Source organism: Salmo trutta, chromosome 1 (genome assembly GCF_901001165.1).
Source record: "Salmo trutta chromosome 1, fSalTru1.1, whole genome shotgun sequence".
Lineage (NCBI taxonomy): Eukaryota > Metazoa > Chordata > Actinopteri > Salmoniformes > Salmonidae > Salmo > Salmo trutta.
In genome coordinates this window covers 55,740,532-55,856,319 of record NC_042957.1, presented here as the reverse complement: position 1 = coordinate 55,856,319, position 115,788 = coordinate 55,740,532, and the positions used below count along the sequence as shown (strand labels likewise).

Below are 115,788 nucleotides of genomic sequence, written 5' to 3'. Positions count from 1 at the left end.
AGGTTGGACAAAGTTTTGCTGAACGTGGACCCCTCTGTTGTAGACCCCTCTGAAATCCATTTAAAAGTTGTCTGTCAAAGTTGTCTCAAAACAAGAACACAAACAGGCACATGGTAATTTAAGGATTCTCTTGAAGGATTTTATTACTCTTTAGGCTTTTTTTGCATTGGTTTCATAACAGTGCCTAGGGAATAAAATGACATGGACAACAATGAACTGAGAGAAGTGTCATAAAAAAGTCAAAACTCACAAATAAGTCAAGATGGATAGAGGCCATGGTGTATTGCAACTCTCTTATGGAATGACAGAAGTATAACTGCACAAAATAGGACAACCACACAGATTTGGTAAATTCTCTCATTTGTAGACTTACAATTTAGAGATATAAATAACAATTCAAAGAACAATGCACAAGTAAACTGTTTGAGAGCAATTGACAAATAATCAAATACAATAAATAAAAAGTGTAATAAATAGATAAATAAATACATTTGACACAAAATAAAGTGCAATTTCCACGCACACCCCCACATACACAAACACAAGCTTTTAACTAGCATTCATCTAAATATGAGCTGTTTGTCGTCTCCTAGGAGCACTGTATCAGTATCATACATCTCTCTTTATCGGTCATAATACACACAACAAAAGTTTTTTCAAATTGTATTTAGACAAACAAACAAGTTTCTAGTAGCTATATGAATGGAACAGTGGTTACAATAGAAAATCATGAAGATATGAGGGTAATATCTCAGATAAAATCTAATCTTGTGTCATTAAATTGTGAACTGATTATGTGTAAATTACATTCTGACCTCAAATACTATGTTCAGGACAGCCGTGTGATGACCACAAGATGGCAGTCTGATACAGGTATGGGCATGAACATATTGAGTTACGTCCCTGATGAGAGTGCTGCCTAGGTCTATGGTGGGCTCTCAGATCTCACTAGGAATTCTACATAGAACTTGCATATCATTACACATCACTATAAACAACATATCCCTCAAATAAACTGGCACTTTTATTCGCACATTACATTATACAACGCTAATTTTGCATACATTGAAAAGGGAGAGAGTTCTAGCCTACGTTGCCAGAGTACGAGTAAGTCTCAAACAAGACTCACATTCTATAGTATCTATTTCATCACCTGACCACACTTAATTCACACACAGAGACATCTGGGTTCCTCTTCTTTAGTTCAATTCATTAGCACTGTATTCATTTCAGAACCTAAATAATTGCACATTTCACAATGCCCATTGGGCACAGATGTCAATTCAACGTCTATTCCATGTTGGAAACAACATTGATTCAACCAGTGTGTGCCCAGTGGGTGGAGTCAATGCAGACAATTCATAGAACAATATATCTGCTTGTTTGGCTTATTGCAAACCTTTACCTCCCTAACATCCGTTCATGGGTACATTGTAGGGGACACACAGGAAAATACTTAAAAAGCCCATTGCATAGTGTACCTGTGCAAGTTCAGATAGTCCACCTAAATCCAACCAGGACTCAGCCCTTAAAACACTCAAACAAATTAATTCAGCTCTCCTTTACACAATACAATTCCAAGTTCCACATTTAGCAAGCAGGTCATCATCTTAGTCCAGTTAGGAACACATCTCAATTTGTTACACCAATGCATGTTACACCAATGCAACAATTCCTCTCTCAATCTATTTTCCAGGTACTGTGTGAGAAAAAGAACAAGGTGCTATCTTTAGGTATTTTAACTGAGTTAAAAGATGGCACCGGAGTTGACGGACATGGGTAATGTTCCTCGTGGTGACAGACTGTGACAGAAGCCTGCCTATAGACATGATGTTTACATTGGGAACATGTGGGGGCTGTTGACATGATGTTCACAGTGTTCACTACCATCAGGTCTGTTAGATTGTTTTCCTCATCTCTTTAAATATTCTCTTTCATCTCTCATGTACAATTTGGAACATGCAAGAAGACACACTTTTACTATATACATTACACATACAGTACATACAATCACACATTTGAGAACAGCATTAAAGCACATTCCTCCACATATTCTTGTTTTATCTACAGGTCTGTATTTTTTAGCTATTTGGTGTGTGTTTCTTAGGTGTACATGTTTTTGTCCCTTTTTTGAGGGTGCCCTGTAGGTGCCTGATATGGTGGCATGATATTCCAATCCAAAGGCATTTTCCGGGAGATCCCAGGTTTGTCCCTCACTTGCAGATCAGGAGTGGTGCTTACCTGAATTCCTCGTGTTTGCCTTTTCAGGCTGAGCTGAGCCGGCAGGACTTGGAGATGTCCCCTGAGCCCCCCGTCGACTACCTCCAGACGGAGCCTCAGACTTTCCTGCTGAACTTCCCCGTTTCTCCTCACCGCCCTCGGGCCCTTCCTGGGATCCCATCTTCATAGGCCCCAGCACGTTTTTGGCCACACTGGTCAGCTGAGTCACAAAGCTTGGCTTGTCACCAGGGGAGACGGGGCGTGACTTGCTGGAGCAGGGGGAGGCAGCGGTGGAGGAGGGGGACATAGGGTTCTCCTCCACCACCTCCAGGTGACTCCTCTCCTCCTTGGCCCCTCGGTAACTGCTCAATGGGACAGAAACCTTGTCTGTTCTGGATTTTGTTGAAGCAGGAACTGGGCCTATGGTAAGAGGGGATGGGGCCGAGGTTGGGGCTGGTGCTTGGGTTGGGACTGAAGGAGCAGGTCCTTTAACCTTGGTCTCAGTGGCTTTGTCAATGCCACCCATCCCTCCTTTCAAAGTGCTCTCTCCCATCTGTGTGTCTTTACTTGCCTTGGCCAACTCTGTAGCTCCCGCCCTCTGTGTAGTGACTTTGTCTGGGCCCACACTCCCTTTCTCCTCACTCTTCTCCCGGCTTCTGCTTGCTGGGGTGGTGTCTGTCTGGACAGCCTGGTGTTTACGCTCCTGGGAGAGCGGACTCTGGGATGTAGCCTGGACTTGGGCCCTGTAAGTGGGTTTAGGGCCACCACTGGCTGTCTCAGAGCTTGGAGGTTTGTCTGCTGGGCTGGACTTGGCCCCTGGAGTGGAGGGGGTTGAGGCTGGGCTAGGCTGGGCCTCACCTGGTACTGGGGAAGCTTTTCTCTTCAGAGCCTCACAAGGGGTTAATGTCTTAGCTGTCTCACCAGCGCTGGTCTTGGGCTCTACTTTAACAGGTGTGCTGTCAGTGTGAGGGTCAGATGCTGTAGTCTGGGCAGCTCTCTCCCTCCCTGTCTGCACTGTGTCCCGGCTCAGGGGCGACTCCTGTCTCCCCAGCCTCCTCACAGGCTTCAGGCACCCCGTCTCTCCAACCGTGGGGGGAGAGGGGGAGGAGGAAGATGAGGGAGAGGGGGGAATGGGCCCATTCTCTCCCTCCATCTCCAACAGACTCTGCAGGCTGTGCTCGCAGTGGAAAGACTCCCTCCTGTAGTCCCCATGTGACACCTCCAGGCTGTGCTTACGCATTGACACCCCCCCTGCAAGGGGTGAGGAAGCTGAAGACGAAGATGAAAAGGAGGGCAGGAGGGTCGCGCCCAGTTTCTCTGATGACTGAACCCGCTGTAGCAAAGGTGAGCGGGGGGGCTCTGCGCTTTTGGGCCTGGGACGGGTCACAGGGGGAGAGGAGTGGAGCTTGGCTGGGAAGGCCTGGGTGGTGTTGGAGCTACCTACCGTGTGGCCAGACAGGGGTGGGGGAGAGGAGGTGGTGGGGGAGGGTGTGTGGGCCAGGGGGGACAGGGGGATGTTGCCAGCTGACTTGCAGCGGGCTGAGCGGTACTGGCGGTGCAGCTTGGGGGAGAGGCCGTGCAGGGAGCTGGGTCTCATGTGCTGGGAGGCAGCCGGGGAGTTAGGGGTGCTGGAGACTGGAGAGCTGCTCTGAGAAGTGTTGCCTGAGGAGTGAAGAAGAGACATATAGCAATCATTCAAACTATTATTTTGTTATGTGAGGGTGCAGATGCTAAGAGGAGTGCTGTACAGTAATGTAGGTAGAGTATTGCCCTTCATACTGACCCAGGTAGGTGGAGTCGGGGGTGGAGCGGTAGCTCTGTGTGGGGGAGCGGGCAGAGAGGTTGTGGGTGGGGGAGCCTGGGAGGCTGTCCCCTGATGACAGAGAGCGGTTCAGAGAGGACAGGCTGCGGCTGGTGTGGAGCAGGTTCGACTGCTTAGTGATTTTCCTGAACAACGAGCTGCGCTTCTTACTGCGAGTGAGAAGTGAAACGAGAGAGGTGGGAGGATGAGAGGAGAGATTTTCTAGAGCGCTCATCTGAAATCATAGTGTAGCATCTGCTGTGCAGAGAAACCCACTTGTACCTTTCTTGTCCCTCCTTAGCCCCTGTCTTCTTGTTGCGCCGTGCCATCTTGGACTTGTAGCTGGATTTGCGAGCAGGACCAATCTTGATGGAGGTGTTTTCAAAGGGCGTGGTGGTCACCGTCACATTGTTTCCACTCTGGAGAAACAACGGAAACAAAAAACGTACAGTATGCACTGCTTGCACACTTATTAGGCAAATTGTATTCCTCAGGATTCATTTTATTGCTGAACAAACACAATGCTCTCAGTCAATCCAAAATGGTATTGAATCTCAAACCTGAATGTTTAACAAAGGAATAGTGAGTTTTGTCTTTCTCATGGGAATATATAAGTGTGCTCAATTATTAGGCAACTATTAGTGTGCACAATTAGTAGGCAACTAAATGACAAAAATAATTTCTCCCAACTCACTTTTTATTCTCAATTTGTAGAGTAAGTGTAACAAATTAGTAACACAAAATGACAATTAAATAACATTTTTGGCCTTTCAAAAATATTCAGTGACCAATCTAGCCACCCTTCTTCTAAATAACTGCCATGAGCCTTCCATCCATTGAGGCTGTCAGTTTCTTGATCTGTTCACGAACTTTCGCTGAAGCAGCAACTACAGCCTCCCAAATGCTGTTCAAAGAGGTGTATTGTCTTCCCTCACTGTAAATCTCACGTTTGGGAAGGACCCACAAGTTCTCAATAGGATTTAAGTCAGGTGAGGAAGGGGGCCAGGTCATTATTCAGGCATCTTTGAGGCCCTTGCTGGCTAGACAAGCAGTGGAGTACGTGGATGCATGTGATGGAGCATTGTCCTGCATAAAGATCATGACCTTCTTGAATGCTGAGGACTTCTTCCTGTACCACTGTTTGACGAAAGTATCTTCCAGTTTCAGTCCATCTTCAAACCGAAAAGTTCCAACTACCTCATCCTTAATGATAGCAGCCCATACCAGTACCCCTCCTCCACCTTGCTGTGACCTGTGTCCATTACTGATCCATCCATTTGGTCACTTTCATTTCATCTGTCAATAAAACCTTCAAAAAAATCTGTCTTCAGGTATTTCTTTGCCCAATCTTGACGCTTCAACTTGTAAATCTTATTCAGTGGTGGTCTTGTTTCAGCCTTCTTGACCTTGGCCATGTCTCTGAGCACTTGACACCTTGTACTTCTGAACATTCCAGGTAGGTTGCAGTTCTGGAATACGGTGGCGCTGGAGGATAATGGGTTCTTGGTAGCTTGACGTTTAATTCTTCTCAAGTCTTTTGCAGTTAATTTGCCCCTTTTCTTCTCCATGTGTTTTATGCGCCCCAGTTGACTGTTCGCAAAAAAAACGTTTGATTGTCCGGTGGTCATGCCTCAATAGTTTAGCTATTTAAAGAGTGTCGCATCCGTCTGAAAGGCATTTTACAATTTTTTTACCTTTCAGTGTCAGTTAAATCTATTTTTTTGGCCCATTTTACCTGAGGTAATGAAGCTGCCTAATAATTATGCACACCTTGACATAAGGTGTTATTCACTTTCGCCACACCCTCCCTCATTACACAAATACATATCACCTGAAAATGATTCAATCCAATAAGCATTCAAGTGTACATGGTTTGGAGTTGGAAAATGTGCATAGAAATAATGATAAGATCAGAATACTCACTTGCCTAATAATTGTGCACACAGTGTATGATAGGCTTCACCTGTATTCTATATGTAGAAAAAAACACGCTGTTTCTTTCCTTTCCTCACCTTCAGAATGAGCTCCACCACCTCAGTGTGCACCAGCCCGTGGACAGACTCCCCGTTCACATGAGTGATGAGGTCACCAGCGCAGAGTCCCGCCTCCTGGGCAGGGCCTCCGTCCTCCACATGCTGTGATTGAAACAGATCAACATCAATCAAACAAGTCATCATGCTATTGGACAAGTCTGTTTTTCCACTACAAATTGTAGCGATGCTTTGTTATGATACAGAACTTCTTCAAAAGAGTGATGTCTACTTAACACTACTTTCTCCATGGAAATGAACACAGAACATATCATCTCTATCGCTGTCTCACCCAGACCATGTGGTGTACACTGTAGACATCACTGTCTCCCATGTAGACTCGAATGGCTCGGAGGGTGAAACCGTACTTCTTCCCAGAGCGGTGGATGGTGATGGGAGAACGCAGCACGTTGACCGTGGGCGAGTAGTCTCGGCTGGGGGAGGAGTCACGAGACGACAGGTCGGAGGAGATGGATTGAGGAGACATGGGGCTGGCCAGGGGGGACGTACCATGCTGCTCCACTGAGGAGGGGGGAGAGAATCACAGGAATAAAGTGTGAGAAAAAACATCTGAATAAGTCAATTGAAGGTCAAAGCAATAGATAGTTTTAAAGAAATGTACTATTTTCCATAACAAGCCCAGTTAACCGTTTTAACATTAATATTGTCATTAGCAACAGACAGACCCGGTCTTCTCACACTGCCTTGCCTTCCAGCTCCTCACCTGTAGGTATGATGACAGACAGGGCTGTGGTGGAGGCAGACTTGATGACCTTGGTCACGGGTCGCGAGTTGCGTTTCTCTCCCTCAGCTGAGAGCTGGCTGTGGCGGACCCTCCTCAGGACCAGTTCGTTGGTGGCCCGGGACCCCTGGGGCTCTGTGGCCCCAGCAGTCACAGTATTGCTGGGGCTGGGGATGACTCCCATTGGTACATCAGCTGGCCTCAGCTGCTTGTCTGGAGCAGAGCAGAAAGATGGAGGAATAATATCATGTAAGTATCAAAGTGTATGTCAAGCCAGGATTCATCCATTATCCAATGCCAAATGCCCTCACCTCCAGCAGTCAACCCGTTGCCCTCCTTTTCCTTCCTAAAATCCCCCTGGCTGGATGTGGTGCCCATGGATGTGGTGCCCATGGCCCCCTCCAGAGAGGTGCCCCTGGCCTTGACTGGGGGCTGTCTGGTGGGAACGGGCAGCTCAGGATCGGCCTCTAGTGGGGAGGCGAAGCGGTGAGTGTCCATGAGGGCAGAAAAGCGTCGCCGGGCCCCAGATGGAGGACTGGAGTCACTCTCAGTGAAGGAGGACTCTGAGCACGACAGTCGCTTCCTACACACAACAACACAGCTCAGAATTGATTTATTGTATTTATGAAAACAAACAATGAGTAATGATAATGAGAGCCTTGATAATGAGGACCAACAATGTCACATTTCCAACTTGTTATGCAAGGTAAGAGGGCAGTAGTACTAGTCAGAGTACAGTAGTGGTCATACTCACATCTCAGGTGATCCTGTCCTCCAGCTCTTATCTCTCAAGGTCAGGCTGCCCAGGCTCTCTCTCTTGGCCGCCCGGTCCTCCCTGGGGCCCTTGTGCTCCCGCCGGGTCACCGTTGAGGGCTTGTGCTCCAGCTGGGACAGGTGCTCCATGCTGCTGTACACCTGTAGTTCCCAACAGAGAGAGGATGCATAAGCTTTCAGCACCCATAGAGGGAAAAATTACACATTTTCCCATGATTCTTTCTTTTACAATAGGTTCAGTGGCACAATTAGCTTTCACAGATTAGTCAAGAAGGGGAGATCTGAGCAGAAAGAGACATATGTCTGAGGCATGTGTGTCAATAAAATCCAAGGTTACCAAAGAGGTTCTTTCATGACTTAGTCTACCATGTGTGATAGTTACATTAAGTCACTTGGCTCAGACATATGTCTCTTTCTGCTCAGATCTCCTCTTCTTGACTAATCTGTGAAAGCTAATTGTGCCACTGAACCTATTGTAAAAGAAAGAATCATGGGAAAATGTGTAATTTAGGATTATGAGATTTACTGACAGGCTTTAGGGAAGACACGTTTACATGGCCTAGACTTGTACAATGAGGGGCATCAAGTTAATCTAGTTCAACAAGGAGTGTTGAAGAAGGGAGGTGAGACAGAAGAACTGATTAGGCTGAAGTGTAGGTTTTATCGTAAACATCAATTAATAGCCCAGGCATTTATTTGCTTGAATCACTGAACACAACAGTCTCTTATTAGACACAGGCTTCTATTTGAGTCAGGTGTTTCTTTCCTTAATTAATGCACACAGCGTTTGTTCACTTGCATAGTTAATTGTTTAATTCCAGCATTCACTTCCAGTATTTTAATCAATATCTTAATTTCCTGCACTAATGTGCTATCATTTACACACTGTGCCACGTTTATTTTGTCTTAGTATGCCTCTAATAAAAATGTATAAAAAAAAACACCCTTGACAGAATAATTATTCTCCTCTTTGAATGTGCATTTTTTCTGCTGTTCTTACTTTCGTCACTAGAGCGAACAGCTGATTTCTGGGGGGTCTGTGTTCCTGAAGTTGTTGACAGTTTTTGTGCTTGCCAGTTAGCTAGCAGTTCTCATCTGTTAGCAGCCAATGGCTAGCAGTTCTCATCTGTTAGCAGCCAATGGCTAGCAGTTCTCATCTGTTAGCAGCCAATGGCTAGCAGTTCTCATCTGTTAGCAGCCAATGGCTAGCAGTTCTCATCTGTTAGCAGCCAATGGCTAGCAGTTCTCATCTGTTAGCAGCCAATGGCTAGCAGTTCTCATCTGTTAGCAGCCAATGGCTAGCAATTTCTTACTGGCGATAAAAACTGATGATTGCCATCACTTTTTCGAGTCATTACTGAATTATTTAATGTAACAAATTAAACATTAAACCTTGTAAACAATTCATGGTAATTCATGGTAATGTTGTAAACAATTCATGGTAATTCATGGTAATGTTGTAAACAATTCATTTAGACCCAGTGTTGATTTGAAACAGGCGTTTATTTGCTGAAATATGTAGCGCTGGCCGGCTATTAAAATGGACAGGTCGGCTATTTGAGACTGTGTTTAATTGAAGTTTTAATGTACGTTTAAGGATGAGTAAGTGTAGAGTTTGACCTTGCTGAAGCGAGGGGAGCAGGAGGAGAAACGACGAAGCTCGACAGGTTCATCATCATTGGTGTCGTCCTCATCATAAGAGTGGACGTGGTGGTAGCGATCTGAGCGGGCTGGGGACGGAAGAGGACATCACACACACACACACACACACACACACACACACACACACACACACACACACACACACACACACACACACACACACACACACACACAATGCAAACAGACAAATAGCATGGACAAGTGCCTCAAAGCTCCAAACACAGCTAGTTCTTATTTCTATCCCATATGCCAGTGGTATTCAAAGTTGGGGTTGTGACCAAACTGCAGTTATTTTTTTAGGAACAGAGTAAAGATTATTGTATGGGACAATATGCAAACCTTTATGAGAAATCTATTTTTTTTAAGGAAATGTATTTATTGGTTTCTTTGATAAGAGATTCAAATGTTATTGAAGGTTATTTGTTGATGTAAATATCAACATTTTTGTCAATAGATTAGGGGTGGGGTGGGCTGGGGTAACGAGAAATTGTTGCACAAAAATAGGTTCCCCAGAAATTCTGGAGAAGAGAATGGGGTCCCCGTTGAAAAAGTTTGAATACCACTGCCTTATGGTGATTCTATACATTAAGAATGCAACGAGTCAGCACAGTTCCCCTCCATGTGACCAGGGGGCAGTGCAGTTAGAGAGAGACTCACTGTCGAAGTAGCTGGTGTCCTCCTCTGACTCTAGGTGGGGGATGAACTCAGCCTTCTGTCTCAGCAAACTGTTCCAGTCCAGTTCAGTGAAGAACGAGTGCTGCTTCACCTCAAATGCACCGCCTGGGGCCGCAAAAGAGAAAGAGAGAGAGAGAGAATGAAAGGGAGAGTGAGAATGAAAAGGCGAGAGAGGGGGAGAGAGAGGGAAAGAGAGATAAGATGTGTGTTGTTGAGTGAATCTATATTTTCACTATGAATAGGCAGTTTAGTCCATTTCTGCTACAGCGCACGTCTGATGTTAAGCATGTTGTCAACATGCACGTGTATGCTGACCTGTGCCCAGTCGGACCAGTGGGTTGGTCTGAAGCAGAGTAGAGATCAGATGCTGGGCATCGGCAGGAAGAGCGTCCTCACCTTCTGGCCACACTATGTCATCTACAAGAGACAGACAGAGATAAGTTGCATTGGACAATGTAGACGTGAAAAAGATGGCTTCAAAATGGCTGTAAGATGCTGATCGATGAACCCACTAACCCCGACCTCTCACCTGTGATGACCTGTCCAAAGAGCTCCTCAGGCGTGTCTCCAAAGAACGGCACACAGCCCACCAGGAATTCATAGAGGATGATGCCCATAGCCCACCAGTCTACTGGCTTCCCATAGCCCTGTCTCAGGATCACCTCCGGGGCGATGTACTCTGGCGTGCCACACACCTGATGGAGGTGAGAACCACAGCGCTCCTATGAGAGGTTCTATAGTCATATCTATGGATAAAACACTACTGGTGAGATGCTAAGGCCAGTCTCTCTCAAAATGTGAGTGAGAGACGTGTGGCCAATGCACGTGTTTGCCAAGCTGATGGGATCAATGCGAGAATGCCAGGATGAAACATGAAAGCTTGGACGTTGTGTTTTCATGTGCAGATGGGTATTCATCAAATGCTAACAGATCTGTGGCTGTGAGAAAGCCGAGCCAATAAATAATTGGGGATTTAATTGAAGCAGCACCATTCAAAGGGTGGGAAAAACAAAACATCTGAAAAGACAGTTGATTATAATAACTGAGGCATATTTGGTTATCATTTTGTTTGATGTTGATCATTTCATTTCTTCACGCTTTGACAACTATATGCACACATTTATAAACTCAGCATTTATATATTATATTTGTCTAGAAATAAATACATAAAAATTGATTAGGTACAGTTTTTTTGGTCTGAATGGTTATGGAAAATGTAGAAATTTAAATATATTACTGCAAATACATTTACAATTTCTGCCAAGGTTGTGTATGCTGTGGTAGGTTTCTCTGCTCTATATACAGTGCACACCTGTTTGTCCAGGAACTCTCTGGTGTCCTTCTCAATGTGTCCCTCGTACAGGTTAGTGGTGAGGCTCATCAGACCCATCTTAGACAGGCCGAAGTCAGTCAGCTTGATGTGCCCCATGGAAGTGATCAGAAGACTGGGGACAGACAGGTCAAAGGTTACCTGAAACACTCTTCGTGTTTGTAATATAATCAAACTTTGAGTTCACTCCAAAGAGTCCCATATGATAATTGTTCAATGCCAACCCAAGTGAGGTCTTACTTGTCTGGTTTGAGGTCGCGGTGCACGATGCCATAGTTGTGGATGTACTCCAGTGCCAGGACGGTCTCGGCAAAGTACATGCGCGCCATCTCCACAGGCAACGCCCCAATGTTTTTCAGCAGGGTGGCACAGTCTCCCCCTGGCAACAGATAACACGTGATCAGACTGACTGCTAACATTCCCATCACCAGCAGTGTCCTAAATGCTGCTCTTGTCCTAAATAGACAAGTAATGGTGTCCAGTGTATTATTGTGTTAACTTACCCTCCACATACTCCATGACCATACAGAGGTGCCTGCGGGTCTCAAAGGAGCAGAACATGGAGACCACGAAGGGGTTCTCAGCGAAGGTCAGGATGTCTCTCTCTACGAAGGCCTGCTGGATCTGGTTCCTCAGTATCAGGTTCTGCTTGTTGATCTTCTTCATGGCGAAACGCTGACGGGTCTCCAGGTGACGGACCAGGTAAACAGCCCTGGAGACACACACGCACATACACACAGTTAGTAATCTGATTTTTTACACATTTTACTGAGTAAATCCAGTGTTTTCTCCTAAAACCATTCAATGGACATCAACAAGATGGCTCAGAGACATGTACTAATGTAACATTCATATGCGTGAACACACCCACACCCACACTCACCCATAGGCTCCATTGCTGATGAGCTTTATGGTCTGGAAGTCAGCCTCTTCGGGCGTCTTCATAGCTCTCATCTTGCCCTGAGGGAGAGAGCATGACAGCAGGGTAAGACGAGACTGGATCTGGCCAGACCTCCAACACCAGGCTCACAGGAGTGACGTCGTCTCTTTCTCCCCCAGTGCTACCCTTGTCTTCCTGACTTCTTGCCCAGTTAGCTGAATTTTGGCACCTGTCCTGATGGTTGAAGGAGGGCTGATTGCAGGCCTACAAGGCACTAGAGGATATCCTGCTTTGACTTCAGACTCTAATCAAAGCAAATGGACTCAATTACGTAGAGTAATGTCCACTGTGCCAAGTAATTAGTAGAGGAAGCAGTCATATTCATTAGAGTCAGCAGGGCCTTGGACTACAGTTTGACTTAACCCACAGGGACAGAGGGAGAGGGGGGTTGATGGTGGGTGGGCTGGGAAGAGGTGGAGGAGGGACAAGGTTCTCACCTCTGTTGAGTCGTCTGTTTCTGGGGTGAGAGGTCCCTCACTGTCGTAGCTGTCCAGGTTCACCATTTCTGGGGACATACAGAGGGAGTACATATGAGCTGCATTTCAGCAATACATAGAGTGAGAGAGAAAAAGTATTCAACACAAGTCATGGCTTCCTCTTTCTCTCTCTCTCTCTCTCGGACTCATTCTCTCGCTCACCCTCTATAGGGTCTCGCGTCAGTCCCAGCTGGCTGATAATGTAGCGAGGGATGTCCGTCTTCATCAGGTGTCCCTCCTTGGCGTGGTCCTCTGCTGCCTCCAGCAGGTGGTAGAACTCCTCTGGATTAAACTCCTGAGGGACAGGAACAGGAGGACCACATTCAGTGTGACACAGGTATAACACTACTTTAATCAAGATATAACACATTTTTATTGTACGCACTACAGAAGCTATATTGGTCCGCTAATACAGGACTAGTAAAGGCCCAGTGCACTACTTTTATGAAGACATTTTTTTCAAATAATTATTCAGATTTTTCAAGGGGGCCCTCAGCACCCTCAGCACCCTCAGCACCCCTATTTCTGCGGCTATGCATGTACCAAATAAAAAACACAAGTTAAATGGGTTTACATCACATTTTCAACACAACTGATGATTTTCTCACAAAAAAACAAATTGTATATAGCGAGTGTGCCCACTCTGGTATTGGCACAGTACTGTATCTGTGCCCTGCGTGCTGTTGGCTAGAACATACGCATAGCCTACATCATGGGTATTACACTCTTAACCTACGAGGTCCGGAGCCTGCTGGTTTTATGTTTTACCTGATAATTAATTGCACTCTAAATCAGTCTCTGATTAGAGGGGAACAATGAAAAAATGCAGTAGAACTGGCTTCGAGGTCCAGAATTGAGTTGATGAGATTATTGTGGACAAAAGAGCGACATCATTTGTATTCGTCAAACAGCACCCAAGCATCAATGAGGATGTCACCAGAATAAGACCCTAGATATTTATTGGAAAGGAGCATCAAGCTCATCACCTTGTACCTTCACCACCCTGTGAAGTTCATCATAAATGATTTCATCTGTAGCCCAATAAACTGCATGCTTCCCCAACGAGTTGTAGTGGGAGGACCATACAACATGTCATTGCAAGACTAAGTTTACTTCGATATGATGGGTTATTATTTCAATATTTGAGCATAAAAGAGTCAGAGTGCAGTATAACTACAGTATGCTGCAAATACTGCATCCAAAGAAATCTGTTTCCATCAGGCCTGTCATGACATTTTTTATTCCAACATGTACTTTACGCACATAAAAAGGTTGGATGGAAGCCAAGTTCATGAGGCCTGCCGGCTGCGGTCACCCAGAGGACAGGACTACTGCTCTGCCAGAGACCCTGAGTCAGTCTGGGCAACACACACGGGCTCAAACTTTAAATGACACAGTCACGGTCTGTGAGACTCAGACAGCACTTCAGGGGGCAGCTGGTATTTGAAATACTGTAGTGAGGCAAATAGAATTTTAATCTAAATGCAAATGGAATGGCTAGCCAGTCAGATTGGTCCTTTTATCAAGGTGCTTAGTTGGAGCTCAGTATTTTTGCCCTACTGTGTAATAAATCCCCTGTTTAAATGTTTATAATGACTATTTGTGCTCATATTTATTTAAGGAAATGAATGTGTGTTTGGTCCAGGCCAGGGATATGGTCTGTTAAATAATTAGTGGGGCCATGGACCGTGAATGTGACTGTGAACACTACCATGACCATTACCATGACTGTGATTGTGTTGAGAGTTCTGTGTTCTGTTCTCACCAAGCACTCCAGCAGCCTTGCTGGGCGAGAGATGATGATGAGGAGTTTCTTCACCAGCTCTGTGACGAAGGCCACCTCTGAGCTCTCTGACCGCTCGTACGCCTGAGAGAGAGAAATAGATGGAGGAAGAGAGAGAGAGAAACGTTGAGGGAGAGAGAGAAGTAGAGAGAGAGAGAGACAGACAGCGACAGACAGAAAAAGACAAAATAAATCAAAGCTTTGCAGCAACGTGGGATGTGAGAACAGTCATATTCCAGGCAAAACTAATCCAATCAAACAGAATAATCAGACCGAATTAATCAACCCGTCAAACCAGGGGTGCAGATGAAGTTCCTTGATAGCTTCTATCTGCTCAGACAAATCACACACACTATTACACAATTGGCCTTATTTTACTCCTTTACTCGTTCTTGTCCTACTGAAAGGCGTAGTGCTGTCATTTGAAATGAGATGATAGGAACTAAATGTGCCTCTCAGCAGCCTGCAGCTAGGCCACCCAGACCTGAGAAGAGCCTGATATTGAGACAATTTCACTCAGGGCAATGCTGATGTTATACACTGCAACATAAGACTGACTTATGGGCAGCTCTATAACCCCAGAACTGACCTGTCCTGGCCCCTATCATGACATCTTAGCCTTATAGTTGCAGTGCTTCTGTGACTCACGTCATTGAGCAGCTTCTCCAGGTTCTCCTGCAGCTCAAAGAAGTAGACAGTGGTGATGAGGCCCTCGCGAGCTTTGGACAGGCAGTCCCTGGACAGCTCTGCTATCTGATGGTGGATGAAGCTGATGACCCCGTCGGCCAGCGGCAGCACGCTCTCAGGGGAGAAGGCATTGATGAACTCTGCTAGATGCTCCTCCATCTGAGCCGTGGCCTGGGAGAGGGAGATACAGGAAACAGAGTTTTATCCATTTCATATTTTACATTCATAACTGAAATAGTTCAGTTTTGCTCCACTGAGCCGTGGTATTTCCATCATTCTCACTTCCACCTGTTTAAAAGTAGACATAACTCCTGACATACCAATCAGAGAGGAGACAGCCTCGTTTCCCCTCAATTTCCATCGAAGAGAGTTTTCTATCTCTGACACACAGTACCACACTGAGCAAACACCAAAACCTGCTTCCTTTTCATACTAGTCTGCTCTAACCAATCCTTATCCTTTCTTGCACTTGAAAGTGTGAGAGAAAATTATATTGTGTGTGTGTGTGTGTGTGTGTGTGTGTGTGTGTGTGTGTGTGTGTGTGTGTGTGTGTGTGTGTGTGTGTGTGTGTGTGTGTGTGTGTGTGTGTCATGTCTTACTTTGGGGAAGCGATCCTTGTACACATGGTTCATCATGACGATCTCATTGTCATAGCAGGAGGGGGAGCGTCCTGGACTGAGGCTGCGGGAGCGCGGTCGCATGTGTGGTGAGCAGCGGCCCCCATCATCGTCGGTGATGCTCTCCGTGCTGCCAAAGTGCTTGGACAGGAAGTGCAACTCGTCCATGGTGGGCTGGAAGGGCAGCTGGTGCAGCCGCTCCTGAGACGAGCTGGAGGACTGGAGGGGGAGGAAGAGAGGGAGAAGGAGGAGAAAGAGAAGGGAGGAAGAGTGGAGGTGTTGGACAGAAGACAAAAGAGGATGAAAATTGATGTTCTCTCATACATGAAATCCAGTTTTTGTATTGGCCAGAACCATAGCTAATCATGTACTCTGGTGCCTCTGGTAGTGGCTATACTGGGAAGTGGGGACAGTTAACCTCATCCATCTGTCTCAGCTCTGAGAGACAGAGAGAGACACTAATGAAGTGAGCCCAGCACCAGGGTCTGCTACATTAATCTGTCTCTTTCAGACACAGACTCATTTACCTGCTGAGTCAAAGCAATGGGACTTGACATTCACCACAGGATCAATCCCAAATCAATCCCAATTGGCATCCCTGCTTAAAACAACCAGGACAAGGTTGGATGGAAGGACGGGAAGATTATCTCTGTCACTGCATTTCATGGTTATAAATGTTCTGTTATTCATCGATGCTGCTTTCTCAATATGTCTGCCAGGGTATTGAAAAAGCACAGTTTTCACTCCCAAATGGATCTGTCTCCACCATAGCTATGATCAGACTCAGTCCAGGGGAGAGGAGGGGACTCTGTAGTAGGACTGGTACTAGTTGTGAAGAGGGCACGATAACACCCTTTCCCCCTCAGGAGACTGACAAGATTTGGCATGGGTCCCCAGATCCTCAAAAGGCTCTACAGCTGCACCATCGAGAGCATCCTGACTAGTTGCATCACCGCCTGGTATGGCAACTGCTCGGCATCTGACCGTAAGGCGCTACAGAGGGTAGTGCGAACATTCCAGTACATCACTGGGGCCAAGCTTCCTGCCATCCAGGACCTATAGACTAGGCGGTGTCAGAGGAAAGACACAAAAATGTTCTCTGCTACTGCACGGCAAGCACTACTGGAGCGCCAAGTCTAGGACCAAAAGGCTCCTTAACAGCTTCTAGCCCCAAGCCATAACACTGCTGAACAATTAACCAAATGGCCACCGGAATCTTTACATTGACACCCCCATTTGTTTTTTACACAGCTGCTACTCACTATTTATTATCTATGCATAGTCACTTCACCTCTACCTACATGTACAAATGACCTAGCACATTGACTCGGTACCGATACCCCCTGTATATAGCCTCGTTATTGTTATTTTATTGTGTTACTTTTTACACTAAGTTTATTTGGTAAATATTTTCTTAACTCTTTCTTGAACTGCGCTGTTGGTTAAGGGCTTGTAAGTAAGCATTTCACGATAAGGTCTACACATGTTGTATTCGGCGCATGTGACAATTAAAGTTTGATTTGATTTGAAGCCGCCCTGCCAGCTCCATACTAAGTTCCATGTCTGGGCTCATTCAGATATATATGTGTTGTTTGTTGATGTATTATTTGCAGTGGGGGTATTTAGCTAAATAGAGCCTGTGGTGAATTGGGCACCGAACAGCGTGTACTATCTGTTTCTCCTCTTTTCTACTCTCCTCTCTCATCCCACCGGTCTGGTACTTATCTAGCTACCCTCCTCTGTTCCTCCCTCTCTTCCTGGCCAGACGAGAGCAGTCCCCAGGCCTCTGATGTTGTGTTACATAAACAGAGAGAGAGAGAGAGAGAGAGAGAGAGAGAGAGAGAGAGAGAGAGAGAGAGAGAGAGAGAGAGGAAGAGACCTGAGGGAAGAGAATCAAAGACAGAGAAAATGTGGGTAGAGATGATGCGTGTGCCGGTATGTGTGTGTGTCTATGAGTGTGTGAATGAGAAACTGAAGAAGACCCTGAGGCAATGACAGAGACAGTATGAGTGTACCATGGTGTTAGAAAGAGAAAGGAGACAGAAAGAGTGTACCATGGTGTTAGAAAGAGAAAGGAGACAGAAAGAGTGTACCATGGTGTTAGAAAGAGAAAGGAGACAGAGACAGTAAGAGTGTACCATAGTGTTAGAAAGAGAAAGGAGACAGAGACAGTAAGAGTGTACCATGGTGTTAGAAAGAGAAAGGAGACAGAGACAGTAAGAGTGTACCATAGTGTTAGAAAGAGAAAGGAGACAGAGACAGTAAGAGTGTACCATGGTGTTAGAAAGAGAAAGGAGACAGAGACAGTAAGAGTGTACCATGGTGTTAGAAAGAGAAAGGAGACAGAGACAGTAAGAGTGTACCATGGTGTTAGAAAGAGAAAGGAGACAGAGACAGTAAGAGTGTACCATAGTGTTAGAAAGAGAAAGGAGACAAAGACAGTAAGAGTGTACCATGGTGTTAGAAAGAGAAAGGAGACAGAAAGAGTGTACCATAGTGTTAGAAAGAGAAAGGAGACAGAGACAGTAAGAGTGTACCATGGTGTTAGAAAGAGAAAGGAGACAGAGACAGTAAGAGTGTACCATGGTGTTAGAAAGAGAAAGGAGACAGAAAGAGTGTACCATAGTGTTAGAAAGAGAAAGGAGACAGAGACAGTAAGAGTGTACCATGGTGTTAGAAACAGAAAGGAGACAGAGACAGTAAGAGTGTACCATGGTGTTAGAAAGAGAAAGGAGACAGAGACAGTAAGAGTGTACCATGGTGTTAGAAAGAGAAAGGAGACAGAAAGAGTGTACCATAGTGTTAGAAAGAGGAAGGAGACAGAGACAGTAAGAGTGTACCATGGTGTTAGAAACAGAAAGGAGACAGAGACAGTAAGAGTGTACCATGGTGTTAGAAAGAGAAAGGAGACAAAGACAGTAAGAGTGTACCATGGTGTTAGAAAGAGAAAGGAGACAAAGACAGTAAGAGTGTACCATAGTGTTAGAAAGAGAAAGGAGACAGAGAAAGTGAAGTAAGTCAGACAAAGGAGAAAGAGAAATTGGAAGAAAGCAAGTTTTGAAGAAAAGACTAAGAGCTTTTTAGGAAAATGCCATTGATGCATGAGATGAGACAAAGCAGGGTAAATCTGTGCTACCGTGGAGCTGGGCGTGTTGGTGCCATATCCAGAGGAGGGCAGAGATGCCAGGGACCATCGTCGACCATCCGCCCTTCAGAGGAGAAAAACAATGTACAGTATTAAACCTGAGAGCATCAGACTTATGTCCAACATCCTCAATGCATCCACCAATGGAACTAATATGGAAATATGCGAAGGAGGCGGCGCCCACATCCTGTATAACACAACTGATCCACCGTATTGTATTAGTCATCAGAGCCATCCGAACGGAGAGGGAATAGAGTGGAGTGGCCTGGCCATTGTGTTTCTATGGGGCTGCAGCATGCTGCAGTGACAGACAGGCAGAAGGATTTGGTAAACGAGAGCAGTGAGTACAGGAAGCTATTACTGCTCCTGCCTCTGCTCCTCTAACTCTGACTGACTGACTGACTGACTGACTGACTGACTGACTGACTGACTGACTGACTGGGAAGAGAAGGGATGACCTCCTGGCTAGGCTCTTTGGCTTCCTCTCACCACTGACTCTGAGAGGTGTGATCATTCTCACTGGGAGGTGCTAGACCTGCATCTAACAGGTATTCACCTCTCCCTCCCTCCCTCTCTCACATACACATACACACGCATGCATACACACACAGTGTCAGGGAGCTGTTACCTTCTGGAGGAGGCGAATGAGAAGTGTGCCGGGGTGCTGGAAGATAAGTTGCGTGGGCTGTCCAGAGGGCTACTTCCTGGAAACATAAAGGAATGGGAATAGAGAAACAGGCAGAGCATGAGAGAGGAGGAGAGGTACTGTATAATGACGTGTTTACAGTAAGATGTTTGCAGTCCGAGACGGCTGTAGTACGTACCGAGGTGTCCAGGGAGGGGCAGAGGAGAGTGTGGGCGGTGGGGCAGCGTGGGGGAGGTGGTGGACAGGATCAGACTCTTCCTGTTACTGGTACGACAACTGGAAACACAGAGAAAGACAAATAGAAGGAGTTTTATGAACAATGATGTATTAGCAGGAGACCTTCTGTGAAGGTTCAGTGTGGTACATAAAAGAGAGAGTGTGTTACTGCAAGTATGTGTGTGTTTGTCTGTGGTTTAGTGTGTTCAACTGTGTGTGTGTTTGTCTGTGGTGTGTGTGTGTTCGTGTGTGTGTATGTGTGTGTGTGGACATGTGCGTATGCAGGGCTCACTGCAGGAGGACCAAGGCGATAAAGAAAATTCTATTTGCCATCAATCCCCAGCCGTCTCCTCTCATGCAAGATAAGGGTGAAGAGTAGGAAGGAGGGAGAGATACAGTGTGAGAGAGAGAGAGAGAGAGAGAGAGAGAGAGAGAGAGAGAGAGAGAGAGAGAGAGAGAGAGAGAGAGAGAGAATGGGAAGACAACAGGATCCTCTCAAATCCATGGGAGAACCTCAATCCTAATTGGAACCTCCACTCCACACACTCTCCTCCATGTCGTACTACACATGATGACTCTATCTGAGTCACACACAGGCGTTGTCAGTAATGGCATGAGGCCTCTTTAATGACACTCTAAAAGCCCACATCTCAGACCCATTTGAAACTCAATCAGATAGCTCCATCACCAGCACTATGACACATTGCCCCATCCACCCTTTAATACTGTATGCACTATTCGTCAGTCAGTGTGGCTTTACCGTCAAGGAAAGGAGGAGAGATGCTGCGTTCATATGCTGGTCGGAAATTGGAAACTCGAAAATGTCTGACTTGCTGATTCGTGGAACGCGGCAAGTGTATAACTACAACCAGTTAGCAAGATATTCCTAGTTCCGTATAGCACGTGAATGCGGGAAGAGTCCTGCTGTTTTTCCACATCCTACCTCTGTCACACAGAGGAGAGGTTATACAGACATGCTTGTTGTCATAGCCGCAGGAAGTAAGGGTGCTGAGGGTGCTGAAGCACCCCCTAAAAAATCTGAATAAAAAAAATATATAAATAATAATCTTTTTTTTTTCTTCACAAAAGTGGCGCACTGGGCCTTTACTAGTCCTTTATTAGCGGACCGTTGTAGCCCTCTGTAGCGCGGAAATACTTTTTTCCACAAAAAGTGCCTCAAGCCTTGAACAATACAACATTTAACTGATTGAAAGTAATCGGATATCAGTGGACAAATTCCATTGTCAAGGCTACGACGGCGTCAGAGCAATGAATGAAGCTTACTCACGTGTTTAAAAGCTCATAACAGACCGGGAGCCTAATGGTTCTCAGGCAGGCCTATCTCTTTATGTGTTTTAGTTTAGAAAACTATCTCTCCGCTAGAAGCGACAGTTACAGGGTTGGTAAAAACAGCTTGATTTCCCTAGCAACATCCGCGAAACTGGGCAGAAGGGAATGGTGCTTCAAATAGAGCAATTGAACAACATCTTTAATTGAGCCTCTCATTCTCCTTCAACACGTTATTGAAAGAGATTAATTGCATCGAAAAGTTATTTAACAATCTGCAATGTTTGAATTTCCAACTTTAATTACTGAACAAGTAATTACATTATTGCCGCCAGCAATCAGTCTAAACATGGCAGCATTGCGACACCATGTATAGCGTTGTGAAATGTTAACATGAAGAAATGATGACCAAATAGGCCTACCAATAAACATGTATCCATTAGCTAAAGCTCTAGACCACATGCCTTGGCACCACAGAAAGCCTATCATCGAATAGATGTCACAATTTCAGCACCATGGACAGTGATCAGCAGTCTATACTTTGTGAGTGCCTGTCTGGTTAACGGGAGGACGAACTCCTACCTTGTGGGTATCCAGAGAAGCTGCTTTATGCTAGTGGCACAGATAGGGGGGGTCTACCTGTGTCAGAGGACCTTCCCCTTTGCCCTCCCACTCCTCAAGTGCCCTTTTGGGTATTTTTCTGTATACCGTTTTTGTCATTGTTGTTCTGAATCCACTGACCACAAGTTGTCGTGATGTCATCACCCACTCCCTACCCCGTCTGTTGGTTTGCACTGTACAGAGCTCACATACTGCCGGCTGTGCCTTTTCCCAGTCTGCTCTGTATGGAGATTGCGTGCTCACGTTCAAGTGTGTGTAGCAAGCAGTGGAGGCTGGTGAGAGGAGCTATAGGAGGACGGGCTCATTGTAATGGCTGGAATAGAATAAATGGAACAGAGTCAAACGTGGTTTCCATATGTTTGATGTGTTTGATACCTTTACATGTATTGCATTACAATGAGCCTGTCCTCCTATAGCTCATCCCACCAGCCTCCTCTGGTAGCAAGCCACAGCAACATAGCATTTGAGTAACACTTGATTTAAATAGTCATCCATATTCGGTCTGGTGGTGTGCTGTTACCATGACAATCCAATTGCTAACTCAACGACAAGCCGATGCGGATGACCAGTGCAACAGTGATGCAATTCCCACTCTTTCTTCCTCCTGACTGGGCAGTAGCAGAGAGGCAGCAGTTGGTTCCCACACCTGTGTGAAGCTAGCCACAATAAGGATTTGCCACAATAGTGGAATTTGTGCTTCGCCTTAAAAATTAAAGTCTCCAATTAAGACTGATCAAAACAGATACAGAGAGTGGAATAATGCCATATTTGGACTAGATATTAATGCTAAACAAGGTTGGAATGTTGTTTTATAACTTATAAATAAATACAATAATTTATTAATTAGATAATAAATAGTAAAAGAAACCGTTAATTGGTGGTATACATACATGCACATGTACAGCCTTGCCTATAGAGTGTGTACCCATGAAATGGGGTATTAGCCTAGTCAGTGACACCCACAGAACACAACTATGTCTCGGGTCAGATCTTGGGTATTCGGATTATGAGTGGACCCGAGAAAGAATTCTAATCCCCACTCAACTATTGCTGCACGACATATGTCATCAATTTAGGGCACCAGGCATATCCATTCAACCTTTCACAACACACAGGCAGATACGCGAGAGGAACTCTCCTTGACCACACACATACCCCCCCCCCCCCCCCCACTATCACCACACCCCACCGCCACACACACAGTTCCTTTGACGTTGTTTCAGAGGAGTGTTTTTCCGTCTGAATAAATGCAGAGTCATTGGGACTAATAGGCTGATTGCTGAGTCATGACGTGAGCTGACTGTAGGATCACCCAGTCGGACAGACACAGAGGCAGTCGCAGAGACAACCCCCTCTATTCCATTGGGAGACAGTGACAGAGTGCTGCTAGCAACCAATCACAGACAGTCTAGTCAGGCTGCAGGTAATGCTAATGATTAGCATGACTCTGCAACAAATCAGTTCAATCAACCCCTGTGTTTGCTCCATCTGTTTGTTTCAGTTGTGAAGATTGTACTCCTGTGCTTGTGGTTATTACTGAGAATGTTGATAAAGAGTTGATCACAAAACCAGCTGTTAGCCTAAACCCAAATATCACCAACCACTAACCAGAGAGAGGAGTTCATTCATTTTTGTTTTCATTAGCTATCCTATAAAATACGATCTGTCATCAAGCTTATAGATATAGTCATTTCCAGTCTTGACTCTTTAACCTTTGCTACTGATGGATGCCTCTGTAATCCTCATTTGTGGTCCTCATCCCCAGCACTGGGCCTCTCCAGATTCAACCCTAATTAAACATGAGGGAGAAGCTTTGGAGACGTATTAATTAACGTTTCATTTCACTGCAGATGATGGTGGGAGCAGAAAGCAACGGCGAACACATTAAACACTGTTCCACTTGGCTTTCATCACGTTCGTGGTTAATTGTTTCTTCAGCAACTGGGGCTATTTAAAGGAGTGCAGGGCGCTTTGAGGCATCAGTGAGAAACCCAGAGTACAAAGAGCCTTACTGGCTGAGATTCTACTTCTGTGGTTCTCAGACTAGCAGGGTAAATGCACTCTCAATGCCGTGGGAAATAAATAGGGCTAAGTGTTCACACAAATATGTACACACGCACACAAAGGCACGCACGCAAACGTACACACGTGCAATTTAAGATGCACTACATGGCCAAAAAGATGTGGACACCCCTTCAAATTAGTAGATTCGGCTATTTCAGCCACATCCGTTGCTGACAGGTGTATAAAATCTAGCACACAACCATGCAATCTCCATAGACAAACATTGGCAGTAGAATGGCCCATTCGGAAGAGCTCAGTGACTTTCAATGTGGCACCGTCATAGGATGCCACCTTTCCAACAAGTCAGTTCATAAAATTTCTGCCCTGCTAGAGCTGCCCCGGTCAACTGTAAGTGCTGTTATTGTGAAATGGTGTAAGGGCTGTCGTGAGCGAGAGTAGACCAAGGTGCAGCGGAGTTAGTGTTCATCATGATTTTAATTTAATAAAGAACACTACACAAAACAAAACGAGAAAACTGACAGCCAAACAGTCCTGTCAGGTGCAAAACACTCAACAGAAACAATTACCCACAAAACCCAAAGGAAAAACATGCTCCTTATGTATGACTCCCAATCAGCAACAACGAACTTCAGCTGTGCCTGATTGGGAGCCACACACGGCCCAAAACAAAGAAATACAAAAACATAGAAAAAGGAACATAGAACGCCCACCCAATGTAACACCCTGGCCTAACCAAAATAAAGAACAAAAACCCCTCTCTATGGCCAGGGCGTTACAAATGGAAATGTCTAGGAGCAACAACGGCTCAGCAGCGCAACGCCAAGCGCAACGCCAAGCGTCGGCTGGAGTGGTGTAAAGCTCACCGCCATTGGACTCTGGAGCAGTGAAAACACGTTCTCTGGAGTGATGAATCACGCTTCACTACCTGGCAGTCCGACGGATGAATCTGGGTTTGGCGGATTCCAGGAGAACACTACCTGCCCCATAGTGCCAATTTTAAAGTTTGGTGGAGGAGGAATAATGGTCTCAGGCTGTTTTTCATGGTGAAGGGAAATCTTAATGCTACAGCATACAATGACATTTTAGATGTACATTTTTATTTAAATAGGCAAGTCAATTAAGAACAAATTCTTATTTACAATGATGGCCTACCGGGGAACAGTGGGTTAACTGCCTTGTTCAGGGGCAGAACAACAGATTGTCAGCTCGGAAATTCGATCCAGCAACCTTTCGGTTAATGTCCCAACGTTCTAACCACAAGGCTACCTGCCGCCCTGAATTATGATTCTGTACTTCCAACTTTGTGGCAACAGTTTGTCGAAGGCCTTTTCCTGTTTCAGCATGACAATGCCCCCCTGCACAAAGCGAGGTCCATACAGAAATAGTTTTCGAGATCGGTGTGGAAGAACTTTATTGACCTGGACAGAGCCCTGACCTCAACCCCATCGAAGTCCTTCAGTACACCCCCTTACTCATTATTTTAAAGTAAAATTAGTGTGGGTGTAATGGCTTTATAATTTAGGACCAGTCCCCCATGGCCCTGGGGCCCAGGCCCATTCTCTGGCTGCTCATTCAGGGTCACAGCCAGACAGGACAGTGGGGAGATGTGGCTGTTTGTTTCAGCCCCAGTGACTAAGGCTGGACTGAACCGGCTGACTCCACACAACCTCCCAGCTGACAGGCTGCTCACTGCCTGGGGCTTCTCACTGAAGAGGAGGGAGGGAGATTGAGAGGAGGGAATAAATTAGGAGGGATGGAAAGGTAGAGAGAGATGCAGAAAGAAAGATAGGTGGGGAGAAGACATGGAAAAGAACAAGGGCAAGGGAAGAAAGGGATGGATAGAGAAAATAAAATCAAGTGGAAGAGAAAAACGAGGGAGGAAAGAGAGAGAGACAAAGAGAAATTAGGGAGGGAAAGGGAGAATGTTCTCCCAGTGGTGCTCATCATCCTTGCAGGTGTAACTGGTGTGAAATGGCTAGCTAGTTAGCGGTGCACGCTAGTAGCGTTTCAATCGGTGACGTCACTCACTCTGAGACCTTGAAGTAGTTGTTTACCTGGTTGTCGATGTGTTCAGAGGGTCCCTGGTTCAAGTCCAGGTTGGGACGAGGAGAGGGACGGCAGCAACACTGTTACACAGGTGTAAGGTAAACATGACCCAGTTTTTTCACACACACTATAATGTAAACACATGGAAACATAGCGAACACACACATTCACAAAAAAACACAGGCCCTTCTGCTTGAACAAAACGCCTGACAAATAGGAGCCCTCATCACCTTATTTATGCTTATCCTCTGCCTTTTCATCTATTCCCCCTCTCTTCCTCCATTCACAGCAGAGGGAACAGACCTCATTAATACTGAGCAAACCAAACCATGTCTCCCTCCATGCTAACAAACAGGCAGGTGCAACATTACATTGCTACGGATGTGATGACAAATTTGAACTGATTATATTCTGAAGAACAAAGAGAATGCGAGAAAGTGATAGAGAGCAAAAAAGAGAGACAGAGCTGCAATGGAGGGAGGAAAAGAGAGAGAGAGAGAGAGAGAGAGCAAGAAAGAGAGAAGCTGAGGTTGAGTTGAGGTACAGCAGGTGTTTACATCCGGCACTGGAGTGATGGATAGAGGAGGGGGGAAAGAGATGGGTGGAGAAGAGCTGAGACTGGTAGAGGAAAGGAGAGGAAAGATGGATAGAGGAGGGGGGAAAGAGATAGGTGGAGAAGAGCTGAGACTGGTAGAGGAAAGGAGAGGAAAGATGGATAGAGGAGGGGGGAAAGAGATGGGTGGAGAAGAGCTGAGACTGGTAGAGGAAAGGAGGGGAAAGATGGATAGAGGGTAGCGTGAGCGATGGGTGTAGAAGGGGAGATATTAGTAGAGGAAAGGAGGGGAGAGAGATATAGGTAGAATAGGAGACTACTGGACACAGGAGAGGTGGGAAGGAGGTAGAGGAGAGAGTTAGTGGAGAGGAGAGAGCACTGAGCGGTGGGCTCAGTGCTACGCAATGTGCAGCAGGGGAGACACAGATAAGAGTTGAGAGAGGGTGACCATTGAGAGGAGGAGAGGAGACAGAGAGAGACACCCGACTCCGTAGTTATTCAAGTTCACAGACCATGTGAGATGAAAAGAAAATGACAAAGGAGAAGCAATAATGTGAAAGAGAGAAAGAACAAAATACGGTGAATGTATGATGTGGGTGCAATAAGATTTTTAAGAAATGGTATAAACAATTGCTACAATAGTACCAAAGATTTTTGTAACTAACCCAAGATAGACCACAGCCTGTTGTTTCCATTGTGAGCAAATGAAGCATAGTGGGCAGAACAAGCATGGAGGTGGGCAGAGCCAAGCACCAGCTAGCGAAATCCTATTGGCGTGGTCTAGTATTTGCATATTTCCGTTAGGGAACGCCTACTCTGCGAAGTGCGTGTGTGCAATAACTGAATTCGCCCCTGCACTCCTTCTAAGGGACTGTACGTTATTTATAATGAGGGATATCTGAAGAAAATCGGACCACTCTGACATGAAAATGGATGGCCCTCTCTTCAGTAAAATATATTTTTACCCGACCCTACCTGAACTCTTGAAAAAAAACAAGTGACCCTCCCCTATGCCCAAAATAATAATTACAACATGAAGTGGATAGCAGAGGACATGCCTACCATTTAGCCTCACACAGAGCAGAGACCAGAGCCTTTAGATATGCAGTTTTAGAAACTGTCCTTCATTTTGTAAGCATTAACCTACATGGCAAAGTATCCAGAAGGTTGTGGATTCACATTACACCGTGGACAAGGGTAGGTGTGAAAAGATCTCCATTATAATAAAAACACTGCATGAATGTATCTGAGAAAAAAATGGCCTTTTATAAAAGCATTTCATGCAATTCTACATTATTTTACATGCCTGGAGACAAGCAGAATCTTTTAATATCACAACAGTGCATGACAACTAATGAGCGCATGCTGCAGCACCGGAGAGGTTGTGATTTCTATACAGGATGTTGTTAAAAAAGAGGATAGTCTAAGTTTGGAACAGAAATAAAGTTGTCTATCAACTGTAAAAATTGAGTACAACAGAACCAGTTACAACTGGTGTTTCTAAAAGTGAATTCAAAGGCACTGAGGAATGACTGTATAGCCTTATAAGGCATTTTTCATTTCCTTATTATTTCATTCTAAATCATTATTTCTTTTAAACTGCAGAGGAGAATTTCTGACTGTAATAATCCCCTTTTGTGGGGAAAAACTCATTCTGATTGGCTGGGCCTGATTGGCTGGGCCTGATTGGCTGGCTGGGCCTGATTGGCTGGCTGGGCCTGATTGGCTGGCTGGGCCTGATTGGCTGGCTGGGCCTGATTGGCTGGCTGGGCCTGATTGGCTGGCTGGGCCTGATTGGCTGGCTGGGCCTGATTGGCTGGCTGGGCCTGATTGGCTGGCTGGGCCTGATTGGCTGGGCCTGATTGGCTGGGCCTGATTGGCTGGGCCTGATTGGCTGGGCCTGATTGGCTGGGCCTGATTGGCTGGGCCTGATTGGCTGGGCCTGATTGGCTGGGCCTGATTGGCTGGGCCTGATTGGCTGGGCCTGATTGGCTGGGCCTGATTGGCTGGGCCTGATTGGCTGGGCCTGATTGGCTGGGCCTGGCTCCCCCATGGCTGCGCCCCTGTCCAGTCATGTAAAATCCACAGTGGTGTAAAGTACTTAAGTAAAATATACTTACCATTGCTACACCTGGCTATCAGCGGAGCCTTGTCTAGCAGCGAAACAGTTAAATATGAAAGTCGTTTTTTGGGGGTATCTGTACTTTACTTTACTATTTATATTTCTGACAACTTTTACTTTTACTTTACTACATTCCTAAAGAAAGTAATGTACTTTTTACTCCATACATTTTCCCAGACACCCAAAAGTACTCGTTACATTTTGGATTCTTAGCAGGACAGGAAAAAGGTCCATTCATGCACTTATGAAGAGAACATCCCTGGTCATCCCTAGTGCCTCTGATCTGGTGGACTCACTAAACACATATGCTTTGTTTGTAAATTATGTCCTAGTGTTGTTGTGTGCCCCTGGCTATCTGTAAAAAACAAATACAAAACAAGAAAATGGTGCTGTCTGGTTTGCTTAATATAAAGAATTTAAAATGATTTATACTTTTACTTTTGATACTTAAGTATATTTTAACAATTACATTTACTTTTGATACCTAAGTATATTTAAAACCAAATACTTTAAGACTTTTACTCAAGTAGTATTTTACAGTGTGACTTTCACTTTTGAGTCATTTTCTATTAAGGCATCTTTACTTTGACACAAGTATGACAATTGGGTACTTTTTCCACCACTGGTATGTTGTTTAATAGCCTGTTGGGTACTTTTTCCACCACTGGTATGTTGTTTAATAGTCTGTTGGGTACTTTTTCCACCACTGGTATGTTGTTTAATAGCCTGTTGAAATGTTGATCGTCAATTAGTGACAGAATCACACATTACTTCCCAAGCAAAGATATTCCTTCAGCATCGGAGTCACGTCTTCCCCCTGCATTTTATAGCTTGCTTCTAGCATAAAGCTCTGCGGACTAAAGCGTTGATATAGATTGCGTTATATAATCAGGCCTTTTAAAAAACCATTTATCTAAAGCTAACAAGGAGTAGGCCCAGTGGACATTTTAGCCTGTAAATCCTGGTGGGGCTAACTCCCCCCCAAAATTAATTGCACTATAACGGTGAAAAACGGTGCCCACAAACTGTTAGGGCCGACATAAAGCTGTCCCAACAGCAGAGCTTTCTTTTCAGCAATGGAGTGAATCCTTACCACCGCTACACCTGGCTATCAGCAGAGCCTTGTCTGGCAGCGAAATAGTTCATTCAGCCTCATTTACTGCCTTTAAAAAAAGAATCTACTGACAATTTAGAAGTACAAACTATGGCATAAGGGGATGACGAGCGGATAAGAGGCAGTCTGTAATTTTGATTAAGACATTAATGAGCGAGCTAGGATGGACGTAGTCAATATAACTATTTGTTCAGCACTTTTGAAATGTACAGCAACAGAATTCAGAACATGGGCCGTTCTTACAGTATTCTCCCTGTTCACCAAGACAGAACCGTAGGACAAATAAACTGGGCATATGAGCAGACAATGAAAGGTCTTACAATATTCAATGATGACATTTCTCTTAAACAGGCTATAGGCTACATGTGCACCACCAAGTCAGAACAGTAGGCTAAATTATGAGGGGAAAAGGGGCCAAATTATTAGGGTGAGGCACATGGGCTAATAACAGCTTACTACACAACATACACATAGTATTACTTTCTTAGCTACAGTATACATATCTCCCTGGCATATTACAGCATTTATGCAGCAGCATACAAGACATTTTTGAACTCACCATGTTGTGCTGTGCTCACTTGAACAGAAGAGTGGAGCGGAGATACTTTGTGGGCAAATTTTGTTATCAAAGTCTGGCATTCTCTGGATTTATGGTGCTTTCAAGGCAACTGAAAACTCAAAGAAAAAAAAATAAAGTCGAATCATGATGTCACGTCCTGACCAGTATAAGGGGTTATTTGTTATTGTAGTTTGGTCAGGACGTGGCAGGGAGTGTTTGTTTAGAGTGTTTCGGGGTTTGTTGGGCTATGTTCTTTATTAGTCTATTTCTATGTTAGTTCAAGTATGTCTATTTCTATGTGATATTTATTGGGTGGACCTTCAATTGGAAGCAGCTGCTCCTCGTTGCTTCTAATTGAAGGTCCTATTTAAGAGGGGTGTTTTTCTATTGGATTTGTGGGTAGTTGTTCCTTGTTTAGTGTTTGTTGCACCTGACAGGACTGTTTTGTTCTTTTTTTTTGTATACGTATTTAGTTGTTTCTCCTTCTTCAAAATAAAAAGAAGATGAGTATACATATTCCCGCTGCGTTTTGGTCTGATCCTTACGACAACCGTGACACATGATGTCAGTGATCTTCAGGTCGGAGCTCTAGAAAGAGGCTCAAGTTCCAGACTTGGAATTCCAAGTTAGATGACCGTTCAAAATGTATTTTCCCGGTGTGGCAAAATTGCATGATTATGTTATAATACTTTTATTGCATCATGGTTGTTTTATTCAACAGAATAGAGTATTCTTAACTATTGTGTGTGTGTTCTACTGAGGATGGGCCTCTGGGAGATAACACTGACAGGAGATTTACCATGTCTTTTGGGTGATAAAACCTAAAGAGCATTCCAGAGCATGAGTTAATGTTTCTGTTCTATACCGTACCAGGGAGAGATGGTTCCAGTTTGGAGTCAGAGGGCCAGACACTGGTCTATACAATGAAAACTATTGACACAGCAGATACTGTCTGCTATGTATTATAGGTATCTTTCATACAAATCTTAACCTTGTGACCCATTCTATATATCTGTTGTTCGTCATGTAGGTTGAAAGGGGTGTATCTTGGCTATAAAAGACCTTTGTACTTTTGTCTCGCCGCTCTCAACGGATCATCAGAGATGGTGATTCGTCGACCAGCCATCGGTATTGCAAAGCTCTCACTATTAAAGATTTAGTTTAAGTATAACTCTGACTTGTGTGATACGTTTGCCTCTCCTCATTTGATAGTAAAGAAATGAACCACCACACCAGTCGGAGCTCATTTTTTTTCTGAGATCCTAGTTGTCTTGAATGCACTGAAGTCTGAAATTTCCCAGTTCCGAGTTTCCAGTTGTTTTGAACAAGGCAGAAGTCATGCTGGATTGACAGCATGACCAATGTCTACAACCTTTTCTGGCCCATCGTGTTAAATGTTTATGCTTTTAAGCTTGGAAAAGAGACGCTTAAACCGACACCACACGCCCACTCCACTGAATTTATCAATCTAAACCCAGACCTTTTTGTGCCACCGCAAGCACTGCGCCGATCATTTTTGGCTGTGAAAATAGCACACATGTCCCCCCCCCCCCCCCCCCCCCGAATCTAAAGGTCTACCGCCAGCACTTAGATTTACTATTGCAATAGGTTTGGTTATGTTTTTAACTAGGCAAGTCAGTTAAGATCAATAATCTTTACTCTTATTTACAATGATGGCCTACCCAGGCCAAACCCTCCCATAACCCGGATGATGCTGGGTCAATTGTTCGCCGCCCTATGGCCAATCACGGCCGGTTGTGATACAGCCCAGGATCAAGCCCGGGTCTGTAGTGATGCCTCTAGCACTGTGATGCAGTGCCTTAGACCACTGCACCACTCAGGATTCCTGTTAATTGATTACAAATTAGATGACCCTCCTCTGGACAAAATAGAAAAATACTAAACCCTCCCCCTGACTGAAATTGTAAAAGCATGACCCTCCCCCATTTTCCTCCAGGTAACAACTGTGTATATTTCGACCACTCCCTAAACAATTACATTTTTTCTAAACTTTGGCAAAGGGTAAAGTCTACAAAACTTAGTCCAGTTTTCATCAATGAGAAAATGTTCAGAATGTCAAAACCCATCTTGCTACATCTTCTCCCACTGCCGGCCACCAGGCTTCCTCTCATCACCATATTTGGTGGTGAGTGGAAAATCCAACCGTATGCTTCAGATTTATACATCCGGTGAAACATCTAGCTCATTGTTCTATCTGTGATAGTACTGTATAGGCTACATTATGTGACCACAATCGATGACATACCAAGCAAAGAAAACCAGGGTAGAGAGAAGAATATTACAGTGAAAAAGAGAGTGCCTTGCCTTGTCCTCTATCCTGATACTCAACACCTATACCTATCTAGAGCCATCAAGAATCTTCTCAGTCAATCCAATTCACACATTCCTTCCATCTCCCAGCATCCTCTCCTCCTCCTGAACTCCATGGGCTGGGACAAAGTCGCCAGCGTCAGCACATCACAGCAACCCAATCTGGACAGACACCCGAGGAGAGGCGATGCCACCCCAGCCTGGAAGATGGTGGATGTGGCTTTATTGTCCCTGAAAGTTTAAACACTGACATATGTTGAAATGGACATGCCAGCTCTCAAGCAGAGCTCTGGCTAACACAGCTTTGTCACATCTCCACTGGACCACATAAGGATGCTGTGTGTTAAATGTCAAATTGTGTGGCCTAATTTCATTACCACCACCAGAGAACTACTACTAAGAGGGTCTACTGACCCTCTTACAGCTGTCTGAGACACAAGTTCCAGGTCCTCATACAACATGCCCTGAGGCACAGATCTAGGATCAGCCCAGATCCTTATAACTGTTCAAAACAAAAACAAACTTTTTATGTGAGAAGTAGGCATTGGTCTGAAGCCGAAAAAGAAAGGAAATTCACGAGCACCACAATTCCTACTCCACCAAGGTTTTCCAGCACACAGCTTTGACCTAATACAATAGCTACATTGGTCTATTGTACTTCAAACAATGTGTATTCAGGTTGCTTAGAATGTAAACCTTATCAAACACCCACAGTAACTCAATATCAGGAAGTTTCTGTTCATGTGTATATATTTAACTAGGCATGTCAGTTAAGAACAAATTATTATCTACAATGATGGCCTACACCAGCCAAACCCGGACGACACTGGGCCAATTGCGCACCGCCCTATGGGACTCCCAAGCACAGTCGGTTGTGATACAGCCTGGATTCGAACCAGGGTGTCTGTAGTGACACCTCCAGCACTGAGATGCAGTACCTTAGACCAGTGCACCACTCGGGTGCCCATTCTGAACTTTGGTGTCCTTAATATTTTTGCACCATAACACAGCAATACAAGTAAAGTAAAAATACACAATAATGACAAATGGAAGCAGAAATAATGTAGTTATTAGTATTTATTCAATATTAACAACTGATTTTCCAGAGGGAAGTGAAAAACCAGAAACACATTTAAGCCAATATGGGGTAAACTGGAAAAATATCCCTGATCTCATTTAACAAGACAATCGAGCAAGCTACTGGAAAATAGACAAATAATCAACATGTAGCCTCCCAATGAACTATTCACATACATTCTTGACTGTCACATTAGGTGGTTCGGAGAGCAAGGCATGAAGTGGCACAAACTGCTCTGTGTTCTGACCAGCTCCCCCTGACATCCTACTTCTCCCCCTGGCATCCTACTTCTCCCCCTGGCATCCTACTTCTCCCCCTGGCATCCTACTTCTCCCCCTGGCATCCTACTTCTCCCCCTGGCATCCTACTTCTCCCCCTGACATCCTACTTCTCCCCCTGACATCCTACTTCTACCCCTGGCATCCTACTTTTCCCCCTGGTATCCTACTTCTCCCCCTGGCATCCTACTGACATCCTACTTCTCCCCCTGGCATCCTACTTCTCCCCCTGACATCCTACTTCTCCCCCTGGCATCCTACTTCTCCCCCTGACATCCTACTTCTCTGCCTGGCATCCTACTTCTCCCCCATGGCATCCTACTTCTCCCCCTGGCATCCTACTTCTCCCCCTGGCATCCTACTTCTCCCCGACATCCTACTTCTCCCCCTGGCATCCTACTTCTCCCCCTGACATCCTACTTCTCCCCCTGGCATCCTACTTCTCCCCCTGATATCCTACTTCTCCGCCTGGCATCCTACTTCTCCCCCTGGCATCCTACTTCTCCCCCTGACATCCTACTTCTCCCCCTGGCATCCTACTTCTCCCCCTGGCATCCTACTTCTCCCCCTGGCATCCTACTTCTCCCCCTGACATCCTAATGTTCCACCTCGGTGGAAACGACTTGAGATACACCAAGGGGAAGGCACTGGTGCAGCAGATGCATGGATTTAGAGGTGGTCATCCAAATGTTTCCCGGGACAACAGTGGCCTTCTCTGATATCATGCAGCAGAGGAGCTGGATGTTCCAGTGGGGCCAGAGGATAAACAAGTGCATAGAGAGGGCCCGGCACTCTATCAATCATCTGGTGTATGCATTTCAGGGAACACAATCTGCCACCGTGATGTTAAGCACTGTGTCCCTGGGATGTCCCGTAGGGATGGAGTGCATTTGACGGAGGGGCAACAACGTAATCCTTGAACGTTTAGAGTTGGTCTCTCCAGTCTCTCCAGCGTGGCAGTTTCCCAAGGTTTGGTGTTGACAATGAACTTTACTTAGCTAGCTAGCTGTGCTTTGTGGAAGAATGTGGGCGATATTGTCAACATTGAGTTGTGCCAGTTCATGATCAGTCCATACAGCTAATGTTAAAGCCTTGTTAGCTTGTAGCTAGCTAGTTAGCTAACATTACTGGCTAACATTAGTTGGCTAGCTAACTGGCAATAGCAGCCAAGGACGTTCGCTATCTTGTTTGTGCTTATTTGTTTGTACACTGATTACACGCAAGTTTCAAGGCCAACAGTTTACACAGATGACTTCAGCCATGTGAAAAACCTTCCATAGCAAAAAATTGCTAGCTTCCTTAGCTTGTAGCTTGCCTCTCATCTGACTGGTGAAAGCTAGCTACTAGTGCTGTTGCTGCGCAATCCAAGTGCTGTGGTCTGGTTTTAGAACTCCTGAGATTCGGCTTAAAAGATGCCCAGCTAGCATGAGGAATCTGCCCAGAAGCGGCCCTTTTCCGGGCGGCCATAACTGATTGAATCAAAATGAATGATTGACCAGAATCGACACGATGTTTCCGTCAAACGGAATTCAGCCGACTTTGCCGGCATTTTTCCAGAATCCCCCCAGAAGTGGATTGATGCAATTTTAGATAAACGTATACAAAATTACCTGATTTAGTCATATTTTATATTACTATTACACATTTTATACATACAAATTATACCCATCCACAATGTTTTAAAATAATTGTATTTATTTATTTATTACCCCCTTTTCATCATATCCAATTGTCTTGTCCCATCGCTGCAACTCCCATACGGACTCAGAAGAGGCAAAGGTCGAGAGCCGTGCATCCTCCAAAACACAACTTTCCAAGCCGCACTGCTTCTTGACACAATGCAGGCTTAACCTGGAAGCCAGCCGCACCAATGTGTCAGAGGAAACACCGTACACCTGGTGACCATGTCAGCGCCTGACCCGCTACAGTAGTTGCTACAGCCTGATGGGACAAGGAAATCCTGGCCGTCTAAACCCTCCCCTAACCGGACGGCGCTAGGCCAATTGTGCGTCGCCTCATGGGTCTCCGGGTCGGCACGGGTATTGAACCAACATCTGTAGCAACGCAGTTTGCACTGCGATGCAGTGTCTTAGAGCGCTGCACCACTCAGGAGGCCCCATCTGCAAAGGTTTTAATGCTCATCAATTGCCTTGCACAAAGTATCAAAATACTAAAACACTACTTAAATAATTGTATTTTCTATCACAGAAACAATGAGAAAATATGGAAAAATAAATAAATAATGAAATGTTAATTATATAAAGCAGCCTGTGTAATCATCTGCCAGAGAGTAGCCACAATTGGCCCGAGCCCCAAGTAATACATTTGGGCCAGATAATTGACACCGGAATTGGCACGACCTCAATCCCCACAACCTGGCCATAAGTAATACTGCCCGAAGTCGGCCCAGACTCGGGCCACATGAGGTCGGCCGAGTCTAACTCTCAGCCGAGTGCCCCAACTCTCAGCCAGAATCGGCCCAGATCCACTGTGCTAGCTGGGTGTTAGCGTTGTCAGAAATGTAACAAAAGGGTAGCACATCGTTGGTTCTTAATGGACAGAAACGAGCATGTGAGATTGATAAATTATACATTTAATCAAAACTGTTGCTCCTACAAACGTATTCAGTCCAAAAGGTGGCAAGTCTAATAGTCACTTTATGGACGCTGAAGTCTTGTTCTTGTCCGACTCCTAGATATTGAGCTAGGTCGGGGAAAGACATTTTATTGTTTTCCTGAATCTAACAACCCAGATGGCTCATGACCAGAGGCAGGGAGTGTGTTGTGAACCTGAATTTAACATTGAGCTTCAACCAATGCCATACTACTGTGGGGGCTATAGCCAGTTAAGGTAAATCACAACTAACCGTAGATCCGTGTCTAGGGCAGAGAAATTCAAAAACCCCATCTACATTCCAATAAAAAAATAAACCAATAAATACATTTAATTTTCAAATGATCTTTCTCAAAAATGTTTGTATATTGTCCCATACAATAATCTTTACTCTTAATTTAATTTTAAAAATTACAACCCCAACACTGAATACCATTAGTCTAGGGGCTTACTTCAAAGCTAGAACAGATTTTGACGTTGCAGTCTCAGAGACAAAACATTAGCTTCTTGTTGTTGTCTTTGATAAACAAAGATCCCTTATTTTGTCTAGAAACATAGAGGCTGACAGAGAAACAGGACCGTGTCAAGAGTGGCATTCTTCAGATTCAGTATTGAGGGGGTAGACCTTTCCTGGAACTGAAGTCAGGCTCCGACGGGACTAAAGAAGATCAAAGAGAATAAAAGCCCCATTACTCCACAGAAATGATTTTTACTCTAAGAGAGGAGTAATGCTACCACTTCCACCAAAGCTACTGCTATTGAATCCAAACATCCCCGGAGAGACAGGAGACCACTCAGAAGGTGGGATTCTTTAGTCTGGCCCAGGTATCTTGACACCCCACTTATCTCCTTCGATGTGTAATATGTGTGGTATTGTTTGAAGGTAGATTCAGCGAAATGACATTGCCACGAGCAGCACCGGAGATATATTGAGATACACGAGATGCAAGACTTCACTCTCACAGTCACACACAGTATCTGTGTATGTGCACGGGTTCGCTTCACACTGTGAACAACGTGGCAGCCAAGGCACCAAAACAGTGGAGAAGTTGAGCCTTGTGCTTTAATGCTCTTAGTTGACCCACTACGCTCTTCACTTTCTGCATCTACCTCATATTACTGAGTCTACCTTGTGTAATAGTGGTCTGATGGCCTTGTTTGTTTGTAAGGGTTAAGGTGTGGCCATGAGAGAGAGGTGTGTGTGTGTGTGTGTGTGTAGGTGTGTGTGTGTGTGTGTGTAGGTGTGTGTGTGTGTGTGTGTGTGTGTGTATGTGTGTGTGTGTGTGTGTTTGTGTGTAGGTGTGTGTGTGTGTGTGTGTGTGTGTGTGTGTGTGTGTGTGTGTGTGTGTGTGTGTGTGTGTGTGTGTGTGTGTGTGTGTGTGTGTGTGTGTGTGTGTGTGTGTGTGTGTGTGTTCTAGGGAGGGGTTGGGGATGGAGCAGTGTTGTTTTCGCTCTGATCTTTTTTTGTGATGAGGTACACCTGAGCCCAGCACCTGAGGGACACACACTGTCTGATTATCAACACTCATTATCTCTCCTTTTATCCTCCTTCCCTCTTTATCTTCTTTACCTCTCACTCCTTCCATCCTGAACACATCCACCCACTACATCTGTATTTAGCTCACACACACACGGAAACACACACACCCCCACATAAAAAGAGGAGAGACTCGTGTGCACGCATGTGCCTGACTACAGCTGAATGGACACTCACCCCAGGACATTCTCTCGCTCACTAGCTCTCTTTCTTTCTGTCATCCTCTCTTTCGTGTTTAAACTGTAAAGAGCTAGATACAGACAGAAAGAAAGAGGGAGAGGGAAATAGAGAGATGGAGAGAGAGGGAGAGAGAGAGAGAGAGAGAGGCCTGTGCATGTCTTCACTGCTCACATAACCCCAGTGTGTTGGTCCTTGATGGAGGCTGAGATAGAGATATTACCCCTGGGCCCTGTGCTCTTACTCACTCCCTCACTCGCCCTCTCTCATTTTCTCTACCCCTTTCTTTCTCCCTCACTCTCTCTCCTCACTTGCTAAGCCACTTTGACTTGAGGATGTGACTGGAAGATAATGTAGTGTGATAATGGCATGTCCATTCAAAACAAATAGGGAATGATGTTGATGAACCTGCAGTAGCAGAGCACCAGCTAACTGAAACTGGTAACAAAGGCTGATAGATCTATTACACTGCAGTGTAATGGGAAGATATACATTTGTTTGAAAGTAATTATATAGGGGCACTATGAGATGATTGAACATATAAATTCATATGAAACTACTAGCATCAGCACAACAGACTTCTTGTTAATCAGCATGCTGACTAAGTGGAGTATTTTCTGTCTGGTGGGTGTTTGTGTGTGTTGGTGTGTGTGTTAAAACTGCAGTAATAACAGGCCAGAGGCAGCCTAATCCCTGGCCAATCAGCAGGAGAGAATGAAGTCATAGGAAGTCAGAGGGACTGGGGCACAGTAGGAGAACTTCTCCGAGATGAAAGCGAAATGATCTTGATCATGGCTAGAACTGTTTTAGAATATCAGGAAGCTACGTATCCCCTTACAGTCACCGCTCAACAAAGAGTTTATCTCAGCATGACTGAGTCAACCTGATTCAAACAGAGTCGTGGATATAATCAAACAGTCACCTTTCATTTCAGTCACTGATTAGTAAATACTATATTAAGCCTCAAATAATGCTACAGTCCTATCTTAGCTGGTACGTAGAGGATGTCCGTAGAACCACTGACACAGCATAAACACTACTCTAAGCCCCTCGACAGCCGCACTCAGCAGAACTGAGCAGAAATACAAAACCAGATGGACACTCACACACACACACACACACCCACTCACGCACTCACACACACTCGGTGACCTTACAAGCACAAACACATCAGTCGCACTGTCAATGCTAACCACCTCCTCATGTACACTTAGCTGCTACACAAACACAGAGACGGAAGCACAGATAGATGAGGTGATGGAGGGAGGGAGGGATAAGAGAAGGATAAAAACAAAAAGGAGGACAGGGAACAACATCACGTATTACAAAGACAGAATCCCCCCACCCCTCAGGACACACTGACCTATTTAACAGTGCCCTTCGTTTTGTATTGTACCTTTTGGTGCGTCGGAACATGTTGCTTGCGTAGTGAGGGTAGCTTAGCGTAATGCTAAGCAACGAGAGCTGTTGAGAACTGAGAGTCAGGAAGCAGCAGGGTCCCTTGAAAATGTCGTCGCAAACGCTCCCTCAACCTTTAGATGTGCACCGGTGTCTGAGTGATGTGGCGGTGGACAAACGACAGTAAAGGAGAGTGAGGGAGAGAGAGAGAGAGAGAGAGAGAGAGAGAGGGAGGAAGGGAGGGAGGGAGGCAGGCTGAGGCTGTCTTTGATTTTAAATAGCAACAAAAAATCAGACAAGGTATTGTGGATCGTGTCTCAAGGGTAATGGCCATGGCAAAGGAAGGGCTTACCAAGAAAAACTTCCAAAAGGACTAATTTGAGACAGAAAGGAGTTGGGGGGGGGGGTAATGTCATAAGAATGCGCTCTCTCTCTCGCTGTGTGTGTGTAGGTGTGTCTGCTTGAGAGGTAAATCTGTGTGAAAAGCTTTTTACTGGAGGCTACTGTAAATATGAATGAGAGAAAAGAGAGTGAGGGAAGAAGGGAAGATTAATTCATTATCCCAGGAAGGGGGAGAAGACACTTAAAGAAGTCCAGAACATGTTAATTGAAGCTTATGCTAGGAGGTGGTAGAGATGTGTGTGTTTATCTGCAACATGTGTGTATACAAGTGGACATGTCTTACATAACAAAAAACAGATAGTTTAGATTAGATATGAGCACATCCATTCCATAATTCATCCAAGCAAATGTAAAACCACGACAGTGCTGATAAATACAAGCCGACTGAGAACAATAGAGGAGACACCCCATCCAGATGAATAGATCAAGGCAGTAGATTAATGTGAGGCCTACTCCAGTGAGCTCATCTATAATGGATGATATGGATGATACTGGTCTAAGGGGAGGGAGGCCTAGAATGGGAACCAGACTGAGACAGAATGAAGCCAGATGGTACATCTCTGGAGGAGAGCATAGAGTTGATGACTAAATGGGGGACAAAATGAAAGCTGAATACCACTAGAGGAGATGACCAGCGGTCACTGACGTCAGAGGTCAGCACGGTCCCCACGTTCATTTCCTGGTTTATTTCCCAGGGGTATGGTGTGGGTGATATGGGCAGGGGGAAGAGACGGGTTACAGAGAAAGGCAGAGAGAGGGACTGGATGGAAGCAGGGACAGAGACTACACAGAGAGACTGCTTGGGTCTGTGTTCTGTATGCTGTGATTATAAACACACACACACACACACACACACACAATGATAGAATGATGAAAGCTTCATCTACCACATTATTAACATATTATAACATTTAATTAACCCAATCAATTATGTCAGCCATATCTTTGTCTTGCTGACACAGACAATAACACACTGGAGCTGTTTCCCTACCACACACAAGCTAGGGTATGAGAAAAGGAGGGTGAGCGAGAGGGAGAGCGAGAGACAGAGCGAGAGACAGAGCGAGAGACAGAGCGAGAGGCAGAGCGAGAGACAGACAAAGAAGGAGGAGGAAGTGTTTCAGCACCATGGAAAGCGATCAGACGCAGAGCGCTGTCTACCCAGACAGACGGCAGGATTGCCTCCTCCATTCATTCTAATTCCCCTCTAAGTACCTCTAAAGTATCCTCAAACCCTCAATAGGGTGTTGAAATGTTAATCATGTCTCAACAGGGATTCAATAGGGAGGAAATCGTCCAACCAGGACAGATGAGCCCTCGGCTGATAAAAGAGTTGCTGTTTCCAAACACACACTTCCCCTGGCTCGGGGTGTGTTTCATAGGGAGTGCCCAGTTGGCCAGGAGGGAGGGAAGATGTACTAACCTGCTGTTCTTGCGGGGCAGTGGCAGATCCTTCTGGAAGAAAGGCAGAAAAAGAGAGGACAACAGAGATCAGGTACTGGTAACAGAGGGATTCACAGGTTACGAGGTGGTTAGAAGCAGAGAAACAGACATCAACTTAACCCCTGTACATCACCTCACCACATTAGTACATAAGCTAAGCAATGGCATGTTATGACTTGACACCTCCCTTCAGTCTCTTAGTCCACTTGGACCTCGCCTCTGCTATAAAGACTCACATATACAGTACATTAATATACACAGTACATGGTATTCTGTGTGTCTCTGTGAATTCCGTTGAGGGAGAGAAACCAGGAAACAGCAGAACAGAGAGGATGGGTAAGTGCATTATGTGCTTGTATATGTGAGTGTGTGCTTCAGTAATGTGGACCAGTGCTTTTAAGTGGACCAACGCTCTCGCTACCTCTCCCTCTCTGTCTCTCTCTCTCTCTTTCTGTGTTCCCCCAGCAGAGCAGAACAGTGTGTCCATCCTCCTATCTCTCCCCTGGGTCCCAGATGGACCCAGAATACTGGGCTGGAACAGCAGCAAACGCTGAGAAGTGCCAAATCCTACACCAGCCCAGGCTGGCTCTTTGAAATGCTTCTAACTGAGGCACTGGTTTAGTTTCCCTGGCACTGTTTTAGCATTTATGGCACAAATCCCATTCAAGTCATGGTACCGATATTTGCATTTTTCATGCATCATGTTCAAATCATCTATAAGTGACATTGTTGAGCTTCACAGTCAATTTTAGATATTTTCGGAGGATTTGGACATGCGCAAAAAATGCTAATATTGGTACCATGACTTTAATGGGATTTGTGCCACAAATGCTAAAACATTAGCATTTGGAAACAATGGCAGGAAAATAAAACGAATGCATGGATTGCTGTCATACCTTGTCTATAGACTGCTTACAGGGAAACCAATGTGTCATTGTGTAATTTGGGATGAACTATCCCTTTAAGCTCTGTGGTGCCTAGAGCTTCAGCCTCAACCAGAGCCTGATTCTGCCTCTGTCTGTGTCTCTGACTGCTTACTTCTTACACACACATTCACTGCAGCAGACTCCCGCTCTCTCCAGACATACATGTAGAACATGAAAGAGACAGAGAAATTGCAAATTGACCAAGAGGTACTGCAAAATAAATCGGGGAAGAGAGGGGCCAAGAGAGACACTGATCCCGTTTCCCAGGTGTGTGTTGTGTAGAGCGTTAATTAATGCATTAGCCACTCCACATCCACTCCTGTCAATGACGGGCGACTCAGTCAAGATGCCATTAGCATTGACTGACAGGCAACCAGTGACAATTAATACAATATTTGGTTAATGTTGAGCTAAAGTGTACATGATTGTTTGAGTGTCTGTGTGTGTGTGTGTGTGTGTGTGTGTGTGTGTGTGTGTGTGTGTGTGTGTGTGTGTGTGTGTGTGTGTGTGTGTGTGTGTGTGTGTGTGTGTGTGTGTGTGTGTGTGTACATGTATACTATAAGCTATTAGGGCTGGGAATTTCCAGGGACTTCACGATGCGATATTATCACAATACTTAGGAGCTGATACGATATGTATTGCGATTGTCATGATTTTATATTGCGATTCGATGTTCGGAACATATTGCTCACTATATGTCTGCTGCAGAGAGAGAGAGCATGACAAAATGAGTTTTGATCAGTTGTAACGGCAGTCGTATAGAGGGGACCAAGGCGCGGCGTGTTGAGTGCTCATGCTTATTATTTAATGAAAAAATTAAACACTTTACAAAGGAACAAAAACGACAGCAAACAGTTCCGTCAGGCAACAACCACAAAACGGAAAACAACTACCCACAAAACACCATAGAAAAACCCCAACTTAAATATGATCTCCAATTAGAGACAACACGAACCAGCTGCCTCTAATTGGAGATCATCCCAAAACTCAACATAGAAATAGAAAAACCAGAACTAAACATAGAAACAACAAACATAGACTGCCCACCCATATCACACCCTGACCTAACTACACAGAGAAAAAACAGCTCTCATAGGTCAGAGCGTGACATCAGCCATGGAAATAAAAGTGCTGAAGGCATGTTGGCTCACTATTTAAAAAGAAGATGGAGAACAAGCTATAAGATGAAAAATGCCAGAGTTTTGGCGCAGGTACAGCCGACTATCTCTACCTACAATTATTTTTATAATTTTTTATTATTACAAATCAAAACTTAATATCATCCAAAAATAATGTTGCAATATGTAACTATATCGATTTTTTCCCCATCACTATAGGAAATAGAGTGAATAATGTGTGTGTGATCCTCTTCATAAGGTTCTCCCTCTGGACCAACTAGAGAAACCCTCTCCACAGTGTGTGCTTGTCTAGTGGAATGTCTTTGTATCCCAGGGACAAACCTCCCACATAGCAGAATACCTTCAACACTCAGTTACCTTGAAGTGTAAAACGGAACACTCCACAGATTTAGTCTTACCCCAGAGAGAGCTGGTAAAAGCTATGAATGCTTGGGAGAGAAGGCAGTAGGGCCTTGATTGAGGAGTGACAATGAAATAAATCATTTTGGATCAAAAGAGAAGTAACCTCACCATTGTAAGGTCAGATTCTCACATGAGTTTTACACCCAGTACAAGCCGAAGGTCATCGATAGTTGTTGATGTATATTAAGCTCCTCCCATGGGTTTACGTGTTAATAGAAACAACTTCCTCTTTACAAGGACGACCGAATATTCAACCTATTGATTCCTCCTCACTCCTCCTCCATTGGTCAGACTAATTGATCCTGAGCCATCAGAGCTCTGTACATTACTTGAAAGTGTGGATGGAGGGAACACAGTGCAGAGAAAGACTGGTGATGGGGGAAGGTGTATGAACATATCTCAGACACAACATCATAAAGATATCTGTCTCGTACCCGTCATACTACACATACCAGTAAATCACTTTATAATTGCCACTTTAAGAGCTGTGGCATAGATCCATATTGAGTCTGTCTGTACTGAAATGCACTTTCAATAGATACTCTCCATGGTGCATACTTTTTCATCCAGGTCATGTAACCTCTCATAACATGATTATGAAGAGAACATCTAGTTCGCTTTGACACACAAGGAGCGGAAATCTTTTTATGCTACAAGTGCAGACTAGTTAGAGTAAGAAAGAATGTAGAGAAAACCTTCCAAATATAGACGTATGAAACCAAAGGAACAAAGCAGGATGCACTACGCCGACTACGGCATTGCATCAAAATGAGTCTGCTCTGATGTCCTCAGTAGGGCCCTTTACTGCAGTGGCGTGTCTGAGGCATGTCTAGACAACAAAGAGAACAATGTGGTGCATCAAAGAGATTGCAACCTTCTATTTGTCTGGGAGGAAGGAATCAGAACCATGGACAGGGCCCAACAGGTGTAGGATCTTAATTTGAGCCAGTTTTCTACTTCAAGAAAATAATCCAGCAGCAACAGGAAATGTGAATTATCATGTTGATTATAAATAATGGAAATGTTTGTCGGGGTTGATACATTTTAAGCAAGAGAAAATCAAGTCTGAAATTTCAAAATGTAAATTGCTGTCACGGATCCTTCTGTAACTTACATCACGCACACATGTCCCCTATTCCCACTGATTCGTTTTCTATATATGTAACGGGCGTCGTATAGAGGGGACCAAGGTGCGGCATGTTGAGTGCTCATAATTGTTCTTTAATGAAAAACAAAACACTTTACAAAGAAACAAAAACGACAGCAAACAGTTCCGTCAGGCAACATACAACTAAACGGAGAACAACTACCCACAAACACAATAGAAAAACCCCAACTTAACTATGATCTCCAATTAGAGGCAACGAGGACTCCGAATGCAACTAAAAAACAACAACAACAAAAGAAACCACAAAACAAAAAGAGAGGGTAGGGAGGGTGACAATTGTCTATGGCGGGTCTAGTGCAGTACCCAGAACCTTACCATCCAGCAGATCCTCCAGCAGCGGAGGTGGCTCCGGTTCAGGGTGTAACCCCCGCTCCACCCGCAGATCCCTCTGCTTCTGTAACACCGGACCGTGGATCGTCGTCGGAGGAACCGGACTGCAGATCATCGCCGGAGGCTCCGGGCTGAGGGCCGCCGCCGGAGGCTCCGGGCCGCCGCCGGAGTCTCCGGGCCGCGGAGCGCCGCCGAAGACTCCGGGCTGCGGACTGCCGCCGAAGACTCCGGACTGGGGAGCGTCGCCGGAGGCTCCGGACTGAGGAACGTTGCCGGAGGCTCCTGACTGAGGAGCGTCGCCGGTGGCTCTGGACTGAGGAGCGTCGCCGGAGGCTCCGGACTGGGAAGCGTCATTATAGGTTCCGGACTAGGGACCGTTGCTGCAGGCTCCATGCCATGGATCGTCTCTACAGGTTCCGCGCCATGGATCATTCCTACAGGCTTATTGCCATGGATTGTCCCTACAGGCTCCGGACCATGGATAATCCCTTCAGGCTTCTTGCCATGGATTATCTCTACAGGCTCCGGGCCATCGATTACCTCTGGAGGCTTCGTGCCATGGAACATCCCTACAGGCTCCGGGCCATGGATCATCACTACAGGCTTCGTGCCATGGATCATCTCTACAGGCTTCGGACCATAGATTATCACTGGAAGCTTTTCTCGTGGAGCTGGAACAGGTCTCACCGGACTGGAGACGCACTGAGGACCGGGTGCGCAGAGCAGGCACCGGACGTACTGGGCTATGGAGGCGCACTGGATGGAGAGTGCGAGGAGCAGGCACAGGACGTACTGAGCTATGGAGGCGCACTGGAGGGAGAGTGCGAGAGGCAGGCACAGGACGTACTTGGCTATGGAGGCGCACTGGAGAGAGAGTGCGAGAGGCAGGCACATGCTCACCACAATAAGCACGGGGAGTTGGCTCAGGTCTCACCCCTGGTCCCACCAAACTACCCGTGTGCCCCCCCCCAATTGCCTCTCATTCCTCCCCGGTAGGCTACGATATCTGTCTATTACCTGGCCCCAAGTCCAGTTTCTCCTTTCGATCCAATCCTCATTAGACCAGGTATCCATCTCTGCCCGGGCACACCGCTTGATCCAATTGTGGTGGGTAGTTCTGTAACGAGCGTCATATGAAGGGGACCAAGGCGCAGCGTGTTGAGTGCTCATCGTAAATTTTAATGAAAATGAACACTGAATACAAAAAAACAAAAATGACAGCCGACAGTTCTGTCAGGTTAATCTAACAAAACAGAAAACAACTACCCCCAAAGACAATAGAAAAAAAACTACTTAAATATGATCTCCAATTAGAGGCAACGAGCACCAGCTGCCTCCAATTGGAGATCAACCCCCCTAAAAAAACATAGAAATAGAAAAACTAGAACTTAAACATAGAAATAGAAAACATAGAAAACCACCCAAAACACCCCCCTGTCACGCCCTGACCTACTTTAATATAGAAAATGATATCTTACAAGGGTCAGGACGTGACAATATACGTGTCCTTTGGTTTCCATTGGGGGGTCGATTATTGTTCCCATGACCGTTGGTGGTGTGAGTACCTATGTGTTGGTGCAGCTGTTATGCTGCGTGCTATATACACTGCTCAAAAAAATAAAGGGAACACTTAAACAACACAATGTAACTCCAAGTCAATCACACTTCTGTGAAATCAAACTGTCCACTTAGGAAGCAACACTGATTGACAATAAATTTCACATGCTGTTGTGCAAATGGAATAGACAACAGGTGGAAATTATAGGCAATTAGCAAGACACCCCCAATAAAGGAGTGGTTCTGCAGGTGGTAACCACAGACCACTTCTCAGTTCCTATGCTTCCTGGCTGATGTTTTGGTCACTTTTGAATGCTGGCGGTGCTTTCACTCTAGTGGTAGCATGAGACGGAGTCTACAACCCACACAAGTGGCTCAGGTAGTGCAGCTCATTCAGGATGGCACATCAATGCGAGCTGTGGCAAGAAGGTTTGCTGTGTCTGTCAGCGTAGTGTCCAGAGCATGGAGGCGCTACCAGGAGACAGGCCAGTACATCAGGAGACGTGGAGGAGGCCGTAGGAGGGCAACAACCCAGCAGCAGGACCACTACCTCCGCCTTTGTGCAAGGAGGAGCAGGAGGAGCACTGCCAGAGCCCTGCAAAATTACCTCCAGCAGGCCACAAATGTGCATGTGTCTGCTCAAACGGTCAGAAACAGACTCCATGAGGGTGGTATGAGGGCCTGACGTCCACAGGTGGGGGTTGTGCTTACAGCCCAACACCGTGCAGGACGTTTGGCATTTGCCACTGACGCCCTGTGCTCTTCACAGATGAAAGCAGGTTCACACTAAGCACGTGACAGACGTGACAGAGTCTGGAGATGCCGTGGAGAACGTTCTGCTGCCTGCAACATCCTTCAGCATGATCGGTTTGGCGGTGGGCCAGTCATGGTGTGGGGTGGCATTTCTTTGGGAGGCCGCACAGCCCTCCATGTGCTCGGCAGAGGTAGCCTGACTGCCATTAGGTACCGAGATGAGATCCTCAGACCCCTTGTGAGACCATATGGTGGTGCGGTTGGCCCTGGGTTCCTCCTAATGCAAGACAATGCTAGACCTCATGTGGCTGGAGTGTGTCAGCAGTTCCTGCAAGAGGAAGGCATTGATGCTATGGACTGGCCGGCCCGTTCCCCAGGCCTGAATCCAATTGAGCACATCTGGGACATCATGTCTCGCTCCATCCACCAATGCCACGTTGCACCACAGACTGTCCAGGAGTTGGCGGATGCTTTAGTCCAGGTCTGGGAGGAGATCCCTCAGGAGACCATCCGCCACCTCATCAGGAGCATGCCCAGGCATTGTAGGGAGGTCATACAGGCACGTGGAGGCCACACACACTACTGAGCCTCATTTTGACTTGTTTTAAGGACATTACATCAAAGTTGGATCAGCCTGTAGTGTGGTTTTCCACTTTAATTTTGAGTGTGACTCCAAATCCAGACCTCCATGGGTTGATAAATTGGATTTCCATTGATTATTTTTGTGTGATTTTGTTGTCAGCACAATCAACTATGTAAAGAAAAAAGTATTTAATAAGATTATTTCATTCATTCAGATCTAGGATGTGTTATTTTAGTGTTCCCTTTATTTTTTGAGCAGTGTATATTGTGTATTACGGGCAGAGGTGACTTGGACTCGAGTCAGACTCGAGTCAGAAATATGATGACTTGCAACTCAACTTTGACTTTAACACCAATGACTCGTGACTTAACTTGGACTTAAAGCCTTATGACTCGACCTGACTTAAAAGCATTCATGATTTGAGTAAATGTAATAAACTAACTATTACTCTTGTTAAAAATATGAAATGGTATTACATTTGGTGAAGAGCACATTATGACTTGTTTAGGACTCGAAACTCAAAGTTTAGGACTTGAGACTTGACTTGATACTTGACTGTCTTGACTTGAGACTTGACTCGGACTTGCCTGTCTTGACTTGGGACTTGACTTGGGACTTGAGTGCTAAGACTTGAGACTTACTTGTGACTTGTAAAACAATGACTTGGTCCAACCTCTGATTACGGGTATTGTCCCGTGTCGTTCAACGAGGTTGACCCTCGCTCTTTTGTTTGGGTACAGCCCAGTGTTTTTGTATACGTGTTTGTTTTGGGTGTATTAAAAACCCCTATTGTGTATTCCTGCACCTGTCTACAAAATCCTTTATACCAGCGTGACAATTGCAAACTTCAGAAGCCTTTTAAAACGTCAAATACACTACAAGTTTTAAATGGAATGGAATCAGCACCATGGACAGGGCCCTATCTTGGAGGAAGGAATCAGCACCATGGACAGGGCCCTACCTTGGAGGAAGGAATCAGCACCATGGACAGGGCCTTACCTTGGAGGAAGGAATCAGCATCATGGACAGGGCCCTACCTTGGAGGAAGGAATCAGCACCATGGACAGGGCCCTACCTTGGAGGAAGGAAACTGGACCATGAACCGGGAATACTTAGGAGGTCACTCCTCAGAGCCAACTCAGGAGTCGGATATGGAAGAGGGATATAGTAAAGAGATTCAGGGAAGCGTATAGGTTCAAAAAGACCAAATGAGATCAGGAGAGGAGATTAGCTGCTTGAGAGCCAATGTATCTAATCAGCTCATATATGATGGAATAAAATCTGGTCTGGAAAGTGGTCTGACAAAAGGTGACTCACCTCCTGAATATTCTTTTGCTTTAGATTTGCATCAGAATGTCAGATAATGTAGGTTATAATGTCATGTGTCCTAATAAAAAACTATTCAATGAATAAAGGTCACCCCCTCAAACTTCCCTACAAACAGCATGATTGTCATTGTTGAACCAATATTTTAATGCTGTCTCACTTTGTCAGGCCATATGGGGAGAAACTCATGTCACACTGAAATCTAGACTTTATCAATGGTCAGCCATTGTGTCATTGACTCAGTCAATCCAGGAAGCTGAGACTAATGAAAGGGATTGTAATTGAGTTTCCGCTTTCTGAATGTTAAACACAATAAAAGCGCAGTGACTGGCTGACGGTAGAGATTGGTGCTCTGAATCTGATGGATCTGGAGCAGAATGACGACAGATGGAGCTCTGTCACAACCGTACCGGTCCCACTGACTGATCACAGATTTGAAAGCAAAACAATTATACTCTATATTTACCCCCTCTCTCTGTGACGAGGATGACTGCTCTTCCAGAAGGTTCTGCACTGTGGGTTGAGGAGTCTAAATCCTCCCTCTGAGTCGCAACCACATTGGGATGTTTGTGACACATTGACAAAACATACGCCAAATGTCTATGAATATTCAAATAGACTGCATTGTCCTGTGATTGCTGTGGTTGGCAGCATTACAAATACAGTTCAGGTTCATGATTATATTGCCTGATTGTAATGCTGTGTACAGTACAGTATACTATGCTGTGGCCCAGGGGGGAGGTTGAACTCCCAGTTACAAGTCACTGTTCCACCGGATGCACCACAATATACTTGTGTATTCAGCCCAGAGCAGAACGTGGTGCGCTGGTAAGCGTTTCAACACGGGATGGTGCATCTCACGGGGTTATATCCTTTCAATAAGAATTCCTAATTAATAGAATACATGTGATTGGATGTACAGCGCATTCGGAAAGTATTCAGACCACTTGACAATTTCCACATTTTGTTACGTTACAGCCTTATTCTAAAATGGATTAAATCGTTTTTTCCCCTCATCAATCTGCACATAATACCCCATAATGACAAAGCAAAAACAGGTTTTTAGAAATGTATGCAAAATTTGTAAAAAAACAGAAATATCTAATTTACATAAGTATTCAGACCCTTTACTCAGCTCTTGTTTGAAGCACCTTTGGCAGTGATTACAGCTTCAAGTCTTATTGGGTATGATGCTACAAGCTTGGCACACCTGTATTTGGGGAGTTTCTCCCATTCTTCTCTGCAGATCCTCTCAAGCTCTGTCAGGTTGGATGGGGAGCGTCGCTGCACAGCTATTTTCAGGTCTCTCTAGAGATGCTCGATCGGGTTCAAGTCCGGGCTCTGGCTGGGTCACCCAAGGACATTCAGAGACTTGTCCCGAAGCCACTCCTGCATTGTCTTGGCTGTTTGCTTAGGGTCGTTGTCCTGTTGGAAGGTGAACCTTCGCACCAGTCTGAGGTCCTGAGCGCTCTGGAGCAGGTTTTCATCAAGGATCTCTCTGTACTTTGCTCCGTTCATCTTTCCCTCGATCCTGACTAGTCTCCCAGTCCCTGCCGCTGAAAAACATCCCCACAGCATGATGCAGCCACCACCATGCTTCACCATAGGGATGGTGACAGGTTTGCTCGACGTGACGCTTGGCATTCAGGCCAAAGAGTTCAAGCTTGGTTTCATCAGACCAGAGAATCTTGTTTCTCATGGTCTGAGAGTCTTTAGGTGCCTTTTGGCAAACTCCAAGCAGGCTGTCATGTGCCTTTTACTGAGGAGTGGCTTCCGTCTAGTCACTCTAACATGAAGGCCTGATTGGTGGAGTGCTGCAGAGATGGTTGTCCTTCTGGAAGGTTCTCCCATCTCCACAGAGGAACACTGGAGCTCTGTCAGAGTGACCATCGGGTTCTTGGTCACCTCCCTGACCAATGCCCTTCTCCCCCGATTGCTCTGTTTGGCCGGGCGGCAAGCTCTAGGAAGAGTCTTGGTGGTTCCAAACTTCTTCCATTTAAGAACGATGGAGGCCACTATGTTCTAGGGGACCTTCAATGCTGCAGAAATGTTTTGGTACCCTTCCCCAGGTCTGTGCCTAGACACAATCCTGTCTCAGAGCTCTACGGACAATTTCTTCGACCTCATGGCTTGGTTTTTGCTCTGACATTCACTGTCATCTGTGGGACCTTATATATACAGGTGTGTGCCTTTCCAAATCATGTTCAATCAATTGAATTTACCACAGCTGGACTCCACTCAAGTTGTAGAAACATCTCAAGGATGATCAATGGAAACAGGATGCACCTGAGCTCAATTTCAAGACTCATAGCAAAGGGTCTGAATACTTATGTAAATAAGGTATTTCTGTTTTTTATTTTTAATACGTTTGCAAAAAAAAGTATAACTTTGGTACAAGACTCTGAATGTCCTTGAGCGGCCCAGCCAGAGCCCGGACTTAAACCCGATCTAACATCTCTGGAGAGACCTGAAAATAGCTATGCAGCAATGCTCCTCATCCAACCTGACAGAGCACACCAAACACAGGTGTGCCAAGATTGTAGCGTCACACCTAAGAAAAATTTAGGTTGTAATCGCTGCCAAAGGTGCTTCCACAAAGTACTGAGTAAAGGGTCTGAATACTTATGTAAATATGATATTTCTGTTATTCATTTTTAATAAATTAGCAACCATTTCTAAAAACCTGTTTTTGCTTTGCCATTATGGGGTATTGTGTGTAGATTGATGAGGGAAAAAACTATTTAAAACCTCATAAGGATTGGTGGGTCCCCCTCGGGACGGTTGAGCTAACGTAGGCTAATGCGATTAGCATGAGGTTGTAAGTAACAAGAAAATTTCCCACGACATAGACATATCTGATATTTGCAGAAAGCTTATATTCTTGTTAATCTAACTGCACTGTCCAATTTACAGTAGCTATTACAGTGAAATAATACCATGCTATTGTTTGAGGAGAGTGCACAGTAGTGAACTTGAAAAGTTATTAATAAACCAATTAGGCACATTTGGGCAGTCTTGATACAACATTTTGAACAGAAATACAATGGTTCATTGGATCAGTCGAAAACTTTGCACATACACTGCTGCCATCTAGTGGCCAAAATCTAAATTGCGCCTGGGCTGGACTAATACATTATGGCCCCTTCTCTTGCGTTTCAAAGATGATGGTACAAAAAAAATACAAAACAATGCATGTTTTTTTTGTATTATCTTTTACCAGATCTAATGTGTTATATTCTCCTATGTTCATTTCACATTTCCACAAACTTCAGTGTTTCCTTTGAAATGGTATCAAGAATATGTATATCCTTGCTTCAGGTCCTGAGGTAAAGGCAGTTAGATTTCGCTATGTCATTTTAGGCGAAAATTGGGGAAAAAGGGTTCAATCCTTAAGAGGTAAATGTGGAAAAAAATCAAGGGGCCTGAATACATTCTGAAAGCACTGTATATAGAACCTTCCACCCCCACCTGTGATATGGATGCTGATGAAGAACTAATGTTCGAAACATTGTTGTACTAAAATCCCCTGGGAGTATGAGCAGCAGGGTGCAGTGTTTTCCTTTCTATTAAACATCAATTCACCTAGAACTCAAGCACCTGCAAAAAGTACCTGGATGTACGTATGTTCTTCAGCTTTTGTACAACACCTCAATATCAGCAATATGGTGCTACTTTAATTATCTTCCCCCAGACCACTTCCTGGCAGTAATCTCTGTGAAGCTCTCTGATAATGAGATGGGCTGGCTAAGACACCAGCCAGCCAGCCATGAGGATCAGACAGAGGCAGGCAGAGAGTAATGCTGCTGCCGGACCCTGCCATGAGATAGGAGAAACAGCAGCACTATAAATGGTCGTCTGACGTCATGCCCTTCAGCTCCTCTTGTCTGAGCCGGAGGAGAAATGGCCCCGGCTGTTATGAAACAGTACAGGTTGGACTCCCTGCCCACAGCTACACTGCCGCTGGTCCCATCATTTCGTGGACACACGAAGGACAATGGTGAGAAAGTGAGTCTGGGGAGCTGATCGGAACCTAGACAGGGTCCTGCTCATCACCTCAGTCAGTGTCAGTGATTGGCTTACCGTCCCATGTCTGACAGATGGAGAGGGGCTGGGGAAAAGGGTGATGCTGTAGTATGGAAGTGTCATGTCATCCCCACTGGCTGGCACACCATCCTCAATACCCCACACATTATTCAGATCGGTCCTTCCCCTGTATGCTACTGTACATGTATATACGCGCTCGCGTGTGTGTGTGTGTGTGTGTGTGTGTGTGTGTGTGTGTGTGTGTGTGTGTGTGTGTGTGTGTGTGTGTCTGTGTGTGTGTGTCCAAAAATGACGCAGAAAAATTAATCCATGCTTTTGTTACTTCTAGGCTCGACTACTGCAATGCTCTACTTTCCGGCTACCCGGATAAAGCACTAAACAAACTTCAGTTAGTGCTAAATACGGCTGCTAGAATCCTGACTAGAACCAAAAAATTTGATCATATTACTCCAGTGCTAGCTTCCCTACACTGGCTTCCTGTTAAGGCAAGGGCTGATTTCAAGGTTTTACTGCTAACCTACAAAGCATTACATGGGCTTGCTCCTACCTATCTTTCCGATTTGGTCCTGCCGTACATACCTACACGTACGCTACGGTCACAAGACGCAGGCCTCCTAATTGTCCCTAGAATTTCTAAGCAAACGGCTGGAGGTAGGGCTTTCTCCTATAGAGCTCCATTTTTATGGAATGGTCTGCCTACCCATGTGAGAGACGCAGACTCAGTCTCAACCTTTAAGTCTTTACTGAAGACTTATCTCTTCAGTAGGTCCTATGATTAAGTATAGTCTGGCCCAGGAGTGTGAAGGTGAACGGAAAGGCTGGAGCAACGAACCGCCCTTGCTGTCTCTGCCTTGTCGGTTCCCCTCTTCCCACTGGGATTCTCTGCCTCTAACCCTTTTACAGGGGCTGAGTCACTGACTTACTGGTGTTCTTCCATGCCGTCCATGGGAGGGGTGCGTCACTTGAGTAGGTTGAGCCACTGACGTGGTCTTCCTGTCTGGGTTGGCGCCCCCCCTTGGGTTGTGCCGTGGCGGACATCTTTGTGGGCTATACTCGGCCTTGTCTTCGGACGGTAAGTTGGTGGTTGTAGATATCCCTCTAGTGGTGTGGGGGCTGTGCTTTGGCAAAGTGGGTGGGGTTATATCCTGCCTGTTTGGCCCTGTCCGGGGGTATCATCGGATGGGGCCACAGTGTCTTCTGATCCCTCCTGTCTCAGCCTCCAGTATTTATGCTGCAGTAGTTTATGTGTCGGGGGGCTAGGGTCAGTCTGTTACATCTGGAGTATTCTCTTGTCTTATCCAGTGTCCTGTGTGAATGTAAATATGCTCTCTCTAATTCTCTCTTTCTTTCTTTCTTTCCTTCTCTCGGAGGACCTGAGCCCTAGGACTACCTGGCATGATGACTCCTTGCTGTCCCCAGTCCACCTGGCCATGCTGCTGCTCCAGTTTCAACTGTTCTGCCTGCGGCTACGGAACCCTGACCTGTTCACCGGACGTGCTTGTTGCACCCTCGACAATTACTATGATTATTATTATTTGACCATGCTGGTCATTTACGAACATTTTAACATCTTGACCATGTTCTGTTATAATATCCACCCGGCACAGCCAGAAGAGGACTGGCCACCCCTCATAGCCTGGTTCCTCTCTAGGTTTCTTCCTAGGTTTTTGGCCTTTCTCAGGAGTTTTTCCTAGGGAGTTTTTCCCAGCCACCGTGCTTCTTTCACATGCATTGCTTGCTGTTTGGGGTTTTAGGCTGGGTTTCTGTACAGCACTTTGAGATTTCAGCTGATGTACGAAGGGCTATATAAATAAATGTGATTTGATTTGATTTGATTTGATACCACGTGGTTAACTTTTAGACTATCGATATCGACAGAATAAGAACAAGTCTTTGATATTAATTATTAGTCTGCAGCTAAGTAAATTATATAATCGAACGCGAAGACCAACGAAACATCCATTCTATGACGACATTAATGAATGTCGCTCTGAAAGATCCATTCTAACCGAGAGAGAGAGAGAGAGAACGCGGACAAAACTCTCCATCAGAACATAACTCTTCAAAAGGGATCCCGACGACACATGAGCGTAAATATATATTGATTGCAATTGTTCCCGAATGAGTGAGCCTTCAATTGTCAATTGTTAATATTAATGAACTCTGTGTAACTTCTCAGATGACCGTTTATGACCCATTGTCTAACAGACCAGCCATGCTTGTTAGCCATTAGGGCACATTACTATACCAATCCTTTGTGACGATAATTACTGTTTGTATGTTTTCTGTTAATTACTTAGTGTAGTAAATAAATGATTTTAAGACAATTGATGTATGGATGATTTTAGTAAAGACTGGGTTCGTGCAGATACAACAATTTACGACGTTTGGAATGAGACTGGACGCGAGGTAAAATACACCATTCAAACCAGAAGATAATCGGCCTATATTATAATATAGGAAAGTTATATTAGGAAAATTATAACTTTGTAATCTGAATATTTTTCTTGGTGCCCCGATCTCCTAGTTAATTACAATTAAACGATTAATCAGTTTAATCGCGTGATAATAATTACAGGGAGTTAATTGATAAACCTATCTTCAGTTTAATGGTACCCAAAGACACGACAAAGTCATGTTGAAGCAGTGCATTATGGGGCTGACCCTTGACCTGCTCTCTGTGGGAGTGGGGTGTGTCACCATATGGCGCAGAGAGATGAGAGATGCGCCAGAAGGGGGATTTTAAACAGACACTAACGGTTGTGAGAGTGGCTGGGATGATGAGACTCCAGGGAGATGAGCTGTTGGATGAATCTGAAGGATAGTCATCCAGACACTATCATTTACATTTACATTTTAGTCATTTAGCAGACGCTCTTATCCAGAGCGACTTACAGTAGTGAATGCATACATTTCATTAAAAAAAATTCTGTGCTGGCCCCCCATGGGAATCGAACCCACAACCCTGGCGTTGCAAACACCATGCTCTACCAACTGAGCTACAGGGAAGGCTATCCATCCTCGTAAACACACAGAGAGAAGCACACTGACATACACACACATCTTCCTTATGCACATTCATGACTCATGCTTGTTGTTGAGACATGTAGATGTTTCTAGTTGTCACCTGTTGTCACTAGTTTGCTTTGCCTTATGTTTTACTTCACACACACATCCACTGTTTGTTTGCTGTTGTGTTTTACTTCACACACACATCCAGTGTCTGTTTGCTGTTGTGTTTTACTTCACACACACATCCAGTGTCTGTTTGCTGTTGTGTTTTACTTCACACACACATCCACTGTCTGTTTGCTGTTGTGTTTTACTTCACACACACATCCACTGTCTGTTTGCTGTTGTGTTTTACTTCACACACACATCCACTGTCTGTTTGCTGTTGTGTTTTACTTCACACACACATCCACTGTCTGTTTGCTGTTGTGTTTTACTTCACACACACATCCACTGTCTGTTTGCTGTTGTGTTTTACTTCACACACACATCCACTGTCTGTTTGCTGTTGTGTTTTACTTCACACACACATCCACTGTTTGTTTGCTGTTGTGTTTTACTTCACACACACATCCACTGTCTGTTTGCTGTTGTGTTTGTGCTGTTGCCAGTGTCTTCTGTATGTGTCATCCATTTTGTCTGACATTGCCTTTTGCCTCTTGCCAGGCCATCATTGTAATTAATGATTTGTTCTTAATTGAATTGCCAGGTAAAATAAAAAATGAAATACTGTGAAGTCAAGCATATGTGCACAGACACAGACCCCACACACACAGGATGGAATTGAGAGTGTTGACAATGCCATGAGGTGGATTTTCCCAGCACAATAAATAAACTGAGTAATGGTCATCCCCAGTCTCTCCATCCCCAGCTCTCTATCCTCCCTCCTCTTCATCACTATACTGCCCAGCCCTAATGATGCCCTAAGGCACTCTGCATGCTTGCCTGGCTGGCTGACCACTCAGCTCAGTTCACTTGACTGAATCACGCTCCGAGGGGGAGGGGTGCTTAACCAGGCTACTTCATAATGGATGAACACGTAGGCTTCAGTAATATGAACATGTCATATCAATATGCATGGGTACATTTTCATTATGGAGATATTACCTTGAATGGCATTATAGACATAGAGTCGCCAAGTATCTTATGAATTTGACCTCTGCTGAGATACATTAAATCAACATTTCTGCAGCTGAGCACATGAAGTCGTAAATGCATAACACAGTTGTTATAACACATGCTCTAAAAAGGATGTTGTGTGTGGGTAGTTGGTTATTAACATATTAGCCTACACATTGTATTGAACATAATCTCAACTCAATGGCACATTGTGTACGATTTCTATTGACATGAGTGTAGCCTACATGGAACTAACTGTGACATGAGAGATACTATCAAACACATTACACCCGAGCCTCACCTGCAGCCTCCGACGCCGAATTATCCCCGAGTCATCCATGGTGTGATAAGGCGCAGTCGGATGGGGAATTCCCAAAAACAGCCCCCTGACCCTTCACTTGTTTCGTTTTCGACCCAAACAACTTTGCGGCATCCACTGGCTGTCCGGTTCTCACTCAAATAACAGAGCCGAACCGCGGCGTTGCTCACTTTGAGCCAAAGCGCACAGTGTGCGTGCAGTGTCACGTTGAGGAACCGCTTGAAAACCACCAAATGCCAGGATGTCCCGTAGCATCTGAAACAAGCAGGGTCTTCGGGCTTTTAATTCTCTAAAATAAAGTTATTCCGCTATAGCCTATAGGTTAATTAAATGTTTAAGTCAATGATTCATAAATCCCCATGTTGATAGTCGACTGTCACCTTCACTTCTTCCGGTTGTTTTTAGAGCATCTTTGTGCAACGCCAACATTTCTTTAGAGACTTCACTTGCCATATAGTCTACTGCACCAATTCTTTGGCGGTGTCTAAAATAAGTTACACCTACAGCATTAAATGTTCACAATATACCAGAGTGTTCATTTCGCGGTTGATGCTGCTTGAGCAATGGTGCGAGACGTGCACAGATGCTTCCTCGAGCTCAGTCAGTCCCGTTAACATTGCTGCTGATTCGCCCAGGAATCCATCCACTTCTTTGGACTCCCAAGGCAATAACAGTCCATGACATAACAAAACACATCGTCTTTCCGCTCAAACTTTAAAAATTCGACAGAATGTTCTTCTCCCTGGCTGCATATCGCGGTCCATTCATTCTTCCACCTTCACTTCCTTTGATAACGTACGACAATAGCGCGATATCTGTAACCCTTCCGTGCCCGGGATTCCCTCACGCCCCTCCTCCACGCGCAATCCGCAACTGGGCCAGTGTGATGAACTAAACATCCCTCTCCTCTCGCCACAGGCAAATTGGGGGAATAAGAAGGATAATATGGGGTGAACTACTTCATTGCTGGGCAACGATGAGAACCGCATGCTTGTGAACAGCCATACTGGTCATTCAGGACCATGGACAGCGCCACGTAGCCTACGAATGAGTGCCTTAGCTTTTAGATAGTTTTACTGCGGGCCATTGCATTGTCATTCTTTTTTTTTTACCAGCATTACAATCAAAATGTTGTACCTTTTATACGATATACAGTACTCACCTACACCTACTCATACAAGGGGTTTTCTTTATTTTTACTATTTTCTACATTGTAGAATAATAGAGAAAACATTGAAACTATGAAATAACACATATGGAATCATGTAGTAACCAAAAAAGTGTTAAACAAATCAAAATATATTTTAGATTTGAAATTTCTCAAAGTAGCCACCCTTTGCCTTGATGACAGCTTTGCACACTCTTGGCATTCTCTCAACCAGCTTCACCTGGAATGCTTTTCCAACAGTCTTGAAGGAGTTCCCACATATGCTGAGCACTTGTTCACTGTTTTTCCTTCACTCTGCGGTCCAACTCATTCCAAATCATCTCAATTGGGTTGAGGTCGGGTGATTGTGGAGGCCAGGTCATCTGATGCAGCTCTCCATCACTCTCATTCTTGGTCAAATAGCCCTTACACAGCCTGGAGGTGTGTTGGGTCATTGTCCTGTTGAAAAATAAATGATAGTCCCACTAAGCACAAACAATTTTTACATTTTACATTTTAGTCATTTAGCAGAGACGCTCCTATCCAGAGCATATGAATGAATGCATACATTTCATTTCATGCATAATTTTTTTTTTTTACTGGCCCCCCGTGGGAATCAAACCCACAACCCTGGCGTTGCACACATCATGCTGGCGTTGCAAATGCCATGCTCTACCAACTGAGCCACAGGGAACCATCAAACCAGATGGGATGGCGTATTGCTGCAGAATGCTGTGGTAGCCATGTTGGTTAAGTGTGCCTTAAATTCTAAATAAATCACAGTGTCACCAGCAAAGCACCCCCACACCATCACACCTCCTCCTCTATGCTTCACGGTGGGAACCACACATACAGAGATCATCTGTTCACCTACTCTGCGTCTCATAAAGACACGGCGGTTGGAACCAAAAATCGCAAATTTGGACTCATCAGACCAAAGGACAGATTTCCACCGGTCTAATGTCCAATGCTCATCTTTCTTGGCCCAAGCAAGTCTCTTATTATTATTGGTGTCCTTTAGTAGTGGTTTCTTTGCAGCAATTCGACCACGAAGGCCTGATTCACACAGTCTCATCTGAACAGTTGATGTTGAGATGTGTCTGTTACTTGAACTTTGTGAAGCATTTATTTTGACTGCAATTTCTGAGGCTGGTAACTATTGAACTAATCCTCTGCACCAGAGGTAACTTTGGGTATTCTTCCTGTGGCGGTCCTCATTCGAGCCAGTTTCATAATAGCACTTGGTGGTTTTTGCAACTGCACGTGAAGAAACTTTCAAAGTTCAGAACATTTTCCAGATTGATTGACTTTCATGTCTTTTTGCTTATTTGAGCTGTTCTTGCCATAATATGGACTTGGTCTTTTACCAAATAGGTCTATCTTCTGCAGACCACTCCTACATTGTCACAACACAACTGATTAGCTAAAACGCATTAAGAAGGAACGAAATTCCACAAATGAACTTTTAACAAGGCACACCTGTTTATATAAATGCATTCCAGGTGACTACCTCATGAAGCTGGTTGAGAGAATGCCAAGAGTGTGCAAAGCTGTCATCAAGGCATAGGGTGGAGAAGAATTTCAAATATGAACTATATTGTAGGTTACTGTCACGTCCTGACCATAGAAAGCTTTTATTTTCTATGGTAGAGTAGGTCAGTGCGTGACAGGGGGTTTTGTCTAGTTAAAATGTTCTATGTTGTGTGGTTCTAGTTTATGTTTTTCTATGTTTTTTTGGGATGATCTCCAATTAGAGGCAGCTGGTCATCGTTGTCTCTAATTGGGGATCATATTTAAGTAGTTGTTTTTCCCACCTTGGTTTATGGGAGATTATATTTTGAGTTAGTGTATGTTGCACCTCTTCGTCATGGTTTGTTGTTTTGTTTATTGGTTTATTTGTATGTCTTGCATAGTTTCACAGTTATAATAAAATGTGGAACGATACACACGCTGCGCCTTGGTCCGCTCCTTCATACAACAAACGTGACAGTTACTACATGATTCCATATGTGTTATTTCATAGTTTTGATGTCTTCACTAATATTCTACAATGTATAAAATAGTAAAAATAAAGAAAAACCCTGGAAAGAGTAGGTGTGTCCAAATGTTTGAGTGGTACTGTATATATTTATCCTTTTGCAATATCTGTTCATGGTGTATGTTGGTCTCAAAGCTCATATCAGGAGACCATGCAAATGGAATCCAGTAAGTCTACTGACCTGCTGTTGATCAAGCATGGATCATCTTTATCATGCATGGCATATCCAGGATTTAACCCCCCTAGGGATGACTGATCATTCCTGGCCCATATCCAATATCTTTCGTTCCTGGTGTTTGATCAAATAGGCCTATTAGCAGCAAATAGGTTAAAACTCAAACATTTGTCATCACTTTTTGCATAAGAAATTAGCATGAACCGATTAGAGGGCTGGGAGCTGAAACTTTTGAATGTCTCTCTCCATCAGAAAATTGCTTGAGTGGAGAGAATGTTTTACTCGTGGTTTGGTGCCCTCAACATCTGTGAACAAACTGAAACAGACAGTCAGACAGTGCATGACCTGAGTGAAAAGAAGGAGCACAAACAATGGCCAATGTTTGCCCCTGGACAGTTGGCCATTGGATAGATCTACAGATCTACTATAATGAGTTCCTCTCATCATATTTGTTTGCCTGGGATGATGATGAGGGACAGATGGGTTGCCCTTTAGCAGAGAGAGGTTGCGTAATGCTTTGCGATCAAGGATTAGGACTTTCACGCTGTTTTTATGTAACATATGGTCGGTCCGAGTATGGCCCACGCAAGGATGACCTCACCCTCAGCCCGGACATAGCCAGCCCACAGAGCAACACTGCACCACACACACACACACACACACACACACACACACACACACACACACACACACACACACACACACACACACACACACACACACACACACACACACACACACACACACATCAAATCAAATCGAATGTATTTATATAGCCCTTCTTACATCAGCTGATATCTCAAAGTGCTGTACAGAAACCCAGCCTAAAACCCCAAACAGCAAGCAATGCAGATGTAGAAGCACGGTGGCTAGGAAAAACTCCCTAGAAAGGCCAAAACCTAGGAAGAAACCTGGAGAGGAACCAGGCTATGAGGGGTGGCCAGTCCTCTTCTGGCTGTGCCAGGTGGAGATTATAACAGAGCATGGCCAAGATGTTCAAATGTTCATAAATGACCAACATGGTCAAATAATAATACACACACACACACACACACACACACACACACACACACACAATGCCACTTGAATTAGTACATTGTGCTCATAATGCAAAATCATGGAGAAAAGCTGTGGTAAGCAGGCTTTGATTCATTTGATTAAATAGCAACCACCAGGGCTTTCTGGCTGGCTGGCACACTTTCCTAATGCTGATGGCTGCCCTTTATGTTCCATTTCTATGCAGCCTACATCCACCTCACAGAGACAAACACTCACAACACAATCAGGAAGCCATTAGAGTCCCTCACCCAAACCCTGTAGCACCTCATCCACTCCACTCAGTGAAATCCTCAGGCATTTCTACTGCTGTGGTGCCTTTAGACATACTGCAGGCACTGTATTGATTTTTGCTCCTTGTTGCTTTAACTCATCTGACTGATAGACCCTGCAAGATGCCCTGCATGGCAGGTAAAAGCCTGGTGGGCATACAGTACATTCGGAAAGTATTCAGAACCCTAGACTTTTTCCACATTTTGTAACATTACAGCCTTATTCTAAAATGGATTAAATACACATTTTACTTCATCAATCGACACATAATACCCCATAATGACAAAAACAGGTTTTTAGAAAAACATAAATAAATTATTTACTTAAGTATTCAGACCCTTTGCTATGAGACTAGAAATTGAGATCAGGTGGATCCTGTTTCCATTGATCATCCTTGAGATGTTTCCGCAACTTGATTGGAGTCCACCTGTGGTAAATTCAATTGATTGGACATGATTTGGAAAGGCACACACCTGTCTATATAAGGTCCCACAGATGACAGTGCATGTCAGAGCAAAAACCAAGCTATGAAGTCGAAGGAATTATCTGTAGAGCTCCGAGACAGGATTGTGTCGAGGCACAGATCTGGGGAAGGATACCAACAATTTTGGCAGCATTGAAGGTCCCCAAGAACACAGCGGCCTCCATCACTCTTAAATGGAAGGAGTTTGGAACCACCAAGACTCTTCCTAGAGTTAGCCGCCCGGCCAAACTGAGTAATCGGGGGAGAAGGGCATTGGTCAGGGAGGTGACCAAGAACCTGATGGTCACTCTGACCGAGCTCCAGACTTCCTCTGTAGAGATGGGAGAACCTTCCAGAAGGAAAACCATCTATGCAGCACTCCACCAATCAGGCCTTTATGGCAGAGTGAGCAGACGGAAGCCACTCCTCAGTAAAAAGCACATGGCACCATCCTTACGGTGAAGCATGGTGTTGGCAGCATCATGCTGTGGGGATGTTTTTCAGAGGCAGGGACTGGGAGACTAGTCAGGATCGAGGGAAAGATGAACGGAGCAAAGTACAGAGAGATACTTGATGAAAACCTGCTCCAGAGCACTCACGACCTCAGACTGGGCTGAAGGTTCACCTACCAACAGGACATCGACCCTAAGCACACAGACAAGACAACGCATGAGTGGCTTCAGGGCAAGTCTCTAAATGTCCTTGAGTGGCCCAGACAGAGCCCGGACTTGAACCCAATCGAGCATCTCTGGAGAGACCTGAAAATAGCTGTGCAGTGACGCTCCCCATCCAACCTGGCAGAACTTGAGAGGATCTGCAGAGAAGAATGGGAGAAACTCCCCAAATACAGGTGTGCCAATCTTGTAGCGTCATACCCAAGAAGCCTTGAGGCTGTAATCGCTGCCAAAGGTGCTTCAACAAAGTACTGAGTAAAGGGTCTGAATTCTTATGTAAATTAGATATTTCATTTTTTTATATATACATTTGCGAACATTGCTAAAAATAGTTTTTGCTTTGTCATTATCCTCCCTGAGCAAGGTGGGACGTTTGCGTCCCACCTAGTCAACAGCCAGTGGAATCGTGTGGCGCGAAATACAAATACCTCATAAATGCTATAACTTCAATTTCTCAAACACATGACTATTGTACACCATTTTCAAGACAAGACTCTCGTTAATCTAACCACACTGTCCGATTTCAAAAAGGCTTTACAGCGAAAGCAAAACATTAGATTATGTCAGGAGAGACCCTGCCAAAAATAATCACACAGCCATTTTCAAAGCATGCATATATGTCACAAAAACCAAAACCACAGCTAAATGCAGCACTAACCTTTGATGATCTTCATCAGATGACACTCCTAGGACATTATGTTATACAATACATGCATGTTTTGTTCAATCAAGTTCATATTTATATCAAAAAACAGCTTTTTACATTAGCATGTGATGTTCAGAACTAGCATACCCACCGCAAACTTCCGGTGAATTTACTTAATTACTCACGATTAACGTTCTCAAAAAACATAACAATTATTTTAAGAATTATAGATACAGAACTCCTTTATGCAATCGGGGTGTCAGATTTTAAAATAGTTTTTCGGCGAAAGCACATTTTGCAATATTCTGAGTAGATAGCCCGGCCATCACGGCTAGCTAATTTGACACCCACCAAGTTTGGCCCTCACCAAACTCAGATTTACTATTAGAAAAATTGGATTACCTTTGCTGTTCTTCATCAGAATGCACTCCCAGGACTTCTACTTCAACAACAAATGTTGTTTTGGTTCGAAATAATCCATAGTTATATTGAAATAGCTCTGTTTTGTTCGTGCGTTGAGGTCACTATCCGAAGGGTGACGCGCGGGCGCATTTCGTGACAAAAAATGTCAAAATATTCCATTACCGTACTTCGAAGCATGTCAAACGCTGTTTAAAATCCATTTTTATGCTATTTTTCTCGGAAAATAGCGATAATATTCCAACCGGGCGAAGTTGTATTCGTTCAAAGAGAGCTCCAGTGTCAGTGTTCCCTGCCTGACCACTCACAAACACTCCTGCTGTTTTTCGCCCAGAGACTGGAGAGCTCTCATTCCACTTTCTGGCGCCTTCTTAGAGCCAATGGAAGCCTTAGAAAATGTCACGTTACAGCAGAGATGCTGTAGTTTTTGATAGAGATGCCCTAGAAGGACAACAAATTGTCAGACAGGGCACTTCCTGCATGGAATCTTCTCAGGTTTTGGCCTGCCATATTAGTTCTGTTATACTCACAGACACCATTCAAACAGTTTTAGAAACTTTAGAGTGTTTTCTATCCAAATCTACTAATTATATGCATATTCTCGTTTCTGGGTAAGAGTAGTAACCAGTTGAAATCGGGTACGTTTTTTATCCGGCCGTGAAAATACTGCCCCCTAGCCCCAACAGGTTATGGGGTATTGTGTGTAGATTGATGAAGGGGAAAAACGATTTAATACATTTTAGAATAGGCTGTTTCCGAATGCACTGTATTAAAAAATATATTTTTATTCCTTTGGATTTTTCTATTCCTTCTGTGCGAAGGATGGGCTGAACTAGACCCCACATGGTCAGCAGAGGAGAGGGTTTATTTTCACATGGTCAGCAGAGGAGAGGGTTTATTTCCACATGGTCAGCAGAGGAGAGGGTTTATTTTCACATGGTCAGCAGAGGAGAGGGTTTATTTTCACATGGTCAGCAGAGGAGAGGGTTTATTTTCAGGGGTAAGTAGTCCAGGTACAGTAAATGTTCTGATCACTGTCATTCCCTCTCCTCTGCTCATCCTCAGCACCTACTATTCACACTCCACAGTGCATCCAAATACCCCTTCTTCTCCTGCAAGTTCGATTTATATAAAAGCCCTTTTAAAAGTGTATGTGAATGTGGTGGCAGGATGGCAAAATGGCATAAATGTTTCATTGAGATTGGATGGAGACCAGAGGTTTTTACTAAAGCACAATTCTGGGAAAGCATACAGACTGTGTAGATTATGCAGGGATTTTTACGCCCTCATGCCAGCGAGCAAGGGGCCCTGACTACAAAACATGGGGTGGTGGTTGATTATGTCAGGGGTGAGGGGAGGCAACCTCAGCCTGGGGTGATGTAACAAACTGAAGCAGTGTTCATCCTAAGACACCTGTCATGTCATACACACACACACACATATACACACACATATACACACACACACCGATAGGGGAGCACAGATGGAAAATGAGGGATGCATTCCTTTGCCCCTCCCACTCAGCCAGATGGCAAACCAACCATTACCAAAGACAACCGTAAAGCTGTCACTCAGTGCTCCAGAGTGCTCTCTTCTTGGTGTTCTGAGTGTTACTGTAACAGACAGTTTCATACAATTTTATGAAATGCACGGACGATACCACACAAACCGCTGTGCAAAGGAGCATTACTGTCTGACATTATCTCCACCATATCAAATGCCTTTGACCTAAGATGACATAGCCCTGCTATGTGTGTGTGTGTGAGATGACATAGCCCTGTTAAGTGTGTATGTGTGTGAGATGACATAGCCCTGCTAAGTGTGTATGTGTGTGAGATGACATAGCCCTGTTATGTGTGTATGTGTGTGAGATGACATAGCCCTGCTAAGTGTGTATGTGTGTGAGATGACATAGCCCTGCTAAGTGTGTATGTGTGTGAGATGACATAGCCCTGTTATGTGTGTATGTGTGTGAGATGACATAGCCCTGCTAAGTGTGTATGTGTGTGAGATGACATAGCCCTGCTAAGTGTGTATGTGTGTGAGATGACATAGCCCTGCTATGTGTGTATGTGTGTGAGATGACATAGCCCTGCTATGTGTGTATGTGTGTGAGATGACATAGCCCTGCTATGTGTGTATGTGTGTGAGATGACATAGCCCTGCTATGTGTGTATGTGTGTGAGATGACATAGCCCTGCTATGTGTGTATGTGTGTGAGATGACATAGCCCTGATAAGTGTGTATGTGTGTGAGATGACATAGCCCTGCTAAGTGTGTATGTGTGTGAGATGACATAGCCCTGCTATGTGTGTATGTGTGTGAGATGACATAGCCCTGCTATGTGTGTATGTGTGTGCGATGACATAGCCCTGCTATGTGTGTATGTGTGTGAGATGACATAGCCCTGCTATGTGTGTATGTGTGTGAGATGACATAGCCCTGCTATGTGTGTATGTGTGTGAGATGACATAGCCCTGATAAGTGTGTATGTGTGTGAGATGACATAGCCCTGCTAAGTGTGTATGTGTGTGAGATGACATAGCCCTGCTATGTGTGTATGTGTGTGAGATGACATAGCCCTGCTATGTGTGTATGTGTGTGCGATGACATAGCCCTGCTATGTGTGTATGTGTGTGAGATGACATAGCCCTGCTAAGTGTGTATGTGTGTGAGATGACATAGCCCTGCTATGTGTGTATGTGTGTGAGATGACATAGCCCTGCTATGTGTGTATGTGTGTGAGATGACATAGCCCTGCTATGTGTGTATGTGTGTGAGATGACATAGCCCTGCTATGTGTGTATGTGTGTGAGATGACATAGCCCTGCTATGTGTGTATGTGTGTGAGATGACATAGCCCTGCTAAGTGTGTATGTGTGTGCATGAGAAACAATCTCTAGCTAGTCTAAATGTCTGTTTTCTTTATTACAACGTTAACCATAATGTTTCCCTCTCCCACTCTCCATAGTAAAGAAGTGGGTCACAGTTTCCACACACACACACACACACACACACATACACACACACACACACACACACACACACACGCACACACACACACGCACACGCACACGCACACGCATACACAGACCGCCTGCGTGGAAAGACTCCTCAGAGGATCATCATTAAGAGAGAACAGACGTGGCTCTGGACCTCAGAGAACACATTCAGCCACACAGGGGGCTTGTTCCAATGCCAAGGCATGAGGAGTGTAAACATCACATAAACGAGGGGATGAGAGGGAGGAGAGGAGACAGGGATGAAAACACAACTGATGTTGCCAGTTATTTTTCCCTCTTCCTCTCTGAACCATCCATTGACATTCCCATTGGAACATCAGTTTCCTTGTTTCTCTTTTCCTTGCCTTTCCCAAACCACTGTAACCTTAGACCAGACTGTTCTATACTCAATCCGATTATTCCTAATGAGTCATTTAATTTGATTACATTTCGAAGAGGTGGTGAACGATAGTTTCATACCCCAGCCGCTGTGGAGGGCCATGAGTCTGGTAAACAAGACCAGGTTCACTGTAATAAATCTCAACTGTGCCACTGCTACCCTGTGGTGACATGTGACAGTGCAGCAAAGTTGCCGCACCTATTTGAACAGCACTGAGTGGACCCATGCTGGCCTTCTCCCAGTGAGGAGGGACTGACAATATATTTTACATAGGAAATCCATGAGGCAATAAAAGGATCAGTCAGTTTAATGTAAACCAGTCTTCAGGCAGTCTTTCAGTTATTGTTCATGGTGGTACAGTCAGATCTGGATTGGCCTGCTTTGTATTGTGCAATTGCAGATGGCACTGCCCCCATCATAGAGTCACTAACAAATCAAAGTCAGTGTTAGACATCACAGCAAACAGTATCCTATCTATTCTCTGTCTGTCTGTCTGTCTGTCTGTCTGTCTGTCTGTCTGTCTGTCTGTCTGTCTGTCTGTCTGTCTGTCTGTCTGTCTGTCTGTCTGTCTGTCTGTCTCTCTCTCTCTCTTTCTCTTCCTTTCTCTCTCTGTTACATACACATGCCTCCCCCCCACCCCCACCCGAGCACTAACAAGATGATGTCATTACTAGATGATGACAGAAGGCATGGTGGGTAATCCGTGTGGTCAGCGTGTCTGTGTCTGAGTCAGGAGGTGAGTCCCCTCTGCTAAACCAATGGATGAGCCCAGCGGGATGCCATTAAGCTCTGATCAGCACCACAGCCATCACCCACTGTTAGGGACAGCCACTCTAAGAGGATTGGTCAAACACACACACACACACACACACACACACACACACACACACACACACACACACACACACACACACACACACACACACACACATCTCAAATGGCTCACAACCAACCAGCCAGGGGCAGGGAACAGCCGGGCCTAATGGCCATGGCATGGCTCCTTTCTTCTGGGTAGCTAGACATTCTCCTGGATCAGACTCTTTTTACTGGAACTGAGAGAACAGCAGACGGTAACCGTAAACCCATATGTGCCAGATAACTGTATTAGAGATCCAGGTAAATTAGTCCATGATCCTGACTGACAGGGGATTTCAAGGCAGGATTTGCCCTGGTCACGTTGGGGTCTTACAATCTTTTGTTTTTACTCAAAGGGATTTTCTGGTAAAAAAAAAAAAAGTGAAACAACTTTACTTATGAGAGACGTTTGCTGTCACTCTTTTAAGCCAACTTCTAAAGACAAACTCCCTTTCATGTATAATTCATAGTTACTTAGCTCAGGCAGAAGGCAGTACACAATATACCAGAGATAAAAGGCAACAACAAAGACAGACACAGCAAACGTCATTAGAGGAAAGTGCTTCCAGAGAGCAAATTGAGATAGATTAAAGTCTTAGTGCAGTCTTTGTGTGTGAGTGAGTGTGTGTGTGTGTGTGTGTCACTGTGGAGTAGAAAACAATGTTTAGCACTGTTGCCAAGTGGCTCTGCAGGCACTGTGAGTGAAAAATGGCGATCAGAATGGATGTCATACACAGCATGTATATAGGATGTACTGCTTCTCTGTTGATTTGATGACCACAGAGACAGCTGGAGTTATAGTCTCCCTGGACACCTCCTGTCACACTCACACACATACATGCAGGCTTTACACTCACACTCTGTTCCTGTCCAACTAAGCCTATTAAATAGAAGCAGAGGGTCAGTGTGTGAATCTGTTTGAGAGCGTGTGACGGCGTGAGAAAAACACAACGCTGCTGCAGTAACAGGCTTAAAAGCGGTAATGCCCCACTGACCCACTGAACATAGGTCACAGGGGTGTTCCAACAGAAACAAGACCTTCTAAAGGTTTTTTCTGGTTCCACTAATTTCATTAACAGTGGTTATAGCATGCCCCTCGTCTACAACAGTGAATGATGATGAATGTCAAAACAAAGTGTGATCAGCATGCATACGGCTGGTCGCGCTGCAGAGAAGGCAGAGAGGGAAAGGTCAGTGTGGTGTATTGATCTGTTCCCTCTGAGGTGTCAATGTAAAGGTAGAGTTATGGGACAAACAGGGCCTTACGAGAGGACGCTCCCCTCCAATCCATCTACAGGAGACGAGATTGAGTGCGGAGACTTCTCCTAATGCAAACATGAATCTGTCTGCGTAGTGTCTCATGCGGTCTATACTGAGTGTACAAAACATTAGGAACACCTTCCCAATGTTGAGTTACACCCCCACAGCCTCAATTCGTCGGGGAATGGACTCTGCAAGGTGTCGAAAACATTCCACAAGGATGCTGGCTCATGTTGATTCCAATGCTTTCCACAATTGCGACAAGATGGCTGGATGTCCTTTGGGTGGTGGACCATTTTTGATACACACGTCAAACTATTGAGTGTGAAAAACACAGCAGCGTTGCAGTTCTTGACACACTCAAACCATTGCGCCTGGCACCTACTACCATACCCCGTTCAAAGGCACTTCATTATTTAGTCTTGCCCATTGACCCTCTGAATGGAACACATACACAATCCATGTCTCAATTGTCTCAATGCTTAAAAAACATTATTCAATTTGTCTCCTCCCCTTCATCTACACTGATTGAAGTGGTGACATCAATAAGTGACCATAGCTTTCACCTGGATTCACCTGGTCAGTCTATGTCATGGTAAGAGCAGGTGTTCCTAATGTTTTGTACATTCAGTATATCTTCCCTGTGTGTAAACACAGACAGACACTCTGGAGCTATACGCTGAAATAAAGGTCACAACACCGTGGGTGCTTAAATGTCACCACGTTTCTGTAGGCATTAAGGTGTGTTGGGAGTGATGAAAATAAAGAGAGAGAGAGAGAGAGAGAGAGAGAGAGAGAGAGAGAGAGAGAGTGTGTGTGTGTGTGTGTGTGTGTCAGTGCACCTCTGTCAAAATCAAATCTGATCATTACTCACCGATTCTTTCTCTCTGTTCATCACTCCATTTTTCTCTGAGCCTGTCTGTCACGGAAAGGAAATGAAAAAAGATACTCTTGGAAAGCGTAAAATGTCTACCGCCTCCCCCAGCCAAGTCATAGGCTGGATGCCAAAAGAAGATGAAAAAGACAACGAAAAAGCCTTGCTCCCCCACTCTCGTTTTATTGAAAAAAAACTTCATCCATATAACCATATGATATGCTCTGTTGTAGACAGAGTCCAATAATGTCACTGTTGTTTGTTTAGAGACACAGTAGACAGTATATAGGCAATCCCATTAAGAAAGGAATGGGAGGTAAGTTAGTATAGGCCTTGGCCCCATAGAGAGGGGTAACAGAGCCAGGTTGGCCTGACCTGCTGTTGTTAGGTCTCAGGCTCTTTCGGAAGGCTGTGGTGCTGTCCATGGTCCTGATTTAGGTACTGGAGTAGAGGCAGTATAATGTTGTTTGGGACGTTTCTTCGGAAAATAGATGAATGGATAGCACCTCTTTGGCATGGCAGGACTCTCTAATGCAGTTGCAACCTTTCGATCCTTTGCTAAGGAGTCCAGACACGGGCTCATCTGTCACCAATCCTGTCAACGCAGCAGGCCAGGGTGCTTAGCTAATTTGGAGGATTTTACATATCATGACATGTTATCAAAACACTGCAGATATTAGAGCAATGAAACAGATGCCGAGTTCAAGACAACTCAGAAACTCATAGATAAATGTGAGTACATTTTTTCTGTCACACTTCCGATTCTGATACTTTCCAAGTGGGAAACTCGAACCTCACCTTTCTACAACGAGTTTCCAAGTCAGAAATGTTGGAGTTTTCCGAGTTCCAAGGCAACTTGTGTCAAATACGACAAGAAGGTTAGAAGCATTGTCTTACATCAGATAGAGTGCTGAGTTCACCTGCACAAATGGTACTTTCAAGACAACTCGGAAACTCTGAGTTAAAATTTGGGTCTGTTTTTTGCATAGAGCTTGATATTGGTTGATTTTTTTCTGATACCTTCCAATTGGAAAACTCTGAGCTCATCTTTCCACAATGTGTTTCCAAGTCAGACATTTCTTAGTTTCCGAGTTCTGAGTTGTCTTGAACGCAGCATGATATCGGTTGAGGGACAAGCGTTGCATAGGAGTGACATCATCTGACATAAAACAATGGGTTAGTTATACCGCGTTCAAATCATGTCGGGGACTCGTAAATATATCCTTCCTACTGGGAAAAATGCACGTGTATGATGGTAGGATGTCTGGGCCTCCATCTTTCCAACATGCTGAACTCTGAATGCATTTAAACGTTATACTGAACCATTTAAAAAGTGTCTCTCCTAACTTTCCTTTTTTTCCTCCCAATAAACTACATGGATGAATAATAATACTGTTTTTTACTATTGACCATGACATGTTAACGTACTATTTTATGGTTTGTTTTTTATGTTCTTCATGTAGGCCTGATGGACCTCAGGTGTTTTTCATGCTGAGAATAACCAACCAACCATAACAAAGCTGAGAATAACCAACCAACCATAACAAAGCTGAGAATAACCAACCAACCATAACAAAGCTGAGAATAACCAACCAACCATAACAAAGCTGAGAATAACCAACCAACCATAACAAAGCTGAGAATAACCAACCAACCATAACAAAGCTGAGAATAACCAACCAACCATAACAAAGCTGAGAATAACCAACCAACCATAACAAAGCTGAGAATAACCAACCAACCATAACAAAGTGTAATAACATAGTAGAACCACAGGGTGGGAGTCTTGCCATTAGAAAATGCTTCAGGTGGGCTTCAAACCTATACGCCATGCTCTGATACACACACACACACACACACACTCTTTATTTTCATCACACCCAACACACCTTAATGAAACATGGTGACATTAAAGCACCCAGGTTGGTGTGACCTTTATTTACAGCCGAACATTATTTATTTTTTAAATCCTCAGCAGTCTACACACAATACCCTATCATGACAAAGTGAAAACAGGTTTACATTTTCTTTGCAAATGTATAAAAAAGAAGAAGAAAAAAATAGGTATTTACATAAGTGTTTAGACTCTCTAGAGCTGGCAGCCTGGCCAAACTGAGCAATCAGGGGAGAAGGGCCTTGGTCAGGGAGGTGATGGTCATTCTGATAGAGCTCTAGAGTTCCTCTGTGGAGATGGGAGAACCTTCCAGAAGGACAACCATCTCTGCAGCACTCCACCAATCAGGCCTTTATGGTAGAGTGGCCAGACGGAAGGCACTCCTTAGTAAAAGGCACATGACAGCCCACTTGGAGTTTGCCAAAAGCCACCTAAAGACTCTCAGACCATGAGAAACAAGATTCTCTGGTCTGATGAAACCAAGATTGAACTCTTTGGCCTGAATGCCAGGCATCACTTCTGGAGGAAACCTGGCACCATCCCTACGGTGAAGCATGGTGGTGGCAGCATCATGCTGTGGGGATGTTTTTCAGTGGTAGGGACTGGGAGACTAGTCAGGATCGAGGCAAATGATGAACGGAGCAAAGTACAGAGAGATCCTTGATGAAAACCTGCTCCAGAGCGCTCAGGACCTCAGACTGGGGCGAAGTTTCACCTTTCAACAGGACAACAACCCTAAGCACACAGCAAAGACAACACAGGAGTGGCTTCGGGACAAGTCTCTGAATGTCCTTGAGTGGCCCAGCCAGAGCCCAAACTTGAACCCGATTGAACATCTCTGGAGAGAACTGAAAACAGCTGTGCAGCAACGCTCCCCATCCAACCTGACAGAGCTTGAGAGGATCTGCAGAGAAGAATGGGAGAAACTCCCCAAATACAGGTGTGCCAAGCTTGTAGCGTCATATCCAAGAAGACTCAAGGCTGAGTAATGGGTCTGAATACTTATGTAAATTTTATATTTCCATTTTATACCTGTTATTGTTTTGTCATTATGGGGTATTGTGTGTAGATTAAGTAAAAAATACTATTACATATTTTTTTAATAAGGCAGTAACCTAGAAAAATGCGTAAAAAGTCCAGGTGTCTGAATACTTTCCGAAGGCACTGTATGTAAAGAGTTGTAGTTTTCTTTTTTTGAACATATAAAGTATGCAACGCTGTAATTTCACAGAATATTTTTCAGATCATTTCTAGGGTCCAGTCTTCAGGAAGTAATACTCAGGCCACATTCTGTTGGCCTGGAATTCCAATCAGTCCGTATTTCACTTGTCATTGTGTGAGAGGTCAGGTTGTGTGTGGCCTCTCTTAGCTTACATAATCACACTACACAGCCTCTGAAAAGCAACACAGACTACACTAATATTTTTGATTTGTTTGGAAATTCAAAAGAGATTAGTATTTTGAGTTGTCTTCCTCTTTAGTTGTCAACAACTCTTAAACCTATCAGAAAACCCCAAAAAAGGTTAAGAAATGGTTCAGTGGATCAAAGCAAATAATGTTTTGCAATTAGCGAGACAACAAGGATCGTTACACTGTTTGCCAACTCTAGGACTGGTTCCCGGCAACCTCGCGGTTAATTAAAAACAACGGTTCACAGCAATGCAAATCTCTGTCCCCCATTTCATTGGTCCCTGAATAGCTCCAACACAAAGGATATCATTATTCGCCTTCTAATTGCCAAAAGGAAATAGTTTCTGTCTGCCTCTCGCCCCCTCATCCTCGTAAATAAGTGCATTGTGAACGGCCCCTGATTATGAAACTGTCTGGTGAATTTGGTCCCATGTGAGGCAAAGGTGTAGAATCCTCCTCCTGCCAATAGGATGATATGAATCTAGGCATTCTATAGGTCTACTATATGTTATTGCTCCATTAAGCTCCATCCTTTTCTTCTATGAATACACTTACACTCAATACTGTACAATGGACTTATATAAGACTCAAGGTGTTGCACACCAATGCTACCAAACCCAATAATGGATCAGAATGTCATTATCTTATTGCCATATCTTATTGTCATTATCTTACTGCCATATCTTATTGTCATTATCTTACTGCCATATCTTATTGTCATTATCTTACTGCCATATCTTATTGTCATTATCTTATTGCCATATCTTATTGTCATATCTCATTGTCATATCTCATTGTCATATCTCATTGTCATATCTTATTGTTATATAATGCAGGTTCTTGGTTTTAGGAAATCGTATCTAGGCCACAAGGAAGTCCATCTGCTGTGATGAGGCCAAAAGGCTAGTGACGACAGAGGAAGTCTGGGGCAGGGATTAGTTGGCACCCTGGGTCTGAGGGGGAGAGAGATTACAGGACAGGATGAGCACTGGGCAAAGTGTCTGTTTAGATCTCTATTTACACCAACATAAGGTAGGTCACACAGGCCCAAACATCAAAACAAACATTGAAACAAATGGGGGGAAAAAATGGAGTGCGGATTTTGCTGCAAGTGGCAGATTGAAGTTATTTGTGGGGCAATGGTTGTCAGCAGGGAGATGTATTCCAATCCTCTCAGCATATCATACAGTATCAAATCTCACCCTTCACCTCCCCTTCACACAAAGCCCTGACCTGTGGGTTTGTGGGAGGAGGGGAGGACAGGTGACTCAGCACTTGAGGAGGATGCACTTATACCAAGGACAACGCTGCGCCAACATGTTCATATAGGACCAAATCAATTTGATGAATCCACTGACAACCATATCCTGGTGTTTTTCAGTAACTGGTGCTTGATACAGAATGACAGTACCTTTAATACAGAATGACACTACCTGGACATAATATGCTCAGGCCAAATCATTTAAAGGTCATCATATTACATGGTACAATACTGGATGGTAATACCTCCACACATATCTTTCTAATTTATATGATACAAATTATTGTGTGTGTGTGTGTGTGTGTGTGTGTGTGTGTGTGTGTGTGTGTGTGTGTGTGTGTGTGTGTGTGTGTGTGTGTGTGTGTGTGTGTGTGTGTGTGTGATATGGATTACCAGCAAGGGGGAGGTCGGAGGAAGAGGTGGGGGAGGTGGCCAGGAGCTTAGATGTCCTTCAGTTAAACCAGTGAGAAACTGTCGTGCTGCCCCTGGGAAGAAGTGATCATAACAAGCAGTCAGCCCGGAGGAAGAGCTGCGTAGAGTGGTGCTGATTCGACGACGATTCCAAAGCTGAGGAGACACGTCGCACAAGACCAGGCAGAATCAATAGGAAAACGGTTTCTCCCACCGACAGGTAGGCTAAGGCAGGCGAGGAGTAAAGTATTTTTGTCGATAGTGGAAAATAAACAAATGGACATAGATTGCAAACTACGCAGTTGGGATATTGTGGTGTGAAATCTTGTCATTCCCGTTATTTTGTTTAAAGCTAATCAAACATGGTTTTACAGTAGCCTATCTTTGCATTTGTTCAAGTCTTAATTATTTTCTCGTCAAATTATTAGTTGATAGTTTAGTTTGTTGGGTATGGTCATCGTTTACTGAAAGAAAGTCAGTCATTTGTAGGTTTGTAGCTGATATTCTCAAGTAGGCTACATACAGACGACCTACAATTAGTAGCCTACATACAGACGTCCTACAATAAGTAGCCTACATTGTTATACATCTAACAAAGCGATTAGTAAACTCTGAAATGTGTTAAACATGTCTGTAACTCATTTTCTATAAAATACTTAAACGGAAGTTCATAAGAAAATACCTTATTTAGGATTTAATCAGTTATTGTTATGCATGCTTAGCGTTATCCAATGGCTAGATAGGCTATAGCTTAATATTTCACAGGCTGTGTCATGCATCACACTAATCCTTGAACCTCCTTAATTAGGCTAGATGCTCCATGGCACGTCATTGAATACAAACTATGTTATGGACAGACTAGACCGTTTTTGATCAGTGGTGGTTGATCTTACTCCCTTTTTGAGGGAAGCATTCTCGTTAGTGCGATAGGCAATAGGGAAACATTCAAATGTCACATTATTTAAAAAACTGGTCTTCATATTGTATGGTTCACTGAACCCGCTTGTCTCCGCTGTCCAAGGTCCTGATTATAGCCGGCTAGCTGAACGTATCGCAGGTTGAAGAAATGGCTATCACGTCAAACTCCCTGCCGTTGGTCTGTGCATATTTAGCGGCTACCCTGATTGGTCGCATTTTGTGTTTGGAGGGGGCGTGTCTACAGGACGGTAGACAGAAGGCCACGCCCAGCCAGGAACCTCACCTGAAAGAGTGCACAATCTATGCTGAGAGTGAGTGAGAGCACTGTGCTTTTTAAGACAACAACATGCATCATCAAACCATGATAATGAGAGAAAACTGTTGTTGGAAGTTTGCTATCTAAGTCCTCAATCCTCCTATGAGATGAGGTGTCTCCCCACACCCCATGGTCATAATCTATCCATATCTGTTCTCTCATCAGATGCATGTTGTTCAGAGGATGACATCCAGGATCTTCATCCCATGACCAGTGAGAAGAACAGCCCCTGGGACAAGTGTGGGAAACTGAGCCCGAAGTAAGTCTGTGATTTACAGCGGCCTTTGATCATGACTAGCTGATATAACCAATATTTTCAATCTATCACATCAAAGCCAATAGCCAATAGCCAACAGAGACAAAAGCATTGCACTGCTGGAGCAAAGAGAGAGTTACATGCTGTGGTCTACCCTCTCTCTCTCTCCCATCCATTTCTATGTCCAGGTGTGAGGACTTCCTGAAGCGTGTGACCTGTTTCTACCGTTGTTCCCCTGATGCAGCACGCTGGCCACACTCTCACCTCCAGTCCTCCATGCAGGCCGTGCCACTGTGCCACAGCTTCTGCCGTGACTGGTGAGCTCACTACAATAATCTAGGGTCCCCAATGTAAACTGTACTGAAGGCTCTGCGCTAATCACATCATCCAGCAGTATCAAATGTTGAACTGTCATCTGGTCATTGCAACGTAACATTTTTCTTCAGGTATGAGGCCTGCAGGATGGACATGACATGTGCTCGTAACTGGGCCAGAGACCCCAGAGGACAGAACTGCACTGGGAACTGTGTGCCGTATCAGCAGGTAGGCTGTTGATTGGACGGGCAGCAGCCAGTCTCATGGGAGGGAGCCATGTTGAGTTGGCTGTAGTGCTGTGTTGAGCAGTTTTTTAACCTTGCTATAAATAGATATTTTTTTTATTTCAAAAAGACATATTTAGACTCAACGATTCATTTCTTTGAGGAAGTTAAGAACCGTCCTAGTCTCTTTCTCCAGCTGTGTCTCTTATGATAGAGCTGTAGGAAGATATAGAAGCCTGGCATGACTGGGACCAGAAATCGGCCCTGGCATTTCTAACAAACCTGACTTTTTTTTTCTTGAGGGCCCCACACCGGCCCATTTTCTTCTTTGAGGCCCTCACACCGGCCAATTTCTTTCCTCGAGGCCCCCATTATTAGCCAGATAATGATTCTTTTGTGCAAAAAATCCAAGTTAGACAGGCCCACTGTGATAAAAAATGGTCCAGTCTATCTGGCATTTGCCCAGAATGTCAGATGGCCAGTCCACCCCTGGGCTCTGCTCTGTACTGTTCCACTTGACAGAGGAGGATATAAAAAGAGGCAGAGTGACCCAGGGCTTGTGCACAGCTGGGACCAACTGTGAACCTCCCAGTCACACACAAACATGCACGCACACCAGAGGAGGCTGATGGGAGGAGATGTAAGAGGACGTGCTCATTATAATGGCTGTATTGGAATGAATGGGATGGTACCAAACACATCAAACACATGGAAAAACAACGGTTCCATTGATTCCATTCCAGCCCTTACAGTGAGCCCGTCCTCCTATAGCTCCTCCCACCAGCCCCCTCTGACACACACACATAATGAGTGGTTGGATGTGATGACGAGAGGTGACAGGAGTGTGTGTATGTTTATGTGGAAGAGGCAGGTCAGGGAACCACAAATATACCAAATAAAAACGTCATTATTGTGAGGCCATTCAATTAAAGTGAAGCTGTTCTGAATATGAGGGTCCTGCTACACAGAGACCTCAAAAAGACCCCCAAAGGAGGAGTCAGAATGTTAGAACAAAACAACTCACATCTAATAGAAGTATTGTTTACACAATAACAATATCTTCACAGATTGATGGTATTCATTAGTTTGACCCTTTGCTTAAGAGCAACTGACTTTGGAACTCAAATGAGGTTGGAAGCAATTTGTGTCCAGGCATTTTAATGACGGCTCTTTTAATGATCTTCAGCTGTTCAAAAAACAATTATTTAAACATGGTCTGAGGTAAACAGTTTGTAGGTTAGACTGGAATGTTCCGTTTGATTCCTCATCAGACAAAGGAATTGGGAAGCTAACTGCACCTCACCCATTCACATATCCTCCCTAATCGAGCTGACAATGCTTCAGTCTGCCTCAGGGCCACTGTACACAGCACAGGCAGGCTCCAAATAAATACATGGAAACACACACACTTGCACGTAGGCTACTGCACTCACATATAGGCTACACACACACACACACACAAACACATGCACATTCTGTACTCACATATAGGCTCACACACACACAAACAAACACATGCACATTCTGTACTCACATATAGGCTCACACACAAACACATGCACATTCTGTACTGACATATAGGCTACACACACACACACACACAAGCACATTCTGTACTCACATATAGGCTACACACACACACACACACATGCACATTCTGTACTCACATATAGGCTCACACACAAACACATGCACATTCTGTACTCACATATAGGCTACACACACACACACACACACAAGCACATTCTGTACTCACATATAGGCTCACACACACACAAACAAACACATGCACATTCTGTACTCACATATAGGCTCACACACAAACACATGCACATTCTGTACTCACATATAGGCTACACACACACACACACAAGCACATTCTGTACTCACATATAGGCTCACACACACACAAACAAACACATGCACATTCTGTACTCACATATAGGCTACACACACACACACACACAACACATGCACATACTGCATTCACACATAAGCTAAACACACACAAAAACATTTGTAAATGCACACACAATACTGCACACACATGTACAAACCATCAAAACGTCCCCCTGGCCCTTCTCCCAGGCTCCTCTCTGGCTTTCTCCCTCATCATCTGTAAGCTCTGCTGGCTCCTCTCCATCGCCTCACTGGCCACAGCAATGTTCTGGGGCTTCTTAACATCATCAACAAGGAAACCAACACTCTCTTCACGCTGTCCACTCAAACACTGGTTCTGAAGTGGGCAGTGACTCTGCACTAACATGCACAGAGACTGACAGCCTGTGTTGTGATAACAGCAGGTTGACATTTACTGGGATGAATCTTCTCTTTAAGGCAGAACTGAGCAATTTCTCTAGATCCAGCCAATGGCAAAGTAAAAATATTGTCTATATTGTAAAAATTCATGAAAACAGATGTAAGGTTAGGCCCTAGGGTTAGGCACATGACCATGGCCGCCCCAGGAGAAGAGGCTAGTAATCAGACCAACTAGTAGCTATCTGCTGCACAGTAACAGCGCTGTCCTTCTAACACAGTCAATATAGCAGTGCTTCCTAAATGTTCTGGGTGACTCATTCACTCCTTATCCCTCAGACAGACAGGATGAGAGAGGGGGAGAGGAGAGAGGAGAGGGAGGAGAGAGGAGAGGAGAGAGGGAGAGGAGAGAGAGGAGGGAGGAGAGAGGGGAGGGAGGAGAGAGGAGATAGGGGAGAGGAGAGAGGGGAGGGAGGAGAGAGGAGAGGGAGGAGAGAGAGGAGAGGAGAGGGAGGAGAGGAGAGGAGAGAGGAGAGAGGGAGAGGAGAGAGGGGAGGGAGGAGAGAGGAGGGAGGAGAGAGGAGAGGAGATAGGGGAGAGGGAGAGGAGAGAGGGGAGGGAGGAGAGAGGAGAGGGAGGAGAGAGGAGAGAGGGGAGGGAGGAGAGAGGAGAGAGGAAAGAGGAGAGAGGAGAGAGGGGAGGGAGGAGAGAGGAGAGAGGAGAGGGAGGAGAGAAGAGAGGGGGAGAGGAGAGGGAGAGGAGAGAGGGAAGGGAGAAGAGAGGAGAGAGGTGAGGGAGAGGAGAGAGGAGAGAGGGGAGGGAGGAGAGAGGAGAGGGAGGAGAAAGGAGAGGGAGGAGAGAGACGAGGGAGAGAGGGGAGGGAGGAGAGAGGGGAGGGAGAGAGAGGAGAGAGAAGAGGGAGGAGAGAGAGGAGAGAGGGGAGGGAGGAGAGAGGAGAGGAGAGGGAGGAGAGAGGAGAGGGAGGAGAGAGGGGAGGGAGGAGAGAGGAGAGGGAGAAGAGAGGGGAGGGAGGAGAGAGGAGAGGGAGGAGATAGGAGAGAAGAGAGGGAGGAGTGGGGAGAGAGGAGAGAGGAGAGAGGGAGAGGAGAGAGGAGAGGGAGGAGAGAGGAGAGGAGAGAGGAGAGGGAGGAGAGAGGGGAGGGAGGAGAGAGGAGAGAGGAGAGGGAGGAGAGAGGGGAGGGAGGAGAGGGGAGAGAGGAGAGGGAGGAGAGAGGAGAGAGAGGAGAGGTAGGAGAGAGGAGAGAGGGGAGAGAGGGGAGAGGAGAGGGAGGAGAGAGGGGAGAGAGGAGAGGGAGGAGAGAGGAGAGAGAAGAGTTGTAACGGTAGCACTTCTTACAAAGTGGTGATGACTCACTCCCCAGAGAATCAGAGCTTACAGATATAGGATCTTCATTTGACCTATATTGTCACAGCAAAATAATCATTCAGCAACAGGATTTAAATGCTTAGTCCATAATGTAGCGGGAGCTGTGGTTAAGCTATTAGCTGGCCAAAAGTAGGCTACATGAAAAGTGTAATACTGTTAATATAATTGTGTGTTAGATTGGGTTTTCAGTTAATTTATGTAAATAACAAAGCTCATCTGCATTGCTTGGGGTACAGGAAAATTCCCAGCAACAAAAGAGTGATCAAATGAAGATCCTCTGTAAATGTGAAGACCCATGGTGTCCCTACCATTCTATTAATAAGCTTTTCCAATATCAAGCTTTTCTGAGAAATGTAGACTTAGACTTCATGATGGTTTTTTTGGCCCTAAAACCTGAATTTGGATTAAAGTGAAGGGAAAACATATTTATTTCTCTCTATCAGCTGGCTTTTAGATGACAGATGAAGCATGACCTTGTGTGCTGCTCCCCCGTGTCTCTAAAAGCCTTTCTCTGTATGATGAGGGCACTAATGGATGGGTGAGAGAGGGGTGGGAGTGGCAGCTGCTGCCTGGCAAAGGCTTTGTTTTGTTTTTTCAGAAAAGGTACATCTTTGTGTAATCAATAGTCCCAATTAAAACGAGTGCCTTAATCAGAGGTATACTTTGCTCTTTGCTACAACAGATGTACCAGCACGGCCGGGACCTGTGTGAGAGCCTGTGGGGGGACGCCTTCATGACAGTGGAGGATGAGGAGGAGGAACGGGAGGGGGGTGAGAGTATTAGCAATGGTAATGGTGGACGTCCCTGTGGATGCCTGACCCTCAGCCCCTCGGACAGGGAGGTGATCGCTGCCCTCAGGGCCCTGGAGGAAGACCCAGAGGAGCTGGACACCACCAAGAGTGGCTTGCCTCAGTACCGTGCCCCCTGCCACACGCAGCCCCAGACCAAGCCTGCCACACTGCCCCCGCAGGCGCGGAGGAGCAACGGCAACGTTGTGATGCGGAAACGCTCGGTCGTGGTGGATGATGTGGAGGGTAGTGGGAGTGGGCTGTAGATGAACTGACAGAATCTGATCTCTGAATCTGTAGCACTGTCCCCAAGCTGGGGTTGTCATATCTTGCTCCTATAACTAACCTTACCTCACATACTGTACCTCTCATCATTACGCACCATTATAACCCATCAATCAAATGTCGCTTAGAGACGCTCCATGTTTTGAAGTAATACCAAACATATAAACCATTATGACATGACATGCCTTTAACACTGTGTAAATAATGTTCGAATAGTGACATTGACCGTAACATTATTCTGAAAGGTAAAACTATCAACAGCTAGCAACAAAGTGTATGACATCATGTTGTATTACAGTCTGTTGTTACATGGTACTTGGCCCAGGGACTGCAGTTGAAAATTAGCCGGCTGACCTAATCTTTTATACAGTAGTAATGTTGATTAATGTCCACTGTCCCTGTAAAAGTTAATGTAATAAAGTAAAGTAGTTGCTAAAACAGGTGACACCATTCATGATTGCCATCAATGTTTGGCATGTAATTGTCAGTCATGTATGCTCATTATAAACATATGTAGTCTGGCAGCTACATTAGTAGGCCTACAAATGAAAATATCTAACATCTTGTGAGGCGCCTGGGACTGCCTCGGTGCATATCATACTGTAGAGTTGTGTTTACTCATCAGTAGACTGCAGTAGTTTCTAAACTGTATTGTGTAACTTTGCCATCAGACTAGGCATACAGGAGATATACGTATCCATACTGAAGCTTCCAAAATCCCTCTATTCCTCAATCCTAAACACCTTTTTTAGACATACCTGTACAACTGTCAACATGCTTGGCATATTTTACTATCGTGATATAACGTAATGTACTACTGTTTTCTTGTCATGAAATGTTTGATAGTGGAGGAGGGAGGTAGGGTGCTTGTGATGGTGGTGCAGAGCCACATCATTAGAGTGGCTGCCATCCTGCAACCATAGGAGTCAGCTGTAAAAATGAAGTATTCTTTATAGCTGGAGGAAGTCTTGAATTTCAGAAAGAGAATCTCCGCAAAGGACAGACTTAGACTGCTGATGTAGAAACATGGCTCATGCCAGTAAGGCTTTTGTGTTGGTTTGAAAATGCATCGGAACTCTATTCAGGCAATGTCATTCAAGATCATGTGAAGTAGAATTAGAGCCAAACTCTATAGAATGTCTAAAGAATGGAGGACCAAAAGGAAACCTGTTTGTCTGAGTGTGATAAGAATACCTATTTGGTGTTCTTTTGTTTCTTGACATCCTCAATAAACACTGGATTTCAAAATCATTCAATTGGTATTTTCTATTGTGTTGTTATTAGAGCCATTGCCAGATCAAAATACATAGCAAATATGTGTTCTGTGTTCTCCATATGCAGCACTGTCCAACCGTTTGACCTGTCACCTCAGGATAAGGACACTGTGTATTCCAGGGATGATGTCATCACCCAACATGGCCGCAGGGTCAGTCCACCTCTGATGTTCTCACCAGTCCAGCTCAAGCAGGCAGACAGCTTGACAGTTTGATTATGGGAGTGAATAAATATAGTATATGTATTGTTCAAATTACAAAGGCGCCACACCAGCAGTTAAAGCCATCAATATGGTTGTTTTTGTGCCACTCAAATTAGTAGTATGAGACCACTGTGTGTATGTGTGTGTGTGTGTGTGTGTGTGTGTGTGTGTGTGTGTGTGTGTGTGTGTGTGTGTGTGTGTGTGTGTGTGTGTGTGTGTGTGTGTGTGCACGCATGCATATGTGTGTGTGTGTGTGTGTGTGTGTGTGTGTGTGTGTGTGTGTGTGTGTGTGTGTGTGTGTGCGCACTTGCAGGAGGCTAATACAAATAACAGAATAACGTTGTACGTCATTATAGCTATAGTCATATCAATAATACCACAAAGTACTACTGGACATTCTCCTGCCTAAAAGATAGACAGTAAAACACAGCCTGCTCCACCCTCTCCAATTCTCCTGCCTAAAGGATAGACAGTAAAACACAGCCTGCTGCACCCTCTCCAATTCTCCTGCCTAAAGGATAGACAGCAAAACACAGCCTGCTCCACCCTCTCCAATTCTCCTGCCTAAAGGATAGACAGCAAAACACAGCCTGCTCCACCCTCTCCAATTCTCCTGCCTAAAGGATAGACAGTAAAACACAGCCTGCTCCACCCTCTCCAATTCTCCTGCCTAAAGGATAGACAGTAAAACACAGCCTGCTCCACCCTCTCCAATTCTCCTGCCTAAAGGATAGACAGTAAAACACAGCCTGCTCCACCCTCTCCAATTCTCCTGCCTAAAGGATAGACAGTAAAACACAGCCTGCTCCACCCTCTCCAATTCTCCTGCCTAAAAAATAGACAGTAAAACACAGCCTGATCCACCCTCTCCAATTCTGCTGCCTAAAGGATAGACAGTAAAACACAGCCTGCTCCACCCTCTCCAATTCTCCTGCCTAAAGGATAGACAGCAAAACACAGCCTGCTCCACCCTCTCCAATTCTCCTGCCTAAAGGATAGACAGCAAAACACAGCCTGCTCCACCCTCTCCAATTCTCCTGCCTAAAAAATAGACAGTAAAACACAGCCTGCTCCACCCTCTCCAATTCTCCTGCCTAAAGGATAGACAGTAAAACACAGCCTGCTCCACCCTCTCCAATTCTCCTGCCTAAAAAATAGACAGTAAAACACAGCCTGCTCCACCCTCTCCAATTATCCTGCCTAAAGGATAGACAGTAAAACACAGCCTGCTCCACCCTCTCCAATTCTCCTGCCTAAAGGATAGACAGCAAAACACAGCCTGCTCCACCCTCTCCAATTCTCCTGCCTAAAGGATAGACAGTAAAACACAGCCTGCTCCACCCTCTCCAATTCTCCTGCCTAAAAAATAGACAGTAAAACACAGCCTGCTCCACCCTCTCCAATTATCCTGCCTAAAGGATAGACAGTAAAACACAGCCTGCTCCACCCTCTCCAATTATCCTGCCTAACGGATAGACAGCAAAACACAGCCTGCTCCACCCTCTCCAATTCTCCTGCCTAAAGGATAGACAGTAAAACACAGCCTGCTCCACCCTCTCCAATTCTCCTGCCTAAAGGATAGACAGTAAAACACAGCCTGCTCCACCCTCTCCAATTCTCCTGCCTAAAGGATAGACAGTAAAACACAGCCTGCTCCACCCTCTCCAATTCTCCTGCCTAACGGATAGACAGCAAAACACAGCCTGCTCCACCCTCTCCAATTCTCCTGCCTAACGGATAGACAGCAAAACACAGCCTGCTCCACCCTCTCCAATTCTCCTGCATATTATCAAGGCACACTCTCCATTCCTCCCTTCTTCTGTATAATTCCTAGGGTTGATAGATACTGTTTCTGCCCATGTACAGTACATTACGGGATATTATAAATATGTACAAGGGAACTGCCAAAATAATGGAAACACTTGAGTAAATTCAAAGCATATTGAAAGCAGATACCTCCACACAGGTGTGGTTCCTGAGTTAATTAAGCATTTAACATCCCATCATTCTGGGCAGGCCATTATTTTGACTAGCATAGCTATGCCCCCATAGGATGACAATGCCCCTATCCACATGGCACGAGTAGTCAATGAATGGTTTGATGAGCATGAAAATGGCCTTCTCAGTCAACAGATCTCATCCCAAATTGAACACTTATGGGAGATTATAGAGTGATGCCTGAGACAGCATTTTCCACCACCATCAACAAAACACCAAATGATGGGCTTTCTCGTGGAAGAATGGTGTTGCATCCCTCCACTTGAGTTCCAGACACTTGTAGAATCTTTGCCAAGGTGCATTGAAGCTGTTCTGGCTCGTGGTGGCCCAAAGCCCTATTAAGACACTTTATGTTGGTGGTGTTTCCTTTATTTGGTCAGTTACCTGTAGCTCTATATCATTTTACACAGCGGGTCTGTAGGCTCTGACAGGCCTGTTTTTTCCCTGTGCGCTTTATTAAAAATATTGTCAAGGGGCAGTGTGATTGAACTCCAGCAGTAGAATACATTGCTTGTCAAATCATTGTTCAAAATCATTAGGCCTGGCTATGCTTTATTCCTTAAAGGTCTAAGCCGCTGATACCATGGATCATTTAGCTATTTGATATTTGATTTCGAATTTTATATTGAATTTGGCCTTTACTACTATAGCCCATAGAAGCACGTTGAATTACGCATTCATAAATGGTAACAACAAAAAAGACAGTCAAAAAATAAATCACATGGAATAAGGTTTTGAAGTGTCTGTCCTAAAAGTTCAAAGATGAGACAATAATTGTAATCAGAAGACACTATTAACATCTAAATATTATTGGTAACAGAATAAATAACAGAATAATAACTGCAGATTAAATAGTGCTGTAATTGAAAATTGTACACCCAATATAGGTTACTGCATGTTAGCAGATACCCATAGACCTACAGTCATTATGCTTACGCTAGTTAGCAGATACCCATAGACCTACAGTCATTATGCTTACGCTAGTTAGCAGATACCCATAGACCTACAGTCATTATGCTTACGCTAGTTAGCAGATACCCATAGACCTACAGTCATTATGCTTACGCTAGTTAGCAGATACCCATAGACCTACAGTCATTATGCTTACGCTAGTTAGCAGATACCCATAGACCTACAGTCATTATGCTTACGCTAGTTAGCAGATACCCATAGACCTACAGTCATTATGCTTACGCTAGTTAGCAGATACCCATAGACCTACAGTCATTATGCATCATGTTAGCAGATACCCATAAACCTACAGTCATTGTGCTACAGTCATTGTGCATCATGTTAGCAGATACCCATAAACCTACAGTCATTGTGCTACAGTCATTGTGCATCATGTTAGCAGATACCCATAGACCTACAGTCATTGTGCATCATGTTAGCAGATACCCATAGACCTACAGTCATTGTGCATCATGTTAGCAGATACCCATAGACCTACAGTCATTGTGCTACAGTCATTGTGCATCATGTTAGCAGATACCCATAAACCTACAGTCATTGTGCTACAGTCATTGTGCATCATGTTAGCAGATACCCATAGACCTACAGTCATTGTGCATCATGTTAGCAGATACCATAGACCTACAGTCATTGTGCATCATGTTAGCAGATACCCATAGACCTACAGTCATTGTGCATCATGTTAGCAGATACCATAGACCTACAGTCATTGTGCATCATGTTAGCAGATACCCATAAACCTACAGTCATTGTGCATCATGTTAGCAGATACCCATAGACCTACAGTCATTGTGCATCATGTTAGCAGATACCCATAGACCTACAGTCATTATGCATCATGTTAGCAGATACCCATAGACCTACAGTCATTGTGCATCATGTTAGCAGATACCCATAGACCTACAGTCATTGTGCATCATGTTAGCAGATACCCATAGACGTACAGTCATTGTGCTTATGCTAGTTAGCGTTGGCTCGCGAAACTACCTCTTAACTTCCTTTATACTGGACACGGAGGCATAAAAAATGGTATCCACGAGTTTGACTCTGCCAAAATCCCAAAGTATGCATTTAAGAGCTAGAATTTATTTTGTACCCCTATGTTCTGATTCTCACCAATGTTGTGGTCTTCTCACACTATTCAAACAACACAATCGAATAAATGGCTTATGAAGCTCTCTTAGCCTATAGATCACATAGGCTATTGAAAACAAATAATCTGAACTAAAAATACACATATTTTGGATTTTCTGTGCATTCTCGACAATAGCTAATCAACATCGAAAAATAGCACGTTTTTTCTGCGAACCTGCACATCATCATCTTCTGTCTTTCGTGGCATCAATGTGATTGGTTATGGCAGGGGAAACGGTGGTCGAGTAGTCTAGTGTGTGTTAAGCGAACCTTGGGAGCTTCGTGTTCACATTGTCCTAAAAAAGGGGAACAGGACTATAGAATTTAAGCGAACCTGAACTCAGACCAACGAGTTCGGTTCGCTTCCTTTGAGTTCCTTTGGAGTATTCACACTACACAAAATAATAAGCAAACCGCACTGAGTTCACAAAAATCGGATGGCAGTCTTTCTGACGCTTCGAACACAGAGACAGCGAATGCACAAAATAGTTAACAGCATCATCTGGATATGTGTGCAACAAAAGTTCAACATTCACCTTCTGCTACCATTTCTGTCGAGCCGTTTACACATACAAATTGACGCATACGTTCGATAAATCCAACATATGCACCACACCGAACGCACTGCAACTGCCTCCTCAACGCAATGCTGCAAGGCAAACGCAGCGTTTCATTGGAAATTCATGTAATTGTCGCCACCAGACAATTTACATTGACCCCCCTTCCTTTTGTACATTGCTGCTACTCGCTGTTTATTATCTACACATAATCACTTCACCCCCACCTACATGTACAAATAACCAGTACCCTGCACACTGACTCAGTACCGGTGCACCCTGTATATAACCTCATTATTGTTATTCTTATTGTGTTACTTTTTTATTATTGCTTTTTATTTTAGTCTACTTGGTAAACATTTTCTTTAACTCTTCTTGAACTGCACTGTTGGTTAAGGGCCTGTAAGCGTTTCACGGTAAAGTCTACACTTGTTGTATTCGGCACATGTGACAAATAAAGTTTGATTTGATTTGATGAATTCGGGTGTACCAAAATGCAATGACACTGTCGGTGTGTTCGGAGCATGAATCCTTGATGGGTGCACGTCCCGGTCTATAGTTATACATGAAATGCCATGTTCACTTGCTGGTCAGAACTAGGAAACTCAGACATTTTTCTGAAATGTGAACTATACTTAACAAAAATATAAGCACAACATGCAGCAATTTTAAAGATTTTACTGAGTTAAAATCAATTGAAATAATATCATTAGGCCCTATCTATGGATTTCACATGACTGGGCAGCCATGGGTGGACCTTGGAGGTGTGGTGTAAAGTACTTAAGTAAAAATACTTTAAAGTACTACTTAAGTCGTTTTTTTTGGGGTAGCTGTACTTTACTTTACTATTTTTATTTTTGACTACTTTTACTTTTACTTCACTACATTCCAAAAGAAAATAATGGACTTTTTACTCCATACATTTTCTCTGACACCCAAAAGTACTCATTACATTTTGAATGCTAGCAGGACAGGAAAATTGTCAAATACATGCACTTATCAAGAGAACATCCATGGTCATCCCTATTGCCTCTGATCTGGCAGAATCACTAAACATAAATGCTTCGTTTGTAAATCATGTCTGAGTGTTGGAGTGTTCCCCTGGCTATCTGTAAATAAATAAAAAACTTGCTTAAGTATATTAAGTATGCTTAAGTATATTTTAGCAATCACATTTACTTTTGATACTTAAGTATATTTAAAACCAAATACTTTTAGACTTTTACTCCAGTAAGTAGTATTTTACTGGGTGACTTTCACTTTTACTTAATTTTCTATTAAGTTATCTTTACTTTTACACAAGTATGACAATTGGGTACTTTTTCCACCACTGCTTGGAGGGCATATGCCCACCCACTGGGGAGTCAGGCCCAGCCATTCAGAATGAGTTATTCCCCACAAAAGGGTTTTATTACAGGCAGAAATACTCATCTGATCTTGGCAAATGAGAAATGCTCACTAACAGGGATGTAAACAAATGTTGACGTTTTTGAGAAATAAGCTGTTTGTGCGGTATGGACGTTTTCTGGTATTTTTTATTTCAGGTAATGAAACATGGGACCAACACTAAACGTTGCATTCATATTTTTGTACAGTGTAGTTGTTGTTATACACGTGCTGCGTTCAACGAATCAGCATGTCGGACATTTCCGAATTTCCTATTTCCGATTAGAATGTGAGTGCTGCATATCCCCCCAAAAGACAGTAGCCTAGTAGGAAGATTGGCAGAAACTGCTTTTCCAATAGAAATCCCGATCACGCTTTTGTAGGCGATGTCACGGCGACGTTTGCTAGCTAAGCTCATGCGCAGAACACGTCATCGTGTCTAACGGTCTTCTCACGCCGAACTGCGCATGTGCATGCCGTCAATTCAAAGGCATACCTTGGATATAAAGTTGTTTTTGACGAAAATGTAAACGTGTCAGTTTGACACTTTCACTAAGTTCAGATAATAATATGTTAAACTACTTAAGACATTGGCTCGAATCTAGGTTGTGCCTTCATATTTAGAAAAATTAACAGCTAAGTAAGAACTTTTCAGTTCTCTCATTGACTTCTCAAACCCCGGCCTAGTCTGCGTGGTCATTTTCCCGGAAGTCTCACGAGGTCGTGTCTCTGGGTTTAGAAACTCTGTGATATACATTTTCCACGATTGATAACGTCAATCAAATTCTTCACGTCCAGAAAACTGAGAAAGCCTATTCTCGCGGGATTTGCATCTCATCAGCTTTTAGTTACTGGTCAGTTGTTGATCATCTCTATTACTATGTCCGTGTTCTGACAGCAGTAAGTGTTTGAATGTTAAATGACGAAACAGAGGCATTGATGCGAGTAACCAGTCTTGTTCAGTATATTGCAATGCATCCGGGTATCTCAAGCAAACCGGTAAAACACTGGAGTTGCAGTAATTAACATTTACCAACAGATGGCATCACTGTGCCATCTTACACCCATAACAGTAAGGGCCTAGTCTATCTGTTGCCACTTGATTGTGCACTTTATTTGGCATAAACTGACACCTGTACTATTTCTTCTTACTTGTGTGGCGGTGACCTGAGAAAGTAGCAGTAGCATATGTACCTCTACACTCTACTGACAGTCAAACTGACCCTATCAAACTGCTGACAGACTAGGTAGAGTAGGCTACACTGTAGAGAGGGGTAATAGATCAGACAGCCTAAGTTAGTTTGGTTGTTGGCTGTGTGAACTGCAGTGTTATTTTATTAGGCTAGTGTAGACTACACGTTTTATCTTACAAGTTTGTAATGCAGTAGATTGATAGAAGAACAGTTTAACCAAATGTGACTGTTTCCTTTAATGTTTAATACCAGCTTTAACTCTACCAAACTCTTATCTGAAGTTCATGTTTCATGATAAAGATTTCTGAGACAGATTTCTGGTTTTATTTTATAATCAGAACAATTAGTATTCTGTGTTTGCTTCCCCTCTACTAATTTCTTGCTGTGTCATATTGGGGAAAATCCTCTGCCCACAGGTCTGAGATGATCTATTCAAAGCCTAAAGTAACAATTATAAAAATGTGATATCAGTTAAAAAATAATACAATAGGATATGATTATAATATCCCTGTGTTATATCGTGTTTTAAGTACATTTTTCTCAGCTTAGAGTTCCCCTTTGGAGCAGTGAGTTCAGTGAACTGTTCTAGTTTCGCAGCAAGGAATACTTTAAAACAAGCATACGTGCAAATATTATGATGTCCTTCACTGAGAGGTTTCTCATGAAAACTTTACAAAGAAACCAATTCCTCAAGCTCAAGCATGACTGTGCAGTGTGTCATGTGCTTCAGGCATGTGCTCGAGTGTTTTGAGGCAGACAATAGTGTTGTCAAAGATTCCTGACTCTCAACAACAGGTTTCATGTCTCAATAATCTCTGTTTTTATTTAATTATTTTGCATATTGCTGCATATATCTAACTTAATACCCCAACTTGTGGCTATGGTTAGGTAATCATTTTCATGTTTGTGAAGAGGAATCCAGGAAGTAAATGCACTAGGCTGCATAGGGTCCTGAAGCCCCACCCTGCCCAGAGTTAAGCTTCTCCTCTCAGCCTATGTAGCTGTGATAAGACCCTGGAAGACTGACTGAGTCGGTTTGCAGCTCCAGATACACAGCAGATGTGTAGCTGCCATTGTTCAAGTCATCAATAATCATGCAGGCATGCAGTGCATTTGCCTACAGTCCTGCATTTATTGTATGTGTAATTGAGATTCTCTCTCTCCCCCTCCTGTGCAGGATCAACACAGAGAGGAAACACGGAGGGCTGGGCCCCATGAAGGTCCCTCTGCTGGCTGACCCCACCCAGGCCATCTCCAGGGACTACGGAGTGCTGAAGGAGGATGAGGGCATAGTCTGTTACCAAGCTCTGGGACAAGTCTTATAATCCTATTCTCTCTCTCACTCACAGCTGCCCATTTGCTGACCTTTATACAGTGCTCAGCCCTAAACCTGTTCTAACCTTCCTCCAAACTGTCCAGAGGTCTGTTTGTGATTGATGACAAGGGAATCCTGAGGCAGATCCCCATCAACGACCTGCCAGTGGGGTGCTCTGTGGATAAGACACTGCCGCTGGTGCAGGCCTTCCAGCACACTGACAAGTTTGGAGAGGGTGAGAGGAGGAGGGGACAGAGAGCAGGTTGGGGATTTAGAGTAGGATGTGCTGACATCTCAGGACATGGCAGGAAACTCATATTGTTAGGCACCAATAGAACTCCATTGTATGCACTCTAGTGCTACTTGACCTCTAGCCCCTCTTCAGCTCAGTTCCCATTCTTATTAGAGTATACAGTACATTTAGTGAGCAAATGTGTTTGATATACACTGTATGTTCACAGGGCAGATGTGTGACTTGTTGTTTCTCTTTACAGTGTGCCCAGCAGGGTGGAGACCAGGGAGAGACACCATCGTTCCAGACGTCCAGAAGAGCAAGGAGTTTTTCTCCAAACAGAACTGATCCCTCCACACCTCCTTAGAGGTGCTACATCTATACAGGGTACTAACTGAGCACTTACTGTTGTTAGCTGGATCGCTGACTGACTGAGTCTGCTGATCGCATTGATTCTGTGTAAACTACACTGTCAGTGGGGATGTGTTTTGTGAGATTTCTTGAAAATGATATATTATTTGTGTATTAGGCTTGATGTTGATTCCATCATGGGGCCTATTTTACTGCTGTTTACTGCTTGTAATTAAGCATTTCACTGTCAGGTCTACACCTGTTGTATTCGGTGCATGTGACAAATAACATTTGATTTGATTAGATTACAATTCAAACAGTGACATATGAGTATTTTGTTGATGAACTTGAACGTTAATAAAAAAAACTGAATTTATAGCTACATTTTTCTCTAGTTTTGTAGTGATGAGGCATTTGGAAGTTGCTTTTGCCTTTTTAAAGAAAATATAGTTTAAAACCAAGTGTTTTATTCAGTACTTTTCTATTGGAATATGACAGTAACACTGGAATAGAGTTAATAGTAAGCTTTAGTTACTAACCACTAGATGGTGCTATGCACACATTCAACAAGCAACGTCCCTGTTTTTCTGGAACACATGGGTTTTGTATAGGTTTTGTTTATTGATATGATACAAACAAATTAGTTTTAAAGAGCAACTGCTCCTAAAAAACAACTTCTCATTTAGAAAACAGCCTATGTGGCATCGAGTCAGAAACATTTATTCTACTGTCTAAATTTAGTATAATGTGTAAGTAGGATCATTTTGGTCATAGTCTCGTCCAAAACTGAGTTTTGGTCATGACTGCATCACGATGTAAATGAAGGTTGGGTTTGTTTCAATCCTTCCCATAGCTGGCAGCACACAAGTAATCATCAATTCGGAGTGCAGCTGCATGTGACCCGATTGTAATGCCTGTGCTTGGGTTGACTTTGGATATGCTGTACCAATGGGGCTAGTTAGGGACCATTGCTAAATTACACAATGTACATGGGACAATATGATAAAATTCAAACCAACTAGAAATTGTAGAAATGATAATACAAAAATGTAAAGCATGATGAGAACTAAAAGGTGTATAACATGAAAATATTCACATTTACATTGTGTAATTTATTGACAGTCCCCAACTTGCCCTAACCAACTTTGCCACAGTCGGACACCAGTCGGCTGAAGCTAATTGGAATAGTTTGGTTAACTCTTCCCACCTGCTAACACACACACACAAGACACCCACATCAAACCACACCCTGATATCAACTCATATTTTGAATTCAGTCATGGCCGCTAGCATTTCTTAATTAACCTAATCTAAAACGAGGCCAGATCAGGAAGTGTAGTTGCCCTTTTAAAGTTTTTATATTATAATAGAAACATATAATATAAACATTCTCTATTTTTGAATGACCCCACTTGTTATGACCAAACTACTTCTTGTATCTCCCAGGGTGATAGTGAACACTGCATGTCTCAGAAGAGGTTATAATCTGTTCCCTGTGTTTCAGAGGTCATTAATGGTGAGCTGCACAGTGTACACTGCATATCAACTCCATTCTATTACAACTTAACTTACTCCTCTAGTGACACATGGGACTGAGAAACCAGACATTATGTAGACCACTACTTATCACAAATTGACTGTCTTTAAAAGATTATGGGATTACCTCCCACGGTTTGAGATAGATGGAAAAAGTTTGTAGTAGTGTTTTAGACGATTCCTATTGAAGACCTATGTCGCCTTTACATAGACATTCAGCATGCAAAATCCCATTCAATCTGCATTGTCCTACGTAGGCCTAAATGTCTCTGAAATGAGTTATGTAATTATTGAAAGAAGCTCAGATGGCCATGGTGAGGTGGGAGGAATATGTATGATGCGAGAGAAATGTGGGAGATGGAGCGAGAGAGTGATGCCTGTAGGAGTGAAAGGGGGCTAGAGGGGAGGAAAATACACCCACCCCAGATCTTCATACGTCATCACTTGCATCACAGATGTTCCCACAGACACTGATGGTTGTGGGCTGTGGTAGCGAGAAGCTGAAATGGGCAGGTTGTGCGTGTGTAGGCCTATACATAAATAACCATGTTAACACCATGTTTTTATGTATTTCCCCCTTGGTGGGATCTGAGAAATCAAGTATCCAAAAAACATTGGTTCCATCTGGCAATGGAACATTTACGCTCCCACCAATGTGTCGAGAAGTGAAAACAATAGAAGATTACAAGAAATTGGTATAGGAGAGAGAAGGGTTAAATTAGGACACCTTAGCTCTTGACTGTCACATTTTAATTATGTATGTTTTATAACAAAATAAAAAGAAATAAAAAATCTTACAAGAGATTTTTGTACTAAAACACAAACTGCACTTGTTTTTATGAGTACTAGTAGGACTATTTAAACTGAAAGATACACAAATGGAGTACACGTAGGTGTCATAGCTGATATTTTCCATATTGGGGCATAAAAAAATGAAAAAAGTTTTAACCTCTCCAAAACAGCTGAGGTCAGAAAGTGTGTCAAAACCCAGCGTTCAGCGATTCTTTTGAAGTGGTTTTCTTTTATTTTTTTCTCAAGTGTGCTGAAGGTTGTGGAGAGCAGTCTGGCTGGGTTGTTTGCCTAGCCGGCTGCTGTAGCCTATATCATTAACTGCTTAACAGGACAGAATTCCCCTCCTGGTTTCCTGAGAGCAGCTTGTGCATACTCAAGCTCCTCTGTCTGCCAAAGACCGCAAAACAACAGGAGTTGCAACTGTTGCCAACTTTGAAGGGCTTGAATTTAAAAAACTGTTTGGATAAGAAGTTAATGTATGATGACAAATCCTCAATTATCTCGACTTTACTGGGACTTTTCCCATATCCCTGACTCAATTCAAATAGAACAGGGCCTCACATATTTCTCTGATGTCCCCACAATGTTCTTGTCCTTGGCAATGCCAACCCAAACCAACCATACACACAGATGCTCTCACACACCAGATGCCCACTCACTTCTACTGCTCTGCCAAGCGGTGTGGCATCTTTAAACACCCCCGGCATTCCAAAGGCCACTGTCACTTCCTTCCATGTGCACTCATTCAAATATAAGACCTGAATCTGTCGTAACTGTGGTGTACACAACCACCATGTTTAGTTACCCTGGCTGGGCATCATGGGAAAGAATGTGTCCAGAATGAGCTGGTGGCCATTGGACATCAGTCTTTATACAAATAGATGATCCAACCAGAGAATTGATGGACTGTGGACAGACACCTTGAATATGGGATGACTGAATATTTTTGTCTAGTGGTAGACCACTTCATGCCATAAGAAAAATGTAGTAATATACTGTCATTTAAAATAGTCAAGAAAAGTTAGTGGCTGAACTTTGTAGTCATTGATAACCCTTGCGAAATGATGAATGTGCCAAGTCCATATCCGGTCAAAGTTTGTTTCCCTTGTCATGCTCCTTATCGAAGTTCTGAATTACCCTATGCGCCAGCTTAGTTTCAATAATAATATTGGAAATTCCGTTAAGCCAAACCATTTTATTGATACAAAGTGTTAGATGAAGTGGAATGAAACCAATTTGCAAGGAAGGCGGGAGTTCCCAGAAAGCTTCGCTCACAGTGACGTAATCTCTACCAGAAATGTCCCTATATGGACACGCTGTGCGTAAAGGAAATGTAACGCAACGCGCTGACGTTCTGGACATGAAGGCGCTGAATGTAGTCTAATGGCATCGATTGCATAGAATTTATCACTGTAAAGTAGCATGAACTAAACCTATTTAAGTCACACGCTTAAGGTTGTTGTTTAGGTATAATAGACTTCAGTAAATGTGTAAAATCCTCTTCATATACCCTACTTCAACGACCAACAATTTCTAAATCGCTTTTAATCAAACACCATGGATGGCATAATGACACCAACAGACAAACATGAAGCCAAAATCGTTTTGAAAAGAGACTTTACTTAAATATACATACCACAAATAAAAAAGACATTGTAAACATGACAAAATATTAATTTGTCAGGATCAACCTGGCAAACAAAATAACTTACACATTTAATGAATGCAGCATTGCATGACGATATGCAAAATTACAAACAATACAATAGCATTTCCATTTGATACCTAAGCAAACCAGCCTATCAAGTGGTCTCTGGTTTGTTTGTCTAGTCACTCAGTGTTAGTGTCTATGTTCAGTCTGGATGCTGTTTCTGTTATGTATTTGGATTATATGGTCCCTTGTGCGGTGTCCAGCATCCGGAAGTACCATTTCTGTCAGTCTTTTACACGAAATGAGAGTAGCCTACACACAGCCTGCGGCCGTATTGTCATTACCAACAATAGCCTGCCGGTATATGGCTTATTGCAGTGCTGTTCATGTAGAACATTCCTCCAGTGTTGTCACTTCTAAATCATGAATTACTCTGCGAAATGCCCTCGCCTCCATTTAAAATGCCTCCATTTTGCTCGTCAACATAAGTTGACAGCCGCTGCTTACATGTGTCAGGACTTTCTGTTTGAGCTGGGCGACTTGTTCACGAAGCACAGTCGCCGTATTGGAGAGCCCAGCATTGTCCGACTTCAGAACTTTCACCTTGTCCTCCAGTCGGGAGATGCGCTCCAGTTTGCGGCGCCGGCATTTGGTTGCTGCTAGTCGGTTTCTAAGCCTCTTCCGCTCGGCCTTGATTATCTCTTGGTTTTCCATGTCGATTGGGGACATTGGCGGGGAACCGTCGCTGCTGTGTAGATCAGGGACGGTTTGTGGTTCTTCTTTGAAAGCCACAAGGCGCTGTGGATGGACCCCAGCGCCAGGTAGAGAGTACTGAAAGGGGTGTGACGCGTGCGTCGAGGTCTGTTGGTGATGGCTCTGCTGGTGGTGCGGCGGTAAGTAGTTGATGGTGGTACTGGGGTAACTGGATGCGGAAGAGAGGTTAGTGTTTGGGCAATAAGCGTTCAGTGTTGTGTAGATTGGAGGCTCGGGCTGCAGGGAGGAGCCGAAGACACTAGAGGCCGCCGCCGAACAGGTCGTCACACCACCCGCTCCAATAGACACGTTGGGCGGGGCCATGGGCATATGGTTTATCTTGTGGAGCTCGTCCAGGGCTTTCACGAAGCCCTCAGCAAAGCCCTCCTGCTCATCGGTGATGCTCCGGTTGTAGAAGTACTGGCCTGGGGTGGGAGTAGTAATTATACCGTTACTGTTTTGGATGATAAGCCTTTCGAGTTCGGGGGAAGCAAGCTTCAGTGACCCGACGTCCTGTTGCGCTGCTTGGTATAAGTCAGACTTGAGGTTGCGATATGGCTCTGTCATGTTCAAATTCATATTCTGCTTTAGGTGTTTGTAGTCGTGCAATGCAGCATCAGAGTGGCCGTAAGCCGAGAGAAAAGAGTCGTCATGATAAAAAGGCTGCTCCATTTTTGTAGACATAAAGTCGTAGGAAAGTGAGCTTACCAGTTGTGTTTAAACAGTCTCAGGATATTGGTCAACAAATGACAGTGTCAGCAAAAAGTAGGCTACGCATCAAAGCAAGCACCCGTCTTCTTTTTCAGCAAAGGTCTTTTTCAGCAATGACCCAAGTTCAAAACTAAAAAGAATTTCACTTCTAAAAGTGAGGGAAAATCCGAGATGTAGAACAGAGCAGTGGTCCACGAAGGCTGTCAACAGATGAATGACCGCAGTATTGACGTGATCCAATGTCTTGAACTGTCTTTTTCAACCTTGTATAAGAAAATAACTTTATACCCACACATAAAGTTGCGTCCCCGTTATGTTGTTCTATGTGATAAATTCACTCTGAGTGAGCAGCTAGTAACATGCCGTTTTATATATACACCAAACATTGGGCGAGTTCGTGTTGCATGGTCCGGTGCCCCGGGAGCGGAGTCTATATATTTTTTGACTATTCCATTGGTCCATAAAGGAAATCTCCACCCACCCCGTTCACTGGCCATGCAAAACGAATTAGCCCACACACATGCTGTCAAGATTGGCAAAGGGAATTGATTGGATAGAAACTATTTGTGCACGCCCAACAACATAACGTCAGGGTTATGACGCGATTGCCAGGAACCACTTTGATTATAAACCGATCGTTAACACGCTCATGTAGGCAAAATGAAAAGTGAACAGTGAAGCAAGGGCTGGATTAAGAATATACTTCGATACATTTTTCACCTAATTTATTGAAATCGCTGTGCAGACTAATGCACAACGAGGTATAGACTCATTTGACAACATGTTCGTAGGCTGTTGATATATGTTGTTTTGTGATCTGACTGTTACATTGTAACTACAGTAGACTACGTTACGGTGATGTTGCATGTTCCACGTTTTTACATTGTTACAAATTGATAGGCATTGTCCATCAGACGCTGAGCTGCGCTGCCTAGACCTACATATTATGTGGACGATATATTGTGTAGGCCTTTAAAATGAGTTGCAATTCACTTGTTCATTTAACAGTAACTTTGTTTGATGAATTGCATGTAGCAGGGATAGCTATTACCCTAATGTTCTGCTGAAATTATATTTGATTGTTCCGTGTGCAAATGTGATGAACAATGCCGCGATTGAGTTAACGTAACCGTGGAGACCACATAATGTATACCATGTATTAACTATATATATATATTGATGTACTACGGTAGGATGGAGTACTTCGTTCTGAGAAAATCCGCGTTCCATATTTGGGCATGCCGACGCGTTAGTTCCTCTGAGAGAACTGGGAAGCTAAGGCCCCCCTCAGCCTCATTCCAGCAGCATTCCTGTTGTATAAAGCTCATCCGTGTGAGAGCTAGGGACTTTTTGTTTGAATCATTTTAGATGAAAGCAAATATTTCTCAGCTACATTTTGTATTGTTGGAAGGCAACTCCTTTACCGAGTTCATGGTTATCTATTGATTTAATTTAGCCCACGAGTCTTATTTAATTTTAATTAATCAGTTAAAATTAATAATTCATTGTTTTCCAATTTTAGCAGCGATATTGCCTTTCTCGTCTTATGTACAGTGCATTCGGAAAGTATTCAGACCCTTTACTTTTTCCACATTTTGTTATGTTACAGCCTTATTCTAAAATTGATTAAATTGTTGTTGTTTTTCTCATCAATCTACACACAATAATGACAAAGCAATAACACGTTTTTAGAAATGTTGGCAAATGTATTAAAAAACAGAAATATCACATTTACTTAAGTATTCAGACACTTTACTCAGTACTTTGTTGAAGCACCTTTGGCAGTGATTACAGCCTCTAGTCTTGGGTATGACGCTACACGCTTGGCACACCTGTATTTGGGGAGTTTCTCCCATTCTTCTCTGCAGATCTTTTTTTAAATTTATTTTTTATTTCACGTTTATTTAACCAGGTAGGCCAGTTGAGAACAAGTTCTCATTTACAACTGCGACCTGGCCAAGATAAAGCAAAGCAGTGCGACACAAACAACACAGAGTTACACATGGAATAAACAAACGTACAGTCAATAACACAATAGAAAAATCTATATACAGTGTGTGCAAATGTAGTAAGATTAGGGAGGTAAGACAAAAAATAGGCCATAGTGGCGAAATAATAATTACAATTTAGCAATTAAATACTGGAGTGATAGATGTGCAGAAGATGAATGTGCAAGTAGAGATCCTGGGGTGCAAAGGAGCAAATAAATAAATAACAATATGGGGATGAGGTAGTTGGGTGGGCTATTTACAGATGGCTGTGTACAGGTGCGATGATCGATAAGCTGCTCTGACAGCTGATGCTTAAAGTTAGTGAGGGAGATATGACTCCAGCTTCAGTGATTTTTGCAATTCGTTCCAGTCATTGGCAGCAGAGAACTGGAAGGAAAGGCGGCCAAAGCAGGAGTTGGCTTTGGGGATGACCAGTGAAATATACCTGCTGGAGCACGTGCTACGGGTGGGTGCTGGTATGGTGCCCAGTCTGCTGAGATAAGGCGGGGCTTTACCTAGCAGAGATGACCTGGAGCCAGTGGGTTTGGCGACGAATATGAAGCGAGGGCAGCCAACGAGAGCATACAGGTCGCAGTGGGGGATAGTATATGGGGCTTTGGTGACAAAACGGATGGCACTGTGATAGACTACATCCAATTTGCTGAGTACAGCGTTGGAGGCTATTTTGTAAATGACATCGCCGAAGTCAAGGATCGGTAGGATAGTCAGTTTTACGAGGGTATGTTTGGCAGCATGAGGGAAGGATGCTTTGTTGTGTAATAGGAAGCCAATTCTAGATTTAATTATGGATTGGAGATTCTTAATGTGAGTCTGGAAGGAGAGTTTACAGTCTAACCAGACACCTAGGTATTTGTAGTTGTCCACATATTCTAAGTCAGAACCGTCCAGAGTAGTGATGCTAGACGGGCAGGCGGGTGCATGCAGCGATCGGTTGAAAAGCATGCATTTAGTTTTACTTGCATTTAAGAGCAGTTGGAGGCCACGGAAGGAGTGTTGTATGGCATTGAAGCTCGTCTGGAGGTTTGTTAACACAGTGTCCAAAGAAGGGCCAGAAGTGTACAGAATGGTGTCATCTACGTAGAGGTGGATCAGAGAATCACCAGCAGCAAGAGCAACATCATTGATGTATACAGAAAAGAGTCGACCCGAGAATTGAACCCTGTGGCACCCCCATAGAGACTTCCACAGGTCCGAACAACAGGCTCTCCGATTTGACACACTGAACTCTGTCTGAGAAGTAGTTGGTGAACCAGGCAAGGCAGTCATTTGAGAAACCAAGGCTGTTGAGTCTGCCGATAAGAATGCGGTGATTGACAGAGTCGAAAGCCTTGGTCGATGAAGGTCGATGAAGACGGCTGCACAGTATTGTCTTTTATCGATGGCGGTTCTGATATCGTTTAGGACCTTGAGCGTGGCTGAGACGCACCCATGACCCGCTCAGAAACCAGATTACATAGCGGAGAAGGTACGGTGGGATTCGAAATGGTCGGTGATCTGTTTTTTACATGGATTTCGAAGACTTTAGAAAGGCAGGGTAGGATAGATATAGGTCTGTAACAGTTTGGGTCTCGAGTGTCTCCCCCTTTGAAAAGGGGGATGACCGCGGCAGCTTTCCAATCTTTAGGGATCTCAAACGATACGAAAGAGAGGTTGAACAGGCTAGTAATAGGGGTTGCAACAATTGCAGCTGATCATTTTAGAAAGAGAGGGTCCAGATTGTCTAGCCCAGCTGATTTGTAGGGGTCCAGATTTTGCAGCTCTTTCAGAACATCAGCTATCTGGATTTGGGTGAAGGAGAAGTGGGGGAGGCTTGGGCAAGTTGCTGTGGGGGGTGCAGAGCTGTTCACCGGGGCAGGGGTAGCCAGGTGGAAAGCATGGCCAGCTGTAGAAAAATGCTTATTGAAATTCTCGATTATCGTAGATTTATCGGTGGTGACAATGTTTCCTAGCCTCAGTGCAGTGGGCAGCTGGGAGGTGGTGCTCTTATTCGCCATGGATTTTACAGTGTCCCAGAACTTTTGGAGTTTGTGCTACAGGATGCAAATTTCTGTCTGAAAAAGCTAGCCTTTGCTTTTCTAACTGCCTGTGTATATTGGTTCCTAACTTCCCTGAAAAGTTGCATATCGCGGGGGCTATTCAATGCTAATGCAGTACGCCACAGGGTGTTTTTGTGCTGGGCACTCAGGTCTGGAGTGAACCAAAGGCTATATCTTTTCTTAGTTCTACATTTTTTGAATGTGGCATGCTTATTTAAGATGGTGAGGTAAGCACCTTTAAAGAATAACCAGACATCCTCTACTGACGGAATGAGGTCAATATCCTTCCAGGATACCCAGGCCAGGTCGATTAGAAAGGCCTGCTCGCTGAAGTGTGTTAGGGAGCGTTTGACAGTGATGAGGGGTGGTAGTTTAACCGCGGACCCATTACGGACGCAGGCAATGAGGAAGTGTTCGCTGAGATCCTGGTTGAAGACAGCAGAGGTGTATTTAGAGGGCAGGTTGGTCAGGATGATATCTATGAGGGTGCCCATGTTTACGGATTTAGGGTTGTACACTTGCCCGTGTTACGGATTTAGTAGGTTCCTTGATCATTTGTGTGAGATTTAGGGCATCTATCTTAGATTGTAGGACGGCTGGGGTGTTAAGCAAATCCAAGTTTAGGTCACCTAACAGTACAAACTCTGAAGATAAATGGGGGGCAATTAATTCACATGTGGTGTCCAGGGCACAGCTGGGGGCTGAGGGGGGTCTATGACAAGCGGCAACAGTGGGAGACGTATTTCTGGAAAGGTGGATTTTTAAAAGTAGAAGCTCGAACTGTTTGGGCACAGACCTGGATAGCATGACAGAACTCTGCAGGCTATCTCTGCAGTAGATTGCAACTCCACCCCCTTTGGCAGTTCTATCTTGGCGGAAAATGTTGTAGTTGGGGATGGAAATTTCAGATTTTTTGGTAGCCTTCCTAAGCCATGATTCAGACACGACTAGGACATCAGGGTTGGTGGAGTGTGCTAAAGCAGTGAATAAAACAAACTTAGGGAGGAGGCTTCTGATGTTAACATGTATGAAACCAAGGCTTTTACGGTTACAGAAGTCAACAAATGATAGCGCCTGGGGAATAGAAGTGGAACTGGGGGCTACAGGGCCTGGGTTAACCTTTACATCCCCTGAGGAACAGTGGAGGAGTAGGATAAGGGTACGGCTAAAGGCTATAAGAACTGGTCGTCTAGTGCGCTGGGGACAGAGTATACAAGTACCAGATCACTGGGCATGGTAGAATAGATTCAAGGCATAATGTACAGACAATGGTATGGTAGGATGTGAGTACAGTGGAGGTAAACCTAGGCGTTGAGTGATGATGAGAGAAGTTTAGTCTCTCGAGGCACCAGTTAAGCCAGGTGAGGTCTCCGCATGTGTGTGGGGTGAGACAAAAGAGCTATCTAAGGCATTTTAAGCGGGACTGAGGGCTCTACAGTGAAATAAAACAATAAGAACTAGCCAAGACAGCAGTAGACAAGGCATATTGACATTAGAGAGAGGCATAAAGCAAACACAGGTGTTGATCAGGAGTGCTAAGACAACAACGGGTAAATGGCAATGAATGGGCAGAGCGGGTCAGTTAAGTATATACAGGACCTGAGTTCGAGGCTGGGACCGACAGGTAAACAAAATGAGGTACCGTGTTATTGAAACAGTCCAGGGGGCATCAGCTGTGTAGTCGAGTGATCATAGGGTCAAAAGAGCAGCAATAGGTGAGTCAGGGTGCCGTTCGGTAGCCACTACTACACTAGGCGAGCAGGAGACACAGGGTTCAGAAAAGCTAGCGGGCCGGGGCTAGTAGGTGGTTCTTCGGCGACATCGTAACAAAATGGCCTGTTGAGACCACATCGGGCGATCACGTCGGCAGTCCAGTTGTGATGGATCGGCAGGGCTCTGTGTCGACAATAATGGGTCCAGGCCAATAGGCAAAGGAGGTATTGTAGCCCTAGAATTAGCTGGTATATGGGCCTAGCTCGAGGCTAGCTCAAGGCTAGCTGGTGCTTGCTTCAGGACAGAGGCGTTAGTTAACAGTAGCCACTCGTTTGCAGCTACCTAGCTGCGATGATCTGGTGTAATGATCCAGAGCGGCAGGAATCCAGTGATGTGGTAGAGAAGAGCTGTCCGATATGCTCTAGGTTGATATCGCGCTGTGCAAGACAGGCAGGTGTTGTCCGAGCTAAGGCTGGCTGGCTGGTGACCGGGAAAAAGGTGAAGACCGTTAGTCGTGGCTAACAAAGACTACTAGCTAGCTGGCTAGCTCCTGATGGAAGTTCCAGTTGTAAGGAATAAAAATAACAGATCCGTGCCACATTGGGTGAGGCAGGTTGCAGGAAAGTATATTTAGTTCGTAGATAGAAAGTGAGATTAAGATATATACGAAAAAGACTGGCTATTTACAAGACATGGGATAAGACAAAGACAAACACACATGTCCTACTGCTACGCCATCTTGGGTATAGTAGTATATCTTCTCAAGCTCTGTCAGGTTGGATGGGGAGCGTTGCTGCACAGCTATTTTCTCTCCAGAGATGTTCGATCAGGTTCAAGTCCAGGCTCTGGCTGGGCCACCCAAGGACATTCAGAGGCTTGTCCCGAAGCCACTCCTGCGTTGTCTTGGCTGTGTGCTTAGGGTCGTTGTCCTATTGGAAGGTGAACCTTCACCCCAGTCTGAGGTCCTGAGTGCTCTGGAGCAGGTTTTCATCAAGGATCTCTCTGTACTTTCCTCCATTGATCTTTCCCTCGATCCTGACTAATCTCCCAGTCCTTGCCGCTGAAAAACATTCCGACAGCATGATGCTGCCACCACCATGCTTCACCGTAGGGATGGTGCCAGGTTTCCTTCAGACGTGACGCTTGGCATTCAGGCCAAACTCCTGTCTTGCATTTTACTGAGGAGTGGCTTCCGTCTGGCTACTATAAAGTCCTGATTGGTGGAGTGCTGCAGAGATGGTTGTCCTTCTATAAGGTTCTCCCATCTACACAGAGGAACTCGGGTTCTTGGTCACCTCCCTGACCTAGGCCCTTCTCCCCCGATTGCCCAGTTTAGCCGGGCAGCCAGTTCTAGGAAGAGTCTTGGTGTTTCCAAACTTCTTCCAATTAAGAATGATGGAGGCCACTGTGTTCTTGGGGACCTTCAATGCTGCAGATATTTTTTATACCCTTCCCCAGATCTGTGCCTCAACACAATCCTGTCTCAGAGCTCTATGGACAATTCCTTCAACATCATAGCTTGGATTTTGCTCTGACATGCACTGTCAACTGTGGGAACTTATATAGACAAGTGTGTGCCTTTCCAAATCATGTCCAATCAATTGAATTTACCACAGAGGAACTCCAATCAAGTTGTAGAAACATCTCATGGATGATCAATGGAAACAGGACGCACCTGAGCTCAATTTCGAATCTCAAGGGTCTGAATACTTATGTAAATAAGGTATTTCTGTTTTCAAAAATGTCTTAAAATCCTGTTTTCACTTTGTCATTATGGGGTATTATGTGTAGATTGATGAGGAAAATGTTTTATTTGGTCAATTTTAGAATAAGGCTGTAACGTAACAAAATGTGGAAAAAGGGAAGGGTTCTGAATACTTTCCGAATACGCTGTATGTCTTTCATGACTGCTCAGAGAGGAATATAATTTGTCCCAGGAGTCGAGGATCATAGGGGGTCAACCTTTCTCTCAACTGTTGTGGTTTAATTGGTTTCGCCACCGGTCAGTGTCACACAGAGCAGAGTCATTGTAACTGGGTGAGCTGATTGACTGAATGACTGTGTGAGTTTTTTTGCCACTCTCCATCACCTAAAAGACGCCTTCTACCTGTAACTAATATAATGAACAACTCCATCTAGCCTGCTGTGTTAGAACTTTTTGTGCTGCAGATGGGTTTCATTTGGAATCTTGCCACGAGTTCTATTCCTTTCATCATAGATTGGATTCAAAGGCAATGTCAAACAATGGGAAGATAAGCCAGGCTACAAGCAGAATCTTGTTCGATAAATTGCTCCAGTGCTCAGGTTGAATTTGACCCGTAGTTTGTCCCAATAAACCACATTTGATTTGTCTTTCTGCAGATCAGTTTCTGTTTACTACCCATCCCAACTCAGTGGATATTGAGAGGAGGGAAATGTGATTCCCCCACAGTGCACCAGCTTTGGTTGACGAGAAGGGTGCCTTTGTCTCTTGTGTGTAATCTTTCCATCACCCACACAAACACGGCTCAAACCTGCAGATCCCATTGTGGTTTTAAAACATGACAGTGAAATGTAACCACTTTGTCTCACTAACTCATACATGCATCAGGAGCTTACTTGAAAAATCCATATCCCTCATCTTAAGCATATTCAAACCTAGAATTTCTGTGTTGTGTTGATATCACAATTCTTGGCACCCTCATTCACACGGGTTAGTAGAGCTGTGCTGGAGCGAAGGGGCTGGGTTAAGCTTTCAACACATTTACCGTCTTGGAACAAACCAGAAACAGCAACCTGCGTCAACATGTATTTAATGTGAATGGCACAGTCAGCACATATATTTGTTAAGAAAATACTGTTGTCATGTTTAGGCCTGTGGTCCAACTTCTCACGAGGCTAGAGGATAACTGATCACTGTGTTATGTTAGCACACAAACTCAAAAACTGCACATTATTGTCATGATTTTATGTGACACTTGAAATTGAATTATCCAGAGCCCATGTTGAAACTTGAAGCTGTGGCTTGCCACTGCTTTATTTCGTATCCTGAATGATGCCCATATAATGTCTTTCTTTCTGGTAACTTTAAAGTATTTAAAAACTATTATTGAGTCTGCCTTTTTGTCAGTATCCATGGGAATAGACCCTAACAGAGGAAAACAGTTACTGTCAACGTTAACACTCCCAAACTGCCACCTCCCTCATACATTCTATTCTATCTCTGCTAGCTCTGGTCAGGTTGGTTTTGGTTTAATGCATCATTGTGGTAGAGTTTTGACCTCAGCTCCTGTGGCATTTGGCATTGACTGCAGCCCAGTGGGGTTCAGCGTAGTGAGTGTTTCCCGTAACACCCATGAGAATACATGCTGCCACTGCCACACCTTACTCTAAAACACTCCCAGGTTATCCAAGAGGGAGGAGGGATGAATGTGTGCAAGAGGGACACAGACAATATGGTTATTGAATGCACACTTCCAGTTGTATATTCAATGTGCTGTACCACCCTCCCATGTAATAAAATCATTATAACAGAACAATGTGCTGCACCACCCTCCCATGTAATAAAATCATTATAACAGAACAATGTGCTGTACCACCCTCCCATGTAATAAAATCATTATAACAGAACAATGTGCTGTACCATCCTCCCATGTAATAAAATTATTATAACAGAACAATGTGCTGTACCACCCTCCCATGTAATAAAATCATTATAACAGAACAATGTGCTGTACCACCCTCCCATGTAATAAAATCATTATAACAGAACAATGTGCTGTACCACCCTCCCATGTAATAAAATCATTATAACAGAACAATGTGCTGTACCATCCTCCCATGTAATAAAATCATTATAACAGAACAATGTGCTGTACCACCCTCCCATGTAATAAAATCATTATAACAGAACAATGTGCTGTACCACCCTCCCATGTAATAAAATCATTATAACAGAACAATGTGCTGTACCATCCTCCCATGTAATAAAATCATTATAACAGAACAATGTGCTGTACCATCCTCCCATGTAATAAAATCATTATAACAGAACAATGTGCTGTACCACCCTCCCATGTAATAAAATCATTATAACAGAACAATGTGCTGTACCACCCTCCCATGTAATAAAATCATTATAACAGAACAATGTGCTGTACCATCCTCCCATGTAATAAAATCATTATAACAGAACAATGTGCTGTACCACCCTCCCATGTAATAAAATCATTATAACAGAACAATGTGCTGTACCACCCTCCCATGTAATAAAATCATTATAACAGAACAATGTGCTGTACCACCCTCCCATGTAATAAAATCATTATAACAGAACAATGTTCTTCATCAGCCCAACCTCTGTTTACAATAGAGATTGGATTCAACAACCCTTTTTATAATATGTCTTTCTGAAGATCTCTATTCTATTTTATCAGTGTTTGTACTTGTCTTGTGCCAATGTGTAATTGTGTTTTTCTGTAAACTCTCTGAGATAGGAGGGAGAGGCCTCTTGGGAAGAGACATGGTTTACACGGTTGGGATCACATGGATGAAGGCCAAAAACAACTCAATGTTACCTGCTGCTTCTCCTGGGTGAGTTTGGGAAAGGCAAGCCTTAAGGGGTGGGGTGTAAGTCATTTACGGTAAGAGTTCAAACTGTGTGTGTGTGTACAACAGTATGTGTTACAACAGATGCCCATGCAGCTGTGTGAACATCTGCATGGAAAGAGGAGGATAACGTGATCATTATTTCCTTTCTGCATATATTGTTTTTCAGTATCGAAAATTACTCCTGCACATGATAACATCTGCTTGTTTTATTGTGTTGACATTTTCAAGAGCTTTATTACAAGGACTGTAATTATCTATGATGGACTAAGCAACGGGGCTTTTACTCACTGCACCATATGGAGAGACTGTGTGATGTTGTCCATGTTAGCATTCACTTCAAAAGTTAGCTATAGTTCAAACTATTACAATATCTGTTTTCTTCTTTACAATGGTTATGAGAAAAACGTTAACTAGGATCAGCCTAATAGTCATTGACCCATATACAGTGATAATATCACGGTTGGATATAACCTCTAGCCTACTAACCAGTAGGTAGACAGGTATAACTCTATTCCTCAGTTTTTCTATTCGCCATGTTATGCAATATTACCTCCAGGGGAAGAAATCCCTGGAAAATGGGGAATTTGGGACTTTTCCAAAGGCACCACAGACAAAGCAGGCTCTCACAATAAGACACTAATCTGAGTCTTCAGCCCTCCACACCACCTCTTCACAACCATCCCGTTGTCCCTCTCCACCTCCTCACAACCCTGCTATTGTCAGTCCCGGCTCACAACAGCCTCAGCCACTGTCCTGGGCTCTGATTGGCTGGAAGCTCCCGCTCTCTGACTCACCCTGGCTGGAGGAGTCTGTGCAAGTCAGAGGTCAAAGCCCCGAGACCAACAAGTCTTCAGAGTCTTTTCACCGTCGTTCATACTCTGCAGAACACCCAGTCAGCAAAAAGAGAGGGGTGAGGGAAAGTGAATAGAGAGAGGGAAGAGAGAGGGAAGAGAGAGGGAAGAGAGAGGGAAGAGAGAGGGAAAGAAAGACATGCTTGGTTGGATGAGGGTTGTGAATGCCCTCTCGGCTGACTCTTGACTGAGTGGGTGATTCTCCCATTGGGACACAATGGGGCCTCTCATGCTGTTGTTGTCTTCTGTGGTCAGTGTTGTGAGGCTATAAATAGAACCATCCATCATCATTATCATCATTAACAACATCACATGATGGTTACAATGGTGTTTTTCTCAAGTCCAAGCTGTTGACCCAAACAGATTAAACTCATGTCGATCGATTGGCATCTATTGATGTCATGGTAGGCCAATGGACGGCACAGAGAGTCCTGGTTTCATCTGCTCACCCACAGTTCACCGTGCTTACTAACTGATGGGTGGTTCCATGATTCTGTAATTCTCACGTTCAGCTACTGCAAAGTCAAGTCTTGTTTAAGTCAGGAAAGGACAAGACAGGCTTTACCCCTGGAGACCAGCAGCCTCTGCAGCCCATTCTAGGCCTGTCACAACCTTTTGCTCACATCTTTTTGATAAAAGGGGAAAAGCCTGTTGGGCAAAAACACGGCCCCATGCTTTAGCACTGGCTAAAGCAGCAAATGGGGCAAAGCTAAATCTAGCCAGCCTTCCTCCTTTGCATAGTACCACACTCGCCAAGCTCACTCAACCTAAAGGAGCCTGTAGGAGAAGTGAGTCAGGTAGTTGGCCAGGGTATCGGGGGCATGCCCCAGGGTAACCGTCCCTCTGCTCGGCCAACCAGGACAGAGAGGTCCTGTTAGTCAGCTATAGGTGGGGGTCAGTGATGTCAGCGCCAGAGGTCAACACATTCTCTTTACCTCATGGCTCTGTCAACCCCCTCCTCCTCTGCTCTATCATGTAGCGCTCTCTCCGTTCATTATTCTGTTAGTGCAGTGGTGTATAATCATTATAATGAAGGCTGAATGTGCTCTTAATGAGCTTGGCCTATACAGAACTACAAGTTAAAAGGCAAAGAGCCTGTAGCGCAAGAGAACATTTATTGTAACACGGGAATGCGGGGGTGAGCGAGCATAGCATGATAAAACAATTGTCTCCTGATTTTTCTGTGTGTGTGCATGCATGTGAGAGAGATAGAGGAGTGTGTGAGTGAGAGAGCGAGGGAGAGAGAGCCAAGATTTTGTTCCCATGACTTAGAATAGACAAATCAAAGAAAAGAGGATTTTTCTCTTCCCTCCAAATCCAATCGCATGTTTGATCTCTGTCTTATTCTTCTGCTGACTCTTTCTGGGTTCTTTGTGAATTCCTTTGAGTTGGTCCGCTTAGTTACGGTTTGGCCCGGCACGAATGTTATCTGTTTGTTTTTGCTAGTTCTCTATCTTCCACATGGCTGAAATGCGCCTTTGTTTTTTTATTAAAAGTGAATGCCACAAGGTTATTGCCATGTCAGGTCATACGGTGCTCATAAAGTGGGGTTTTATAATAGCATAATTTATACAGCACTCTGGGAGTTATTTCTCCCTTAGGAGGTTCTGCCGACCCAGGCACTTTTCAAAGCAGCAGCCTACTGATTTACGGCTTTCATTACAAACCAGATCTCATAAATTAAAAAAACTCAAAGAGCCCCTTAGACAAATCAAAAATGTATGTGTGACCTGACGATCAATCTGTGGCACGCTGTGGAGAGGCTTCGTTCTCAGTCAATCTGTGGCACGCTGTGGAGAGGCTTCGTTCTCAGTCAATCTATGGCACGCTGTGGAGAGGCTTCGTTCTCAGTCAATCTGTGGCACGCTGTGGAGAGGCTTCGTTCTCAGTCAATCTGTGGCACGCTGTGGAGAGGCTTCGTTCTCAGTCAATCTGTGGCACGCTGTGGAGAGGCTTCGTTCTCAGTCAGCAGTTGTTGATGTTTAGAGGAGTCACTTCCACTCCCAGAGTCTGGTCTGTTTCCTGATATCTCACCTTGGCCGTCTGAACTGGCTGAGCTGCTGTGGAAAGTTGGCAGTGTTAACTCATTATCATAGCATTGACCTGCTGGCCAGGGAATCCCTTCATGGGTGATAGAGATTTTGAGGTCATGACCTTCAATGGGAAGACGTCATTGGCTGGGGAGAGGGAGCGATAAAGAGTGAGAGGGGATGACGGTGCAGTGAGTAAGTTACAACTCACACACCCATCGTAACCGGAAACTCAAAACAAATGTAAACACATCATACATCTAAAGACTGGCATATTACTCAGTTTATTATTCCACAAACATAATGTGCAATGAAAGGTCTCACGAAATATCATAGTTAAGAAACAGTAGGCCTATAAAAGGAACCACAGTGCCAGCAGTTTCTGGGGGCAAAAGCACTCATATTTTTTTTGCCAACACACAAAACCAAAAAGATCTGACTTTGGCCACGTTTGCAACTCTTGTAAAGCCCAAGGGAGCCGTGTGTGATTTTGTAACCGAGTGTCATTCCCAAGGCCTTGAATTGAGCATCTTAAACAAGCCCAGACATGGTTGTCCTCAAGTAAAGTAGTGCATGTAAAAACAATCAATTCCCCTCCCACACCCACACATGCATATACCCATACGCTGCTTCGCAAGCACAAACACACATAAAAACTAAAGCTCAGAATTATTGCTTTCATCTCCACTCTGTGCCATCACAATGTTCCAGTTTTTATTTTTTTTTCACTTCAGACGATAGTTCCGGGCAGTGCCTTTGGTTCAGTGAGGTGATGTTGTGAAGGTTACCCTCCAAGGTTGGTGTTTACAGCGGTGGAGGTTCTGTAGGGTGGAGGCAGGCTGGGACTACCACATGCAGCTCAATTAGCAGTCTGCGGTCTGTGTGTGGCACGGTAATTACCTCACATTTTACCTTAAGTAGTGCATTTAGGAAGCTCCACTCCAAATATAGACTCTCTCTGGCAATTTCATGGTCTCGTTTTGGCACAAATCACAATTTAATTGTTTGTGCGTTGTTTATTTGTGGCAAATATTTTGGTTTTGGACATTTGGAGGCCAGTCAGTACAAATCCTTTACATACAGTATATACTGTGTGCACTATATATAGGCCACAGTAATGCATAACATATATAATGTACAATCACATTTGTCAGGTAACTGCCAAAATAAAGGAAACTACTTGAGTAAATGAGGGATACAAAGTATATTGAAAGCAGGTGCTTTCACACAGGTGTGGTTCCTGAGTTAATTAAGCAATTAACATCTCATGCTGAGGGTCATGTATAAAAATGCCCACTTACCCATTATTTTGGCTACCATGGCTAGAAGAAGAGATCTCAGTGACTTTAAAAGAGGGGTCTCAAAGGAGCATAGGGGCTTTAAAGTGTGTCTGTGTGCACTTGTATTACCATCCTTGTGGGTACCTGAAATCAAGTCCCCACAAGGATAGTAAAACAAGGACAATTCTCCCTCGTGGAGACATTTCTCAGGTCCCCACAAGGACAAAGGCTCTTTTAGGCATAGGGTTAAGTTTAGGGTTACAATTAGGGTTAGGAGGTAGGGTTCTGGTTTAAGGTTTAGGGATTTTAAATGGAAATACATTCTAGGTCTCCACAAGGATAGTAAACCCAAACATGTGTGTGTGTGTCTTATTCACCATATCTCAACCCAATTGAGCACTTATAGGAGATTCTGAGAAGGCTTTTTCCAGCAAATTATGGAATTTCTTGTTGAAAAATGGCATTGCATCCCTCCAGACGCTTCTAGAATCTATGCCAAGGCACATTAAAGCTTTTCTGGTGGCTTGTGGGGGCCCAACGTCCTATTAAGACACTTGTTGGTGTTTCCTTTATTTTGCCAGTTACCTGTAGCCTTCTTCCTCTCCCAACTGCCCTCATAAATGTGATAAACTAACTCCTAAAAGTTGAAGGAGACCAGAGCAGACAGTAACATACAAACAACTATCACCACACGAAAAAACTCCCACCACAGGAAAAAACTCCCACCACAGGAAAAACCACCACCATAGAAAAACTACCACACAGGAAAAGCTTGTTTAGGTCTCTGCGACATCAAAGCCTCCTCAACTTGTTTTCTCTGAAGAAGAGACAGAACTTCCACTCATCCCTCAGTCTGAAAGTTAAGTTAGTCATCTTCTCAGTGCCTGTCAAACAGCTCGCCGCTTCGTCACTCCACATCAGAGTGATGGACTAGGCCAAGTCGGGTGTCTTCATGTGTTATCATGTGTATACTTAATGAAGGTACTTAATCATTAATGTGTTGCGAGTTTACAAGAATTAGGTTGTTTATGTGTCATCATGGGTAGTGAGCTGTCATTGGCAATTAATCATTCATTTATTTGTTGTGTGTCCCTCTCTACTGTATTCTGCATAAAGAGGTTCCCAAACATCGGAGGAACATATAGAAAATAACATGCTAATTCATCCAAGCATTATTATTTTTTACCTCTGGACGTATTTGATGTGTCTAAGGTTGTCATTATATTCAACCCAAATAAGATGTACATCTGATTTGAATGTTCCAATATAGTTGACAGTAAAAGCAAACCAGTTTTCTTTCAGTAATGTACAACACTGCCAGCTCACATTTTCCTTACAAGATGTACTGGTACAGTAATGCCGTCTCTCTAGCTGTTCATTTTTATCCTCTGTTTTAATGGGGCTCTGGTGGATCTTTCAGTGTAAGGCGAGCAGACAGAAATAGCTAAACAATGCCTGGCGGCTAGAGGCTCACATCTATAATGACCCTTATGTTGTTTGAAGAGGCCCCTCTAAAAGGCTGAGCAGGTGGGAGTGTAGGTGGTCTCCAAACTCCCTCAGCATCCTCCTGCATACGCACACACAGCTGCCCCACGACACACACACACACACCCCCGATACATGTTCTTGGCTTTCTCTCTCTAAAAGACACACAATAATGGTTGGTTCTCTCTCTCTCTCTCTCTCTCTCTCTCTCTCTCTCTCTCTCTCTCTCTCTCTCTCTGTCTCAGTCTCAGTCTCAGTCTCAGTTTCAGTCTCAGTCTCACACTCTCTCTCTCTCTCTCTCTCACTCTCAGTCTCACTCTCTCGCTGTCTCTCTCTCTCTCTCTCTCACACTCACACACACACACACACACACACACACACAAGCACAAAAATACAACTCTAAATCATCTCAGATTCCTTCTCTAAGATGTCTTCCTCCTCTCACTCTCTCTCTGCTGAAAGTGAATGTTGACGCCATATTTAAAGGTGACTGAAATTATATTCCTGCTGTTCTCATATGGAAATAAATCAACCACTATTGTTCTCACATCCTTTTACCCAATAGCATTTGATCAGCTCTATTTTTGGGTCTCTCTATGGAACAGTGTATATATTCATGTTTGTACTGTTTGTACTGTGTTTGTACTCTTCTGATTCCGGTTGGAGAAAATAGCCTACTTCAGGGACTGATGATAATAATTACAACTCTTACTTGCGTCAAAC

General features: G+C 44.2%; 4 protein-coding genes across 5 annotated transcripts; 2 read left to right on the top strand and 2 right to left on the bottom strand.

The window, feature by feature from the left end:
* Positions 1-599: 599 nt before the first annotated feature.
* Positions 600-58,845, bottom strand: LOC115201550 (microtubule-associated serine/threonine-protein kinase 1). Of its 2 annotated transcripts, none has more exons than XM_029765271.1 (26): positions 57,989-58,845; positions 41,309-41,340; positions 19,707-19,804; positions 19,511-19,586; positions 18,874-18,946; positions 15,720-15,956; positions 15,082-15,291; positions 14,416-14,517; positions 12,813-12,945; positions 12,612-12,679; positions 12,118-12,194; positions 11,738-11,946; positions 11,475-11,613; positions 11,217-11,349; positions 10,434-10,599; positions 10,220-10,321; positions 9,887-10,009; positions 9,188-9,297; positions 7,548-7,708; positions 7,105-7,376; positions 6,776-7,006; positions 6,344-6,573; positions 6,034-6,156; positions 4,304-4,440; positions 4,004-4,191; positions 600-3,882 (listed from the first exon to the last, which is right to left on the bottom strand). In XM_029765271.1, the coding sequence occupies exons 1-26, from the start codon at positions 58,025-58,027 to the stop codon at positions 2,225-2,227; spliced, it is 5,127 nt and encodes a 1,708-aa protein (XP_029621131.1). In that variant the 5' UTR covers positions 58,028-58,845; the 3' UTR covers positions 600-2,224. The 2 variants fall into 2 exon arrangements, with proteins under 2 accessions (XP_029621131.1, XP_029621142.1); XM_029765282.1 differs by having other exon boundaries at positions 41,309-41,337.
* Positions 58,846-76,274: 17,429 nt separating this feature from the next.
* Positions 76,275-84,261, top strand: LOC115201544 (riboflavin-binding protein). The gene is made up of 6 exons (XM_029765261.1): positions 76,275-76,485; positions 77,287-77,494; positions 77,665-77,758; positions 77,944-78,072; positions 78,202-78,298; positions 82,620-84,261. Exons 2-6 carry the CDS (start codon positions 77,332-77,334, stop codon positions 82,989-82,991), a joined length of 855 nt encoding a protein of 284 aa, XP_029621121.1. The 5' UTR covers positions 76,275-76,485; positions 77,287-77,331; the 3' UTR covers positions 82,992-84,261.
* A 7,652-nt stretch (positions 84,262-91,913) lies between these two features.
* On the top strand, positions 91,914-94,007 carry LOC115201535 (peroxiredoxin-like). The gene is made up of 4 exons (XM_029765249.1): positions 91,914-92,018; positions 92,866-93,020; positions 93,140-93,277; positions 93,537-94,007. The coding sequence occupies exons 1-4, from the start codon at positions 91,966-91,968 to the stop codon at positions 93,620-93,622; spliced, it is 432 nt and encodes a 143-aa protein (XP_029621109.1). The 5' UTR covers positions 91,914-91,965; the 3' UTR covers positions 93,623-94,007.
* Positions 94,008-97,553: 3,546 nt separating this feature from the next.
* Positions 97,554-99,425, bottom strand: LOC115201529 (transcription factor jun-B). The gene has a single exon (XM_029765238.1). It carries the CDS (start codon positions 99,039-99,041, stop codon positions 98,061-98,063), a length of 981 nt encoding a protein of 326 aa, XP_029621098.1. The 5' UTR covers positions 99,042-99,425; the 3' UTR covers positions 97,554-98,060.
* Between the last annotated feature and the right edge of the window lie 16,363 nt (positions 99,426-115,788).

Coding starts and splice junctions, on each gene's coding strand:
- LOC115201550 (XM_029765271.1), bottom strand. CDS start 58,027: ATGGATGACTCGGGGATAATTCGGCGTCGGAGGCTGCAG. Junction 4,441..6,033: donor TGGTGGAGCTCATTCTGAAG/GTGAGGAAAGGA, acceptor TTGTTTCTCCAG/AGTGGAAACAATGTGACGGT. Junction 3,883..4,003: donor CCCCGACTCCACCTACCTGG/GTCAGTATGAAG, acceptor TTCACTCCTCAG/GCAACACTTCTCAGAGCAGC.
- LOC115201544 (XM_029765261.1), top strand. CDS start 77,332: ATGGCTATCACGTCAAACTCCCTGCCGTTGGTCTGTGCATATTTAGCG. Junction 77,759..77,943: donor TGTGGGAAACTGAGCCCGAA/GTAAGTCTGTGA, acceptor TTCTATGTCCAG/GTGTGAGGACTTCCTGAAGC. Junction 78,299..82,619: donor ACTGTGTGCCGTATCAGCAG/GTAGGCTGTTGA, acceptor TTGCTACAACAG/ATGTACCAGCACGGCCGGGA.
- LOC115201535 (XM_029765249.1), top strand. CDS start 91,966: ATGTTTAATACCAGCTTTAACTCTACCAAACTCTTATCTGAAGTTCAT. Junction 92,019..92,865: donor TTATCTGAAGTTCATGTTTC/ATGATAAAGATT, acceptor TGCATTTATTGT/ATGTGTAATTGAGATTCTCT. Junction 93,278..93,536: donor CACTGACAAGTTTGGAGAGG/GTGAGAGGAGGA, acceptor TTCTCTTTACAG/TGTGCCCAGCAGGGTGGAGA.
- LOC115201529 (XM_029765238.1), bottom strand. CDS start 99,041: ATGTCTACAAAAATGGAGCAGCCTTTTTATCATGACGACTCTTTTCTC.